Source organism: Oncorhynchus tshawytscha, linkage group LG01 (genome assembly GCF_018296145.1).
Source record: "Oncorhynchus tshawytscha isolate Ot180627B linkage group LG01, Otsh_v2.0, whole genome shotgun sequence".
NCBI classification, from domain to species: Eukaryota; Metazoa; Chordata; class Actinopteri; order Salmoniformes; family Salmonidae; genus Oncorhynchus; species Oncorhynchus tshawytscha.
Window position 1 is genome coordinate 93,128,984 of NC_056429.1, and position 144,179 is coordinate 93,273,162.

Genomic DNA, 144,179 nt, shown 5'->3' on the forward strand with positions numbered 1-144,179 from the left:
ACAGTGCAGAGTATCTTTTGAGTCCACAAAACCCCCAGATTACTCTCCTCTGACTCGGCCCTGCTTACGCGGCCAAGGTGCCTTCCTTACAAAGGAATTCACGCTCAGAGTGTACGTAACAGGCATAATTAAAAAACTTGACTTCAAATCTGTGTGTGGTTCGCTCACCTTTTTCTTTAAAAAAAACTCAGTTCGAGATGTGGTATCCACTCGGCTCGTTTCCTCTTAGATCAAAGGTTGGTCCATCTGCTTCGTTCCCGAAGTGTGGTTACCCCTGAGATCCCAAGTTTAGGGGATCCCTCGTGCACGATTTATTTACCTAGATCGTAGGAACGGTCACCGAGTGAAGATTCACATCCCCTCCTCCTCGCCAAATGTCGTGGAAATTTCCTCTATTTATCAAATCATGGGAGCAAACCACAACACAAGTCAGAGTTAGTTATCAAAGTCCATCTTTAATTATATGAGCTCTATCACAACCCTGTGACTCTCAGAGAAATCAATTCAGTGTCTATCCATGAATTCTCTGAGAGTCCCCCTACATTGCAACTGAGATCCTTTAATAGCAAAGAACACACATAGTCAGACAGCATAGACATAATGAATCGTTCAGCTTTGTCTCCTTACTCAAACCCTAGAACCATAAACCAATCCTCCATATCAACAGGCATATATCAAATTGTCATTTAGATACAACCAATTCTAAATACAACCAATCCTGGACAAGCTCACGGAGAGGAGAGTGATTGCTATAGGTTAAGATAGGGACAACATTAGAGGGAGCATAGAATGATTCCAGACACTTCCATCCTCCTCTCCCCGATGGGAAAAGTAGGGAGTGACTGGCACACAGACACAGTGGAGCAAAAGATATGTTTACACATGATGACACCTTGACATCTCCCCTCTCTGCGGCCCATGCAACTTAGTCTTGACATAGAACAAATACTGCAACCCTGCCACAGTATTAAACAAAAATAACATTCTTGATGAGAAGTAACTTACAAACATATCATGAAAATAAAACATCTTATCTATGTTACCCTCCAATTCTGATTATTCCCCAACACCTCTGACAAATCAACTGTAAGTTTTGGTGTTCCTCAGGGTTCCGTTTTAGGACCACTATTGTTTTCACTATATATTTTAACTCTTGGGAATGTCATTCGAAAACATAATGTTATCTTTCACCGCTATGCGGATGACACACAGCTGTACATTTCAATGAAACATGGTGAAGCCCAAAAATTGCCCTCGCTAGAAGCCTGTGTTTCAGACATAAGGAAGTGGATGGCTACAAAATTTCTACTTTTAAACTCGGACAAAACAGAGATGCTTGTTCTAGGTCCCAAGAAACAAAGAGATCTTTTGTTGAAGCTGACAATTAATCTTAATGGTTGTACAGTCATCTCAAATAAAACTGTGATGGACCTCGGCGTTACTCTGGACCCTGATCTCTCTTTGGACGAACATATCAAGACCATTTCAAGGACAGCTTTTTTCCATCTACGTAACATTGCAAAAATCAGAAATCTTCTTTCCAAAAATGATGCAGAAAAATGAATCCATGCTTTTGTTACTTCTAGGTTAGACTACTGCAATGCTCTACTTTCCGGCTACCCAGATAAAGCACTAAATAAACTTCAGTTAGTGCTAAATACGGCTGCTAGAATCCTGACAAGAACCAAGAAATGTGATCATATTAGTCCAGTGCTAGCCTCCCTACACTGGCTTCCTGTCAAGGCAAGGGTTGATTTCAAGGTTTTACCTTTAACCTACAAAGCATTACATGGGCTTGCTCCTACCTATCTCTCTGATTTGGTCCTGCCGTACATACCACGCTATGGTCACAAGACGCAGGCCTCCCAATTGACCATAGAATTTCTAAGCAAACAGCTGGAGGCAGGGCTTTCTCCTATAGAGCTCCATTTTTATGGAATGGTCTGCCTACCCATGTGAGAGGCGCAAACTCGGTCTCAAACTTTAAGTCTTTACTGAAGACTCATCTCTTCAGTGGGTCAAATGATTGAGTGTAGTCTGGCCCAGGAGTGTGAAGGTGAACGGAAAGGCTCTGGAGCAACAAACCGCCCTTGCTGTCTCTGCCTGGCCGGTTCCCCTCTATCCACTGGGATTCTCTGCCTCAAACTCTATTACTGGGGCTGAGTCACTGGCTTACTGGTGCTCTTTCATGTCGTCCCTAGGAGGGGTGCGTCACTTGAGTGGGTTGAGTCACTGATGTGATCTTCCTGTCTGGGTTGGCGGCCCCCCTTGGGTTGTGCCGTGGCGGAGATCTTTGTGGGCTATACTCGGCCTTGTCTCAGGATGGTAAGTTGGTGGTTGACGATATCCCTCTAGTGGTGTGGGGGCTGTGCTTTGGCAAAGTGGGTGGGGTTATATCCTTCCTGTTTGGCCCTGTCCGGGGGTATCATCGGATGGGGCCACAGTGTCTCCTGACCCCTCCTGTCTCAGCCTCCAGTATTTATGCTGCAGTAGTTTGTGTGTCGGGGGACTAGGGTCAGTTTGTTATATCTGGAGTACTTCTCCTGTCTTATCCAGTGTCCTGTGTGAATTCAAGTATGCCCTCTTTAATTCCCTCTTTCTTTCTCTCTCTCGGAGGACCTGAGCCCTAGGACCATGCCCCAGGACTACTTGGCATGATGACTCCTTGCTGTCCCCAGTCCACCTGGCTGTGCTGCTGCTCCAGTTTCAACTGTTCTGCCTGCAGCTATGGAATCCTGACCTGTTCACCGGACGTGCTACCTGTCCCAGACCTATTATTTGACCATGCTGGTCATTTATGAACATTTGAACATCTTGGCCATGTTCTGTTATAATCTCCACCCGGCACAGCCAGAAGAGGACTGGCCACCCCTCATAGCCTGGTTCCTCTCTAGGTTTCTTCCTAGGTTTTGGCCTTTCTAATGAGTTTTTCCTAGCCAACGTGCTTCAACACCTGCATTGCTTGCTGTTTGGGGTTTTAGGCTGGGTTTCTGTACATCACTTTGAGATATCAGCTGATGTACGAAGGGCAATATAAATACATTTGATTTGTCTACAATTTTTTCGAGGTCTTGGCTGATTTCTTTTGATTTTCCTATGATGTCAAGCAAAGAGGCACTGAGTTTGAAGGTAGGCCTTGAAATACATCCACAGGTACACCTCCAATAGGCTAATTGACATAAATTGAGTCAATCAGAAGCTTCTAAAGCCATGACATCATTTTCTGGAATTTTCCAAACTGTTTAAAGACACAGTGAATTTAGTGTATGTAAACCTCAGACCCGCTGGAATTGTGATACAGTGAATTATAAGTTAAATAATCTGTCTGTAAACAATTGTTGGAAAAATTACTTGTGTCATGCAAAGTAACTGACTTGCCAAAACTACAGTTTGTTAACCTCTAGCGACGAGCAATCCCGTATCCGGGAGCGTAATCATAGCCTCAAGCGCATTACCATAACGCAATTTTTCCTATTCATGAAAATCGCAAATTAAATGAAATAAATATATTCAAACACAAGCTTAGCCTTTTGTTAACAACACTGTCATCTCAGATTTTCAAAATATGCGTTACAGCCAACGCTAGACAAGCATTTGTGAAAGTTTATCATGGCATAATGCTATGCTAGCTCTGCTGTTAGCAGGCAACATTTTCACGAAAATAAGAAAAGCAACCAAATAAAATAATTTACCTTTGAAGAACTTCAGATGCTTTCACTCAGGAGACTCCCAGTTAGATAGCAAATGTTCCTTTTTTCCAAAAAGATAATATTTTGTTGGCGAAATAGCTCCCGTTTGTTCATCATGCTTGGCTGAGAAATCGGCCGGAAAATGCTACCATTACAACGGCAAACTTTTTTCAAAATTAACTCCATAATATCGAAAGAAACACTGCAAACGTTGTTTAGGATCCATCCTCAAGGTGTTTTTAACATATGTATTCGATAATATATCCGTCGAGGCAGTTGGTTTCTCATAAGAAACGATTGGAAAAATGGCTACCTCAGTATTTTACGCAAGGTTTTCTCTGGGAGACACCATGCGACCACTCGCCCTATATGGTCTCTTACAGCCATTCTCAAATGGAAATGCCTAAAAAGACGTCACAATGCTGTAGACACCTTGGGGAAAACGTGGAAAACGTAAGCTGACTCCTAGCTCCTTCACAGCCATATAAGGAGTCATTGGCATGAGGCACTTCCTGATTGGATTTTTATCTGGGTTTCGCCTGTAACATCAGTTCTGTGGTACTCACAGACAATAGCTTTGCAGTTTTGGAAATGTCAGAGTGATTTCTTTCCAAAGCTGTCAATTATATGCATAGTCGAGCATCTTTTTCGTGACAAAATATCTTGTTTAAAACGGGAACGTTTTTCATCCAAAAATTAAAAGAGCGCCCCCTATATCCAACTAGTTAACAAGAAATTTGTCATGTGGTTGAAAAACAAATTTGAATGACTCCAACCTAAAGTTTATGTAAACTTCCGACTTCAATTGTATCTTGCATTACTCATCTCATATTTATATACTGTTAGTCCGTTCTGCTCTGACATTGATCTTCCGTGTATACAGTCTTAATTCATTAATACTTAGATTTGTGTGTATTGGGTATATGTTGTGTAATTCGTTAGATATTATTTGTTCAGATTTTACTGCACTGTCGGCACCCGCAATAACATCTGCTAATCAGTGTATGTGACCAATAAAATTACATTTGAGCGCAGTTGCTGGGCAAATGTAGCCTGTCATAATACAGCCATAAATGGTGATGCATTTTCACAAGATGCAGGTGTAAAACGCAGTTTATTATTTCATCTTCGCAGACAATATCGACATGGGATATCATGTTTTCTCTGGAGTCCAGAGAAAACAGCATCATATGGCCTACCTGCATGGCCGAACTACTGCATTAGTGGCACCGACCTCAGGGGCTGTTAGTAACCCGATCGTAAAGGTACAAACATAAAATACAACTGGTATAGGCCTATGTTGTGACCTATTAAAATGTGTATTAAAGTATTTTTCCCATTCAGGTTATTCTGTATCGTAAAGTACTTAAGTAAAAATACTTAAAAGGTTTCCCAAACTCAGTCCTGCCTCCTCCCATGGTTCTTCCAATAGCACTACATAGCTGGTTAAAATAACCAACTCATCATCATGCTTGGATTATTTGAATCAGCTGTGTCGTGCTAGGGCTAAAAACAAAACGTGCACCCAGGTGGGGCCCCAGGAACGAGTTTCGAAAAGCCTGCTTTAAAGTACTACATAAGTAGTTTTTTTTTTTTGGGGGGGGTATCTGTACCATTTATATTTTTGACAACTTTTACTTCGCTACATTCCTAAAGAAAATCATGTACTTTTTACTCTGTACATTTTCCCTGGCCCTCAAAAGTAGTGATTACATTTTACATGCTTAGCACGACAGGTCATCCTTACTGCCTCTGATCTTGCTGACTCACAAAAAAACTAAATTATGTCTGAGTGTTGGTGTGTGCCCCTGGCAATCCATACATTGAAAAAACAAGAAAATGCTGCCTTCTGATTTGCTTAATATAAGTAATTTAAAAAGATGTATACTTTTACATTGGGATACAAAAGTATATTTAAAACCAAATACTTTGACTTACTCAAGTAGTATCTTACTGGGTGACTTTCACCCAAGTTGGAGAACCATTGCGGTCGCTGACGGCCGTCTACTGGAGTGGTGCACAGAACACAACGCCCAGGAGGATTGAAATAGAGGACAGGCACTTTAAATAAGATTTTATTTATAGGGAGAAAGAAGAAGAACTTTCAGCAAGAGAAAGAGGAGAGGAGTGATGTTAGACGTCTATGTGAGTAAGATGTGAGATGTTTTACAAAACAGTGCTGATGTTGAAAAGTGCTGATGAAACATATTAGACATTTTGCTGTGTGGTTGGTTAGTTTACACTAGGGGTCTCCAACAGGTAGATCGGGAAAGGAGGGTCCCGACCTGGGGACCACGCAGCTGTCATACCACTCAGGAAGGAGATGTGTTCGATCTGGGGACCACGCAGCCGTCATATCTCTCAGTAAGGAGATGCGTTCGATCTGGGGACCACGCAGCCGTCATACCACTCAGGAAGGAGATGTGTTCGATCTGGGGGAGGAGTTTGAGGGTGCAGATTTTCCCGTGGGGGAGTTTGGGCAGGATGAGAGTAAAATTCTAGTGATAAATCTGGTTGTGACTGTGGTCATGTTAGAATGGTAAATACAAATATTGGGTAAACTCACAGTTTGTGAAATGGCATTAACAACTCACAGGGTGAATTCCAAAGGTATCTATGACAATTGCACAGTACTTGCAGCGTTTCCCAAACTTGGTCTTCGGTCCCCAAGGGGTGGACATTTTGGTTTTGCCCTAACACTACACAGCTGATTCAAATGATCAAAGCTTGATGATTTGTTCATTATTTGAATCAGCTTTGTAGAGCTAGGGCAAAAAACAAAACATGCACCCCTTGGTGTCCCAAGGACCGAGTTTGGGAAACCCTGGAGTAAATTTACACACGTTCCCAGTCTCAACTACATAAGTAACACTACTGCTCTCTGCTGGTAATATGTGGCTATCACATAACATAGAAGGCCTGTATCATGATGAAATGTGACTCCAAACAGTGGCGGCTCTAGATCATTTCAACTGGTGGGCCAATAATCATCAAATTATTTTTACTTTAATTATTTTCATACCTACAGAGGTCCTAAAATTGCCAAACAAATAGCTAAATGATACATTTCATGAACATTTTAAAACCATTCCATATGTTATCTTAGTAGATATTGTGATCTAAGGTTTAAATCTAACCAAGTTGAATGTTTCCAGGCAGAAGAAAAGGCTGGGCTGCAGGAACCTGACCTACTGGGGAACGGGATGGAACCACTTCCAGATGGAAGTACTAGACAGCATCTCAGAGAGGAACATTCCTGAGGAGTACGCGGTGAGGGTGGCAACGCTAGGGTCAGCGGTTCGATTCCTGCTGCAACCACCACGAAAATATAGGCTATGCAGTCAGTTGTAAGTTTCTTTGGATAAAAGCATCCGAATTTCAAGTTGTATTAGTCGTATGCAGGGGATACGCATGGAATACATCGTCCAACTAAATAATATTTACTTGCAGTTCCTTCTCAACAATGCAACAACAAAATCTAAGAATTACAATAGTGAGTGTTCCAATGTGGTTTTCAATCTGTAGTACATCTTGTTCAATATGGTGGAATGACAGTTAAATAACGTTTTTTGAACTCAGGTGAAGTCCACAAAGATGTGCTACTGGCTACTGTGGATGTATTTCAAGGTCTACCTTCAAACTTGGTGCCTCTTTGCTTGACATCATGGGAAAATCAAAAGAAATGAGCAAAGACCTCAGAAGAAAAATTGTAGACCTCCACAAGTCTGGTTCATCATTGGCCTTCATGGTTGAGTTGCTGCAAAGAAACCACTACTACAAGAGACCTGCTTGGGCCAAGAAACATGAGCAATGGAAACTAGACTGGTCGAAATCTGTCCTTTTAGTCTGATGAGTCCAAATTTTATGATTTTTGGTTCCAACCACTGTGAGACACAGAGTAGGTGAACTGATGATCTCCGGATGTGTGGTTCCCACCGTGAACCATGGAGTGATGGTGTAGGGGTGCCTTAACTTATTTAGTACATAATGTTGCTGCTACCGTCTCTTATGACAGAAAATAACTTCTGGACATCAGAACAGAGATTACTCACCACAAACTGGAAGAAGCTTTTTTCTTTAATGAGTCCGATGTGAATCTTATACTACTTTCCCTGGGAACAGGCCCAACTCCGTCATTTGCGTGAAGACGAAGAAAAGGCGGCTGAGGTCGGGCTGCGTTCTGAGAATTCATAGGCGAGTGAGTAAACCCCCACTGCCATCTGTTCATTTGGCCAACATGCAACCATTGGAAAATAAAAATCTATGACCTACGAGCAAGATTAAACTACCAACGGGACATTTTAACTGTAATATCTTATGTTTGTGTCGTGGCTGAACGGCGGGTTATACACTGTATCGGCAGGATAGAACAGCAGCCTCTGGTAAGACGAGGGGTGGCAGTCTTTATTTGTAAACAACAGCTGGTGCACGATATCTAAGGAAATCTCAAGGTTTTGCTCACCTGAGGTAGAGTACCTTAAGATAAACTCTAGGTAGATGGTGCTTTTCTGTATTTTTCGTAGCGGTCTACATTACCACCACAGACCGATGCTGGCACTAAGACTGCACTCAATGAGCTGTATTCCGCCATAAGCAAACAGTTAAACACTCATCCAGAGGCGGCGCTCCTAGTGGCCGTGGATGGACTTCAATGCAGGGATACTCATTAATTTTACCTCATTTCTACCAGCATGTTAAGTGTGCAACCAGAGGGTAAAAAAACTCTACTCCACACACAGAGATGCATACAAAGCTCTCCTTCGCCTTCCATTTGACAAATCTGACCATAATTCTATCCTCCTGATTCCTGCTTACAAGCAAAAATTAAACTCGGTCAATAAACAAGTGGTCAGATGAAGAAGATGCTAAGCTACAGGACTATTTTGCTAGCACAGACTGGAATATGTTCCGGGATTCTTCCGATGGCATTGAGGAGTATACCACATCAGTCACTGGCTTTATCAATGACGTCGTCCCCACAGTGGCCGTACGTACATACCCCAACCAGAAGCCATGGATTACAGGCAACATCCGCATTGAGCTAAAGGATAGAGCTGCCGCTTTCAAGGAGCGGGACTCTAACCCGTCAGCTTAAGAAATCCAGCTATGCTCTCAAACGAACCATCAAACAGGCAAAGCGTCAATACAGGACTAAGATCAAATCGTGCTTCAATGCTCATTGGATGTGGCAGGGCTTGCAAACTACTACAGACAACGAAGGGAAGCACAGCTGCGAGCTGCCCAGTGACTCGAGCCTACAAGATGAGCTAAATTACTTCTATGCTCGCATCGAGGCAAGTAACACTGAAACATGCATGAGAGCACCAGCTGTTCCGGATGACTGATCACGCTCTCAGCAGTCAACGTGAGTAAGACCCTTTAAACAGGTCAACATTCACAAGGCCAGACAGATGGCCAAGGACTCCAGCCACCCTAGTCATAGACTGTTCTCTCTGCTGCGGCATGGCAAGCAGTACAGGAGCACCAAGTCTAGGTCCAAGAGGCTTCCAACAGCTTCCACCCCCAAGCCATAAGACTCCTGAACATCTAATCAAATGGCTACCCAGACTATTTACATTGCTTTGATTTGGCTGGTGACACTGTCATTGATTTATTTAGAATTCCAAGGAAAAATAACCCAGCATGGCTTCCACAGAATTCTGCAGCAATATCCCATCTGGTTTGCGCTTTGTGGGACTATCATTTGTTTTTCAGCTGGACAATGACCCATCCAGGCTGTGTAAGGGCTATTTGACTAAGAAGGAGAATGATGGAATTCTGCATCAGATCACCTGGCCTCCACAATCACCTGACCTCAACACAATTGAGAAGGTTTGGCCCGCAAATTGAAGGAAAAGCAGCCAAGTGCTCAGCATATGTGGGAACTCCTTCAAGACTGTTGGAAAAGCATTCCAGGTGAAGCTGGTTGAGAGAATGCCCAAAGCTGTCATCAAGGCAAAGGGTGGCTACTTCAAAGAATATAAAATATATTTTGATCACTACATGATTCCATAATGTAGAAAATAGTACAAATGAAGAAACCCTGGAATGAGTAAGTGGCAACTTTTGAGTGCTACTGTAAGTTAGCAAACCAAAGCATTTAGCACATTTGAGACAGTTAACTTAATAGTTAATATATCTAGCTGGCAAACAGTTGTGAAATCCATAATGTAACTAGGTCACCTGGCGCGTGCTGCACAACAGTGAGTGACTCACAAGGCTCCACAAGGTATCTCGTTGTGTGCTTGTAAACAAATGTGACTGGCAACTACCGGTAAGCTTCATAATGTGTCAGGTGAAATGAACGCAATCTGCTTCATATCCTAACATATTGCACAAGTTGACTGCAGGCATTTACTTAAAGTAGCTACAAATATTCCAAATAAATCGTTTCAATGGTATTGAGAAAAACATCCCGTATACTGCCCAAGCCCACCAGTTGTATTTTACTAGTTCAACCGTTGAGCCTGTGTTTTTGTACTGATTTCTAGTTCTCCTGTCTACTTTGTCCTTACATCCAATTCACTCTGTACTTGTTCTGGCCTCCTGCAGTGTGGTCAGGTGGTGATTCTGGCCCAGTTGGGTTGCTATGTTCCTGCTGAGAGCCTGTTCTTCACTCCGGTGGATAGAATCTTCACCAGACTGGGTGCATCAGACTGTACCATGGCTGGTAAGGATTTACACCCCAATCCCCATCAAGTCAATGGTGCGTCCCAATGCTCTTGAAGTGTGCACTCCTTCCCATGCATTTAAAAGTATTTGGTTGGTGTAAGCATGGGCTAGTGGGAGTTTCTACCATATTTCTTTCACCATGTCTTTGCTATTACATCTGAAGTGATAAGGTGAATACATAGCGCCCAATTCAGACTCAAGGTAAGTGGGCTTAAGTGAATAAAACTGGCTTAAGTCAGTAATGTTTGCCTTAAGTAAACTTATTTCAAGTCTGAATCAGGCCCATAGGGGATAAGGGAATTGGGATACAGAAGTGTTTTCCCTTAACCCCCAAGAGTCGATGCTGCATGGATCTAATTAACATAATAACATCTGTCAGTTTAAGCTAGAGATATGTTTTAAAGCGGTGTTTGTCAGACCACGAGACATCCCGAAAATCAGTCTTCTCACAATCGTCTGTAGCATCCAAAACAGTTTGGCCTACAAACTCTATGGAAAGATGATTCACAAACATGATGGTGCTCTCCGTTTTGCTCTACGACCCCCACAAGCGTCTTGGGACTCATCTGAAGTCTGTACAAAAGTTGGCAGCTCGGCTGTCTGTAGCATTTGTACAGTTTGGCCTACACACTTATATGGTCCCTCTGGAAAGGTGAGACTCACGAACACGTACATGTCGGCTGTTTTGTTCTAGCCTCACAAGCCTCACAATACTTGTCTGATGGTCCCCTGTACCAGTTTTAAAAAATGAATGGAAGTACGTTGTACAGCCTTATTATAAAGTGGATTAAATGGCTTTTCCCCCTTCAATCTACACACCAAATCCCATAATGACAAAGCAAAAACTGGGTTTGACATTTGTACAAATTTATAAAGAATAAACTGAAGTCACATTTTACTTAAGTATTCGGACCCTTTAGTCAGTACTTTGTCAACGCTCTAATCACTGCCAAAGTTGCTTTGAGTCTTCTTGGGTATGATGCCACAAGCTTGGGACACCAGTACTTGGAGTTTCTCCCATTCTTTTCTGTCAGTTTTGATGCGGAGTGTCGCTGCACAGAATTTTTCAGGTCTCTCCAGAGATGTTCGATTGGGTTTAGGGTTTCAAAATTCAGGGAACTTTAAATAAATTCCGTTTTTCCCGAAGTCCCGGTTGGAGATTTCCAAGAATAAGCAGGAAATCCGGAATTCTCCAACCAGGATTTGTGGAAAAACAGGAAATTTATTGAAAGTTCCCGGGATTTTTACAATCCTAATCGGGTTCAAGTCCGGCTCCTGGCTGGGCCACTCAAGGATATTCATAGACTTGTCCCAAAGCCACTCCTGCATTGTCTTGGCTGTGTGCTTAGGGTTGTTGTCCTGTTGGAAGGTGAACCTTCGCCCCAGTCTGGGGTCCTGAGCGTTTAGGACTTCAAGGATCTTACTACTTTGCTCTATTCATCCCCACAGCATGATGCTGCAACCATCATGCTTTACCATTGGGATGGTTCCAGGTTTCCTCCAGATGTTACGCTTTGCAATCAGGCCAAAGAGTTGATTCTTGATTTCATCAGACCAGAGAATCTTGTTTCTCATGGTCAGAGTCTTTAGGTGCCTTTTGGCAAACTCCTAAGGGGCTGTCATGTACCGTTTTACTGGGGAGTGGCTTCCGTCATGCCACTCTACCATAAAGGCCTGATTGGTGGAGTGCTGCAGAGATGGTTGTCCTTCTGGAAGGTTCTCCCATCTCCGCAGAGGAACTCTGGAGCTCTGTCAGTGACAATCGGGTTCATGGTCACCTCCCTGACCAAGGCCCTTCTCCCCCAATTTGCTCAGTTTGGCTGAGTGGCCAGCACTTGGAAGAGTCTTGGTAGTTCCAAACTTCTTCCATTTAAGAATGATGGAGGCCTTCAATGCTGCCTCGACACAATCCTGTCTCGGAACTCTACGGATGATTCCTTTGACCTCATGGTTTGGTTTTTACCACGACATGCACTGTCAACTGTGGGACCTTATATAGATAGGTGTGTGTGCCTTTCCAAATGATGTCCAATTAATTGAATTTACCACAGATGGATTCCCAAGTTGTAGAAACATCAAGGATGATTAATGGAAACAGGATGTGCCTGAGCTCAATTTTGAGTCTCATAGCAAAGGGTCTGAATAATTATATTCTAGACAAATCTGTGCTTCCAACTTTGCAGTAACAGTTTTTGGGGAAGGCCCTTTCCTGTTTCAGCAGGACAATGCTTGCATACACAAAATGAGGTCCATACAGAAATGGTTTGTTGAGATTGGTGTGGAAGAATTTGACTGGCCTGCACAGAGCCCTGACCTCAACCCCATCAAACACCCTTGGGATGAATTTCAACACCGACTGCAAGCCAGGTCTAATTGTCCAAAATCATTAATGCTCGTGGCTGAATGGAAGCAAGTCCCCTCTGCAATGTTGTGTAGATAGTTTTTTCTTCAATCAATTTGAATCCCACTTTGCAACAATGAAATCCAAGGGGTATGAATACTTTGAAGGCACTGTTAGCTGTATGTCTACAGTAGGCTGCTAATGATAAGTCAGTTCACCAATGACAAGGCATGTTGAATGGATGAGGTCATAGGCCTAATTTACTTGTTTCATATTCCATAGCCTACTGTATGCAGGGCTGCAGGTAGCCTAGTGATTAGAGCGTTGGGCTAGTAACCTAAAGGTTGCTGGATCGAATCCCGGAGCTAACAAGGTAATAATCTGTTCTGCTCCTGAAAAAAAGCAGTTAACCCACTGTTCCCCGGTAGGCTGTCATTGTAAATAAGAATTTGTTCTTAACTGACTTTCCTAGTTAAATAAAAAAATGACTACTACATTGCATCCAGTAATTGAATTATTCTGAATTTTCTCCCCAATCAAAATGAAGCCAGTTTATATTTTCACTAGACTATCCAAATAAAGACACCGAATAATCATTACTCCTTAATTTAACCTAGAAGCAACTCAATTTAATTTAGGATCCAACACCAGAATGCTGTGTTGGCTACATTGTTTGATATCATTTCTGGAAATGAGTCACGTTTTTCAAAAATGCTCCAACTTCCTGGAGGGGGAAGTTGACTACATCAGCACCACCTTGTCAGAAAATACAAGGGAGAGCCCTGGTTGTTCATTTAAACTTTTTTCTAGTTAGCTACTGAAGAGCAGCCAATTATTACTAAGTATCCATAAATGCATTCCTGCAGAGGCAGTCTTCTGCCAACGTTAGGCAAATGCAACATGTTTAGCCAATGGTTTGAGCAGTGTGGCGATCGCAGCGCCGTCACGCTGAAGTGGTACTCAAATTATTCACGTTTAGCAGGTCTGCGTTAGTTGTTCAACATAATGCTTGCAGAGCTCTCTTTTACTCCCGTTACGGCGGGTAATATGCTTAAAAAAAAGTCCAACTAGAAATGTACAAGCAACCGAAAACATGCCTATTCGGCACCTCCCAATGTAAATCAGTGCCACAGGTCAATTCTACGACTGCACAATACATCCGAGGTGCCAAAAATGAATTTTTTCAGTTGCTTGTAAATTTCTACTTAGACCTTTTTTTGGAAGCACACACCAGCCGTAGTGACGGCTGCTCAGCTAAACTCCATAGTTGATGTAACCAACGTACAGAGTAAACCGAACATTAAGAACACATTCCTAATATTGAGTTACGCGATTAAAAATCCTTTAACCTGTCTCCTCCACATCATCTACACTTATTGAAGTGGATTTAACAGGTGACATCAATAAGTTAACATAGCTTTAATCTGGATTCACCAGGTCAGTCTGTCCTTAATGTTTTGTACACTTGAAGAGCTGTTCTACCCATGAGCAAATATTAAGGTAGTCCCCCACACCTATCTGATTGCGGAGTAAATGCATTTTTCTACATTTTTTTTGTTCCACGGGAAGCTGTGTTTGTATGCTGAAGACCCCAAAGCAGCTGGCATACAGTTTGCCTTGCTCTCCAGATGATCAACAACCTGTGAAAATGCACCGTTTTGTTGTTGGGGCCTGTTTAGGACACAACTTTACAAAACGTTCAGATACTGTGTTCTACACTATACATTTGTCAAAGTATTCATTCTATCTGCAACATTAAACCTTTCCCATCCCTGAATACACCCCTTCCCTGCTCTTTTCCACAAGTCACTAATGTATTATCATCTAATAAAGTTCATTTAAAAAAATGACCAGTTTTCTCTATCTAGGAAAGTAAACCCTTTTAATTCACTAGCATCTACATAATGGTTATTGAATACTCCACAATATATTAAGTCTGGGTGTTATGGTACATGCATACAATTCAAGCTGTTTGAGAGCCCACAGTCACCTATACACATAGATGGGGTGGAGGGGAACGTAATAAACCATTTACCGCTGTGTGGATACTTAGTCTCATTCAGTAGAGCTCTAGTGTTACAAAAAAAAAGCTCCAGCAATGTTTTAATCTCTCAGTCAGTCCAAGATCTGTTCGTGTGGCATTGACAACTCCTGTGGTCATTATGGGGAACGGCACAAACAGATCTGGGACCAGACTAGGAAAGCACTACAGTACACCCTGGACCTTGGAGCCTAAATGAAGACAGCTGTGATTTCACAAGACTGAGGGCTGGATTCAATCCATATTACAAAAGATCTGCGTTATAAAATGCCTTTAAATCAATGTTCCTGCTTTCGGAGACTGCATTCACAGTGAAAGTTGCATGTGTCGGCTCAATCGAAATGACCCTAAATTTAGGTCAGATTTCCCACAATACGAATTGAATCCAGTGCTTATACTTTGACAATTATACTGAGGTTACCTGCAGTATGGTCCAAATAGGAAATATGTAGAGAAGCATTCATGGCTCCTTGAACTCCATATTGCAGACAAAAAGAAAAGGTGTTCAGACTCGAAACAGCCAAGATCAATTCTAAAAGCCTCACATTTGAAAGTCAACATTGCTGGGGAAAATATTTTTTGTTTGTTTGTTCTCTTTCACAGAAAGAACGTAGATACTGCGACATGAGTACACTTACAGCAAGTCTATGGTTGAATAACCAAAAAAAACTATTATATTTAATAAAATAAGACATTCAAGTACAGTAACATTTTTGCATGAAAATACAAAGCTACAGGGGAAAAAAACATTTAAAATCAAAAACTTTGTTTTCACCCAAAAAATTAAAAGCGGAAGTGCTAGGTCATTAATATTTCATTTGTTGTATCCATACCAACGCCACAGGGGTTTGCTGCCCGGAGACATAGGCAGTGTGTGGCAAGGAACTGGTTCCTTTTATGGCTCTGAGCGTTGCTGTGCCGTCCTGCCATCATTCATGGCTCTGTACAATAACTGCAGTCTGACTTGACCACTTCGCAAAGGCGGCGGGGGGCATGAAGATGGCTAGCGCCCATCCACCTCTCCCCAGCTCCGTTATAAAACTGCAATGCTTCCCATTAATTCTCCTTCAACCTGAGTCAATATCTCTGAGTCCGAAATGGCATCCTATTCCATTCATAGGGCACTACATTCGACCAGGTCCTCTCCTCTCCGCCAATACATTGCTGGGAAGGAAAACAAGGGGGGAGTGGTGCATCCACAGCAGAACATTTTTCAGTATATAAATGTACGTCTCCTTTCAGCTTGTCTTTATCCACCACAACATCCATTTTTACATATTTTCATGTGTGAAACAATTGAAATATTTATAACAGTTTGTATTGTATTTTTCCTCCTTCCCATGCATTAGTGGACTAGTTAGCTGAACAAAGAGGAGTTTCTGTGTCGGTCCAAAATGGCACCCTATTCCCCACATGGTGGACCACTTTTGACCTGGCCAGCATAGGGTCCTAGTCAAAAGTAGTGCACTATATAGGGAATAGGTCCGGAGGTGGGAGGTCCAGCTCAGTTGTGTTGCAGCGTATTGGACTCTATAGGAGGGGCGGAGTCGTACAGTGTGTCCGTGTCATGCGTAGGCTCTCCGGCTAGCGTGCAGGGGTTTGACAAGGTTCCGGCTCCACAGTCACAGAAGAATCTACAGAGAAGGTACGGATTATAATATTGAAAATGACTGAAGTGGAAGACCGGGAGGAAATATCAACTGATCAAGTAGCCACTGAAATGCTAGCACATCTCCAGTCAGCTCTTCAGATTTCTCACATTTCTTAAAGTCAATTACTGTACACAAACAGATTTGAATGTGAGCTATCATTTGGCACAAGAGGGAGAGGTTCTGCACACGATTGTGCAATATAAAACCAGATATAATTAAAAGTAACTTAGAGTGAAATATCACTGTCATTAAAAAGGCATTAAACAGAACAGTAACGTACCTATCATGCCTAATGAACTCAACGTCGTGCCCCTGGTGGCACTTCTTGATGCAGTTCACACAGATGGCGTTGCGGTCTGTTGTGTTACAGGTGTGACACCTGACCACACGGAGGGACAGAACAAAGAAACAGGTGACGAGCCAAATGAGTTTCATCCATTAAAGTGGACAGATGGATCAATGAATCCAACATTGGTTAAAATAACTTCATCTTTTTGAGAAATACAGACTTAACATTTACAAAAGTAGCATTCTCAATAAATCGGAAAATCAAGAGTTTTATGTGGCCGTTTATCAAAGTTTGCAGACTAACTTCATAATCCTGCTTTCTGGAATACCCCACTGGATGACGCGCTCTATCTATATATCCAGATGTGTGTGGAGATCTCTCCATCTATATATCCAGATGTGTGTGGAGATCTCTCCATCTATATATCCAGATATGTGTGGAGATCTCTCCATCTATATATCCAGATGTGTAGAGATCTCTCTCGTTCTATATATATATATATCCAGATGTGTAAAGATATCTCTAACGCTCTCTCTCTCTATATATCCAGATATGTGTAGAGATATCTATACACACAGGGTAAGAAATTATTACCTGTAAAAATCGTGCATTGGATAGCTGGTGTAACTGGAAATCTTGTACAGGCACTGACCTCTGCTCACAGCTTTTTCAATGGCATCTTGATTGTTCATTATTTTGTTATCTGGGGGGAATACAGGAGAACGGGGGGGGTTGGATCAGACCAGGTACAGATAAGAAAAAGTAATTTAGAGGCAATTTCAGAGAATTCGAAACCACCATTTTGCCAAAGAGACTGACCATAAGTAGTTCCTATAATGTTAGATTCTAGTAACAATACGTTCTCTTTTACCTTTCATTGTAACGTTGACACCCGATGCGAGAAACAACCCTCCAAAGCGGTTGTTGAAGATCTGATTGCCCTCCAGAGTTGCCGTGGCATGATTGGTGATCTCAATACCTGGTAGACATAGAAACAGAGACAGGTCAGGATCAGCATGGGGGAAGTAGAGATTCAGGACCCCCTAAGCACCTGTGGAGATCTGAGAGAATTTCATTAGTATAATATAGTTAAACTTCCACCTAAACAAAATATCAGACGACAAGGTGGAGACACACTATAGTGTTTTCAGAAAGTATTCAGACCCCTTGACCTTTTCCACGTTAGGTTAAAGACTTTTACAAAAAAAGTATATGTAAAAAAACAAAATCTATGCACAATACACCATAATGACAAAGCAAAAACAGGTTTCTAGAAAGACCCTTTACTTTGTTGAAGCACCTTTGGCAGCAAATACAGCCTCGAGTCTTCTTGGGTATGATGCTACAAGCTTGGCACACCTGTATCTGGGAAGTTTCTCCCATTCTCTGAAGATCCTCTCAAGCTCTGTCAGGTTGGATGGGAAGTGTTGCTGCACAGTTATTTTCAGGTCTCCCCGGAGATGTTCGATCGGGTTCAAGTCCGGGCCACTCCAGGACATTCAGAGACTTGACCCGAAGCCACTCCTGCGTTGTCTTGGTTGTGTGCTTGGGGTTGTGGTCCTGTTGGAAGGTGAACCTTCACCCCAGTATGAGGTCCTGAGCACTCTGGAGCAGGTTTTCATCAAGGACCTCTCTGTAAATGCCTCGATCCTGACTAGACCCTGCAGCTGAGAAACACCCCCACAGCATGATGCTGCGACTACCATGCTTCACCATAGGGATGGTGCCATGTTTCTTCCAGATGTAAGGCTTGGCATTCAGGCCAAAGATTTCAATCTTGGTTTCATCAGAACAGCTAATCGTGTTTCTGAAGGTGCCTTCTGGCAAACTCTCCCATCTCCACAGAGGAACTCTGGAGCTCTGTCAGAGTGACCATGGGGTTCTTGGTCACCTCCCTGACCAAGGCCCTTCTCCCCCGATTGCTCAGTTTGGCCGGGCATCCAGCTCTATAAAGAGTCTTGGTGGTTTCAAACTTCTTCCATTTAAGAATGGAGGCCACTGTGTTCTTGGGGACAGTTAATTTTTTTGGTACCTACAGACAATTCCTTCGACCTCATGGCTTGGTTTTGACAAGCACCTTATATAGACAGGTGTCTCTCTTTCTGTCCCTGAACAAGGCAGTTGGCCTACAGGGGAACAGTGGGTTGTCATTGTAAATAAGAATTTGTTCTTAACTGACTTAAATAAAGGTCAAATAATAAAATAAATGTAGTTCCAGTGAAAGAAAATCTTAATGCTACAACATACATTCTACATACAAATTACATTCTAGACGATTCCGCTTGCAACTTTGTGGTAACAGTTTGGGGAAGGCCCTTTCCTGCATGACAATGCACCCGTGCACAAAGCGAGGTTCATAGAGAAATGGATTGTCGAGATCGGTGTGGTAGAACTTGACTAGTCTGCACAGAGTCTGAACTTCAACCCCCTTTGGGATGAATTTGAACGCCGACTGAGCCAGGCCTAATCATCAGTGCCCGACCTCACTAATATGGAAGCAAGTCCCAGCAGCAATGTTCCACCATCTAGTGGAAAGCCTTCCCAGAAGAGTGGAAGCTGTTATTGCAGCAAAGGGGGGGAGCAACTCGATATTAATGCCTATGATTTTGGACTGAGATGTTCGACGAGCAGATGTCCATATACGTGTCCATTTGGGATTGGATCCCACCTCTTCAATTAACCCAATGAGTCCCACCCACTGCAACGCTGGCGCAATTTGGAATTCTAACCCCATTTAAACATTGTGTTTGAGCTGTTTTGTGACTCAAGAGTGGATCCTGGGTCTTTTTACAAAAACGTCTGTAGAGTTGATGGTTTGAGCTACAAGTTATCTATGAAAAGCTGGGACTCTCACGAAAACGCACGTGACATGTTTTACTCTGTCGCTAACAAGCTACTCAAGAACCGTTAAACGGTAAGAGTTTCTTCTATATAGTGTCTATAATACTGTGATACGCTCACATAGTTGCTGTCACAAACTCCACACAGTTGTTACTGACTAGTTGGATATTCATTTCCCAGGGAGGAAACAATTTCTGTACTTACAGAATTCATACGAATTCATTTTGATCAGGATTTTACTTGAGGACATTTATTTTCTCAGTCTATTAAACTCATGAATGCAACTGTTTATGTGAAATTGTTTTTTTTTAATGTGAAATTGTTTTGGGTTCAGCCCCGTCCTGAAAATAAAATGGTTAAAAAAAATGGCTAAATATAAGGGCTGGACATGCAGAAAAATTTAAGTCAGATAAACAAAAAGCCGATTTTAGCTGGAGTCTCGGGACTGATAGGGTTAACGTCTACCTATTAAATCACATGGAGTCAAAGCTAAATACTGCCTGGTCATGCTTAATACGCACACAGTCAAATACATTTTTTGCAGCATTTGTTATTGGACCAATCCAGGTAGTCCCTGCCCCTGTCAGTCTGCTTTCCTTCATATGGTTCCTAATGAACACAACTCTGGACTGAACTCTGCTTTCTAGCATAGCGTCACCCACCTGCAGCGAAGCCGTCAAATATCCTGTTCTTCCTCAGGATGGGGTGGCTGTTGGTGCTGATGAGGACCCCTGCCTGGGCGTTCCTGAAGATATCGTTCTCCTCCAGTAAACCCCGTCCTCCGTTGAATATACAGATCCCTCCATCTCGCCCGTCGTGGATCTTATTCCTCCGGAGGGTGGGGTTGCTGTCCGTCTTTATCCACACCCCCGCCATGGCGTTGTCAAAGATCTCATTGTCCTCGATGAAGCCCAAACCTGAAACAGAGTCAAGAGGTCCCCCTTTCATGTATCATGGTTATAGAGTTCATGAGAGAGCATCTGAGTGACACAGGAATGTGATGGAGCCACTCCACTCAGAACCTGTGAATCCAGGGTGTCTTAGCTGTTCTGCATCATGAATTTCATGTGGAAAAGGTACACTTTCTGAAGAAAATATGTGCTTGCTTCACCCCTCTGCCAACAAAATCAAGCTGAGAGGAGACTGAGAGGATGGATAGACTCAGGTGGTTTCTCACCTGAGTTGTAAACCAGAATGCCTCCATTTTGACCTCCCCAGATCTTGTTCCGTCTGATTTTGGGATTGCTTCCAGTTCTGTTACAGTGGGAAACATTAACCAACAAATCAATCAATGCATATAATTAAAATCAATAGTATGACAAAAAGTGCATAGCAATGTGATAAATCATCTGTTAAATGCCTTTATTAAAACAGCAACATGCACTACATTATTTACACAGGTTGTCAGTGGGTCCCACCGTGTGGTTGTCAGTGGGTCCCACCGTGTGGTTGTCAGTGGGTCCCACCGCGTGGTTGTCAGTGGGTCCCACCGCGTGGTTGTCAGTGGGTCCCACCGTGAGGTTGTCAGTGGGTCCCACCGTGTGGTTGTCAGTGGGTCCCACCGCGTGGTTGTCAGTGGGTCCCACCGCGTGGTTGTCAGTGGGTCCCACCGCGTGGTTGTCAGTGGGTCCCACCGCGTGGTTGTCAGTGGGTCCCACCGCGTGGTTGTCAGTGGGTCCCACCGCGTGGTTGTCAGTGGGTCCCACCGTGTGGTTGTCAGTGGGTCCCACCGCGTGGTTGTCAGTGGGTCCCACCGCGTGGTTGTCAGTGGGTCCCACCGCGTGGTTGTCTATTAATTTTGAGTTCCAGCCCTTTCACTGACCTGATTTGAACTCCAGAGTACATGTGGTTGTAGATATCATTGTCCTCCAACACTCCATGGCCGTTGTCGTAGAAGTAGACACCAACCTGTATGACCCACAAGACAAGAGGGGAGGTGGGAGTGTTTAGTTTGCATTCAAGCATCCATCTGTGGGAGATGAGTGAACCATGGAGCCAACTGAACTGACAGTTCAACCCCCCTCCAGACACACAAAGGTGAATGCATACACACACATTGTGATATTGTTGTATGGTGGTATTGAACATGTTGTGGATATGTGGTGGTGTAGGGATGTTATATGATGTACTGTTATCTTTAGCTCATTCAGTACAAACATAGTTCACTGTTTTATATGTAATGTGGATGCTTTGGTGTGTTTGGGCCCCAGGAAGAGGGATCCCTAATAAATGCAACTCTCCCTCTATGTCCATACCTGTTTCCCACTGTGTATCCTGTTCCTCCTGAGGACAGGTGTGCTTCCTGTGGTCACCCAGACTCCTGCCAGCGTGTTGCTGTAGACCTCATTCTCCTCAATCACCCCCTGTCCCTTTTCATGCTACAGGGGAGACACACATTAATTACATTACTAACATCCTTATCCTCTGTCAGTCTGCTGCCTACTGTATGAAGGTTTATTTAACACTAATATGGCAGGCTAATAGTGGTTAAATATGCTAAAGGGTTGCAGATAAACCACAGCTATGAGCTTCATAAGTACTAAACATGTGATTATGTGCTTTCTTTAAATACACATTTAAAAAGGTTCTAGAAAGCTCTACTTACCACATAGATGCCCCCATGCTGTCCGTCGTGGATCTTGTTGTGTCGTACGATTGGGCAGCTGTTCGTCCTGATCTGGATCCCTGCCAAGGCGTTACCGTAGATATCATTCCCCTCAATGAGGCCTCGGCCGTCACCGAATATGTAAACGCCACCCTGGTTACCGTTGAAGATGGCATTGCCCCTGTGATTGACACACCGTGGAAAAATGGCACCATTGACTATCCATTTACACATCAGCATCAATACAATGTAATATAGATTGCATAATGGACAAAGGGAGAGACGAGACAGCGAAAGAGAGAGCGAGCACGAAAGAGGATTTTTTTTTTTGAAAAGTGAGAGAATGTATTTGACCCGAAACCCCACTGACCTTATTGTAGGATCGCTATTGGAGGTGACCCACACTCCAGCAAAGTTGTTTGCATAGATCTTGTTCTCGATGAACTGTCCTCGGCCCTTCTCGTGCACGTAGATCCCTCCCGTCTGTCCGTGGTGGATCTCACAGCGCACCACCGTGGGGTTGGCGTACGCCTTCACCTCAAAGCCAGCTATGCGGTTCCTGTGGATGTTGCAGCTCTCAAAGTAGCCCTGCAGGAGGAGACCGTCGCGTCAGTAATAAATCAGAATACCATGGCTATTTCTCAATTCATCTTTTCTCGATTCATCAATCATCACTCCTCCTTTTCAGAAGCATTGGATAAGAACTTCACAGGAAAGAAACCTTAGACTTTCTCCAAAATACAGCTGAGAAGAGCAAGGTGTTAAAAAAACCTTTCATTTCCTATTTAGAAAATGACCTCAATCCGATGTCTTGTGTAACCAAAATTAGGAATAGATTTCCATGTTTTTAGAAGCTGTGGATTAAGGTTTATGTAACTAAAACCAGTGGTGGGTCTTCAAAACCTACAGTCGGATGAAACCGGGAGGCAACACTTTTCTTTAAGAACAAGAACGGCTACAGACTGAGTATTTACAGCAGAAATACACTTTTTTCGCCAGCTACGGTAGAAACCAAGGTTCTTCCTCAATTCTTTCCTCATTACCTTGCATACGTTCCTCAAAACACATTGAAGAATGTCAGATGAGAGGGACCTTAGACATTCTCCTACAATACGATAGAGAAGGAAGCGAGAGGATGCAAGGGATGGAGGAAGAATGAGAAAGAGCCTCTAGTCACAACTGTAGTCCAGATCAAAATGGAGCATCATCTCTCAGGGGTAGCCAGACCAGACCAATATGGAGCGTCATCTCTCAGGGGCAGCCAGACCAGACCAATATGGAGCGTCACCTCTCAGGGGTAGCCAGACCAGACCAATATTGAGTGTCATCTCTCAGGGGTAGCCAGACCAGACCAATATTGAGCGTCATCTCTCAGGGGTAGCCAGACCAGACCAATATGGAGCATCATCTCTCAGGGGTAGCCAGACCAATATTGAGCATAGAGTAGCACATTTTGGGGAATATTCAGTGGTGGAAACCTTCCGTGGGAATTGAAGGGAATATATGGAAATGAATGGAAATATTTGCAAATTAATATTAATACCATTTAAATGTTTTTTGCATTGGATATATTTACCATATATGGAAACAGAAACATGAACCTTTTTATCTTATCATAAGTAGACATAATTGCAAATGACTAAATCCTTCCAATAGAAATAAAAAAAAACAATTTAGTTACAAATTGAACTTTAATTAAATGAGTTGGCTCTTCACATGGGATGATTTCACTGAACAATCTCCAATGATCCATCGCATCTCCCAAAGACATTTTCAACATACATCTGTAAAATGATAGTCTAGAAAGCTTTGGTTGTCTTCCTCTCAGGCATCCATGTCTTCTCTCTGGACTTCCTCAATGTCCACTTCTTGAACATCAGACTGAGGCCTCATCTTCACTAACTTTACAAGCTTGGTGGGGGTGTTTCGTTGTCAGGCTCAAAAAGCCTAAAATATGCCCGGATGTCCACCAATTTTTCAACCCTTGTATTGGTCAGCATGTTGCGTGCTTTGGTGTGTGTTCCCAAACAAGGACCAGTTGCGCTCTGAAGCGGCTGTTGTTGGTGGGATTTGGAGGATGGAGGCAACAGGGGAAAAAAGTCCCTTCCACCAGGTGGCTGATGAGATATGTTGGCACAACTGCCATATTGCATCTCCATCACAAAGCCCTTACATGGAAGTGTACTTCACCTGACTGCCAAGAACCTTGCCCTCATCCAGGCCAAGGTGGCAAGACACAGTAGTGATGACACCATAGGCCTTGCTGATCTCCGCACCAGACAGGATGCTCTTGCCAGCATACTTGGGGTCCAACATGTACGCTGCGGTGTGTATGGGCTTCAGGCAGAAGTCTTCACACTTTTTGATGTATTTCAGAACTGCAGTTTCCTCTGCTTGGAGCAACAGTAAAGTGTGCAGGGCAGTACAGATTTCTTCTCTTACATCTGCAAGCAGAGTCTGAACATCAGACAGGATGGCATTGTCTCCCTCAATCCGTGCAATGGTTACTGCTATAGGTTTCAGGCTGCTTAATCTCTTCCAGAATACATCATCCAGGAGGATCCTCTTGGTGGGGCTGTCCATATCGGCAGACTGTGATATGGCCATTTCTTGGAGAGACTCGATGCCATCCAGGAGACATGGATGGCATCGATGATGATGATGACAACACCACCCCAACGGGTGTTTCTGGGCAGCTTCAATGTGGTGCTCTTATTCTTCTCACTTTGCTTGGTGAGGTAGATTGCTGCTGTAACTTGATGACCCTTCACATACCTAACCATTTCCTTGGCTCTCTTGTAGAGTGTATCCATTGTTTTCAGTGCCATGGTGTCCTTGAGGAACAGATTCAATGCATGAGCAGCACAGCCAATGGGTGTGATGTGAGGGTAGGAATCCTCCACTTTAGACCAAGCAGACTTCATGTTTGCAGCATTGTCTGTCACCAGTGAAAATACCTGAGCGCTGAGGGAACTTTATGCACTTGACCAGATGATTCCGCATCTTTGTTGCATTCTTCACATATGATTTGGCACAGCATTTGCAAATGTACACAGCTTTTCCTTCTACATTAGCTGCAGTGAAATGTCTCCACACATCAGATAGTGCCCGTGGCATTTTCCTGTAAAGATCAGAAACAATAGTTAAAAAATATATATAAAAAATAAAATTCCATGTACAGATAAATAGTTAAGCAGTTAGGTTAACCAACTCCTTTGTAAGACAAATATTTTAAAATTAAACATGTATGGAAACAGGTGAATTAACACACCTCAGTTAGCAGGCTCAAGCAAGCTAAAACCCACATGGTAGCAAAAACTAACTAGCAGAAACTGGTAACAAGTTAGAAATTATTTAAAAACACACTTTTCTGTAGGCTACTATTTGCAAATTAACAAAAAAAATAATGTAGGTCATAAAATATATTCACCCCACCCAGTAGTGTAATCAAAACTTACAAGAAAGCATGTAGTCCTTGGCTCAGTGTAGTAGTGTAGGCTCAATAGCATCTCATTAGTGTGCAAGATCTTGAGAATCAGCTGTACATGTGATGGAAGAATGCACTGTGCATGCAGAGGGTTACAATTTAATTGAATTGGGGATAGTTTAACCAAAATATGCCACAAGACCCAGAATTACCTTGTGTATCCCACAAAAAAAGGTTCACTGCTATAAGCAAAATTCCCCAAATTCCCAACCCTTTGCAACCCTAATGGAGCATCATCTCAGTGGTAGCCAGACCAGAACAATAGTGTCATCTCACCATGCCGTGGTCGAAGGTGAAGACGCCCACGTCTCTGCCGTGGTGGATGTGGTTCCGTCTGATGATAGGGTTGCCATGGTTTTTCACCCAGATCCCTGCCAGAGCGTTGTTGGAGATCTCATTGTCCTCGTAGATTCCCTGGGAACGAAGAATGAGTTTCACAGCACAGTCTTGGAAATGGGATGATTTGAGTAATCAAGTGCCATATGGAAAAGTGGTGTGTGTTACCTACCTGTGCATGGTCAGTGATGTAAAGCCCCACGTTCTCACAGTCGCTGATGTTGCAGTGTTTGATGGTGGGACAAGCGCCCTGGCCGCTCACACAGACCGCTGAGCCCACTGAAACCAACAGGTGTAGAGCCAGCCAGGTGAGCATGGTAGAGCCCGGTGTATCCACTACACTTCTCAGACAGATACCCACCCACTGTCTCAATTCCATGTGTGGAAGACACTGTCAAAATATTGCCCTATGAGCTATGATCATTATAATACATTTAGGTGTCATGAAAATTAGATTGCACTTGGTAGGTCTGAGATGCTAAAACTATGCTTAGTGAAAGGCAGGTAGGTCTGAGATGCTAAAACTATGCTTAGTGAAAGGCCAGTAGGGCTGAGATGCTAAAACTATGCTTAGTGAAAGGCCGGTAGGGCTGAGATGCTAAAACTATGCTTAGTGAAAGGCAGGTAGGTCTGAGATGCTAAAACTATGCTTAGTGAAAGGCCAGTAGGGCTGAGATGCTAAAACTATGCTTAGTGAAAGGCCGGTAGGGCTGAGATGCTAAAACTGTGCTTAGTGAAAGGCCGGTAGGTCTGAGATGCTAAAACTATGCTTAGTGAAAGGCAGGTAGGTCTGAGATGCTAAAGCTATGCTTAGTGAAATGCCGGTAGGTCTGAGATGCTAAAGCTATGCTTAGTGAAATGCCGGTAGGTCTGAGATGCTAAAACTATGCTTAGTGAAAGGCCGGTAGGTCTGTGGAGAGATGGAGACATTGTGTTGTAAGGTACCTGTGCAAGTGCTGCGTATGATACAGTGGTCAATGATGGGACTGCAGTTGACTGTAATCTCCAGACAGTGGTGGGCATTGTGGTGCTGGGCAGACTTATCATCAGGATTAAACTAAGAGAGGCAGACAAACATAAGGGAGTTAGTTTATTATATAGGACTAAGATAGGAGTCATTCATAACATATGACTAACATCCACAACTGATATCATGTCAACAGTTCCCTTCCTATGATGAGGACCACTGTACAGAGTCAATATGACGATGAGGCCCACTGTACAGAGTCAATATGACGATGAGGCCCACTGTACAGAGTCAATATGACGATGAGGCCCACTGTACAGAGTCAATATGACGATGAGGCCCACTGTACAGAGTCAATATGACGATGAGGCCCACTATACAGAGTCAATATGACAACATGAGGACCACTGTACAGAGTGAATATGACATGATGAAGACCACCGTACAGAGCCAATATGACAATACCATGGAGACCACAGTACAGAGCCAATATGACAATATGTTGAGGACCACTGTACAGGGTGAATATGACAACATGATGAGGACCACTATACAGAGTCAATATGATTTGGACCACTGTTGAGTCCAGGCATACACCAACAGTCAGCTAGGCCCATATTATGTAAGTCATGGATAAGACCTCACCTTGATGGTCATGTAGCCAACGTATGCATCCTCTGAGCCCTCCATGAAGACAAATGTTGAGTCTCTAGTGTTCTCAATGATCACTTTGTCTGCTACTTTACCCGATGCTGTTGAAAAAACACAGCATCGGGGTTTAAAAGGGCAGGGCAAAATACAACACTGGGCTACAAGTGTCCAGCAAAGATAGTCAATGAACCATGTTGCAAGTGGGTAGATAGTAGAGGTCGACCGATGAATCGGAATGGCCGATTTCAAGTTTTCATAACAAATCGGTATTTTTGGACATTTAAAAAATATATATATATTTTTTTACACACCTTTATTTAACTAGGCAATTCAGTCATCGAATCACAGCCTACTTCGCCAAACGTGTGATGATTTAACAAGCGCATTCGCGAAAAAAGCACTGTCGTTGCACAAATGTACCTAACCATAAACATCAATGCCTTTCTTTAAAATCAATACGCAAGTATATATTTTTTAACCTACATATGTAGTTAATATTGCCTGCTAACATTAATTTCTTTTAACTAGGGAAACTGTGTCACTTCTCTTGCGTTCTGTGTAACAGAGTCAGGGTATATGCAGCAGTTTGGGCTGCCTGGCTTGTTGCGAACTGTGTGAAGACCATTTATTCCTAACAAAAAGACCGAAATTAATTTGCCAGAATTGTACATAAAATTATGACATAACATTGAAGATTGTACAATGGAACAGCAATATGTAGACTTAGGGATGCCACCCGTCAGATAAAATACAGAACGGTTCCGTATTTCACTGAAAAAATAAAAGTTTTGTTATCGAAATTATACACTGCTCAAAAAAATAAAGGGAACACTACAATAACACATCCTAGATCTGAATGAATGAAATACTCTTATTAAATACTTTTTTCTTTACATAGTTGAATGTGCTGACAACAAAATCACACAAAAGTTAGCAATGGAAATCAAATGTATCAACCCATGGAGGTCTGGATTTGGAGTCACACTCAAAATTAAAGTAGAAAACCACACTACAGGCTGATCCAACTTTGATGTAATGTCCTTAATGACCCAAGGCTCGTATTTCTGTGTGTTATTATGTTATAATTAAGTCTATGATTTGATATTTGATAGAGCAGTCTGAGCGGTGGTAGGCAGCAGCAGGCTCGTACGCATTCATTCAAACAGCACTTTCGTGAGTTTGTCAGCAGCTCTTCGCTGTGCTTCAAGCATTGAGCTGTTTATGACTTCAAGCTTATCAACTCCCGAGATTAGGCTGGTGTAACCGATGTGAAATGGCTAGCAAGTTAGCGGGGTGCGCGCTAATAGCGTTTCAAATCGATGACGTCACTCGCTCGGAGACCTCGAAGTAGTTGTTCCCCAAAATCCGCGGCTTTTGTGGAGCGATGGGTAACGCTGCTCGAGGGTGGCTGTTGTCGATGTGTTCCTGGTTCGAGCCCAGGTAGGGGCGAGGAGAGGGACGGAAGCTATACTGTTACACTGGCAATACTAAAGTGCCTATAAGAACATCCAATAGTCAAAGGTATATGAAATACAAATGGTAGAGAGAAATAGTCCTATAATTCCTATAATAACTAAAACCTAAAACTTCTTACCTGGGAATATTGACGACTCATGTTAAAAGGAACCACCAGCTTTCATATGCTCTCATGTTCTGAGCAAGGAACTGAAACGTTAGCTTTTTTACATGGCACATATTGCACTTTTACTTTCTTCTCCAACATTGTTTTTGCATTATTTAAACCAAATTGAACATGTTTCATTATTTGAGGCTAAATAGATTTTATTGATGTGTTATATTAAGTTAAAATAAGTGTTCATACAGTATTGTTGTAATTGTCATTATTACAAATAAATAAAAAATGCAACTTAAAACATTTAAAAAAAAAAAGAATTTATAAAAAAACATTTAAAAAAAAGAAAAGAAATCAGCCGATTAATCGGGTATCGGCTTTTTTTGGGGGTCTTCCAGTAATCATAATCGGTCGACCTGTAGTAGATAGACGGGGAACAGACGGTGTACGGTACAGAAAACAATGAACAGAATTAATACGTACCAGCTCCTATCATTGTGATGGGCGATTCGATGTAAATCCACTCATCAGTGTAGACCCCAGAGTGTACGAATATGAGGCCGTCAAAGTGGGCCTCCTGAACACCTCCCAGGGCATCCTCGATGGTGTCATAGTACTGAGGAAGAGGCACCATAGAGAAGTATGTTACAGCGAAGTCACAGTGAACTCATGATGACCAATCACCCAATAACAACCCACAGATTAAAAAGCATAGTCCTGAACTAAAAAGTTAGGCCTATATCAATACAAATAATAAATTACATTTCTATAGCGCTTTTCATAGAATCTCGAAGTGCTTCAAGAGCAAAAAACAAACAAGCAATATATCATGACAGGTCAACCAGTAGAGGCCAGGTCTTTGAAAGATGCATCTTCTGAAGATGGAGAGGGTCAGTTAATGTCTTGAGTGGAGAATGCTGGTCAGAGGATGGTGATGGAGTCTGCTGCTGATCTTTTAGAGGGTTAGTCTGGGAACCAACCTGACTTATAGCCACTGGACTTCTCCTCCTTCACTCTGTGTATCACCACTTGGGTGACGCCTCAGCAGCTCTGGTTGCCAGAAAGCTCACCATACAAAGAGTTCAGAATAGTATCCAGTCGTCCTCTCAACAAGCACTCCCATTACTTTAAAGCTTAGGCAATGGAGATTCTTCATTCAGTGTACATTTTAGTCCAGGACTAGGCTTAAATCGGTGTCAAGGAAACTGGCCCTTAAACTCTCAAAAAAACACACTTACAAGCATGTTCTCTCTTCCTTTGTATCTGGCAGGATTACTGTAGAAGTGTTCTGCGAAGCCTGGCTTCACATGTGCTCCTTTATACTGCAAACAAAAACAAAAAAACATCAATGAATCTGGCCATTATTATAGCACAGTAATACTAATGGTGGGATTGCTTCTAGAATCACAGCAATCAAGTTATGTCACTACACTTGCCAAGTTAAATAAAGGTTAAATAATAAAATAAATAAAAAAATAGACTAACTGACTAACTGGGACTCCACAGTGTTCTTGCATTCATATGTCTGTACAAGCTGTTGACTGTTTTAGCAGCAGTAGGAGTATCTATATGGTTGAGTGACAGTGAGGATTTCCATAGGTCAGAAGTGAGTGAGTAACAGTAAGGGCAGTGTGGGAAAAGAGGTCATGGGGTCGTTGTCCTACCAGCTGCTGAAAGCTCTCCTTCCATGGGTTGGGCTGCTCGTACTCGTCTGGGTTAATCTGGAAGAATTTCCCCGCCTCAGGATGCATCATGGGACGCGTGTACTCAAACACCTCCATGTACAGCCTCTTCCTGTGAAGCAAAGCAAGGCACAGCCAGACAGGACACCATAAGACAGGGAACTTCAAGCGATAACACACTGGGGGGCGCAGGAGGGGAAAGACAGTGTGTGTTCTAGATTGGATCCATTACATTTGGTTGAAGATGCCCAAATTAGGACAACCGAACAATTCCATGCGGAAACTTTTGAAAATAAACAGAGTCGTGTGTTCAGTGCTAACTAGCATTGCGGGTCCCATTGTTTACAATTCTTCCGAATTTATTTAAAGCATTACGGGACTTTAGAATCCTCCTCTTAACCTTTTATCCTCAACCTAGCTTTGCACCTATGGGTACTCTCGGAATAGCCTGCCAACCAACCAACCAACCAAGCAAACAGCCAACAGTCCAACCAAGAGGCCGGCCAGCCAGCCAGCCAACCAACCAACCAACCAAAAGGCCGGCCAGCCAGCCAGCTAGCTAACTATCCAGCCGGCTAGCTAACTAGCCTGCCAACCAGCCTGCCAACCAGCCTGCCAGCCAGCCAACTATCCTGCCAGCCAGCCAACTAGCCAAGCAGCCAGCCAACTAGCCAAGCAGCCAGCCAACTAGCCAAGCAGCCAGCCAACTAGCCAAGCAGCCAGCCAACTAGCCAAGCAGCCAGCCAACTAGCCAAGCAGCCAGCCAACTAACCAAGCAGCCAGCCAACTAGCCAAGTAGCCAGCCAACTAGCCAAGCAGCCAGCCAACTAGCCAGTCGTGCCAGTGCAACTAGCATTGCTGGTCAACCAACCAACCAGCCAGCCAGCCAACCAACCAACCAGCCAGCCAGACAGCCAGCCAAGGGTTCAGCCAGCCAGCATTGCTGGTCAACCAACCAACCAGCCAGCCAGACGGTCAACCAACCAACCAGCCAGCCAGACAGCCAGCCAAGCAGACAGCCAGCCAGTCAACCAACCAAAAGGCCAGCCAGCCAAACAACCAAATGGCCAGCCAGTCAGACAGCCAGCCGGGCAAAAGGCAAGCCAGGGGCAGACAGCCAACCAGCCGGGCAAAAGGCCAGCCAGCCAAGCAGACAACCAACCAGCCAAGCAGACAGCCAACCAGACAGACAGCCAACCAGCCGGGACAGCCACAGCCAACCAACCAAGCAGACAGCCAACCAGACAGGCAGACAGCCAACCAGCCGAGCAGACAGCCAACCAGCCAACCAGCCAACCAGACAGACAGACAACCAACCAGAAGGGCAGACAGCCAACCAACCAACCAGCCAACCAACCAGACAGGCAGACAGCCAACCAGCCGGGCAGACAGCCAACCGAGCAGACAGCCAACCAGACAGCCAACCGGCCAACCAAACAAGCAGACAGCCAATCAATCAACCAGCCAACCGACCAGACAGCAAACCGGCCAAGCAGACAGCCAACCAGCCAAGCAGACAGCCAACCAACCAACCAGCCGAGCAGACAGCCAACCAACCAAGACCAGCCGGGCAGACAGCCAACCAGCCGGGCAGACAGCCAACCAGCCGGGCAGACAACCAACCAGACAGACAGCCAACCAACCAGCCGAGCAGACAGCCAACCAACCAACCAACCAAGCAGACAGACAACCAACCAGACAGGCAGACAGCCAACCAGCCGGGCAGACAGCCAACCAGCAGACAGCCAACCAGACAGCCAACCCAACCAAACAAGCAGACAGCCAACAATCAACCAGCCAACCGGACAGCAAACCGCCAACCAGACAGCCAACCAACCAAGCCAGCCAACCAAAGCAGACAGCCAACCAACCAACCAGCCAACCAAGCAGACCAGACAGACAACCAACCAGCCGGGCAGACAGCCAACCAACCAAGCAGACAGCCAACCAGCCAAGCAGACAGCCAACCAACCAACCAGCCAATCAGACAGCCAACCAACCAACCAGCCGAGCAGACAGCCAGCCAACCAACCAGCCCAACCAGCAGACAGCCAACCAACCGAGCAGACAGCCAACCAGCAGACAGCCAACCAGAGCAGACAGCCAACCAACCAACCAAGCAGACAGCCAACCAACCAACCGAACAGACAGCCAACAACCAACCGAGCAGACAGCCAACCAACCAACCGAGCAGACAGCCAACCAACCAACCGAACAGACAGCCAACCAACCGAGCAGACAGCCAACCAACCAACCGAACAGACAGCCAACCAACCGAACAGACAGCCAACCAACCAACCAACCGAACAGACAGCCAACCAGCCGAGCAGACAGCCAACCAACCAACCAACCGAACAGACAGCCAACCAGCCGAGCAGACAGCCAACCAACCAACCAGCCGAGCAGACAGCCAACCAACCAACCAACCAGCCGAGCAGACAGCCAACCAACCAACCAGCCGAGCAGACAGCCAACCAACCAACCAGCCGAGCAGACAGCCAACCAACCAACAGCCAACCAAGCAGACCGCCAGCCAACCAACCGAGCAGACAGCCAACCAAGCAGACAGCCAACCAACCAGACAGCCAACCAACCAACCGAGCAGACAGCCAACCAACCAACCGAGCAGACAGCCAACCAACCAACCGAGCAGACAGCCAACCAACCAACCGAGCAGACAGCCAACCAACCAACCAACCGAACAGACAGCCAACCAACCAACCGAACAGACAGCCAACCAACCAACCGAACAGCCAGCCAACCAACCAGCCGAGCAGACAGCCAACCAACCAGCCGAGCAGACAGCCAACCAACCAGCCGAGCAGACAGCCAACCAACCAGCCGAGCAGACAGTCAACCAGCCAGCCAATCAGACAGACAGCCAACCAACCAGCCGAGCAGACAGCCAACCAACCAGCCGAGCAGACAGCCAACCAACCAGCCGAGCAGACAGCCAACCAACCAGCCGAGCAGACAGCCAACCAGCCGAGCAGACAGCCAACCAACCAGCCGAGCAGACAGCCAACCAACCAGCCGAGCAGACAGCCAACCAACCAGCCGAGCAGACAGCCAACCAACCAGCCGAGCAGACAGCCAACCAACCAGCCGAGCAGACAGCCAACCAACCAGCCGAGCAGACAGCCAACCAGCCAGCCGAGCAGACAGCCAACCAGCCAGCCGAGCAGACAGCCAGCCAGCCAGCCGAGCAGACAGCCAACCATCCAGCCAAGCATCCAGCCAGCCAAGCATCCAACCAGCTAAGCAACCAACTAGACAGCCAGCCATGCAACCAACCAAGCAGAGAGCCAGCCAAGCAACCATCCAAGTAGAGCCAGCCAAGCAGCCAACCGGCCAAGCAGACAACCAACCAAGGAGACAGCCAACCAGACAGCCAACCAACCAACCAGCCAAGCAGACAGCCAACCAACCAACCAGCCGAGCAGACAGCCAACCAACCAACCAGCCGAGCAGACAGCCAACCAACCAGCCGAAGACAGCCAACCAACCAGCCGAGCAGACAGCCAACCAACCGAGCAGACAGCTAACCAACCAGCCAACCAACCAGCTGAGCAGACAGCCAACCAGCCAGCCAATCAATCAATCGAGCAGACAGCCAATCAATCAACCAGCCGAGCAGACAGCCAGCCAACCAGCCGAGCAGACAGCCAACCATCCAGCCAAGCAACCAACTAGACAGCCAGCCAAGCAACCAACCAGCTAAGCAACCAACTAGACAGCCAACCAAGCAGAGATCCAGCCAAGAAACCTTCCAAGTAGAGCCAGCCAACCAACCAACCAGCCGAGCAGACAGCCAACCAACCAGCCGAGCAGACAGCCAACCAACCAGCCGAGCAGCCAGACAACCAACCAGCCGAGCAGCCAGACAAGCAACCAACTAACCAGACAAGCAACCAACTAACCAGACAGCCAGACAAGCAACCAACTAACCAGACAAGCAACCAACTAACAAGCAACCAACTAACCAGACAGCCAGCCAAGCAACCATCCAAGCAGAGAGCCAGCCAACCAGACAACCAGCCAAGCAGACAGCCAACCAACCAGCCAGCCAACCAACCAGACAGCCAGCCAAGCAGACAACCAACCAACCAGCCAAGAAACAGACAGCCAGCCAACCAACCAACAAGCCAAGCAGACACCCAGTCAGCCGAGCAGACAGCCAACCAACCAGCAGTCAGCAGACAGCCAACCAACCCAGCCAGACAAGCAGACAGCCAACCAACCCAGTCAGCCAGACAGCCAACCAACCAGACAAGAAACAGCCAACCAACCAGTCAAGAAGACAGCCAACCAACCCAGTCAAGAAGACAGCCAACCAACAACCAGCCAAAGCAGACAGCCAACCAACCCAGTCAAAGCAGACAGCCAACCAGACAAAGCAGACAGCCAACCAACCAGCCAAGCAGACAGCCAACCAACCAGCCAAAGCAGACAGCCAACCAACCCAGTCAAAGCAGACAGCCAACCAACCCAGTCAAAGCAGACAGCCAACCAACCCAGTCAAAGCAGACAGCCAACCAACCCAGTCAAGAAGACAGCCAACCAACCCAGTCAAGAAGACAGCCAACCAACCCAGTCAAGAAGACAGCCAACCAACCCAGTCAAGAAGACAGCCAACCAACCCAGTCAAGAAGACAGCCAACCAACCCAGTCAAGAAGACAGCCAACCAACCCAGTCAAAAGACAGCCAACCAACCCAGTCAAGAAGACAGCCAACCAACCCAGTCAAAGCAGACAGCCAACCAACCCAGTCAAAGAAGACAGCCAACCAACCCAGTCAAAGCAGACAGCCAACCAACCCAGTCAAAGCAGACAGCCAACCAACCCAGTCAAAGCAGACAGCCAACCAACCCAGTCAAAGCAGACAGCCAACCAACCCAGTCAAAGCAGACAGCCAACCAACCCAGTCAAAGCAGACAGCCAACCAACCCAGTCAAAGCAGACAGCCAACCAACCCAGTCAAAGCAGACAGCCAACCAACCCAGTCAAAGCAGACAGCCAACCAACCCAGTCAAGCAGACAGCCAACCAACCCAGTCAAGCAGACAGCCAACCAGCCACTCACCAGAGGATGGGGTCATTGGCCAGTTCGCTGAAGCGTTTGCAGACACATGCTGCGCGACACAGGTCCTGCTCCAGCAGGTAGGAGAAGATCTTCAGAACCACCTCGTCTGGCAGCTTCTCCTGGAGGTAGTGCTCTGCGGGAGCTGCTAGTGATGAACACAACCAGAGGGAAACTTTATTATTGGAGGAGGTATTCACACATCCAAAATAATAACAGGAGATGGACAGAAACAAGGTCCAATACAGAGAGTAGGGGCATTTTCAACCTCCAATTCTCAATAACATGTTATTCACCAAAACATTTGTCCTTGGTTTTACTGTAGTGTGTACGTCATTGTTGTCTTTTACAGACATTTGGAAGATTATCCTGGGATGGGCTGAAAGAGATTCTAATAAATACAAATTAAACCAAAACACAATGTTAGAAAGTATTATTTTACCTGTTAAATCTTGAGACTTTCCTGACACTCTGGCACGCTTTGCCCGATGGCCAAAGTCTTCTGTGGCTGAAGTGGAAGCACCCTGCGTATAGAAAGAAAAATAGATTGTTATAAGCCTTGACAGCTGACACGTTTTGATGGAACAGACCATGGTCATCTGCTTAAAAACAACCATATTAATATTTCAGCATTGTTTTTAATAAATCAAGTTCTTCAATTAATCACCACCGCTAGCGAAATACTTATCAATTATGCAAAGAGGAAAGATGAATTGTCAAATTCAGCCCATGGGTAAAAGGGAGCCTCATGCTTAAGAAGACACCATTGTGGGTGGAATGCTGATATTGCTCACTAGTCTAGGTCATGGTACAGCTTTTTGCGATATTTATTTATAACCAGCAGCACTCAGTCCAGGTTAGGTGAGCTGATCCATTTTCAGCAGGCAAAAAAATAGATATGTAATGAGTAGAGCTGATATGATACATTATTCTATATGTCAGAGACGCATCATGTTTATTCTACATAACAGATTTCTATCTGAACATTCCACAATGCTGTGGCTAGTTGAAAGTGCAGCAGAAGCCCCTTTTACCCAGGACCCTACCCGAGGACACAGAATGACCCACCACCTCTTGGTGACTCAGGCATGTAGCCACTTAAATATTGTTTGCCGTCTTTCCACATACATCACACATAGGGTCTGTCCAAAACGGCACCCTATACTGTATAGTGCACTACTGGTCAAACGTTCTTCACTATATAGGGAGCCATTTGGAACACATCCCATGCTTATGACTCACCTCCATGTTAGTCTTTGCTGGACACGCTGCTGTTCTCTTGGGTAGTAGAGACTTTCTTCGAAGTTGGTAAGGACTATTCTGAGCTCCTGGACCGGATTCTTCTGCAACCATATCTGCAGGGACGTCCTCATCTGGAGAGGAAGAGAGGATAGTCAAAACAACCCCATCTGCAGGGACGTCCTCATCTGGAGAGGAAGAGAGGATAGTCAAAACAACCCCATCTGCAGGGACGTCCTCATCTGGAGAGGAAGAGAGGATAGTCAAAACAACCCCATCTGCAGGGACGTCCTCATCTGGAGAGGAAGAGAGGATAGTCAAAACAACCCCATCTGCAGGGACATCCTCATCTGGAGAGGAAGAGAGGACAGTCAAAACAACCCCATCTGCAGGGACGTCCTCATCTGGAGAGGAAGAGAGGACAGTCAAAACATCCCCATCTGCAGGGACGTCCTCATCTGGAGAGGAAGAGAGGACAGTCAAAACCAGCCCATCTGCAGGGACGTCCTCATCTGGAGAGGAAGAGAGGACAGTCAAAACAACCCCATCTGCAGGGACGTCCTCATCTGGAGAGGAAGAGAGGAATGTCAAAACAACCCCATCTACAGGGACGTCCTCATCTGGAGAGGAAGAGAGGACAGTCAAAACAACCCCATCTGCAGGGACGTCCTCATCTGGAGAGGAAGAGAGGACAGTCAAAACAACCCCATCTGCAGGGACGTCCTCATCTGGAGAGGAAGAGAGGATAGGGTTGTTTTGACTATCTCAGTTTTCGATATTGTGACCAAAGCATTGCTTTTGCAACCGTTTGACTTGGCAGTGCAACACACATTTAAAAAAATACAAAGGCAGGGGAATGCCCGTGTGCGTGTAGGGCATATGTCTACCGCTGTGTAGCCGTTAGCGATGCCAATGACAGCCTAACATCTTCGGGTAGATGGAAATGCAACTAAAGGTTAACTACAAAGTAGCCTCTGCCTACCTGGCAGGTATTTGTATCAATCCAGTGGCCATTTGTTTTGAAGTGTGATACAGACATACAGTGCCTTGCGAAAGTATTCGGCCCCCTTGAACTTTGCGACCTTTTGCCACATTTCAGGCTTCAAACATAAAGATATAAAACTGTATTTTTTTGCTCACTTTCCAGAAGTTCAGTGAGGATCCTAAATGATGGATAAATACAGACAAAAAATACAGTTTTGTTATCTGTTTAGAATCAACAAGTAAGTAACCAGTAAGTAATAGAATTGCATGAAATGTGTTTATAAAAGGCCAAGAAGCGTATCTTATATAGCCTATAGGAGGAATGGGCAACTCCAGTCTTCGGGGGCCGGAGTGGTGTCACTTTTCGCCCCCATCCCTAGCAAACACAGCTGACTAAACTAATTGCTATCTAAACTGAAGACCACTATTAGTTGGTCATTAGAGTGAGGTGTGTTAGCTGGAGCAAAAATGTGACACCAATCGGGCCACCGAGGACTGGAGTTGCCCATCCCAGGCCTATAGCCTAGCCTTACTCTATGCCACAATGCACTCAGCCATGCAGCCTTTTTTGTGAACAGTGATTGGGTTATTTTATTAGTCTAAATTGTGAAGATCCGGAATAGTAGGCCATATTATATAAGTCTGCAAATGCAATGATGCATGGAATGCTTTATCATAAAAGGTACATTTTTATGGTGAAAATTAGCTTCACCAACCGTTAAATTCACACCACCTATGGCTACAGAAACATAGCTACCCAAACAGTCTGGTACCACCTCAATTAAAGAGTAACTACACACCAGTGGAGGCTCGTCAGAGGAGAAAGGGGAGGACCATCTTCCTCAGTGAATTACAAACAATAAAATACTTTAACCTCTCTAGGGTACGTGGGGCGGTAGCGTCCCACCTCGTCAACCGCCAGTGAAACTGCAGGGCACCAAATTCAAAAACAACAGAAATCCCATAATTAAAATTCCTGAAACATACATGTATTTTACACCATTTTAAATCCAGCCACAGTGTCCGATTTCAAAAAGGCTTTACGACGAAAGCAAACCAAACGATTATGTTAGGCGAGTGCCTATTCACAGAGTATTACAGCCATTTTTCCAGCCAAAGAGAGGAGTCACAAAAAGCAGAAATATAGATGAAATTAATCACTAACCTTTGATGATCGTCATCAGATGACACTCATAGGACTTCATGTTACACAATACATGTATGTTTTGTTCGGTAAAGTTTATATTTATATCCAAAATTCTGAGTTTACATTGGCGCATTGTGGTCAGAAATGCATTGTCTCAAACAAACATCCGGTGAAAGTGCAGAGAGCCACATCAAATTACAGGAATACTCATCATAAACATTGATAAACTATACAAGTGTTTTCATGGAAATATAGATAAACTTCTCCTTAATGCAACCACTGTGTCAGATTTCAAAAACGCTTTACGGCGAAAGCACACTTTGTGATTATGTTAGCTAGCCACAGAAATGCATACAGCCATTTTCCAACCAAGGAGTGTCACAAAAGTCAGAAATAGCATTAAAATTAAATCACATACCTTTGATGATCTTCTACTGGTGGCAGTCCCAGGTCTCCATGTTAGACAATAAATGTTTGTTTTGTTCGATAATGTCCCTCTTTATGAGCAAAAACCTCCTTTTTGTTTGCGCGTTTTGTCCAGTAATCCGAATGCAGAAGTTTTAAAAAAGTACAATAAAAGTTAGTAGAAACATGCCAAACGATGTTTAAAAATCAACCCTTTGGTTGTTTTTGTCATAAATAATCAATAATATTTCAACCGGACAAAAGCTTCGTAAATAGGAAAGGAGAAACAAGAAAGGCGCGTTCACGATCAGGGTGCATGGCTGATGAATGGAAATTTCCACTGGTCACTGATTGAAAGTGGTGTATCTCCCTCATTTTTCAGAGTACATGCCTGAAACAATGCCTAAAGACTGGTCACATGTAGACATGTAGAAGAAGGCACAGAGCTCATGAACTGGGTCCTAAGTCTTGTATGGTGGATAGGCTTTCAATGGAAAAACAGCCTTTCAAAATAATAGTACTTCCTGGTTGGATTTTCCTCGGGTTTTTGCCTGCCATATCAGTTCTGTTATACTCACAGACATTATTTTAACAGTTTTGGAAACTTGAGTGTTTTCTATCAAAATCTACTAATTATATGCATATGCTATATTCTGGGACTGAGTAGCAGACAGTTTAATTTGGGCATGCTTTTCATTGAAAATTCCAAATGCTGCCCCCTACCCTAGTGAAGTTAACATTTGTTTTAAAGTTATCCTTATTAGATAAAATTATACTGAGGATAGTCACATTTCATCAAATAATTTATTAAAAGACACACTGTTTTGCAATGAAGGTCTATAGTAATCTCACCAGCACTCTGTGGGGTTGCACCATGGTGTAGCCAGAGGACAGGTACCTTCTCTCCTCCTCTGGGTACACTGACTTCAATACAAAACCTAGGAGGCTCATGGTTCTCACCCCCTTCCATAGACATAAACAGTAATTATGACAACTTCCAGAGGACGTCCTCCAACCTATCAGAGCTCTTGCAGCACGAACTGACATTGTCCACCTAATCAAAGGAACAGATAATGAATCTAGTAAAGAAAGCAGAAGCTACAGCTAGCACTGCAGTGTATAAAATGTGGTGAGCAATTGACTCAAAGAGAGAGAAAGACAATAGTTGAACAGTTCTGAACAAATTCATTTCTTCCAAAATTAAGGGAGAGAGCTATATTTGGTTGTATTATTATAATATATATATTTTTTTACTTTCACTTTGCTAGCAAATGCAGCTACCTAGATTAGGATACTCAAACACCCGGCTCAAACAGAGTGGGATGCTATGTTAGCTAGCTGACTATCCAACACTGGACCTCTTCTAAGTCAGTTGGTTTTATTCATTTATTGCCACCGGGGCCAGCCAGTGTAACTGCATGATTGTAGCGGGTTTACTAACACGTTAGTCCTAGTAGTTCTAGTTGACTGACGTGACAACGATATGTTATATATTCTGTATGTAGCGGTTAACGGTTATATGTTATATATGCTGTATGTAGCAGTTAACGGTCTTGATACAATATGAAGGTTTGGGTTGGAAAAGTTTTTTCGCCTTGCCACAGACAACTGATGTGTTGTGCACTGAGGTCCACAAGCGATGGGAAAAGGTGAGGAGAGCGAGTTGAAGAATGCGAGAAGGAATTGTATACACACACAATGGCTGATATGAAAGTGAACTTTGCGTGTGCTCAGGGATGTATTCATTCCGCCGATTCGGTTGGAAAATGTTTCTTAAACGGAAGCAAACAGAATGATTATAAACATACCTGAATTTGTCCAATAGAAACTGTTGGACTAACAATTACACCCTAGATCAGCTAGATGCAAGCAAGATTGTGCAAAGCAGGTATTGAAAGTGTCACTGTCACCTTGATTACTAAAATTTCTCAACCATGGCACCCTGTAAAGTTTCATTCATGGGCTAGATTGTAGCAACCTAAAGATGGGTACAGGGAAATGTGTGTATCAAGTAGTAGGCCTAAACCTAGCAATGTTTTATTGAGCTGGGTGAAGGGAATATGAATGACAGTCAACCAATATGCTGTGATAGAAATAAGGCCATCCTCATGAAGCATTTTTTTATCATCGTCCCTCATCTAAAAATACCACTGACTGCCACACACACTAAAAAAAGCCATAACAATGACATGATGATAGTAAACCATTCATAGTCAATTCAATACAACAACATTTTTCCTGTGACAATGTGTGAAGTAGCCTTGTTTATAAAAGAGAACAGGTAAATAAGAGGACAAGGCTAGAATAAAATCGAGGCTAGTCCTGAGAACTCTGCATAGGCTATGACTAGTAGAAATGCCAGACTACGGCTGCAATGCAGCGAGCCACATTTCCTTTGCACAGCTCCAAAATCTTTAACAGAGAGGAGTTCAATAAGTCGGCCTGCTTCTCAGATCTCTATGACTGACTACAGAGTATTTGGCCACATTCCATTCCTCTGCAGTCAAGCTAGGAGTCCCTGCTGTGGATCCATACATGAAGCAGTGAGTAATTTGACTTCCCTGCGCCTGATGGCACTTGAGTTCCCATTCACAGCTTCATTAAATAGTACCCGCAAAACACCAGTCTCAACGTCAACAGTGAAGAGGCGACTCTGGGATGCTGGCCTTCTAGGCAGAATTCCTCTGTCCAGTGTCTGTGTTCTTTTGCCCATCTTAATCTTTTCTTTTCATTGGCCAGTCTGAGATATGGCTTTTTCTTTGCAACTCTGCCTAGAAGGCCAGCATCCCAGAGTCACCTCTTCACTTCAAAAGGGTTTCTAACAATCAACTAGCCTTTTAAAACGATAAACGTGGATTAGCTATCACAACGTGCAATTGGAACACTGGAGTGATGGTTGTTGATAATGGGCATCTGTACACCTATGTAGATATTCCATTATTATTTTTATTTTTTTAAATGTACATACAAAAATACAAAATATGCATGTGTAAATATCTGCATAAAATGGACGTTTTACCATCTGGCTTCATTCACACAGACCAGTGATCACAATGCTAGCAGCCTACCTATTTATGCTACCTAACAAAAGTAACCAATAGAAAATATCACTTGCATGGTTTATTACTTGCGATGGTGACTTTCATGAATCTGTTTGGGTGAAACCATTGACTACCATGAATCCCCCCTTCGATTTCTCATAGGACATGTCCTGCCAACTGAACGTGACCCAGTCTATTGAGAATCAACAGTTGTGCTGAACAGAGCAGGTGATAGAACCCAAGGGACCAGGATAGCATGACCAGAGACACATGGATGGTGATGTGTGCTGATCATAGAATTACTAGAAGGGGAAAAAAGCCTTCTCACGAATTGGAAAGATTTATAGTAAGTGGAAAGAAGCATTGTTCTTGTTTGGAACAATCTGTTGACTGCATTTGACCTAATGGAACAGCATGGAAACTTCTCGTGAATATAACAGTGAGGAAGAACCACTGCTCAAGTGACAGGGGGCGGGACTTGGTGTGTCTGGGAAGCAAACTACACAAATTACACATGGCTGAGAGGCCTTTCAGAATAATGCATGCCACAGACTAAATATACTTAGATCAGTTACAAAGATCTCCCTAGAGGGTAGCAACAACAAAACCATCCTCTATCCGATCATGTATTTGCAAGCATTTGCCAGCAGCAGCTTCATGAGCAGGGCATAAAATTGTCGGGTAGGATTTAGGTATTGTCGGGTAAGAATGTCTATTTCACCAGCCACGTTGGCATTCGCATTTGTGAATAGTCAAGTATGGGCATATGTGCGAGTTGAGATTTCTAGCAGAAAGACGCTAAAGTAGCTGTTTTCAAAGTATTTCTGCTGTTTTGTTTCATAGCTGCTTATAGCACAAATAAATACATATCCTACATTCCACCTTGCGCAGCAACAGCTTGGCATACTGAGTAGATTCATTTTTGGAGGCACTGGCACAGACAAACATTGGTCTAATTTACTCAAGTCAGCAAAGTGTCATTGTTATGGCTGTTTTTTGTGCATGTTTCTTGGCTATTTACATTGTTTTGTTTATTGTTAGTTTGAATGTGCTGCTTCCACTGATGGCGAAGAGAAGCTGTCAACTACTAAGTCACATCACATGCTGAACATTTTTTCTCATCTGATATTTGGGTTAAAATAACAAATGAAATTGAGCAATATGCCACATTACTTCTTACTAATACATTTCTTGTTCTGGAAACAATACAAAGAATAGTCATCAGTTTATGTAATTATGGGGGGGGGGGTATTTTGGCTGGTTAACAATCTGAGTGGCTGATAGATTTTTTTCATCTGCCTGCCACCATGGTTGAATACAACAAAAAGTTCATTTAGGCCCTGTTCATGACTATTGAACTCTGAGAAGGGATCAGATTCCAGGCTTGACGAACAGGAGCAGGCCGATCAGCAATAAAGAGTTGAGTTGTTTGGGGGCGTAGGCTAATGGCAACAGGGGGGAAAAAAATCAAGAACAGCAATGATTCCAGACCAGTCCTTCCCACTACTAAACTTCTAATCCGTGACCTTCACTAGGTCCAAAGACCATTACATCATCAAAACCACATCATAGTTTCAGAGGCAGCAGGTCAGAATTTCACCGGAAAAAGACACGTCTTTTGCCTGGAAGACATGGTGCAAACGATTCACAACATGACAATGATAATAGCCTGAACGGTCAGTTGTACAAACAAGATATGGCAAATCAGCTGGCTTAGTGAACTAGGCTACCCCTCAGGGCATCAGGGTCAGAACGTCTATGTATGTGTCACACAGACAGACCCTGTGAAACCTTCCCTGTCAGTTTGTATCAAGCTTAACCATAGACACACATAGGCTACATCACATGATAGGCCTATCAAGAGGCATATAGATAGATATATATGGCTCTGGGCCAATATACACTGTGGCAAGTTTATTAGGTACACCCGTTCAAGAAAATGGTTTACAGACAGTCACGAGGCGGTGGTTTGCTACATAAAGCAGGCAGACAGGAATTGAGGTATTCAGTTACTGTGTAGATTGAAAGTAAGAATGGGCAAAACGAGTGACCTAAACGACTGAGCGTGGTATTATCCTCGGTGCCAGGCACCAGTAACTCAGAAACGGCCTCCTGGGCTTTCCACGCATGACAGTGTCTAGGCTTTACCGAGAATGGTGCGACAAACAAACATCCAGTCAGCAGCGCGGTGGGGCAAAACAGCTTGTTGATGAGAGATATCAAAGGAGAATGGCAAGGATCGTGCGACAAACAAACATCCAGTCAGCAGCGCGGTGGGGCAAAACAGCTTGTTGATGAGAGATATCAAAGGAGAATGGCAAGGATCGTGCAAGTTAATAGGTGGGCCTCAAACAGGCGAATAACGGCGTGCAGAACGGCATCTCGGAGCACAACTCATTAGTCCTCGTCACGGATGAGCTATTACAGCCGACAACCACCCTGGCTCCACTCCAATCAGATAAAAACAAGAAGCAGCAGCTCCAGTGGGCACGCGATCACACCACTGGACAATTGAGTGGAAAAACAGCACCTAGTCCGACTTAGCGTAAGTAGCATGAGGCCATAGTCCCATCCTACCTGGTGTCAACGGTGTAATGGTGTGCGGCAAGTTTCTGGCACATGTTAGGTCCCTTGATAGCATTGGAGCAATGTTTCCATGCCCCAGAGAATTCAGGCTGTTCTGTAGACAAAGGAGGCCCCCGACCCATTACTAGAGGGGTGTACCTGAAACTGAGTATGCATATATACACACACACACACACACACACACACACACACACACACACCATCATTGAGACAGTCTGCTGTTTCCTGAGGGAATGAATCCTATGACAAAAGTTGGGAGAGATACAACAGATTAAAGTTCAGCCTTCTAGCAATGTTGCACAGAGCCTTCTAGTGTCTATCATAGTGCAAAGCGTATAGGCGTATGCACAGCAGTGTTCTACAGGGTCGCGTTAACGCACAATTCTTTGTTTTCTCAAAGAAGAAAGATAATAAGCATTTTAGATCTTAAGCAGTTTATTGTAATTTCTAGTCGGCATCAGAATAATTTTGTGCTTCAGTTGCACTTCTCCACTTGGATGAGAATTCACGAACTGGCATTCTATCAGCATAGTGTAGCATACTTTTGTCCGGTAAAATGCAAGATTCACTTCAATAAAAACATTAGGAAATGTAGCTGGCTACATTCTATGATTAACATTAGAAATATGATGGCCATGCATCATTTGCAAAAAATACCTTGCTTTTTCATTGTAAGCTCATTTACTTGTGTGGCTGCTAGTCAAATAATGTTGCACTTCTGTTGTCATCTGATGAAAATTAAGTTATTTTCTGCCAAATGTGTTTTCTGTTGAGGAAAGCTATAGTTGCACGCAGGGCCTAAAATTGACACCTGCGGGTAAATTTTGGCATTTGCGGATAAGATGTCTATTTCACCAGCTTTTGGCGGGTGGTCAGGATGCCACAGAGTGAGCACTTCACTTGTATTCGTTAATAAAAATAGTCAAGTATATTGGAGCATTTATTTTACAAAGTATTTCTGCCATTTTGTTTCATAGCTGGTAAATGAATCGCGTAAAGTCAAAGAACTATGAATCCTATCCCACTTCGAGCTGCAACACTGCCTGGTTCGGGACTGTGCACAAGTGAAGAGCGGAGTTAAAGATTTGTTTTTAGAAGCGCTCTGCACAGGCATAAAAGTTGGTCTAATTTACATTGTTTTGTTCATGAGCTAGGTTGTTTTTCAACGTTTGAGTTTCAACTGCTAGGAAAGAGAAGACAACGCAGCTATTAGACAATCTCACAGGCACAAGACTTGAGTTGCATTACTATGGTAACCTATCCCTACGGTGAAGCATGAGTGGCAGCATCATGCTGTGGGGATGTGTTTCAGCAGCAGGGACTGGGAGACTAGTCAGGATCGAGGGAAAGATTAACAGAGCAAAGTTGAGAGATCCTTGGTCAAACCCTGCTCCTGAGCGCTCAGGCACTCCTACTGGGACAAAGGTTCACCTTCCAACAGGACGACCCTAAGCACACAGTCAAGACAACGCAGGAGTGGCTTGGGGGACAAGTCTCTGAATGTCCTCGAGTGGCCAAGCCAGACCCTAAACTTGAACCCCATCGAACATCTCTGGAGAGGCCTGACAATAGCTGTGCAGCGACACTCCCCATCCAAACAGAGCTTGAGAGGATCTGCAGAGAAGAACGGGAGAAACTCCCCAAATACGGGTGTTCCGAGCTTGTGGCATCATACCCACGAAGACTCATGGCTGTAATCGCTGCCAAAGGTGCTTCAACAAAGTACTGAGTAAAGGGTCTGAATACTGATGAAAATGCACTGTATATGGATGACATAAAGCCAGGCACATTTAACAGTTAGGCTATTGATTTATAGACCTAATCAAGTTGGGGTTTGCTCGATCCTCAATTTTCTTATACAACTAGGCTAAGTCCTAGTCTCACAGGACTAGTAATACTAGAGAATGTTGGTTATGTAATTATTACCACATAATTGTGTTATTCCAGAGGATGACTCGGACGTGATTTGTTTTTTTTCAAACTTCCCCCTGTAATTCCTTCTTTTTTTGTAAATTGAGCCCAGGCGATAACTGGGCTACATTGATGATTAGAGCTTGGTTCCCGAGTTTCTTAACCGTACCAAACCATCTTTGGTATAGTGTCACCAAAATATTTGAACTGAGGAAGTATGATCATAATCACCCTCACCAGCAGCATACCAGCCTGCATACCACTGCTGGCTTGCTTCTGAAGCTAAGCAGGGTTGGTCCTGGTCAGTTCCTGGATGGGAGACCAGATGCTGCTGGAAGTGGTGTTGGAGGGCCAGTAGGAGGCACTCTTTCCTCTGGTCTAAGAAAAAATATCCCAATGCCCCAGGGCAGTGATTGGGGACACTGCCCTGTGTAGGGTGCTGTCTTTCGGATGGGAGCTTAAACTGGTGTCCTGACTCTCTGAGGTCATTAAAGATCCCATGGCACTTATTGTAAGAGTAGGGGTGTTAACCCCAGTGTCCTGGCTAAATTCCCAATCTAGCCCTCAAACCATTATGGTCACCTAATAATCCCCAGTTTACAATTGGCTCATTCATCCCTCTCCCCTGTAACTATTCCCCAGGTTGTTGCTGCAAATGAGAACATGTTCTCAGTCAACTTACCTGGTAAAATAATGGATTGATTAAAAAATAATCATTAGGATATTTTAGACATCCGCAGTAGACGTCCTAAATGGCCTTCAGATGTGAGCTAAACCTTGCACTTAAAATTAGTTTTAAGGATGCGAAAGTGAACCCTCCATTTCAAAATATTTAGGCAGTTGTATGCTGCTTTGTGATCCATTTACAGCAAGGATTACGTTAAATATGTGCAATATTTTTTACTGATGCATTTGCCAATATTCCATTAATACACACAAAATATATGAACAAAAGCATTCACTGTGAAAGTTGATACATGTAGGCCTTCATATATAGGCTATGTATCCAATCAGTTTTCTTGCTCAAACCACAAGCAACACCTGTCAAACTCAGACATTTATCTCAAAATACAGGGATGTTGATTCACATGGGACTGGTATTATCAGAGGACCTTGGAGTTTGCCAAAAAACATTTGATTATTCTGGCTGGATTTGTTCGGACGGGACAAAAATGATAGTTGTGGTGTCTTGTGCCAGTAAAACTAATCCCGTCAGAATAGGGTTTAAGGCAAAGACTTTTTCCTCGTCTCTGCTGCTGCCTCCGCCACAATGTTCTCAATCCCAATATGCTGGTTAATTTTGCTATTATGCACATAGCAACATTGGAAAAGGTGCCAATTCTACACCGCACTGAAGATTACGTTTCAGAACCGTGGACAGCGAATGCGGAGGAAAGCGCATGTTATAATTGTATTTATTTGTATTTATTTATTAGCGTTGCACCATCATTATTATATAATATAACTATGTCAGTATCACATGTATTAGAATAATGGACTGTGCCATCCCTGTGGCCTCCGCAATGGATTAGACCACTGAGTAAGGCGTGAATCAGATGGGTGTCTTGTGCACCATGACAAAATTGCAACTGCTCAACTAAAGAAATCTCGGTCGACTAACAACCGATCGACCAAACAATCAACCAGTCGACTAAATGGGGTCAGCTCTACAAAGGACACGTAGTGTGTCGGGTTGTGCTCCACCTTCATTATAGCATCATCAATGTATCATTACTGGGGAACAAACCAAGACTACAGATGGGATCCTGGGGGTGGTGGGGAGTAGACAGAATAAAGACCTCGATAGGAAGAAACTGGGTTCACTTACTAAAAAGACAGCCAGGGTCAAGCTGCATTGTTCCTGTCATGGTTCCTGTGCCCCACTAGTTAAGCATCCAACAGATCAATTCAAATTGGTAACAGGGGCGCATTTATGATTTTGCCAACATCAGCTAAATTACATTTCAGGATTTTAGGGTACAAAAGTAAAGGAAGATCTAATATAATACCAGAAACATGGATTGTAAATAGTTTAAGAGGTGGTAGTATCAAAAACAAAACAGTGTTTCAGGCCGATGAATGCACATGTCTATATGTAGGCCTGTAATCTGTAAATGTAGCCTAGGGCTCATCTCTATTCCAGTGTATGCGTTCCACATCTGAAGTAGACCAAGCCCAGTTCACAAATGCCAGTCACAAACATTCTTATTCAACTTCATATGTTTCCCTAAGACTGAATTTAGACAGCAGCCAAATTCAGATCTTTATTTCACTAATAGTTTTTTTCAGTTTTGAAAAAGATCTGAGGTGAGTTTAACAAGGCTTCTGTTTGCAGTCAACATTTTGCCAGAGTAACAATTTCAGTTGAACGATTTGAATACACATTCCAAAACGTTAGTGAAACAGCAAACTACTTTTTGTAAGGATTACTGACTTTTTAGCGACAATATTCAAACTGAAAATGATTTGGTAATTCCTACTAAATTGAATTCCTACAATTGAAAGTCTACATGGCCACTTGATTATTTTTAGCGGCAGTTTAGACCCAAAGCAGACACTTCTATTGGCCACTTACTACCTTCTCAGACTGTTCGCAAACGTTTTCAGACTGTCGCGGCTAAAACAAAACAAATGGAATATGTACGCTAATGTTAGTCAAAGTTCACTAACTATTTCCCTTGTTGAACGGATCTCTGATGTGATTGGTCAAAAGACCAATTAGTGGGAAAATATTAGAATCGTCAGCCTGTCTAAACGCAGCATAACTAATTAGGAGAAAATATTTTCTAACAATTAGAGGTATATTTTTACCAATCAGAGCAGCTTTTTAGCTAATAATTGCAATAACATATCTGTAGACTGTGGTTACTACATGCTGTGGCCACTGCTATTGAGGCTACTAGCGTTGTCTCTGCTCCACACTCCAGCACAATAAGTGGCGGTAATACATCAACGAAGGATGCCAACAACAACAAAATAACCACAGGAGAAGGCTGCTAGGTAGTGTCCTTTGTCCCCGCCGACATGTACTGCTTTCCGGTAGTTCTGTTAACAGTACGGTAAGTAGCTAACTAGCAGGGAAACGGGTACACTGTGTCCTTCGCCTCCCGAGCACTGCTTTCCCGCAGCTCTCAACTTTATGGCGCGCAAAGTAGCTAGCTAGTGTAGCCAACTCAACTACCCTTACCGTAACATTAAATTAACTGGGAAAGCAGTGCTCGGCAGGCGTTGGCGAAGGACACTGTGTCGGTGTCCTGGCTAGCAGTCGTTAATGGCAGTGTCCGCAGCATGTAGTGAAAGTGGTAGTGGGTGTGGTATGGAGTAAGTGTCTGCAGATGGATGCAGACTAATTCATAATTGCCCAAAATATCAGAATTGGGCTGCCTGTGTAAACGCAGCCAATATAGCCTAGCTAGCAAAAGTTACATGCACCTCTGCAATTCAAAGAGGCCTCAGATCACCATTTGAACAGCTGCCTTGACTATGTTGAAGCTGCCTCAGCTAACGTTACTACTAGTGCTGGCTGTCACTTATCCAACAAGTTAGTTAGCTAGTCACGTTCATTTATAGTTATTACAATAACGTAGCTGGCAAATTGACTAGTAAACCTAGTTTTATCAAGCCAACTGAATCACCTAACGTTAGCACTCACAAAAAGCTCTGCTGACGTGATGGTCGGTCCCTTCAGGTGAAATTTCCCTGCATTTAGAAAGTCATCTTTGTCTAAACATCAGTTGGCACAGTACCGGTAGTGAGCCTATTTTTTTGGAGATTATCACACATGGAACATAAACATTGTTTACCTTTGAAATGTTATCTTTCGAAAGATTGCCTGGTTACCACATTGCTAACCCACTGTGCGCTTCGGGACACAACGCCAATGGGTGTCCGACCGTCAGATGTCCATCCCAACACAGCCAGACATTGATGGTGATTTACGGTGGTGAGACGCCGCACAGACACAAAATGGATAAGCTGGCTAGCAAATTTAGATGCGTCAAGCTAATTTAGCTAACTGTCTAATTTAGCTTATGCGAGAGTAACGTTAACCACAACTAAAACGTGATTTATTCAGCTACTATGTAGTTAATTGAACTATCCATGCTGAATATAACCAATATTCTCTACAATTTGTGACGTGACTAGATAGGTAGTTGTTTAGGTGGCTAACTGCTTTAGCTAATGTTAATATTAGCTAGCCAACACAAACAACTCGTCTCCAGAACAAACGCAACTTTGGTTAAGTTAATAACAAGTGAAGGCGTAATTAGAAGAAAGTCAAATGTGCCGCCAATGTGCTAATTTAACAACAATTGTAAGTAAATGTGCACTGATACTTTCCTAAGAGCTATTCAAACAAAGGCGTAGTTCCTGGCTAGTTGTCTACAGATAACGTCATCATGGGTTGCCAATTTGCTTGTTACGTTAGCGTACTAGCCAGCTGGCTAACTTTACATGCTAATAAACACTAGCGAGCCTACCAAGAAAGAGAAAAAAAACTACCTCATGACAAACTCTTGGGCTAACCATTATTAGACGTGTATTATTATAGTCGTTGGTGCGTTTGAGCAATATAGCTAGTTAGCTGGCATTCTTCTACGACCTGTAGTCTAGTCAAGATCAGCAAGGATTCGCTTAGGTCGAGGAACAAACCAAGCCAAACAAAGCGCGGCCTAAGAGATTGTCGATAGAACAAGAAGCCTCGGCGTTTCCTACCGTCTCCACCAAAAGGGAAAGACGTTTTCAACCCATTTTTTTTTAAAGCCACAGCTATATTCAAACGTTTAATTTGAGTCAACAAGTAACCGAACCAACGTATTTCTGAAATGGTTTAAAATGCGCCCAGTTAGCTTAGAGGTGACGTTACTTGCATTACCTCTTTCCTGGTTGTTCCTTTCCGGCTGTACCGGGCGCGGCCTCGACACTCGCCTGGGTCTTCTGCTGGTTGCTCTGACGGAGTTCATTTGCGGTGTTTAGAATAAAATAAATCAAACCCTTCTCTATAGTTGGAACGACGTCTAAGCACGCAATCTAAAATGTTTTTTTCTTAAACATTGCGCAATAAGTCACCCCTTTCCTGCGGCTCGAGAAAAATATATATTTTTGCGTTTCCCCTGCAACCCTTGCTCAGCTCCGTATCACTGTTGCAGGAGGAGCCATTAGCACACAGCCACCGTCCGACAACAAGAACATCACATGGGAAGACTATCCACCAATAGCACATCGAAGTAGGCCGTTTTTTTTCTGCCACTGCAAATAGGAATGTGTGTCTGAAATTGACTGACTGAGACTGAAACAAGAAAGGCTATTATGGACTCACTTTACCTTCTGAACTATTGCTATTATTAGCCTACTGTAGCCTAATCATCACGATTACCTGTGTGTTAGTACTGGTCTGGAACCAAACCCTGCACACCCCGTGGGTCTCCTGTACAGACCAGTCTACTGAATCATAAAAGCCTGTGTCCTGTGCAGGGGGGGCTAGTAGCCCACAATAGGACTGAAGAACAAAGGCCTATATGGTTAATGAAGCCCAAGCCATGGTCTATAGGATTATATATGATTAATGAATCCCAAGCCATGGTCAATATGGTTAATGAATCCCAAGCCATGGTCTATAGGATTTTATATGATTAATGAATCCCAAGCCATGGTCTATAGACCTATATTTGGTTAATGAAGCCCAAGCCATGGGCTATAGGCCTATATATATTTATTTATTTATTTTTACCTTTATTTAACCAGGTAGGCCAGTTGAGAAAAAGTTCTCATTTACAACTGCGACCTGGCCAAGATAAAGCAAAGCATTGCGACAAAAAACAACACAGTTACACGTGGGACAAACAAACGTAGAGTCAATAACAATAGAAAAAAATCTATATAGAGTGTGCGCAAATGGAGTAAGGAGGTAGTGAAGTAATTACAATTTAGCAAATTAACACTGAAGTGATAGATGTGCAAGTAGAAATACTGGTGTGCAAAAAAAAGTAAATAAAAACTATTTGGGGATGAGGTAGGTAGTTGGATGGGCTATTTACAGATGGGCTGTGTACAGCTGCAGCGATTGGTGAGCTGCTCAGATAGCTGATGCTTAAAGTTAGTGAGGGAGATATACAGTGCCTTGCGAAAGTATTCGGCCCCCTTGAACTTTGCAACATTTTGCCACATTTCAGGCTTCAAACATAAAGATATAAAACTGTATTTTTTTGTGAAGAATCAACAACAAGTGGGACACAATCATGAAGTGGAACAACATTTATTGGATATTTCAAACTTTTTTAACAAATCAAAAACTGAAAAATTGGGCGTGCAAAATTATTCAGCCCCCTTAAGTTAATACTTTGTAGCGCCACCTTTTGCTGCGATTACAGCTGTAAGTCGCTTGGGGTATGTCTCTATCAGTTTTGCACATCGAGAGACTGAAATTTTTTCCCATTCCTCCTTGCAAAACAGCTCGAGCTCAGTGAGGTTGGATGGAGAGCATTTGTGAACAGCAGTTTTCAGTTCTTTCCACAGATTCTCAATTGGATTCAGGTCTGGACTTTGACTTGGCCATTCTAACACCTGGATGTGTTTATTTTTGAACCATTCCACTGTAGATTTTGCTTTATATTTTGGATCATTGTCTTGTTGGAAGACAAATCTCCGTCCCAGTCTCAGGTCTTTTGCAGACTCCATCAGGTTTTCTTCCAGAATGGTCCTGTATTTGGCTCCATCCATCTTCCCATCAATTTTAACCGTCTTCCCTGTCCCTGCTGAAGAAAAGCAGGCCCAAACCATGACGCTGCCACCACCATGTTTGACAGTGGGGATGGTGTGTTCAGGGTGATGAGCTGTGTTGCTTTTACGCCAAACATAATGTTTTGCATTGTTGCCAAAAAGTTCAATTTTGGTTTCATCTGACCAGAGCACCTTCTTCCACATGTTTGGTGTGTCTCCCAGGTGGCTTGTGGCAAACTTTAAACAACACTTTTTATGGATATCTTTAAGAAATGGCTTTCTTCTTGCCACTCTTCCATAAAGGCCAGATTTGTGCAATATACGACTGATTGTTGTCCTATGGACAGAGTCTCCCACCTCAGCTGTAGATCTCTGCAGTTCATCCAGAGTGATCATGGGCCTCTTGGCTGCATCTCTGATCAGTCTTCTCCTTGTATGAGCTGAAAGTTTAGAGGGACGGCCAGGTCTTGGTAGATTTGCAGTGGTCTGATACTCCTCCCATTTCAATATTATCGCTTGCACAGTGCTCCTTGGGATGTTTAAAGCTTGGGAAATCTTTTTGTATCCAAATCCAGCTTTAAACTTCTTCACAACAGTATCTCGGACCTGCCTGGTGTGTTCCTTGTTCTTCATGATGCTCTCTGCGCTTTTAACGGACCTCTGAGACTATCACAGTGCAGGTGCATTTATACGGAGACTTGATTACACACAGGTGGATTGTATTTATCATCATTAGTCATTTAGGTCAACATTGGATCATTCAGAGATCCTCACTGAACTTCTGGAGAGAGTTTGCTGCACTGAAAGTAAAGGGGCTGAATAATTTTGCACGCCCAATTTTTCAGTTTTTGATTTGTTAAAAAAGTTTGAAATATCCAATAAATGTCGTTCCACTTCATGATTGTGTCCCACTTGTTGTTGATTCTTCACAAAAAAATACAGTTTTATATCTTTATGTTTGAAGCCTGATATGTGGCAAAAGGTTGCAAAGTTCAAGGGGGCCGAATACTTTCGCAAGGCACTGTAAGTCTCCAACTTAAGAGATTTTTGCAATTCGTTCCAGTCGTTGGCAGCAGAGAACTTGAAGGAAAGGCGGCCAAAGGGGGTGTTGGCTTTGGGGATGACCTGTGAGATATACCTGCTGGAGCGCTTGCTACGGGTGGGTGTTATGGTGACCAGTGTGGCGGAGCTTTACCTAACAAAGACTTATAGATGACCTGGAGCCAGTGGGTCTGGTGGGTCTGGTGACGAGATCATACAGGTCGCAGTGGTGGGTGGTATATGAGGCTTTGCTGACAAAATGTATGGCACTGTGATAGACTGCATCCAGTTTGCTGAGTAGAGTGTTGGAGGCTATTTTGTAAATGACATCGCCGAAGTCGAGGATCGCTAGGATAGTCAGTTTTACGAGGATATGTTTGGCAGTGTGAGTGAAGGAGGCTTTGTTGCAAAATAGGAAGCCAATTCTAGATTTAATTTTGGATTGGAGATGCTTAATATGAGTCTGGAAGGAGAGTTTACAGTCTAGCCAGACACCTAGGTATTTGTAGTTGTCCACATATTCTAAGTCAGAACTGTCCAGAGTAGTGATGCTCATCGGGAGGGCGGGTGCGGGCAACGATCGGTTGAAAAGCATGCACTTAGTTTTACTTGCATTTAAGAGTAGTTGGAGGCCACGGAAGGAGAGTTGTATGGCATTGAAGCTCGTCTGGAGGTTAGATAACACAGTGTCCAAAGAAGGGCCAGATGTATACAGAATGGTGTCGTCTGCGCAGAGGTGGATCAAGGAATCACCCGCAGCAAGAGCGACATCATTGATATATACAGAGAAAAGAGTCGGTCCGAGAATTCAACCCTGTGGTGCCCGCATAGACTGCCAGAGGTCCAGACAACGGGCCCTCCAATTTGACACACTGAACTCTAACTGAAAAGTAGTTAGTGAACCAGGTGAGGCAGTCATTAGAGAAACGAAGGCTGTTGAGTCTGCCAATAAGAATACAGTGATTGACAGAGTTGAAAGCTTTGGCCAGGTCGATGAAGACGGCTGCACAGTACTGTCTTTTATCGATGGCGGCTAGGATATAATTTAGCACCTTGAGTGTGGCTGAGGTGCACCTGTGACCAGCTCGGAAACCGGATTGCACAGCAAGGAAGGTACGGTGGGATTCGAGATGGTCAGTGATTTGTTTATTAACTTGGCTTTCGAAGACTTTGGAAAGGCAAGGCAGGATGGATATAGGTCTGTAACAGTTTGGGTCTAGAGTGTCACCCCCTTTGAAGAGGGAGATGACCGCGGAAGCTTTCCAATCTTTAGGAATCTCGGACGATACGAAAGAGAGGTTGAACAGACTAGTAACAGGGGTCGCAACAAGGGCAGAAGATAATTTTAGAACGAGAGGGTCCAGATTGTCAAGCCCAGCTGATTTGTACGGGTCCAGGTTTTGCATCTCTTTCAGGACATCTGCTATCTGGATCTGGCTATGTGTAACGGATGTGAAACGCTAGCTTAGTTAGCGGTGGTGCTTGCTAAATAGTGTTTCAATCGGTGACGTCACTTGCTGTGAGACCTTGAAGTAGTGGTTCCCCTTGCTCTGCAAGGGCCGCGGCTTTTGTGGAGCGATGGGTAACGATGCTTCGAGGGTGACTGTTGTTGATGTGTGCAGAGGGTCCCTGGTTCGCGCCCGGGTATGGGCGAGGGGACGGTCTAAAGTTATACTGTTACATATGGTTAATGAAGCCCAAGCCATGGGCTATAGGCCTACAGGGGCGCAAAAAATATTTAGTCAGCCACCAATTGTGCAAGTTCTCCCACTTAAAAAGATGAGAGGCCTGTAATTTTCATCATAGGTACACTTCAACTATGACAGACAAAATGAGAAAAAAAAATCCAGAAAATCACATTGTAGGATTTTTAATGAATTTATTTGCCCGGGCGGTGTGTTTGGGATCATTGTCATGCTGAAAGACCCAGCCACGTTTCATCTTCAATGCCCTTGCTGATGGAAGGAGGTTTTCACCCAAAATCTGATGATAAATGGCCCCATTCATTCTTTCCTTTACACGGATCAGTCGTCCTGGTCCCTTTGCAGAAAAACAGCCCCAAAGCATGATGTTTCCACCCCCATGCTTCACAGTAGGTATGGTGTTCTTTGGATGCAACTCAGCATTCTTTGTCCTCCAAACACGATGAGTTGAGTTTTTACCAAAAAGTTCTATTTTGGTTTCATCGGACCATATGACATTCTCCCAATCTTCTTCTGGATCATCCAAATACTCTCTAGCAAACTTCAGACGGGCCTGGACATGTACTGGCTTAAGCAGGAGGGCACGTCTGGCACTGCAGGATTTGAGTCCCTGGTGGCGCAGTGTGTTACTAATGGTAGGCTTTGTTACTTTGGTCCCAGCTCTCTGCAGGTCATTCACTAGGTCCCCCCGTGTGGGTCTGGGATTTTTGCTCACCGTTCTTGTGATCATTTTGACTCCACGGGGTGAGATCTTGGGTGGAGCCCCAGAACGAGGGAGATTATCAGTGGTCTTGTATGTCTTCCATTTCCTAATAATTGCTCCCACAGTTGATTTCTTCAAACCAAGCTGCTTACCTATTGCAGATTCAGTCTTCCCAGCCTGGTGCAGGTCTACAATTTTGTTTCTGGTGTCCTTTGACAGCTCTTTGGTCTTGGCCATAGTGGAGTTTGGAGTGTGACTGTTTGAGGTTGTGGACAGGTGTCTTTTATACTGATAACAAGTTCAAACAGGTGCCATTAATACAGGTAACAAGTCGAGAACAGAGGAGCCTCTTAAAGAAGAAGTTACAGGTCTGTGAGAGCCAGAAATCTTGCTTGTTTGTAGGTGACCAAATACTTATTTTCTTATTTGCAAATAAATTCATTAAAAATCCTACAATGTGATTTTCTGGAGAAAAAATATATAATTTTGTCTGTCATAGTTGAAGTGTACCTATGATGAAAATTACAGGCCTCTCTCATCTTTTTAAGTGGGAGAACTTGCACAATTGGTGGCTGACTAAATACTTTTTTGCCCCACTGTATATGGTTAATGCCTATAGGGACAAGGTCAGAGACTTGGCAGTGGTGCCAGGATAACTATGACAAAGGAGATTATTGTGGACTACAGAAAAAGGAGGACCGAGCACGCCCCCACTCTCATAGGCAATGCTGTAGTGGAGCAGGTTGAGCGCTTCAAGTTCCTTGGCGTCCACATCACCAACAAACTATAATGGTCCAAACACACCAAAACAGTTGTGAAGAGGACACGACAACGCCTATTGCCCCTCAGGAGACTCAATAGATTTGGTATGGGTCCTCAAATCCTCAAAGAGTTCTACAGCTGCACCATCGAGAAAATCCTGACTGGTTGCATCACCGCCTGGTATGGCAACTGCTTGGACTCGACCGCAAGGCAGTACAGAGGGTAGTGCGTATGACCTAGTAAGTCACTGGGGCCAAGCTTCCTGCCATCCAGGACCTCTATACCAGGCAGTGTCAGAGGAAGGCCCAAAAAATTACCAAGGGCTCCAGGCACCCTAGTCATAGACTGTTCTCTCTCAGCAAGTGGTACCGGAGTGCCAAGTCTAGGTCAAAAAGGCTTAACAGCTTCTACCCCTAAGCCATAAGACTCTTGAACAGTTAATCAAATGGCTACCCGGACTATTTGCATTGTTCCCACCCACCCCATTTTTACACTGCTGCATAGTCACTTTACCTCTACCTACATGTACATATTACCTCAATTACCTTGACTAACCAGTGCCCCCGCACATTGACTCTGTACCGGAACCCCCTGTATATAGCCTCGCTACTGTTATTTTATTGTTGCTCCTTAATTATTAGTTATATTTTTTTCATTTTTTTTCTTAACTGCATTGTTGCTTAAGGGCTTGTAAGTAAGCATTTCACTGTAAGGTCTACACCTGTTGAATTCGGGGCATGCAACAAAGATTGGATTTGATTTGAAGGCCAAGCCATGCGCTATAGGCCTACTCCATTTCAAAGTAGATTTAGGTAATTTGTAAATTCATCTGATATTGGGGAAATATATTTGGTCAATGTGGTTTCTTTGTGTTGTCTGAAGTAGAAGATGGCATAGGTTTATTATTAGTCTTCCTGACATATGACACAACCGATTGCCTGCTGTAGGATAGACAGGATGACCCTTTTCTTTCCCCCGACACACATGATTGTGTACAGGGTTCGGATTACAGGGGAGCTAGAGGGGGCTTCAAAACAGGCCCCCCATGAGAATTTAAATATCAATACGACCCCCTCAAAGATATTGACATCTGGCACCCATAAGACACGTTGGGCACCCCAAGAGTCACTGTGATTCGAACCATGAGTTGATCTGCTAATGCCAGTCAAATAATCCTACAGACAGCAGTACTCCTGTACATGGCCTTTATCACAGGTCCGCTGTCTATGTAAATCGGTGTAATAAAAACATACTTCTTTATCAATCACAAGTGCAAACATATCAGCAGAGGTCCCCTCCTTTGTGTTCAGCTGTCATGATGCTTAGTTCCTGACTGACAGCTGTAGAGCCCATGTTGTGAGGTTGGTGGCAAAATTATTGTGTATTCACTCAAAAGACACTCTCTGTCACAAATGACACCCTATTCCCTATTTAGTGTACTACTTTTGAACAGGGCCCGAAGGTCATTTGGGACACATACACTTGGCAATTATCAGGCAAAAATACTGACAGTCAGATGGTGAGGTTCAATGCCTTCATGTATGGATCATTGATCTGTGAAATTGCTGAGCAAAGCTCATTCATGATTCATGTCCGTGAAATAGAGCGAAGAAGCTTTCATCTATGGGACCTTGGATGGCATCATGGGTAATAGACTACCTCCTCTCAGTTAAATGTCTATCTATTCATGCACTCCAGTCTGGTGAATGTTCACCCACAGATGGACCTATACTCTACTCTGAGGCACCAGGCTCTGCTTTCCTTGAGTCCAGTTGGTGGAAGGATCATTGTGAAGGACTAGTAATGTCACGTAGGAAAGGAATCCGTTGGGAGTTGGCCTAATGGTGACGTAAACCTCAAACCAGAGATGGAAGAGAAAGCGAGACTTCTCACAAGCAAATCTTTTTCTGGTTGAGGGTGGGGGGGATAAGTATACCAGAGCCAGCTGATATTCGGCAGTTTCCCACTGAAAACATCCTATCTGTGTATGTGGGAGTTCCATGTCTTGAGTGAGCATGCCAGAGATTATGGAGGAACCGTGAGCTCACGTGGGAAAGCATGCTCACGCAAGAGAGTGAACACACACTTGACCATTTTGTCCAATAGTCAGGGGCACAACTTTCACTGGGGACGGGAGGGACATGCCCCCACAGTTTTGTTATTGGAATGTGATACAAAACAAGGCAACGGCAGTCTCTGAGCATTGGGTAGGCTGTTTGGAGTGTATCCAAATGGATAAAAATAATTATTATATCCCCCCCCCCACTTCTAAAACCAAGTTGCTCCCCTGCCAATCGTAAATTGCTTTTATGAGACAGCTTCATTATCCACCATCTTTGCCTCAAACCAAGGATTGCCCAGGCATGGGGTAAATTGCATTTGAATTCAGAAACTGAAACCAATTCCTCTGATCCAAATTGCTTATGAATGAGGAGAATTTGAAATTCAGTTTACTTCTTATATTGAAATGGAATTGACCCCAACCCTGATGCACTAGTATAGTTGCTGAAAGGAAGAAAAACTAGCTTGGTGTCTCTTCATCATATCAGATGTCATCTCTAATGAAGAGGGCAGATCAGATGGATGCAAATCTTCTGATTCATTGTTTGTAACTGTTCAGTCATGCTCAGCTGTAGGAAGAGACTACTAACTGTTCCCATGTCTGTCAGCTCCTTCTTTGACAGCATCACCATCAACAAAATACAGAAGCAGTGAGATTCCCTCTCTGCTCAATCACACTATCAACCACCAGTCAGTGTGTATCGCTGCTCTGTGTTTCTTACATCAGCTTAGCTCTGTGCTGTAGTGTAGAACCATGAATGGCTACTGTAAGAGATGGCATCCCATCATTCCTTGCATGTTTCCTGGGGTTGTGTGTGATCTCTCACACACACAATACAAAGCCAATCAATACACATCCTTAGAACACAATGTGTCAGTATTGCAATACAATTTTACCAACTCAGCCGGCTTAATTAAAGGCTTAATTAAAGGCTTAATACATTTTTACGAGGGCCTAATGCTGGAAAAGATAGCATTTTTCTGTTATCTAGTTGCTAATAAAACAGATTGATAGTGGTTCACCACTAGAGGACACTGTATTATCTAGGAGTATAATGGCATATCAGGTAAGACTTCCTCTTGGATGTAGGACATGCTTTATTATTTTAGAATTGTCAAGAATTTCATGCACAAGTTTTTTGGGGGGCTTAAATTGGCAGTCATGAGCAGTGCACTGCCTGATGTGTAACTATCACAAGAAAGGGATGAGTTCCTTATTGTAGAAATTCATTATTTGGACAATTTTCACGTAGTTTTGAGTGGTCAAATGGGGTAAAGCTTTGAAGTAAAATATGTTACAGACTAAGACGTTTGTCCCTTGGGACAATGGGACCTATAATTATTTGCATTACAAGTCACTTCTGACCTCCCTTTCATTTAAGGTTAGTCATTACCTGCTCTAAACAGCAGGTGGGGATGTTAATCAACATTTTATTAATAACGCATGAACTTTTGGGATTTCATAACCAAGGACTTTGTCCCACATTTTTGGTTGTTCAAATGTGTAGGTTTTTGAATACATAATTTCCCCAAATGCACTCATGTCAATATCATTAAGGATTTTTGGTCAGTGGTAATGCAGAAAGATTTATCGTGATACAGTATAACCTTTTATTTATTTTTTATTTTTTATTTATTTCACCTTACTGGAGTGATAAATTATCAGATGGTCATGTACAGGTAGAGATATTGGTGTGCAAAAGAGCAGAAAAGTAAATAAATAAAAACAGTATGGGGATGAGGTAGGTGAAAATGGGTGGGCTATTTACCAATAGACTATGTACAGCTGCAGCGATCGGTTAGCTGCTCAGATAGCTGATGTTTGAAGTTGATGAGGGAGATAAAAGCTCCAACTTCAGCGATTTTTGCAATTCGTTCCAGTCACAGGCAGCAGAGTACTGGAACGAAAGGCGGCCAAATGAGGTGTTGGCTTTAGGGATGATCAGTGAGATACACCTGCTGGGGCGCGTGCTACGGATGGGTGTTGCCATCGTGACCAGTGAACTGAGATAAGGCGGAGCTTTACCTAGCATGGACTTGTAGATGACCTGGAGCCAGTGGGTCTGGCGACGAATATGTAGCGAGGGCCAGCCGACTAGAGCATACAAGTCGCAGTGGTGGGTGGTATAAGGTGCTTTAGTGACAAAACGGATGGCACTGTGATAGACTGCATCCAGTTTGCTGAGTAGAGTGTTGGAAGCCATTTTGTAGATGACATCGCCAAAGTCGAGGATCGGTAGGATAGTCAGTTTTACTAGGGTAAGCTTGGCGGCGTGAGTGAAGGAGGCTTTGTTGCGGAATAGAAAGCCGACTCTTGATTTGATTTTCGATTGGAGATGTTTGATATGAGTCTGGAAGGAGAGTTTGCAGTCTAGCCAGACACCTAGGTACTTATAGATGTCCACATATTCAAGGTCGGAACCATCCAGGGTGGTGATGCTAGTCGGGCATGCGGGTGCAGGCAGCGATCGGTTGAAAAGCATGCATTTGGTTTTACTAGCGTTTAAGAGCAGTTGGAGGCCACGGAAGGAGTGTTGTATGGCATTGAAGCTTGTTTGGAGGTTAGATAGCACAGTGTCCAATGACCGGCCGAAAGTATATAGAATGGTGTCGTCTGCGTAGAGGTGGATCAGGGAATCGCCCGCAGCAAGAGCAACATCATTGATATATACAGAGAAAAGAGTCGGCCCGAGAATTGAACCCTGTGGCACCCCCATAGAGACTGCCAGAGGACCGGACAGCATGCCCTCCGATTTGACACACTGAACTCTGTCTGCAAAGTAATTGGTGAACCAGGCAAGGCAGTCATCCGAAAAACCGAGGCTACTGAGTCTGCCGATAAGAATATGGTGATTGACAGAGTCGAAAGCCTTGGCAAGGTCGATGAAGACGGCTGCACAGTACTGTCTTTTATCGATGGCGGTTATGATATCGTTTAGTACCTTGAGTGTGGCTGAGGTGCACCCGTGACCGGCTCGGAAACCAGATTGCACAGCGGAGAAGGTACGGTGGGATTCGAGACTGTCAGTGACCTGTTTGTTGACTTGGCTTTCGAAGACCTTAGATAGGCAGGGCAGGATGGATATAGGTCTGTAACAGTTTGGGTCCAGGGTGTCTCCCCCTTTGAAGAGGGGGATGACTGCGGCAGCTTTCCAATCCTTGGGGATCTCAGACGATATGAAAGAGAGGTTGAACAGGCTGGTAATAGGGGTTGCGACAATGGCGGCGGATAGTTTCAGAAATAGGGGTCCAGATTGTCAAGCCCAGCTGATTTGTACGGGTCCAGGTTTTGCAGCTCTTTCAGAACATCTGCTTTCTGGATTTGGGTAAAGGAGAACCTGGAGAGGCTTGGGCGAGGAGCTGCCGGGGGGGCGGAGCTGTTGGCCGAGGTTGGAGTAGCCAGGCGGAAGGCATGGCCAGCCGTTGAGAAATGCTTATTGAAGTTTTCGATAATCATGGATTTATCGGTGGTGACCGTGTTACCTAGCCTCAGTGCAGTGGGCAGCTGGGAGGAGGTGCTCTTGTTCTCCATGGACTTCACAGTGTCCCAGAACTTTTTGGAGTTGGAGCTACAGGATGCAAACTTCTGCCTGAAGAAGCTGGCCTTAGCTTTCCTGACTGACTGCGTGTATTGGTTCCGGACTTCCCTGAACAGTTGCATATCATGGGGACTATTCGATGCTATTGCAGTCCGCCACAGGATGTTTTTGTGCTGGTCGAGGGCAGTCAGGTCTGGGGTGAACCAAGGACTGTATCTGTTCTTAGTTCTGCATTTTTTGAACGGAGCATGCTTATCTAAAATGGTGAGGAAGTTACTTTTAAAGAATGACCAGGCATCCTCAACTGACGGGATGAGGTCAATGTCCTTCCAGGATACCCCGGCCAGGTCGATTAGAAAGGCCTGCTCACAGAAGTGTTTTAGGGAGCGTTTGACAGTGATGAGGGGTGGTCGTTTGACTGCGGCTCCGTAGCGGATACAGGCAATGAGGCAGTGATCGCTGAGATCCTGGTTGAAGACAGCGCAGGTGTATATGGAGGGCCAGTTGGTCAGGATGACGTCTATGAGGGTGCCCTTGTTTACAGAGTTAGGGTTGTACCTGGTGGGTTCCTTGATGATTTGTGTGAGATTGAGGGCATCTAGCTTAGAATGTAGGACTGGCGGGGTGTTAAGCATATCCCAGTTTTGGTCACCTAACAGAACAAACTCTGAGGCTAGATGGGGGGCGATCAATTCACAAATGGTGTCCAGGGCACAGCTGGGAGCTGAGGGGGGTCGGTAGCAGGCGGCAACAGTGAGAGACTTATTTCTGGAGAGAGTAATTTTCAAAATTAGTAGTTCGAACTGTTTGGGTATGGACCTGGAAAGTATGACATTACTTTGCAGGCTATCTCTGCAGTAGACTGCAACTCCTCCCCCTTTGGCAGTTCTATCTTGACGGAAGATGTTATAGTTGGGTATGGAAATCTCTGAATTTTTGGTGGCCTTCCTGAGCCAGGATTCAGACACAGCAAGGACATCAGGGTTAGCAGAGTGTGCTTGAGCAGTGAGTAAAACAAACTTAGGGAGGAGGCTTCTGATGTTGACATGCATGAAACCAAGGCTTTTTCGATCACAGAAGTCAACAAATGAGGGTGCCTGGGGACATGCAGGGCCTGGGTTTACCTCCACATCACCCGCGGAACAGAGAAGGAGTAGTATGAGGGTGCGGCTAAAGGCTATCTAAACTGGTCGCCTAGAGCGTTGGGGACAGAGAATAAGAGGAGCAGGTTTCTGGGCGTGGTAGAATATATTCAGGGCATAATGCGCAGACAGGGGTATGGTGGGGTGCGGGTACAGCGGAGGTAAGCCCAGGCACTGGGTGATGATGAGAGGGGTTGTATCTCTGGACATGCTGGTTGTAGGGTGAGGTCACCGCATGTGTGGGAGGTGGGACAAAGGAGTTATCAGGGGTATGAAGAGTAGAACTAGGGGCTCCATTGTGAACTAAAACAATGATAACTAACCTGAACAACAGTATACAAGGCATATTGACATTTGAGAGAGACATACAGCGAGGCATACAGTAATCACAGGTGTTGAATTGGGAAAGCTAGCTAAAACAGTAGGTGAGACAACAGCTAATCAGCTAGCACAACAACAGCAGGTAAAATGGCGTTGACTAGGCAACGGGGCCGACAGATAAAACATAAACAAGCAGAATGGAGTACCGTGATTAATGGACAGTCCAGCGTGCATCAGCTATGTAGCCAAGAGATCAGTGTCCAGGGGGCAGCGGTGGATGGGGCAGGGAAGCTGGACTGGCGAGTGTTATCCAGGTTGAAAAAAAGTTAACAATGACTAAATAGCTTGTAGCTAGTTAGCTTCTGGAGGTTCTTGAGTGTGTTCTAAAAATTAAAAATAATAGCGATTCCGTATCACATTGGGTGAGGCAGGTTTCCGGAAAGGTATAAACAAATTAAAAATCAAAAAGAGATAGAAAGTAAATATGGGTCCGGTGAATGTTTGGGACGCGGCGATTCAGACGGTTAGCAGGCCTGTGCTAACAAGCTAACAGTTCGTAGGCCCGGGCTAAACAAGGTAGCAGTTAGCGGACCGGGGCTAGACAAGCTAGCAGTTAGCAGGCCGAATTAGCAAGCAGGGAGATAGCGAGGGCTAGAGAGTTAGCCTTTGGGGGACGTCGCGATGGGGTGAGTCTGTTTATTCCTCTTCATGCGGTGACATCGATAGACCGGTCGTGGGCCCGGGTATTGTAGCCCAGGAGTATGCTACGGTGGTAGCACAGGTGCGCTGGCCGGGCTAGCTTCATGCTAAGTGGGTGGAAACGCTAGCCAGGAGTAATCATCCGGGGTTGCGGTTTAGCTAGATAGCTAGTTGTGAAGATCCAGCTGAAAAATGTTCCGTTTGCGGTGGGAATCCGGGGATGAGAGATTATGAGAGATTTGTCTTTATAAATTTGACCATTTCATCGAAGTAAACATTAACAATTGAAAAACAAACAGGCCCAAAAATAAAACAAGATTTTATTTATTTTGTAATACCATATATAATGCAAATTGCATATCTTTGGTGAAAATAAACTTCATAAACATTTTATTAAGAGGTTAGCATACAAAAACCAAAAGGTCTGTCTAACAGACATGGCAGACGACTGAAGGATACTGGGTCGGCAGCTTTAGTTAGTTCAATGCGACAAAACGCATTATAATAAATTGCAACAGAAAATAAAAACACAATCAATACAACACATTTTCAAACAATGAAGCATCCTATGTAGCTTTGAGTTGAGCATAATCTGTCACCATGTCAAGTGAACATTATTGGTGACGATACAGACCCCTAGGGTGCCTCATCGTGTTTATTAGTCTAAGATGCTGAGGAGTATTTCTGTCTGTAATAAAGTCCTTTTTGTGGAGAAACTCATTCGGATTGGCTGGGTCTGGCGCCCAGGCTCACCCATGGCTGTACCCTTGTGAAATCCATAGATTAGCGCCTAATTTATTTATTTTAACTGATTTCCTTATAAACAAACTCAGTAAAAATGCTTGTTGCATTATTTTTCAGTATAAAAAAAACTTACTGAGAGACTCAGGATCCTCTTCATGTTGAGTCTGATAAGAGCTTTCTTCTAGCAACAGCATGAACAAGTTACTGGAAGTTGTCCTCAACTATCTAAGTTTAAACAGAAGTCCATGGGGGTACCAAGACTAACACCAGGGCAACCCTCAAATGTGGGTTTTTAGTTTCAGTAAGTGTAGGCGACATCTATGGTGGCAGGATCCTAACATGGAGAGGGGGTGCCAACTAATATCTATGGTGTGACTACTTAGGGCAGTCAGAATATTATCTAAACAAACAGTACAAATTCAGATAAACTTCAACACCTTTATGATGATTAAATCAACTTTTCCTATCAAGATAGGGAATGCCATCTGAAATGTCTACCTTTGCTTCTCTGTACATCATCACAGTTGGCACAAAAAAAAATGGTTCAGAATCCATGTTAATCAATAGTCTTTTATCCAACAACAAAACATTGGAAAACTTGGCAGTCATGGTTAAATTGAAAAACACCCGCTCGAAAGACAATATACATTGGCCATATACAGTACTTTCTCAGACACACTATCACTATAACACAGTGAAAATAGTGGTCTATGGCAGTAAAATATCATTTAGAAAATAAAACTAAGTCTCAAAAGGATTTTCCAGAAGGGAGAGAGGAAGTAACATTTCCACTCACTTCAAATTACCTTTATTTGATAGACGCTCCTTTCAATAGTCCATTATAAATTAATTATACATTTAATGGACACCATTCATTTGTTCTTTGTTTATTCACAGCCAGTTAAGACCAGTGTATTTCATGTCCATCTTATTTAGGAGAACTGCAGTTTAGTTCGAAGAACAAAATCCCCTTTCAAAGAATACGGCGATTCCCATTCCAGAACAACCAAAATAAACTGAATATCAGACTAGGTCAGAGTTCTCCTACATTTCCTGTTGGCAGGCTTCTAAAAAACAGGGGCAACAACATTACTGTCAGTCACAAATGCTGTGAGAAGAGAAAGATGGTTGCAATGGCCTTGGTAGTTCCACTTCTGTGACACAAATTCATGTTTGGCACTGCATACAATCTATACTTACTAACGCGACTTAATTTAACATTTCCTGTGATACAACACAAGTGGAAACCTAACTTGCACTTAAATTAGCTCATGACAGAGGACAGTACACTGTACTGCAGTGCACCAACTAAAAGCTATTCTAATCATATGGGCATATTGGCATTTTGCAAGTTAATACATGCAAGCCCCAAAGAGCATCAGTCTGGCCTCATCACTACACAAGTTCTGTTTCCACATCCTGTACTTTCCGTCACTGAACTCGATGTAATCAACTGGCCCTAAACACATTACTGTACAGTGTAGAGAAGAGTGGTGCACTTCCTGATTTTGCCCTCCGTGTTTCCTTAACGAAGCAAAGCCTCTTTCTGTCACCACAGTCTGAACTCTGCCACAGGGTCAGCCAACACCAGGAGGGGCAGTAGTACAATAAGTCTCTCACAACATTGTCCATCTAACCTCACAACAACATTATTATAACATCTTTGTTTTAACTTCCCTTTGGCCTGAATACTAACTTTTGAGTAGGTGTGACTAGTATTACATGATTGAAAACTGAGCAGCACATCTGCCCGTGAGTGCCCTCATGCCAAGCGCATTGTCTTGGTATCACTATGGTTACAACAACATTTGCTTAGTTTCAGCCAGATTAGTCTACACTACACCTTGCATAGGATAAGATATGATAGAACAAGACATAATAGGACAAGACAGGATAGAATATATTAAATGTCATTTCTCAGTTTTACACACTAAACACAATGTATGACAGAATTAGAGGGGTCAGCAGAGGAAGAGAGATGACGAGTAGGTTCTAATGCAATGAAGATGTAATTCTGTTTCTCTCAGAGTAGGACTAGAGGACTCTTCCTGATCTAGATGTAATTCTGTTTCTCTCAGAGTAGGACTAGAGTGGACTCTTCCTGATCTAGATGTCATGATGTTTCTCTCAGAGTAGGACTAGAGTGGACTCTTCCTGATCTAGCAGTCGGACACCTTTATTTTATTTCCCTGCCCACCATGGCAGTAGCAGAGTTCCAACATTCCCTTGGTTACGTTTCCATTCCCTGCTATTAAACCCTGACATGGACCCAGTCCAGTGTTCCACTCCGTGGAAGGATGTTTACGATCAGCCGCACTACTTTAATCTGTTGTTTTTAAACAGCAGTACCATCATCAACCCAGGAAAAATACAAAAAGTGGTTTAAGTTATTGCATCTCTTTGGAAGGTTTTCCAGACCAAGGATGTCACCTATCAAAAAACAGTGGTATCTTCAGCATGGAGAAACTGAGTTCAACATGAGGAGAGGTTAGTTTGTTAGAGACATGCACTCATTCTCTTAGAAATAGGTTCACTTGGAAGAGGATACAAGTTGAGGAAGCATGCAACGCTTTGAGTTATAAAAAGTTTCAGCTTTTCCCGTCTTATCCCTCAAAACATTATTTGAGTTGTAAGGATCTGCAGCGAAGCCATCAGAAACAACAAGCAGTTTTGTGATGGTTCTTCTCAGTAGTCCTCAAACACCCCTGTTTTACCCTGACCCACCCACCTGATACACCCCAGTTTCAAAAGTCTCAATATGGCTTTGTTCTCCTGTGTCAATGATACTATTGCCATTTGTTGTGTTGGATAGTGAGGGATATCCCATCATGTGTCAAACCAAAAACAGGCTTAAAATCAGCAACCAGAAAAGGAGGCACAACCAAGACCAATCAGGACACATGATCAGATCAGGGGTCAGGGTTACAGGGGCAGGAGTCTGAGGGCAAGGGCAGGAAAGTATGACAACCTCATTTCCTGTTCAGTTTTTTGCTCTTGGCACTCCGTTTGTTAAGGTCCATGGAGGTACGGATCCCAGCCAGGTGGAGCAGAGACCCGGCCGCCTCCTTCAGCTCCTCATCCAGCTCTGGGTTGGCTGTCAGCTCACTATGGGCCCTCTTACCCGCCGGGTGCTTCACCGAAGAGGAGGAGGAGCGGCGAGGAGCAGGCCGGGGGCGGCCGCCTCTCTCGTCCCGGTCCCCGAGGTCAGAGTCGTCCTCGTCACTATGGAAACCCTCACTGCCAGCGCGGCATGTACGGGGCCTGTGGTGGGCATGGCCAGGGGAGGGGCCCCCATCGTCGAGGGAGGAGGAGGAGGAGCGGGAGGAGCAGCGCTGCAGGGCCATACTGCTGTAGTTGTGGTCCTGGTTAGGATCGCTGCTCACCAGGACCAAGTCTGGCCGGGACAGGTCCAAGGGACTCTCTGGATCACCTGGGACAGAGAGGGAAAGAAGAGTATAGCGAGATTTAGAGGGAGGAGGAGAACATCCTGACAGTAAAGAAGGAGCATTTCAGGGTGCAATAGGGCAGTAGGATTGGGTTGTGTGATAAAGACAAGTGTTTTTAATCAAATAAGCGGCGGGCTAGGCAGTGTCTCTATTCAGCAGACAACAGTAATTAACATCCATAACAATTGATGGCAACAGCAGTGGCAGAAGTGTCTAGTCGAATGAACACTATGAGAAGACAACAAATCAAATCACATTTGATTGGTCACATACACATGGTTAGCAGATGTTAATGAGAGTGTAGCGAAATGCTTTTCCTTCAAATCAAATCAAATTTTATTTGTCACATACACATGGTTAGCAGATGTTAATGCGAGTGTAGCGAAATGCTTGTGCTTCTAGTTCCGACAATGCAGTAATAACGAGCAAGTAATCTAACTAACAATTCCAAAAAAAACTACTGTCATACACAGTGTAAGGGGATAAAGAATATGTACATAAGGATATATGAATGAGTGATGGTACAGAGCAGCATAGGCAAGATACAGTAGATGATATCGAGTACAGTATATACATATGAGATAAGTATGTAAACCAAGTGGCATAGTTAAAGTGGCTAGTGATACATGTATTACATAAGGATGCAGTCGATGATATAGAGTACAGTATCAACGTATGCATATGAGATGAACAATGTAGGGTAAGTAACATTATATAAGGTAGCATTGTTTAAAGTGGCTAGTGATATATTTACATCATTTCCCATCAATTCCCATGATTAAAGTGGCTGGAGTAGAGTCAGTGTCATTGACAGTGTGTTGGCAGTAGCCACTCAATGTTAGTGGTGGCTGTTTAACAGTCTGATGGCCTTGAGATAGAAGCTGTTTTTCAGTCTCTCGGTCCCAGCTTTGATGCACCTGTACTGACCTCGCCTTCTGGATGGCAGCGGGGTGAACAGGCAGTGTCTCGGGTGGTTGATGTCCTTGATGATCTTTATGGCCTTCCTGTAGCATCGGGTGGTGTAGGTGTCCTGGAGGGCAGGTAGTTTGCCCCCGGTGATGCGTTGTGCAGACCTCACTACCCTCTGGAGAGCCTTACGGTTGAGGGCGGTGCAGTTGCCATACCAGGCGGTGATACAGCCCGCCAGGATGCTCTCGATTGTGCATCTGTAGAAGTTTGTGAGTGCTTTTGGTGACAAGCCGAATTTCTTCAGCCTCCTGAGGTTGAAGAGGCGCTGCTGCGCCTTCCTCACGATGCTGTCTGTGTGAGTGGACCAATTCAGTTTGTCTGTGATGTGTATGCCGAGGAACTTAAAACTTGCTACCCTCTCCACTACTGTTCCATCGATGTGGATGGGGGTGTTCCCTCTGCTGTTTCCTGAAGTCCACAATCATCTCCTTAGTTTTGTTGACGTTGAGTGTGAGGTTATTTTCCTGACACCACACTCCGAGGGCCCTCACCTCCTCCCTGTAGGCCGTCTCGTCGTTGTTGGTGATCAAGCCTACCACTGTTGTGTCGTCCGCAAACTTGATGATTGAGTTGGAGGCGTGCATGGCCACGCAGTCGTGGGTGAACAGGGAGTACAGGAGAGGGCTCAGAACGCACCCTTGTGGGGCCCCAGTGTTGAGGATCAGCGGGGAGGAGATGTTGTTGCCTACCCTCACCACCTGGGGGCGGCCCGTCAGGAAGTCCAGTACCCAGTTGCACAGGGCGGGGTCGAGACCCAGGGTCTCGAGCTTGATGACGAGCTTGGAGGGTACTATGGTGTTGAATGCCGAGCTGTAGTCGATGAACAGCATTCTCACATAGGTATTCCTCTTGTCCAGATGGGTTAGGGCAGTGTGCAGTGTGGTTGAGATTGCATCGTCTGTGGACCTATTTGGGCGGTAAGCAAATTGGAGTGGGTCAAGGGTGTCAGGTAGGGTGGAGGTGATATGGTCCTTGACTAGTCTCTCAAAGCACTTCATGATGACGGATGTGAGTGCTACGGGCGGTAGTCGTTTAGCTCAGTTACCTTAGCTTTCTTGGGAACAGGAACAATGGTGGCCCTCTTGAAGCATGTGGGAACAGCAGACTGGTATAGGGATTGATTGAATATGTCCGTAAACACACCGGCCAGCTGGTCTGCGCATGCTCTGAGGGCGCGGCTGGGGATGCCGTCTGGGCCTGCAGCCTTGCGAGGGTTAACACGTTTAAATGTCTTACTCACTTCGGCTGCAGTGAAGGAGAGACCGCATGTTTCCGTTGCAGGCCGTGTCAGTGGCACTGTATTGTAGTTCTAGTTCCAACAGTGCAGTAATATCTAACAAATTCACAACAACTACCGTATACACACACCTGTAAAGGGATGAATAAGAATATGTACATATAAATATATGGATGAGTGATGGCCGAACGGCATAGGCAAGATGCAGTAGATGGTATAGAATACAGTATATACATGAGTAATGTAGGATATGTAGACATTATTTAAAGTGACTAGTGATACCTTTATTAAATCCATTTATTGAAGTGGCCAGTGATTTGAGTCTGTATGTTAGTGATGGCTGTTTAACAGTCTGATGGTCTTGAGATAGAAGCTGTCTCTCGGTCCCCGCTTTGATGCACCTGTACTGACCTCGCCTTCTGAGTGTTAGGTGACAAGCCAAATTTCTTCAGATTCCGGAGGTTGAAGAGGCACTGTTGCGCCTTCTTCACCACACTGTCTGTGTGGGTGGACCATTTCAGTTTACACAGAGTCCAGGGCCGTTGATGTGTCTGCTTTGGGGGAATATACATGGCTGTGACAATAATCGAAGAGAATTCTCTTGGTAGATAATGCGGTCGGCATTTGATTGTAAGGAATTCTAGGTCAGGTGAACAAAAGTACTTGAGTTCCTGTATGTTGTTATGATTACACCACGTACCCCGGCCCTTTTTCTTACCAGAGAGATGTTTGTTTCTGTCGGCGTGATGTGTGAAGAAACCGGGTGGCTGTACTGACTCTGACAACACATCCCGAGTGAACCATGTTTCCGTGAAACAGAGAATGTTACAATCTCTGATGTCTCTCTGGAAGGCAATTCGTGCCCTAATTTTGTCCACCTTGTTGTCTGGACATTGGCGAGTAATATGCTCGGAAGCGGTGGATGGTGTGCTCGCCCTCTAAGTCTTCCGGTTATTCACAGGAAGAGAATTCTATATGCAACCTTGTCTGGCTTAGAATGACAATATGTGAGTGGGACTTCAACTGTGCTGTTGAGTGCATATATGAATCAATGGAGAGGGGATAACAGGCAGTTAACCCACTGTTCCTAGGGCCGTCATTGAAAATAAGAATTTGTTCTTAACTGACTTGCCTCGTTAAATAAAGGTAAATATGTGTTACAAGGGTGGATAGATGCTGGGTGAGGGATGCAAAAGCAATAAAGAAAGATGAAAGTGTGAAAACGGGTGGGTGACACAGAGCGATACCAGAATTGTGCCATCACAGCAGTAAGATTTGTGACCTGTTGCCACAATAAAAAGGGCAACCAGTGAAGAACAAACACCATTGTAAATTCAACCCATATTTATGCTCATTTATTTTCCCTTTTGTCCTATTTGCACATCGTTACAACACGGTGTTGTAACGATGTGCAAATAGGACAATGGACATAATGAAATGTCTTTATTCTTTTGGAACTTCTGTGAGTGTAATGTTTACTGTTAATAAACAAAAGTGAAATAAACAATAAACATGATCTACTTCACTTGCTTTGACAATGTTAACCATGCCAATAAAGCCCTTAAATTGAGAAAGAGAGAGAGTAGTTAGAAGGTGTAGAGAGAGAGAAGTGGTGTGGGCATGGTGTGGGGTGGAGTCTCTTACATGGATTGGCATGGTGATGGCCAGGGGCGGCGTTTAAGAGCATCATGGCAGTGGCAGCATCTATGTCAGACTCTGCAAGAGGAGAGAACATGCATGGTGGTCAGTGAAATAGCCAGTGTGTGTGTGGCCAGTCAAGGAGGGGCTAGAGGGAGGTTTCCTAGCTCTCGCCATACCACACTTCAGGTTCTCTAAATGATTTCTAATCACTGAGAGGATTGGAGAATTATCAGCAGGGCCTCTGTAGTCAAGGTTACCAAACAAGAGGGTAGGGGGGAGAAAGAAAGGAGAGGATTCAGATCAGAATCATCTACATTGAGGCCTCTATGGTTTGAAATAAAACAAATGACTAAAATGACAAATAACCTTTCAGACCCCAATAGAATTCTAGAATGCTGCTGTAGATTACTGAGTTCAAGATAAAGCAACGTAAAACACCAAATAATGCATGCGGAGCAGAATTAGGCCGATACCTGCTAATTATCAAAATTCTACAACTACTTCTCTCTAGGTGGTTGTAGAATTTAACGTCTCTTTTCTGGATTTTGATAATTAGCAGGTATCGGCCTAATTCTGCTCTGCATGCATTATTTGGTGTTTTACGTTGTACATAGAGGATACTTTTGCAGAATTCTGCATGCAGAGTCTCAATTTAGTGTTTGTCCCATTTTGTGAATTCTTGGTTGGTGAGCGGACCCCAGACCTCACAAACATAAAGGTCAATGGGTTCTATAACTGATCCAAGTATTTTTTAGCCAGATCCTAATTGGTATGTTGAATTTTATGTTCCTTTTGATGGCAGAATGCCCTTCTTGCCTTGTCTCTCAGATCGTTCATCTCCTTCTCTAATGTTAGCTGATTAGTTTCCAAATTAATTGCATCAGGAAAACAGGACAAAACAAGCAACTTGTTAGCTGGCTATGTAAACGTATATCCAACTCATCAAATGAGCTCCACTGCGCTGGCATCCACTACCCTAACACGACCGCTAAGCTGTCAAATAATAGGAAAATGAGGCAATGTCAACCTAACAAACCATAACCTAAACCCAATAGATAAACACAAATTACTCTAGCCTTCATTTCAGCTGCTTGGCTGGTTGTCTGTATGGCTAGCTCGTGAAAATGACAGCTGAGGTTGACGCTTTGTGAGCGCTGCCAAAATGTACCACTAAACAACTTTCTTGTCTGACAGACTAACTAGTTAGCTAGCTATAGCAAGCAGCTTGGGCTGTTTCCATATGAATCACATCAAGACAACCAACTAGTTAGCAGAATATATACAGCTAAACACTGCAACTATCCATGAGACAGAGAGCAATCATTTGAGCTTCACCGCTGATGTGCTCACCTGTACCATCAAAGTTAATGACATGACAGAACTTTCACAACACCAAACATTGACCGCAACAAACATATATATCTGTCATTGACTTATTTCACTCACCTCGTCAAGCCACGCAAATACAACAGGTTGTTAGCAATACATTTTGCGATATTCACACAGATAATATTGTTAGAAAAACAAGACTATTCACGGCTGCTATAGTAACCTAAAGGCCTTCGCTGGTCGCTATGGATTCTAATTATTAAAGATGAGAGAATGGTTATGTTGATGTCTTGTCGGCCAAAGTTGCATGATGAAAATGTGCAGCGGCAACAACCATGTGAATTTGAAATGACATGCAGCGAGACAGCTGAAACTGGATCTAATTTAATATGAATCATATTTCTAGAGAATCTGAGGTGTGATCATCAGCAGAGATTATGTGTAACTGTTTATTTTTGTCACACTGCCTCACTTTCTTGGCCAGGGCGCAGTTGGAAATGAGAACTTGTTCTCAACAGGCCTACCTGTTTTTTTTGAAGAGTTGTTGTGTAAAGGGTCGCTGGTTTTCCCTACCTGTTTTTTTGAAGAGTTGTTGTGTAAAGGGTCGCTGGTTTTCGCTACCTGTTTTTTTGAAGAGTTGTTGTTTTTTTGAAGAGTTGTGTAAAGGGTCGCTGGGCTACCTGTTTTTTTGAAGTTTTGTGTAAAGGGTCCTGTTTTTGTTTTTGAAGAGTTGTTGTGTAAAGGGTCGCTGGTTTTCGCTACCTGTTTTTTTGAAGAGTTGTTGTGTAAAGGGTCGCTGGTTTTCGCTACCTGTTTTTTTGAAGAGTTGTTGAGTAAAGGTTTGCTGGTTTTTGCTGCAGCTACTCCTTGTCCACTGTCACACTGGTGCCTCACAAAAACAACAGATGAGTGCTAAAAGTGTTCTTGCAAGTTAAGTTGGGGGGTAGGACTCACCTTTGAGAGAGCAGCCCGGCAGGAAGAGATGTCTATGGGGTGAGGTGGCAGGCGGTGAGGAGGCAGGCGGTGGGGAGGCAGGCGGTGTGCAGAAGGCATGTGCTGCAGGGAAGTGCTGCTTCTTGAGCGCCTGGATCAGGTTGGGCCTGTACTCTGGGTCCACACACCACAGAGAACCCTTACCATTCAGCTGAAATAAACATCACACACTACATTACAAAATACAATAAGACTGACCTGGGTGGTGTTCATTTGGAGAACACTGTAGCTAAAAGTTTCAACTGAGCATTTCTTAGTGGATACATTCATTAAGTATCACAAGACTCTGGCAAAGCTTTCATGACTAAGCTTAACACTAATAATAAATACCATTTTGCAGACACTTTTATTCAAAGCGACTTAGTCATGCATGCATGCATTTTATATGGGTGGCCCGGGAATAAAAACCCACAATCCTGACGTTGCTAGTGCCATGCTCTATAAACTAAGCCATACAGGACCTCTTGATAGGCAGCAGCAGACAGCTGTTTTGCCTGCATGGCTGACTCTCACTGTAGCCTCACCAGGGCTTTAGTTTCTCTAGCTGCCATAATGACTCATAATGCAGTCACCTGAGCATGTGATTACCAATCCAGGCCCTGCTGGGTGAACTGCATGATGGGAGGAAAACTGTCGATAAACATTCCATGCCGTCCTTAAATGCTTATTACAGGTATGGACTGAGTTTAGCTTTTTATACGCACTGGGAAAGTCCTTTTCATACGACTTGCATTTGTAGAACCTCCCTACTGTAGCCGAGATGTTATATATTCCATATGCAGGATCATTAACTACCACTGAGACAACACACATCTCCATGATGTAAAACAACATGTTCACATTTGTACATCTGTTTGTGTGTGTGTGTGAGAGAGAAAGTGTGTAAACAGTTCTCTCATCTATATCTGGTGTTCTTTTTCAGCACAGATGAGGAAGAGAGGAGAAGGAAGCGAGAGGAGTAGGGAGGGAGGAGGGATGTAACCTTGACTCAGATTACCAGCCGGCACACAGGCAGGAAGGAGGAAATGTCACCATGGCAACGCAAACCACCAGGTAGTGTATCATCTCAAACCAGTGCTGATCGCTCAGTTCAGCAGACAGGTGTGCTCACACTGAGCACCTGCATATTGAGCCCAGAGAGCCTGCCTGCACCGTGCCACAGTACTGTTGGTGCACCGTGCCACAGTACTGTTGGTGCACCGTGCCACAGTACTGTTGGTGCACCGTGCCACAGTACTGTTGGTGCACCGTGCCACAGTACTGTTGATGCACCGTGCCACAGTACTGTTGATGCTGTGAAACACAGAGCTGCAAATACAGTGAGCACATTATCAATGTTACACTACTGCCTCTGCCACTACAGAATATCAGTATAGCTCTCCAATGATTCTTCATGACACTTCCACACAGCCAAGGTAGGATAAGAACAGCTAATTTGAATATTTATTTGTATTTTTTTGTCATTTAGCAGATCCTCTTATCCAGAGTAACTTACAGTACTGGCCCCCCGTGGGAATCGCACCCACAACCCTGGCGTTGCCAGCGCCATGCTCAGCCATGCTCAACTGAGCCACAAGGGACAACTTTAAACCCACTGAATGACGTCCATCGTCTCAATCTCAGCATTAGAGATTGGCATTTTACGTTTTTTGACAGTTCGAGTACCTCACATGATTTATTTTAGTACACAAATGTAATAAGGTATATACAGTACTTTGCAAAAGTATTCACCCCCTTGGCGTTTTTCACATTTTGTTGCATTACAACCTGTAATTTAAATGCATTTTCATGTAATGGACATACACAAAATAGTCCAAATTGGTGAAGTGAAAAAAAAAAAAAAATGGAAAAGTGGTGAGTGCATATGTATGAATCCCCTAAATAAGATCTGGTGCAAACAATTACCTTCAGAAGTCACATAATTAGTTAAATATTGTCCACCTGTGTGCAATCTAATTGTCACATGATCTCAGTGTATATATACATTTGGTTCGAAAGACCCCAGAGTCTGCAACACCACTAAGCAATGGGCACCACCAAGCAAGCGGCACTATGAAGACCAAGGAGCTCTCCAAACAGGTCAGGGACAAAGTTGTGGAGAAGTACTGATCAGGGTTGGGTTATAAAACAATATCAGAAACTTTGAACATCCCACGGAGCACCATGAAATCCATTATGGAGGTCGACCGATTATGATTTTTCAATGCAGATACCGATTATTGGAGGACCAAATAATATATATATATATATATATATATGCAATAAATGACAATTACAACAATACTGAATGAACACTTATTTTAACTTAATATAATACATAAATAAAATCTATTTAGTCTCATAAATAATGAAACATGCTCAATTTGGTTTAAATAATACAAAAACACAGTGTTGGAGAAGAATGTAAAAGTGCAATATGTGCCATGTAAAAAAAAAAGCTACCGTTTAAGTTCCTTGCTCAGAACATATGAAAGCTGGTGGTTCCTTTTCACACGAGTCTTTAATATTCCCAGTTAAGAAGTTTTAGGTTGTAGTTATCATAGGACTATTTATCTCTATACCATTTGTATTTCATATTTACTTTAGTATTTCCAGCCTAATGTCGGGAGTTGATAGGCTTGAAGTCATAAACAGTGCTGTGCTGCAAGCATTGCTAAGAGCTGCTGTTTGAATGAATGCTTACGAGCATGCTGCTGCCTACCACTGCTCAGTCAGACTGCTCTATCAAATATAAAATCTTAGACTTAATTATAATAAACACACAAATACGAGCCTTTGGTCATTAATATGGTCAAATACAGAAACTATCATTTTGAAAAGAAAATGGTTTATTCTTTCAGTGAAATACGGAACCTTTCTGTATTTTATCAAAGGGGTGGCAATCCTAAGTCTAAATATTGCTGTTATACATTGTACAACCTTCAATGTTATGTCAGTTACGTAAAATTCTGGCAATTTAATTATGGTCTTTGTTAGGGATAAATGGCCTTTCAACAGTTCGCAATGAGCCAGGTGGCTCAAACTGCTGCATATAACCTGACTCTGTTTGCACAGAACGCAAGAGAAGTAACAATTTCCCTAGTTAATATTGCCTTCTAACATGAATTTCTTTTAACTATATATGCAGGTTAAAAAATATATATACACACTGTGTATTGATTTTAAGAAAGGGATTGATGTTTATCGTTAGGTACATTATTGCAACAATTGTGATTTTTGCAAATGCGCATTTGTTAAATCATCACCCGCTTGGCAAAGTTGAAGTAGGCTGTGATTCTATGATAAATTAACAGGCACCGCATTGATTATATGCAAAGCAGAACAAGCTAGTTAACTTATATAAAAACCATGTGTAGTTAACTAGTGATTGTGAAGATTGATTGTTTTTTTTATAAGATAAGTTTAATGCTAGCTAGCAACTTACCTTGGCTCCTTGCAGCCACAAGTTCCTTTTGATGCTGCACTCGCGTAAGTTGGTCAGCCTGCCGTAACAGTTGGTCAGCCTGCCACGCAGTCTCCTCGTGGATTGCAATGTAATCAGCCATAATCAGCGTCCAAAAAGGCAGATGAACGATTGTTATGAAAATCGTCCCTAATTAAATGGCCTTGCCAATTAATCGGTCGACCTCTAATCCATTATTAAAACATTTTAAGAATATGGCACCACAACAAACCTGCCAAGAGAGGGCCGCCCACCAAAACTCACGGACCAGGCAAGGAGGGCATTAATCAGAGAGGCAACAAAGAGACAAAAATATATAACCCTGAAGAAGCTGCAAAGCTCCACAGCAGAGATTGGAGTATCTGTCCATAGAACCACTTGAAGCAGTACACTCCACAGAGCTGGGCTTTACAGAAGAGTGGCCAGAAAAAAAGCCATTGCTTAAAGAAAAAAATAATCAAATACATTTGGTGTTCGCCAAAAGGCATGTGGGAGACTCCCCAAACATATGGAAGAAGCTACTCTGGTCAGATGAGACTAAAATTGAGCTTTTTGGTCATCAAGGAAAACGCTATGTCTGGCTCAAACCCAACACCAACACCCTGAGAATACCATCCAGTGAAGCAGGGTGGTGGCAGCATCATGCTGTGGGGATGTTTTTCATCGGCAGGAACTGGGGAACTGGTCAGAGGTCCACCTTCCAGCAGGAGAATGACCCTAAGCATACTGCAAAAGCAACACTCGAGTGGTTTAAGGGGATACATTTACATGTCTTGGAATGGCCTAGTCAAATCCCAGACCTCAATCCAATTGAGAATCTGTGGTATGATTTAAAGATTGCTGTACACCAGCAGGAACCCATCCAACTTGAAGGAGCTGGAGCAGTTTTTCCTTGAAGAATGGGCAAAAACCCCAGTGGCAAGATGTGCCAAGCTTATAGAGACATTCCCCAAGAGACTTGCAGCTGTATTTGCTGCAAAATGTGGCTCTACAAAGTATTGAATTGGGGGGTGAATAGTTATGCACGCTCAAGTTTTCAATGTCATCTTTTTCTTGTTTGTTTCACAATAAAAAAATATGTATCTTCCTCAAAGTGGTAGGCATGTTGTGTAAATCAAATGACACAAACCCCCCCAAAAAATCTATTTTAATTCCAGGTTGTAAGGCAACAAAGTAGGAAAAATGCCAATGGGGGAGAATAGTTTCACAAGGCACTGTATTTGTATAACATAACGCCCGCACTGGAAAGAAATGTGAGCATTTATCCATAGGCCTAAATGTTATCAAATGTAATAAAAATAAAAACAGACAACCTTACTTACATAAATATTCAGACCCTTTGCTATGACACTCAAAATTGAGCTCAGCTGCATATTGTTTCCATTGATCATCCTTGAGATGTTTCTACAACTTGGAGTCCACCTGTGGTAAATTCAATTGATTGGACAAGATTTGGAAAGGCCCACACCTGCCTATATATGGTCCCACTGTTGACAGTGCATGTCAGAGCAAAAACCACGCCAAGAGGTGGAAGGAATTGTCTGCAGCACTCCAGCAATCAGGCCTTAATGGTTGAGTGGCCAGACAGAAGCCACTCCTCAGTAAGGCACATGACAGCCCTCGGAGTTTGGCAAAGGGAACCTAAAGACTCGCAGACCATGCGAAACAAGATTCTCTGGTCTGATGAAACCAAGGTTGAATGCTTTGGCCTGAATGACAAGCGTCACATCTGGAGGAAACCTGGCACCACCCTACGGTGAAGCATGGTGGTGGCAGCATCATGCTGTGGGGATGTTTTTCAGTGGCAAGGACTGGTATTTTTATTTAACTAGGCAAGTCAGTTAAGAACAAATTCTTATTTACAATGACGGCCTACCCCGGCCAAACCAGGACGACGCTGGGACAATTGTGCGCTGCCCTATGGGACTCCCAATCACGGCCGGATGTGATACAGCCTGGAATCTAACCAGGGCCTGTAGTGACGCCTCTTGTACTGAGATGCAGTGCCTTAGACCACTGCGCCATTCGGGATCCTCAGTAGAATAGTCAGGGGGAAAAAAACTTTATTTGACAATGTGTGGCATTGAGGGCAAAAAAAAACTATTTAATCTAAGGCTGTAACATAACAAAATGTGTAAAAAGTCAAGGGGTCTGAATAATTTCCGAATGCACTATACAAATACAACACTAGCAAATTAATGGTCTGGAGCAGGTTCCTTTTAAAAAAACATTTTGATATTTTATTTGCCCATTCTGGCTGTCACAAAGCACATTTCACCAAATGGTATTACAGTATTTGAATTGTATTTTTAATCTCTGGTTAAAGATCAAGCATTGACATCCGTTCGAGTACTGGATTACTAACGACCACCCCTAGTCAGATGAGAACTGGTTATCCTTGTAAGGAATCGAACCCACAACCTAGGCACTGCCAACTCTTTGCAGGGTAAACAAACAAAATGTGTCTGTGTGTGTGCACGTGCATCTCAAAGTTCCCTTACCTTTCCCAGGCTCCTCTCCACCTTACGGAAACACTTGTTGAGTGACAGGTTGTGTCTGACGCTGTTCTTCCAGCCGGTGGGGGCTGAGGAGAAGTATGGGAAGTGCTGTACGATCCAACCATAGATGTCCTTCACTGGCAGGCTCTTACTGGGGCTCTGCTCTATGGCCATGTAGATCAACAGAGAGAATGAGAAGGGAGGCTTGGACTTCAACGAGTCCCTCTGTGACAAGGAGGAAGAGGATGAAGAGGGGGGGTTCTGAGGGGCTCCGGTGTTGCCCTCAATGTCAAAGAGGGGGCTGGCACTGTGTTGGGCCCCAGCCTCGCCGGCCCCCCCTAGCGTAAAGTTCTGGAGCAGGTTCTCGTGGAGCCAGTTGAGGTTGGTGAGCTCCTCATCCTCAGAGCCCCCAGAACCAACAGAACCCCGGTCCAGACTGGTGGCCAATGGGCTGGCTGCACCGCACTCTGCCTCTGGGAGAGTCCCCGCCCCCCCACACAAACCCCTAAGTCCCACCCTTTCCCCCTGCATCCCCGGCGTTTCCGCTTTCTTATCCGGCGACATCCCGATGATTGGACCCATTAAACCAGGGAGGTCTGGAGAAAGAAGAGAAGAAAGGATTAGAGTTGGTTCCAAAATAACTGACCGAGGGGCTACACAGAGAAAGGGGTTGCATAGGCTAGAACAGTTGGATACTAGTAGCTAGATAAAAACAGGGTTGGTAGCATTGAACTTTCCTTCACACAGCGGCACAATCACAGCAGAGAGCAGCTTTCCCAACACGACTGGAAACATGAAATACATGGATGGGACAATTTGAAATGTGCTCTACCAAGCAGTCAATGTGTTTTACTAAGGTTGCCCCGAGGGCAGGCAGGGCTACCCTCCCCTCCTTCTTCCCTCTGCCCCCTCTCCTTCACATGCAGGCTGACGTGTAGACTACCCTCCCCTCCTCTCTCACTCTCCAGCCAAGAGCCTTTGATGAGGACCTCTGAAGAGTCTTAGACAACTCCAATCTCTCCAGCCTGCTCTCCTCTCCGCCCACCTCGTCTGACCAGACGCACCTGCTTGTTAGATGCCAATGAGCATTAAACCATCCCTGTCACGATGAGAGAGAGCTAACAGAGAAAGGATCCTTCCCTCTTACACTGCCTTAAGTAGACCGCTCTCAAATACAGAGCTTCCTGCCCTGCAATCATCTAGGAGTCAGGACTACCACTTATCTTGGCACAACCCAACCGATACCGCTTGACTGGAGATTAGAAATACAATATAAACATCATTTAGAATCAAGGTAGGAGACAGCAATAATACTATCTAAAGGGACTTCCAAGATTAGGACTAGAAAAGACCGACATTCTGTAGAACTGGGTTTTAAGTCCTGTTTTATAAGTTTATAAGTTCATAATGATGGAGTGGCTTTCAGATGGTCAAGGAGAGCATTCCATAGGTGAGGGGCAAGGGAGCAGAAGGCTCAGTCCCCCAGGGAGACATGTCTTGGGGACTTGACGCAGTAGGGATTGGCTAGAGCAGTGATAGGAATTAGGTCCCTGATGTAGGTGGGACTCAATCCATTCAAGCCTTTAAACACTAGGAGGAATTTAAAGTAAATCCTATAGTTAACCGGTAGCCAGTGGAGTTCTGCAGGGGTGGTGTGGGCTGACTTGCTGGTTAGGACTCTGGCAGCACAATTCTGGAGAAGTTGCAGCCTCTTCAGTGATTTTGACTGGAAGGCCCACGAACAGGGCGTTGGCGTAATCTTGCAGTTGTTCAGCTGGAGTAAGTTCTCTTTCATCCATGACCTGATGTCATCTAGGCAGCTGCCAAGTTTTGCTTGGGCTGAGAGATGGCATCCAGTTTGGTGTTGATATATCAAGGGTGATACTAGGTGGGAGAACAGTAGACGGGGGTCCTTATTTTTTTTCCCTTTTAAAATGCATTTCTACACAGTTTGCCTCTCGAGGGGTATATATGGAGGGGTGTATGCCCCCCTCCATATTAAAATATTTATTTTTGGGGGACGGGGAAAGATTTCTTTGGGGGAAAACAGCGAACTTCCTGCATATACAGTGGCAAGAAGAAATATGTGAACCCTTTGGAAATACTGGGATTTCTGCATAAATTGGTCATAAAATTTTAGGTCACAACAAGACAAACACAGTCTGCTTAAAACTAATAACACACAAACAATATGTTTTCATGTCTTTATTTAACACATTGTGTAAACATTCACAGTCCAGGGTGTAAAAAGTATGTGAACCCTTGGATTTAATAACTGGTTTACCCTCCTTTTGGCAACAATAATAACCAAATGTTTTCTGTAGTTGCGTATCAGACCTGCACAACGGTCAGGAGTAATTTTGGACCATTCCCCTTTACAAAACTGTTTCAGTTCAGCAATATTCTTGGCATGCCTGGTGTGAATTGCTCTCCTGAGGTCATGCCACAGCATCTCAAAACAGGTTGAGGTTAGGACTCTGACTGGGCCACTCCAGAAGGCATATTTTCTTCTGTTGAAGCCATTCTGTTGATTTACTTCTGTGTTTTGGGTCGTTGTCCTGTTGCATCACCCAACTTCTGTTGAGCTTCAAATGGCGGACAGAGAGCCTTACATTCTCCTGCAAAATGTCTTGATTAACTTGGAAACTCATTTTTCCGTCAATGATAGCAAGCTGTCCAGGCCCTGAGCCAGCAAAGCAGCCCCAAACCATGATGCTCCCTCCACCATACTTTACAGTTGGGGTGAGGTTTTGATGTTGGTGTGCTGTGCCTTTTTTTCTCCACACGATGTTGTGTTCCTTCCAAACAACTCAACTTTAGTTTAATCTGTCCACAGAATATTTTGCCTATGAACACCATTCTTATTTAGTGTTTCACGTGCCATAGACTCATCAACAGAGACGTTAGCATGTTCCAGAGATTTCTGTAAGTCTTTAGCTGACACTCTAGGATTCTTCTTAACCTTATTGAGCATTCTGCACTGTGCTCTTGCAGTCATCTTTGCAGGACAGCCACTCCTTGGGAGAGTAGCAACAGTGCTGAACTTTCTCCATTTATAGACAATGTGTCTTACCGTGGACTGATGAACATCAAGGCTTTTAGGGATAATTTTGTTACCCTTTCCAGCTTTATGCAAGTCAACAATTCTTAATTTGAGGTCTTCTGAGATCTCGTTTGTTCGAGACATGGTTCACATCAGGCAATGCTTCTTGTGCAAAGCAGCTCTAACCAACATCTCCAAACTCATTTCATTGATTGGACTCCAAGTTAGCTGACTCCTGACTCCAATTAGCTTTTGGAGAAGTCAGTAGCCTAGTGGGTTCACATACTTTTTCAACTTACCCTGTGAATATTTATGTATTCAAGAAAAACAAGAAAAACACATTAATTTGTGTTATTAGTATAGGCACACTGTTTGTTTATTGTTGTGACTTAGATGCAGAGCAGATCAAATTTGATTAACCAATTTATGCTGAAATCAAGTAATCCCAAAGGGTTTACATACATGTTCTTGCCACTGTGTACACAAACAGAGAAAGTATTCAGACCCCTTCACTTTTTCAAATCAAATCAAATTTTATTTGTCACATACACATGGTTAGCAGATGTTAATGCGAGTGTAGCGAACTGCTTGTGCTTCTAGTTCCGACAATGCAGTAATAACGAACAAGTAATCTAACTAACAATTCCAAAAAACTACTGTCTTATACACAGTGTAAGGGGATAAAGAATATGTACATAAGGATATATGAATGAGTGATGGTACAGAGCAGCATAGGCAAGATACAGTAGATGATATCGAGTACAGTATATACATATGAGATGAGTATGTAAACCAAGTGGCATTTTTACACATTTTGTTACATTACAGCCTTGTTCTAAAATGTATGTATTAGTTATTTTCCCCTCAATCTACACACAATACCCCATAATGATTAAAAATAAATAAATAAATATCAAATTTACATAAGTACTCAGACCAAAGACGGGTCTGAGAAGCAATTTGGTAATGCACCTAGCTGCATGTAAGCTGGCAGGGTATTCTTGAGGGCTCGACGCGATTAACATTTCGGCAGGGACCTCGGATTGTCCCGGGTTTGTGGTTGTCTCGATCCCTGCTGTTTGTAGTTTTCAATCTTCCTGGTTACCTGCCATGTCTGGAACTGCGAGGAGCTACCATGACAAAGACCAAAGCCGGCGAGAGTACCGTTGAGGACAGTGGTGTTTCTATAACAGGTGAAGGATGTTTTAAAACAAACTAAAATAGTTCTACAAGCAGTTGTTACAACAACAAGAAAATAGCATCAAGTGTTTTGTCCAAATTACTGGTGGATTCAAATAAAAGAATAGACAACCTGACCAGAGTGGTCCAGGACCTGAATAACAGTTTGCTGTTCTCCCAGGATCAGCTCGATGAGTTGAAACAGGAGAACCGCAAGATGACAGCAATCTGTAAGTCAGTGAAAGAGGACATCAATTATGTGTGGGAATCCATGATAACAATGACAGATAAATCAACTTGATGGACAATCAAGGCGGAACATGGACGGAATTTCAGAATCTCCACGAGACCTGGACGGAGTCTGAGGACAAAGTGAGGGAAATTATTTCTGAGAAATTGAAGATGGACCACAGGAAGATTGAGGTGGAGCGCACCCACAGGACTGGAAAACCCAGGTGACAGGCCAAGGCCCATAGTTGTCCTTGAACCTCTGGAACTTGACAAGGTAGCTGGTCTGGAAAGAGCCAAGAACTTGAGAGGAATATATATCTTCCTCAATGAGGACTATCTTGAAGTTGTGTGACAGAAGAGGAAAGAACTTCTACACAGCCATGAAAGTTGGCAGAGAGCGCGTGGGGACATTACTTACATCCGCTGTGACGGGCTCATCGTCCAACCTCCCAGAAGCCTATAAGGGATGAGCGAGCCAAGCCTATTGGTTAGCAGCTTCAACCCCGCAGCACACTCACCTATTGATTGTTTGCTCTTTTCAGTATTATGTCTTTCTGATGAGTTCCTAGGACAGGGCTGAAACAGCCCATATTAATACGTAGTCTTAGAAATCGGGTTAATGAAATCCTTAACTTGCTAACATCAGATAACCTTCATATATTAGCCATTTCTGAGACTCCGGTAATTCATTTGATGATACAGCAGTAGCAAAACAAGGCTATATCATCTATAGAAGAGACAGGAATGCTTATGGGGGAGGTGTTGCTGTATAAATTCAGAGCCGTATCCCTGTAATGCTTAGAGAAGATCTTATGTCAAGTGTTATTGAAGTGTTGTGGTTGCAGGTTTCTAAAGCCTTTTCTTTTGGGGTGTTGCTATAGGCCACCAAGTGCAAACAGTCAGTATCTAAATGATGTGTTAAATGCTTGAAATTGTATGTGATGTAAACAGAGGTCTACTTTCTTGTGGACCTGAATATTGACTGGTTTTCATCAAGTTGTCTGCTCAAGAGGAAGCTTCTTACTGTAAACAGGGCCTGTAATCTGGTTCAAATGTTTTAATCAATGTACCAGGGTGTTTATAAACACTACAGGACCAAGATCACCACATGTATTGATCACATTTTTACTAATACTGAAGAAAGATTAGAACTTTGTTCTAAAGCTGTATCCTTACCCATTGAATGCAGTGATTACATTATAAGTGGCTATATCCAGGAAAGCCAGCCAACGCTGGGCCTAAAATAGTGTATAAGAAATCATACAAAATATGTTGCTTTGACTCTTATGTGGATGATATTTGTTGGTCTGGTGTGATTAATGAGGAGCATCCAGACGCTGCACTTGATGAATTTATGAAATTGCTTCTTCAAATGATTGATTAAACATGCAATCTGACTGTTAAGGATCCGTAGATTAACGAGGAATTGAACAACTATGGTTGAAAGACTTGGGGCAAAAGGAGTGGCTAATAAGTCTGGCTGCACATTTGACTGGTTGACTTACTGAAAATTGAGAAATTATGCGACTAAACTCAACAACATAAATCATTATGAAGCTACGGTCAATGGTGGGGGAAAAAAACTTTAGAGCACCTTAAATAAAAGTATGGGCAGAAAGACATTCAACTCCATCTTTCATCAAATCAGATGGCTGATGCATCACAAACCATTTGATGTTAACTATTTTAATGATTACTTCATTAGCAAAGTGGGCAAACTTAAGCAGAAAATTCCAACAATGAACAGTGAGCCATCGTATTCATGCACAAAAAAATTAAATAATGAAAGAAAGCATTGCAACTGTGAATTTTGTAAAGTTTGTGTGTGAGAGGTGGAAAAATTGTTATCGATCAATAATGACAAACCTCCGGGCACTGACAACTTAGATGAAAAGCTCATTAGGATGGTAGCTGACGCTGTAGCCACTGCTATCAGTCATATGTTTAAATCTGTGCTTCGTGGAAAGTCTTCATCCTCAGGCCTGGAGGGAGGCCAAAGTAATTCCGCTTCCCAAGTGTGGCAAAGCGACCTTTACTTGTCCTAACAGCAGACCTATCCGCTTGCTGCCAGCTCCTAGCAAACGGTTGTAAAAAATAGTGTTTGACCAAATATGCTATTTCTCTGTAAACAAATTAACAACAGACCTTCGGCATGCTTATAGAGAAGGGCACTCAACATGTACCGCACTGACACAAATGACTGACTGAAAGAAATTGATAATAAGAATATTGTGGAAGCTGTAACGTTAGATTTCCGTGCAGCCTTTAATATTATTGACCATAACCTGTTGTTGAAATAAATGTGGGTGTTATGGCTTTTCAACCTCTGACATGTTGTGGATTCAGAGCTATATATCTAATAGAACTCGGGCATTTCTTTTCTTCTCTAATGTCAAAATAAGTCAAGTGGGGTGTACCGTACCGCAGGGCAGTTCTAGGCTCTCTACTCGTTTCTATTTTTACCAATGAACTTCCACTGGCATTAAACAAACCATGTATGCTGATGATTCAACCATATACGCATCATCAACCACAGCTAATGAAGTCACTGAAACCCTTAAAAGATTTGCAGTCTGTTTTGAAATGGGTGTCCCAGTTATAAACAGGTCCTGAAAATCTCAAACTGAAGAGCATTGTATTTGGTACAAATAATTCCCTAAGTTCTAGACCTCCCTCTAGAATCGGCTTCATGTTGCGAAATATGAAGTCGATTCTAGATTTCATTTTGGATTGGAGATGCTTAATGTGGGTCTGGAAGGGGAGTTTACAGTCTAACCAGACACCTAGGTATTTGTAGTTGTCCACATATTTTAAGTCAGAACCGTCCAGAGTAGTGATGCCAAACATACCCTCGTAAAACTGACCATCCTACCGATCCTCGACTTTGGCGATGTCATTTACAAAATACCCTCCAACACTCTACTCAGCAAATTGGATGCAGTCTATCACAGTGTCATCCATTTTGTCACCAAAGCCCCATATACTACCCACCACTGCGACCTGTACGCTCTCGTTGGCTGGCCCTCGCTTCATACTTGTCACCAAACCCACTGGCTCCAGGTCATCTACAAGTCTTTGCTAGGTAAAGCCGCGCCTTATCTCAGTTCACTGGTCACCATAGCAGCACCCACCCGCAGCATGCGCTCCAGCAGGTATATTTCACTGGTCCCCCCCAAAGCCAGTTCCTCCTTTGGCTGCCTTTCCTCCCAGTTCTCTGCTGCCAATGACTGGAACAAACTGCAAAAATCGCTGGAGTCTTATATTTCCCTCACTAACTTCAAGCACCAGCTGTCAGAGCACCTGTACATAACCCATCTGTAAATAGCCCATCCACCTACCATCTTCTGCACTTCTATCACTCCAGTGTTTAATTGCTATATCATAATTACCTCGCCACTATGGCCTATTTTATTGCCTTATCTCCCTTATCTCACCTCATTTGCTCACATTGTATATAGACTTATTTTTCTACTGTATTATTGGCTGTGATTATATGTTTGTTTTACTCCATGTGTAACTGTCGTTGTATGTGTCGAACTGCTTTGCTTTATCTTGGCCAGGTCGCAGTTGCAAATGCGACCCAGCCTACCTGGTTAAATAAATAAAAATTGTGTGTTTACAATGAATGAAACACAAAACAGCAAAACATTATTTTGTATCGCAACACAATACATTGACTCACACAGTACCCTAAAGGAGAACACACAGGAAATAATCTCACAGTACATGGAATTTACTTCCTCCTCTGGAATGTTTGTACACATTCAGTAGCTACTTCATAAGACTGGCGGAAAATATAGTACAATCAAGAGCACAGAAGGCAGCCAGCAAGAGACATCCCCCCTCTCCTCCTCCCTGCTCACAACAAACTTTAGTCTTTGTCCCATGTCACCATGACAACCCTGCTGCGGTCACTTCAATTAAGGGCACAAATCCTCCCAACGAGAGAAAGTGGGAAAATAAGTAATCCATCTACGCTGGGCTGTGTCTGTCAACTGTAGCCAACAACCAATCAGCATTCAGCTTGAGGAAACCCTACAGTGACCGGGTAGTGTCTGTGGGGAACCACCAAACTTCCCGGTATAGGCTGGGGTGGTGCTAGTTATATCTGGGCTGAGCCTGATGCTTGGGGTAGGGGTTGAGGGACACAGAGGGATAGAGGATGGCTGGGCCCATCCTTTCGCCATCGTTGAATAGGAATTGGGTCAAGCTCTGCTCTGGACAGAGAAAGCAGGAGAAAGGGGGAGACGAGAGAGTGAGGGCATAGAGTGGGAGAGAGAGAGCAGGCTCTGGGGACCTGGTGATGAGATGGAGGGAGCAGAAAAGAGGGCAGGGATGTGACGTGCACCAGTATACCCCTCAGCCCTAGACATTCATCTCATCTCAGAGAGAGAGGATCAGTCTAGGTCTGGAGTTGAGTATTCACTTTCAGGGTTTACAGGGGGGTTCAGCCACAGGCAACCTCCTGTAGAGATTTTTTTTCAAAGGAAGAGGAAAACATTTGTACATAGCCTAACTGCAAGTGTCCTTACAAACAGAGTGTAGTAGAAAGAAAAAGGGTTGAGAGAGCCAGCCAGCCAGAGAGCCAGCCAGCCAGCCAGAGAGCAAGCGAGCCAGCCAGCCAGAGAGACGGAGCTCCAGAGAGAGAGAGAGCGCCAGAGAGAGAGAGAGCGCCAGAGAGCGGGCCAGCCAGCCAGAGAGAGAGAGAGACGGAGCTCCAGAGAGAGAGACAGAGCTCCAGAGAGAGAGACGGAGCTCCAGAGAGAGAGACGGAGCTCCAGAGAGAGAGACGGAGCTCCAGAGAGAGAGACGGAGCTCCAGAGAGAGAGACGGAGCTCCAGAGAGAGAGACGGAGCTCCAGAGAGCGGGCCAGCCAGCCAGAGAGCGGGCCAGCCATCCAGAGAGCGGGCCAGCCAGCCAGAGAGCGGGCCGGAGCCATCCAGAGAGAGGACCAGAGCTCCAGAGAGAGAGACCAGAGCTCCAGAGAGAGAGACCAGAGCTCCAGAGCTCCAGATTATATAGAAGTGTTTCCTCTATATTATATATATATATATATATATATATATATATATATATATATATATATATATATATATATATATATATATATATATATATATATATATATATATATATATATATATATATATATATATATATATTCATTGCCACCACGCCGGGGGGAAAAAAATCCATCATATGTATTTATTCTTTTGGGGATGGTCAAATATTCAGTGTAAACTTAAAGGACTAAAATCTGAAAAGTATATAGCTCTATCTTTAAATAAGTGATTTGAAAACTAACAATCAACAAAAATACACTGAACTTAAATCTAACCGCATGATGTAAAGTGTTGATCCCATGTTTCACTTCTAATGCAGTTCTTCTAGCTGGCTGATGAGGCATATCTGCTGCTGCTACTCAACAATTAGAACCACTCTGTTGTATGATGTGGAGGTCTGGGACAACAAACAGGCCGGGTGGTGATTAACCTCAATTAGTAGCACAAAGACCCTCCTCCCCCTCTCTGCTGCACCACCACCGGTCCAGGGCCCACGCCCCCAACATCCTTCAGGTAAAACCCCACCAGCCACATTAAAATATCAACAGTCTGTTTTTTTATGTGCATGGTGTTCTAGTGGGTATGTACATATATTGAACAAAAATATAAAATGCAACAGGCAACCATTTCAAAGATTTCACTGAGTTACAGTTCAATTGAAATAAATCCATTAGGCCCTAATCTATGGAATTCACATGAGGTTGTAGCGGTGGATGAATGGCACGACAATGGGCCTCCGCATCTCATCACAGTATCTCTGTGCATTCAAATTTCCATCAATAAAATGTAATTGTGTTCGTTGTCCTTAGCTTATGTCTGCCCATACCATAACCCAACCGCCACCATGGGGCATTGTTCACAACATGAACATCAGCAAGCCGCTGTTATATTTTTGGTCTGTTTATTTGTGTATAGTGCATTCAGAAAGTATTAGACCTCTTGACTGTCACATTACAACCTAGTTATAAAATTGACTAAACACATTTTTTTCTGATCAATCTTCACACAATACCTCAAAATGACAAAGTGAAAACAGGTTTTTAGAAATACCTTATTTACATTAAGTATTCAGACCCTTTCCTATGAGACACGAAATTGAGTTCAGATGCATCCTGTTTCTATTAATCATCCTTGAGATGTTTTTCAACTTGATGAGCCCACCTGTGGTAAACTCAATTGATTGGGCATGATTTGGAAAGGCACACACCTGTCTATATATGGTTCCACAGTTGACAGTGCATGTCAGTGCAAAAACCAAGCCATGAGGTGGAAGGAATTGTCCGTAGAGCTCAGCGACAGGATTGTGTAGAGGCACAGATCTGAGGAAGGGTACCAAAACATTTCTGCAGCATTGAAGGTCACCAAGAACACAGTAGCCTCCATTATTCTTAAATGGACGAAGTTTGGAACCCCAAGACTCTTCCTAGAGCTGGCCAGCCAGCCAAACTGAGCAATCAGGGAGAAGGGCCTTGGTCAGGGAGGTGACCAAGAACCAGATGGTCACTCCGACCGAGCCCCTCTGTGGAGATGGGAGAATCTTCCAGAAGGAAGGTGGCCAGACAGAAGCCGCCACTCAGTAAAAAAGGCACACGACAGCCCACTTGGAGTTAGCCAACATAAAAATCAGATTCGCTGGTCTGATGAAACCAAGATTGAACTCTTTGGCCTGAATTCCAAGTGTCACATCTGGAGGAAACCTGTCACCACCCCTACGGTGAAGCGTGGTGGTGGCGGCAGCATCATGTTGTGGGGATGTTTGTCAGCGGCAGGGACTGGGAGACCAGTCAGGATCGAGGGAAAGATGAACGAAGCAAAGCACAGAGATTCTTGATGAAAACCTGCTCAGAGTGCTCAAGACCTCAAACTGAGGCAAAGGTTCACCTTTCAACAGGACAACAACCCAAAGCACACAGCCAAGACAATGCAGGAGTGGCTTTGGGACAAGTCTCTGAATGTCCTTAAGTGGCCCAGCCAGAGCCCAGACTTGAACCCGATCGAACATCTCTGGAGAGACCTGAAAATAGCTGTGCAGCGACGGTCCCCAGTCAACCTGACAGAGCTTGAGAAGATCTACAGAGAATGGAAGAAACTCCAAATACAGGTGTGCCATGCTTGTTGCATCAAATCCAAGACTTGAGTCTGTAGTTGCTGCCAAATGTGCTTCAAAGTAACGAGTAAAATGTTTGAAGACTTATGTAAATGTGATACAGATTTCTATTTATTTCTAAATTTGCAAAAACCTGTTTTTGCCTTATCATTATGGGGTAGTGTGTGTAGATTGATGGGGGGGGTAAAATTAATTTTATCCATTTTAGAATAAGGCTTTAACCTAAATTGTGGAAAAAGTGAAGGGGTCAGAATACTTTCTGAATGCAGTGTGTGTGTTATTTATGCTAGATAAAACAAACCAAAACACCAGCTGAAGGGAACCCATCCCAAGATCACAAAGGAAGTGCTCTTAGCTGATTATCACATTCCCGCTGCGTAGTGAATTATCATCGCTGTTATGAGTATCATCATTATCCTTGCCCTTATCAAAAGGCATCAAAGCGGGATGAGGCAAGGCGAGTGAGGGATCCGCTAGCTGGTTAATGGGCCATGTGTGAGTGAGTGAGAGCTAATGAGAGATATTCGCTTGTTGACTTCTCAGTGCTAAGCAAATTGCTACCGAAGCTGGCCCGGATGGTAGCCTATCGGTTCACCTGCAAGTTAAAACTACCACCCTCTCCATTGGGCCACCCCCTCCATTATAAATGTGGTAACAGACAGACAAAAGACAGGTGCAGAGGCATATTAGGCGAATTTCCCTTGGAAACTTTATCCTACTAATGCACTGATTTAAAAGACAAAAGAACATACAGCGGCATTATGTTTGTGGTGACTTAATGACTCTTTAGATATGTACAGAAAAATGTGATGGCCTTAGTGGGTACAGTCGAAGCAGTGGTTTTCTTAGCTTTGGTGCCTTTAAACACCACCCAGGTTATGGAGAGATTTCCTCAGTGACAACAGAAGAGGAGACTGGCTTCTGCTCCATCTCCCGATCTGCAATGGTTGCCGTGGCAGCAGGGCCTAGCTGTAAAAGGAAGTGATTGTGCTGTACTCTATGGCGGAGCGAGGCATGAGGAGAAAGGCTAATGTGGAGAAATCAATACACGCTCCGCTCAAAGTGCTGAGGCCAGCAATCTCCTCAAACCTCCCTCACAAAGACGACGATACACTGACAGAGAAAGAGACATCAGCCCAGCTGTCAGAAAAACATTTTTTATTTGAGAATGCAGTAAAAGCATGAGAGCCTCCCTTAAAATAATTTAAATGACCCCCACACTACAATTCAAATGTTGCATTGAAATCTAAACATGCCATTTTGAGTTGATAGAAGTGGATAAAGGCACAGACACACTGTACCAAAGCGATTGACTCAAACCTCTAACACCTCTGTAATAGATACTGTGTGTCACAATACTGAAGCACACATTATGACAAAGGGTTGGTTAGATTTCAGCTGATACTTGTTAGAGTGGGGGTTACATTACAGCCTGGTCTGTCATTCAAACAAGTAGTAAGAGAGAGTAGTGTGTGTCTTACTCTGTTGGTCAAACTGGTTTGTGTGTCTCTAGTTTGTCGGAGTGCAGTAGACCGGCAGGTCCACTGATGAGAGGTCAGAGATGCTACAGTATTCCTCATTGAGGTTGAATATTTTCTGACACTGAGAAATGGATGGGGTCGAATGTGTGCTAGAGGTGAAAGCAAACAGAGTTGAGTTGAAACAAAGATGTTAGATTCAGCCTCGCTTTCTCCTCATACAAAGGAGCGGTTGTTTTTGCTCTGGCGACATTTCACAAGCCCAACAGTATTCTAAACAGGGAACTGAGCAAGGGGGAAACGCCTCAGGCCTGGTGAGGAAGTTAATTTACAAAGACAGACCAACTCACACAGAGCAACTCACAGAGAGACACCTCTATGGGACTGTGGACTTGACCAGTGACAGGAGTGGAGGTTAGGTGGAGTTCCCTACTTCAGGGAGAATAGCCCTTTCTAAAGCTCTGTGTGTGTGCGCGTCCACAGAATGTACCCATTACCACAGCATGCACTGTCAGACAAACAGTACCCACATGGCAAGCATATGGGGAAATACAAACAGAGTTCAGGATGAGAACAAAATGACAGAACAAGGATGAGCACCAGAGAGAATGCCAAGAGTGTGCAAAACGGTCATCAAGGCAAAGGGTGGCAACTTTGAAGAATCTAAATATATTTCGATTTAACTTTTTTGGCTACTACATGATTCCATGTGTTATTTCATCATTTTGATGTCATTATTATTACACAATGTAGAATATAAGTAAAAAATAAAGAAAAACCCTGAAATGAGTAGGACTGGTACTGATATATATATATATATATATATAAAATATATCACACACACACACACACTGCTCAAAAAAATAAAGGGAACAATTAAACAACACAATGTAACTCCAAGTCAATCACACTTCTGTGAAATCAAACTGTCCACTTAGGAAGCAACACTGACAATAAATTGCACATGCTGTTGTGCAAATGAAATAGACAACAGGTGGAAATTATAGGCAATTAGCAAGACACCCCCAATAAAGGAGTGGTTCTGCAGGTGGGGACCACAGACCACTTCTCAGTTCCTATGCTTCATGGCTGATGTTTTGGTCACTTTTGAATGCTGGTGGTGCTTTCACTCTAGTGGTAGCATGAGACAGAGTCTACAACACACACAAGTGGCTCAGGTAGTGCAGCTCATCCAGGATGACACATCAATGCGAGCTGTGGCAAGAAGGTTTGCTGTGTCTGTCAGCGTAGTGTCCAGAGCATGGAGGCGCGACCAGGAGACAAGCCAGTACATCAGGAGACGTGGAGGAGGCCGTAGGAGGGCAACAACCCAGCAGCAGGACCGCTACCTCCGCCTTTGTGCAAGGAGGAGCAGGAGGAGCACTGCCAGAGCCCTGCAAAATGACCTCAAGCAGGCCACAAATGTGCATGTGTCTGCTCAAACGGTCAGAAACAGACTCCATGAGGGTGGTATGAGGGCCCGGCGTACACAGGTGGGGGTTGTGCTTACAGCCCAACACCGTGCAGGACGTTTTTCATTTGCCAGAGAACACCAAGATACTGGCGCCCTGTGCTCTCCACAGATTCAAGCAGGTTCACACTGAGCACGTGACAGACGTGACAGTCTGGAGACGCCGTGGAGAACATTCTGCTGCCTGCAACATCCTCCAGCATGACCGGTTTGACGGTGGGTCAGTCATGGTGCGGGGTGGCATTTCTTTGGGGGACCGCACAGCGCTCCATGTGCTCGCCAGAGGTAGCCTGACTGCCATTAGGTACCGAGATGAGATCCTCAGACCCCTTGTGAGACCATATGCTGGTGCGGTTGGCCCTGGGTTCCTCCTAATGCAAGACCATGCTAGACCTCATGTGGCTGGAGTGTGTCAGCAGTTCCTGCAAGAGGAAGGCATTGATGCTATGGACTGGCCCACCCGTTTCCCAGACCGGAATCCAGTTGAGCACATCTGGGACATTATGTCTCGCTCCATCCACCAACGCCACGTTGCACCACAGACTGTCCAGGAGTTGGCGGATGCTTTAGTCCAGGTCTGGGAGGAGATCCCTCAGGAGACCATCCGCCACCTCATCAGGAGCATGCCCAGGCGTTGTAGGGAGGTCATACAGGCACGTGGAGGCCACACACACTACTGAGCCTCATTTTGACTTGTTTTAAGGACATTACATCAAAGTTAGATCAGCCTGTAGTGTGGTTTTCCACTTTAATTTTGAGTGTGACTCCAAATCCAGACCACCATGGGTTGATAAATTTGATTTCCATTGATAATTTTTGCATGATTTTGTTGTCAGCACATTCAACTATGTAAAGACAAAAGTATTTAATAAGAATATTTCATTCATTCAGATCTAGGTTGTGTTATTTTAGTGTTCCCTTTATTTTTTGGAGCAGGGTATATATAGCGCAAGTCTGTTAGGGAAAGTATGTGGTGAGGACAAACACGGTCCTTTAGCTCACATACTAGTGGAGAGTGTGAGATGGATAGCCTAACCTAGGCCTCCCCAGTGGTGCAGCGGTCTAAGGTACTGCATCTACAGACCCGGGTTTGATCCCGGGATGTATCACAACAGGCCATGATCGGGAGTCCCATTGGTCGGCGCACAATTGGCCCAGCGTCGTCCGGGTTAGGGGAGGGTTTACTTGGCTCATCGCGCTCTAGCGACTCCTTGTGGCGGGCCGGGCACTTGCAGGCTGACATCGGTTGGCGTTTCCTCCGACGCATTGGTGCAGCTGGCCTCCGGGTTAAGTGGGTGTTAAGAAGTACGGTTTGGAATGTCACGTTTCGGAGGATGCACGACTCGACCTTCTATCCTCACCACCTGGGGACGGCCCGTCAGGAAGTCCAGGATCCAGTTGCAGAGGGAGGTGTTTTGTCCCAGGGTTCTGAGCTTAGTGATGAGCTAGGAGGAAAGGGATCGTCGACGCGTGGGAAACAGTGGGTTAAACTGCCTTGCTCAGGGGCAGACAACAGATTTTTACCTTGTCAGCTCGGAAGGCCCTATACTGTTGAACGCTGAGCTGTAGTCTGAACAGCATTCTCACGTAGGTGTTCCTTTTGTCCAGGAGGGAACGGGCAGTGTTGAGTGCAATAGAGATTACATCATCTGTGGATCTGTTAGGGCAGTATGCAAGTTGGAGTGGGTCCAGGGTGTCTGGGATGATGGTGTTGATGTGAGCCATGAGCCATGACCAGCATTTCAAAGCAATTCATGGCTACAGATGAGTGTTTTACGGGGCAATAGTCATTTAGACAGGTTACCTTGGCGTTCTTGGACACAGGGACTATGGTGGTCTGCTTGAAACGTACATATTACAGACTGGGTCAGGGAGAGGTTGAAAATGTCAGTGAAGACACTTGCCAGCTCTGGCCTTCCAAAGTACAACTCAGACTATCAGTGTTCAGCGATGGCTCTCTCTTAAGGGTCATGTGATTTAGAGTTCAGTCAGTCGGTGTGCAAACATTGCCCCAGCTAACACAGAGCTACGTGGCAGAACACTCACAAGCTGCAGAATCATGTATTAAAAAGGGTAGTACTACGCAACTTTCAGAACAAATTAAAATGCATGTGCTCATTCCAGAAGATGTGGGTGAAACGTGTGGAGAATTTCAGCAACGCTTGTTAATACTAGTTTATTCAAATCAATGACGTAACAGAATAATTATTTCATCTAGAAACCCTCTCGTCTCAGCTTTTTTCTTGACATTGCAATCTATGTAATAACTTGACACCAATGTAATAATTTGACACCAATGTGAGTCATTGTGCATTCTTTGAACATAGGCCTACACCATTATAAACTCGGTTAAGCTATGAAAGAAACTGGATTTTTGGTGCAGGTACAGCCAACTAGCACAAAAATATTACGATATTGTCAATATCATACAGTACAATATCACGGTATGTAACTGTATCAATTTTTCCTCCACTACTAGTAAAGTCACACTAGTCTTAAATAGACAGGATCAGAGAAGCTTTCAGAAGGTACACAACGTCTGGTCCGTGGCTCTGAGCAGTGTGTGTGTGTGTGTGTGTCAGGAGATGAAATATGTGAGCAGCTGCAGTCATTAAAAGCAGTAACCTCCAAACAAAGGCCAGATCATATCAGAAGACAGACAAGAGCCTTGATGGGTTGATAGAGGAGGCAGCGGCAACAGACAAATTGGCTGCTTCAGTGGGATAAACCAGAAACCACCAGATATGGCCAGAGAGGAGCAGGAAAAGAGGAGAGCTTACTAACCCAAAGGGGACAACTCTCAGAGAAGACAAGAAGGAGATATGTTCCTGACATGAATCAGGAAGACTAAAATAAAGAACCAAGACAGCACACCGCTGTTGTTTTTTGGTTTGGTTATTTAAAAGATACTTCACAGCAGATTATATACAAGGGACAATGATTCTCTATACTTCTTTTGTCACAAACTGAAATTTGGCGAACTATTATATTTTTGCAACCAGGAAATAGCAGTGCGATTTCCACATACTGCACCTTTAATTCACAGCGCCTGAGTTGAATACAGGTTGAATTGTTTCACTTTTTCATGCAACACTGAGGTGGTGTCTACACTTGACACTTACAGTGCCTTGCGAAAGTATTCGGCCCCCTTGAACTTTGCTACCTTTTGCCACATTTCAGGCTTCAAACAAAGATATAAAACTGTATATTTTTGTGAAGAATCAACAACAAGTGGGACACAATCATGAAGTGGAACGACATTTATTGGATATTTCAAACTTTTTTAACAAATCAAAAACTGGAAAATTGGGCGTGCAAAATTATTCAGCCCCCTAAGTTAATACTTTGTAGCGCCACCTTTTGCTGCGATTACAGTAAGTTACTTGGGGTATATTACTGTAAGTCGCTTGGGGTATGTCTATCAGTTTCGCACATCAAGAGACTGAAATTTTTTCCCATTCCTCCTTGCAAAACAGCTCGAGCTCAGTGAGGTTGGATGGAGAGCATTTGTGAACAGCAGTTCAGTTCTTTCCACAGATTCTCGATTGGATTCAGGTCTGGACTTTGACTTGGCCATTCTAACACCTGGATATGTTTATTTTTGAACCATTCCATTGTAGATTTTGCTTTATGTTTTGGATCATTGTCTTGTTGGAAGACAAATCTCCGTCCCAGTCTCAGGTCTTTTGCAGGGACGGCCAGGTCTTGGTAGATTTGCAGTGGTCTGATACTCCTCCCATTTCAATATTATCGCTTGCACAGTGCTCCTTGGGATGTTTAAAGCTTGGGAAATCTTTTTGTATCCAAATCCAGCTTTAAACTTCTTCACAACAGTATCTCGGACCTGCCTGGTGTGTTCCTTGTTCTTCATGATGCTCTCTGCGCTTTTAACGGACCTCTGAGACTATCACAGTGCAGGTGCATTTATACGGAGACTTGATTACACACAGGTGGATTGTATTTATCATCATTAGTCATTTAGGTCAACATTGGATCATTCAGAGATCCTCACTGAACTTCTGGAGAGAGTTTGCTGCACTGAAAGTAAAGGGGCTGAATAATTTTGCACGCCCAATTTTTCCGTTTTTGATTTGTTAAAAAAGTTTGAAATATCCAATAAATGTCGTTCCACTTCATGATTGTGTCCCACTTGTTGTTGATTCTTCACAAAAAAATACAGTTTTATATCTTTATGTTTGAAGCCTGAAATGTGGCAAAAGGTCGCAAAGTTCAAGGGGGCCGAATACTTTCGCAAGGCACTGTACATGGGACTTCTGCTATCCTAATACAAAGATCACATTGAAAATACGGGTCTAGACGCACAAGTCGCTTTTTGGTCCGATTGTGTTCAGATCTGGCTGACACATCAGGGGGTAGTCAGGGATGCATCGTGTGCGGATTTCTCCTCAGTCTGAACGCAATCAGGCTACCAAAAGCACATACAGTGGGTGAAATCATCAGCACTTTTCCCACAATTCTCCAGAGGCATAAAAATGTTGGAGGAAATTCATTCCCAACGTGTGAGGAACGTGTGTGCAGGCCTCATAAATGCTAGCAAGCTAACTAATATTTAGAAATCCAAGAGTTAAGCTAACCCATTTGCAATCCCTTTAACATTGCCTGCTCGTTTGCGGACTGGCCAATTCCATTTGAATACAGCCCTGGAAAAGGTCATCTGGACACACTGCGGACACATTTACATGCAGTTGCAGATGCATGACGCACTGGGAATTCCATGACCAAAACTCTAAGATCAGAATACTAAAGCTACATGAACGGTTAAGTCTAGACGGCCTGAGAAACAGTAAACAGAGTGGTGAACATCTTGCTACTGTGACTGTCCATGAAAACCAGTCATCTGTGCCTTCATGTGATTGAGTGTGTCTTAGTAATCTTTCTTCCACTGAAGACTAATTGATGTGTATAAACAGTTGAATTCAGAAGTTTACATATACCTTAAATACATTTAAACTCAGTTTCACAATTCCTGACATTTAATCCTAGTAAAAAGCTCCACAATGAAATAGCTTTGACAAAGTGGGTGGGGTTATATCCTTCCTGTTTGGCCCTGTCCGGGGGTGTCATCGGATGGGGCCACAGTGTCTCCTGACCCCTCCTGTCTCAGCCTCCAGTATTTATGCTGCAGTAGGTTGTGTGTCGGGGGCTAGGGTCAGTTTGTTATATCTGGAGTACTTCTCCTGTCTTATCTGGTGTCCTGTGTGAATTTAAGTATGCTCTCTCTAATTCTCTCTTTCGGAGGACCTGAGCCCTAGGACCATGCCTCAGGACTACCTGGCATGATGACTCCTTGCTGTCCCCAGTCCACCTGGCCGTGCTACAGCTCCAGTTTCAACTGTTCTGCCTGTGATTATTATTATTTGACCATGGTGGTCATTTATGAACATCTTGGCCATGTTCTGTTATAATCTCCACCCGGCACAGCCAGAAGAGGACTGGCCACCCCACATAGCCTGGTTCCTCTCTAGGTTTCTTCCTAGATTTTGGCCTTTCTAGGGAGTTTTTCCTAGCCACCGTGCTTCTACACCTGCATTGTTTGCTGTTTGGGGTTTTAGGCTGGGTTTCTGTACAGCACTTTGAGATATCAGCTGATGTACGAAGGGCTATATAAATAAATTTGATTAGCACTTTTCGCACCAAAGTACGCTAATCTCTAGGAGAGAGAACGGGTCGCCTTCCTGAGCGGTATGACGGCTGTGTGGTCCCATTGTGTTTATACTTGCGTACTATTGTTTGTACAGATGAACATGGTACCTTCAGGCGTTTGGTAATTACTCCCAAGGATGAACCAGACTTGTGGAGGTCCACAATTTTTTTTCTGGGGTCTTGCCTGATTTCTTTTGAATTTCCCATGATGTCAAGCAAAGATGCACTGAGTTTGAAGGTAGGCCTTGAAATACATCCACAGGTACACCTCCAATTGACTCAAATTATGTCAATTGGCTTTAGAAGCTTCTGATAGGATATCTTTAGTGTATGTAAACTTCTGACTAGAGGTTGACCGATTAATCGGAATGGCCGAGTAATTAGGGCCTATTTCAAGTTCTCATAACAATCGGTAATCAGCATTTTTGGACAACGATTGTGGCCGATTACATTGCACTCCACGAGGAGACTGCGTGGCAGGCTGACTACCTGTTACGCAAGTGCAGCAAGAAGCCAAGGTAAGTTGCTAGCTACCATTAAACTTACCTTATAAAAAACAACCATACTTAAAATAATCACTAGTTAACCCTTTAGCCAGGGAGTCATGCTGAGACCATCAATAAACAATTACTCTACGTCCTATATGCACATCAATTACTCTACATCTACAGTTGAAGTCGGAAGTTTGCATACACTTAGGATGGAGTCATTAAAACTAATTTTTTAACCACTCCACAAATTTCTGGTTAACAAAAAAAATAGTTTTGGCAAGTCGGTTAGGACATCTACTTTGTGCATTCCAACAATTGTCTACAGACAGACTATTTCACTTATAATTCACTGCATCACAATTCCAGTGGGTCAGAAGTAGAGGTCGACCGATTATGATTTTTCAACGCAGATACCGGTTATTGGAGGACCAAAACAAGCCGATACCGATCAATCGGACAAAATTATTATTTTTATTAATAAATTTGCAATGACAATTACAACAATACCATTTGTATTTCATATACCTTTGACTATTGGATGTTCGTAAAGGCACTAGTATTGCCAGTGTAACAGTATAGCTTCCGTCCCTCTCCTCGCCCCTACCTGGGCTCGAACCAGGAGCACATTGACAACAGCCACCCTCAAAGCATCGTTACCCATTGCTCCACAAAAGCCACGGCCCTTGCAGAGCAAGGGGAACAACTACTTCAAGGTCTCAGAGCGAGTGACGTCACCGATTTGAAACGCTATTAGCACGCACCCCGCTAACTAGCTAGCCATTTCACATTGGTTACACCAGCCTAATCTCGGGAGTTGATAGGCTTGAAGTCATAAACAGCTCAATGCTTGAAGCACAGCAAAGAGCTGCTAGCAAATGCACGAAAGTACTTTTTGAATGAATGCTTACGAGCATGCTGCTGCCTAGCACTGCTCAGTTAGACTTCTGTATCAAATCATAGACTTAATTATAACATAAGACACTGAAATGCGAGCCCTAGGTCATTAATATGGTCAAATCCGGGAACTATCATTTCGAAAACAAAAGGTTAATTCTTTCAATGAAATACGGAACCGCTCCGTATTTTATCAAACGAGTGGCATCCCTAAGTCTAAATATTGCTGTTACATTGCACAACCTTCAATGTTAAGTAGCGTCCCACCTGGCCAACATCCGGTGAAATTGCAGTGCTCAAATTTCAAATTACAGAAATATAAATATTTAACATTCATGAAAATACACGTATTATACATCAAACTAAAGCTTAACTTCTTGTTAATCCAGCAGCTGTGTCAGATTCAGAAAGGCTTTACGGCGAAAGCACGCCATGTGATTATCTGAGGACAGCACCCCGCATACAAAAAATATGAAACATTTTTCAACCAGGCAGGTGTGACACGAAAGTCAGAAATAGCGGTATAATAAATGCCTTACCTTTGATCTTCTGTTGGCACTCCAAAAGGTCTGTTACATCACAAATTGTCCTTTTGTTCGACAATGTCCTTCTTTATATCCATAAAAACTCAGTTTAGCTGGCGCGGTTCATTCAATAGTCCACCGGTTTCCCTCCTTCAAAATGAATTCCAAACGTTACCAATAAACTTATCCAAACAATGTTTATAATCAAACCTCAGGTACCCTAATACGTAAATTAACTATAAAATTTAAGACGGATAATAGTATGTTATTTATCTCCAGGTAATGAACAAAGAATGCACTTTCACCCACGCGCATGTTAACACTACAGCCAAAATGGGAGCCACTTAGAAAAACTACAACCTCTAGCTCCATTTTCCCAAAAACCAGCCTGAAACTCTTTCTAAAGACTGTTGACATCTAGTGGAAGCCCTAGGAACTGCAATCTGGGAGGACTTCTCATAATAAACATGAAAGCCATTGGAAACGGTGGAAGGCTGAAATTATATATTTTTTGGATGGTTTGTCCCCGGGGTTTTGCCTGCCATGTCAGTTGTTATACTCAGACATCATTTTAACAGTGTTAGAAACTTTTGAGTGTTTTCTATCCAAATCTACCAATTATATGCATATCCCAGCTTCTGGGCCTGAATAACAGGCAGTTTACTCTGGGCACGCTTTTCATCCGGACGTGAAAATACTGCCACTACCCAAGAGAGGTTAAAATAAATTAATTTTAGCAGGCAATATTAACTAAATATGCAGGTTCAAAACTCACCCGTTTTTGTTCCTACAGGCAGTGCGTTTCCTAATTTTAACACCATCTCAAACCCCAAACGCTACTCCAGAATGTTCAGATAGGCCCAGTCGCTACAGACATCATCAGACCACCAGTTATTTTCACACCTTGAGTGTTAATTGGGTATAAAGGGTGTTGAGTGCAGCACCTTAGCACACCGGAGTCAATATAATAATAGGAGTGACAGAGGTTAGTTAACTATTTCAGTCTCCATAACAGACTTCCAGACATGTCAACTTATTTAAGGACTGCTGCTAATCCTAATGGCCTCCATTAAACAGCCCCAGCTAAAACACAATCCCCTATACAGACCACTACTATAGTTCTGAAGAGGTATAGGCTAACCTTTCATCATTCTGGGTCGAAGTCCATCACACTGTGATAACATGGAATTGTTGTTAACGTAATAGGGAATGCTTAGTATTCACAGACTGGTAGGCCTTAAAGTAACAGACATACAAGCCTCAAAGTCCTTAACACTAATGCATGTGAAGAACATGCAATCTAACAGTATTTACTTCTTGGAAAGCGGAATAACTGGCATATTACCTTGTGAAACACATGTTTATGATAGAACTATCGCCTATAGGCAAGGCATGATGAATGTATTAAGAGTAACAAAGCACCTATAGCCTCCTACATGTCTCAGAACCATTAGTGTTCCATTCCCTAGTCTCCAGAGTGAGATGGATAATGTCAGTCTGGTACACTTCAACATGTCCCAGAGGACAAGGACAGAATATTCACCAAAATTGAAGCACCGGGCTCTTTCTATTGCACTTCTTGATTAAAATGGCATGTCTTCTTTCACTGTGGAATATGGTTAGTGTGTTGTTGTCAACATAGTGCTGAGTGCAAATAAAGGGGTGGGGGGGGATTTCGATTCTAGAATCTAATGCCGGCGATTGAAATAACCTTATTATGTTGAGCAGCCAAGATGATCAACAACACATACACCCCTACACGCACGCACACACTTGTGACAATCTTTCCACCACGTGCCTGTGCTGAGAGATAGCCATTACATAGCAGGGTTAGCAGCAGCATTACTAGGGTTATGGGCAGGGCATATTTATAGTCATGAATGCCATGAAAGAGAGAACGTCTCAAACTACTTCAGGCAGCTAAGATACTTGGAAGAAGTATGTATACTTGTGCACATTATGGTACATACATTTTTTTCCCTTGCAAATGCACAGGGTAGAAACATTTTTAACAGCATATGGTTCAAAGAAAACCAATCATGTACAGTGTGCTCACACACAAACACACGATGGGCCTGAATTCCTGGCAGTAAACTAATGACAAGTTGATCACTTCTGTTTCCCTACTTTTGTCTCAGGCCTGTTTATCTGTGGCACATTTGTCAGCAAACAGCATCTGTTTGACAAAACAGGAACACTGCCCCTCCCCACCCTAATCTCACACGCACTTGCCTGCGTAACAAGACAACTAGAGTAGGCAACACGTTTCAATCCAAATCATCATCCTGTTTTGTAAGAGAAAGGGGGAGACATGATCACACAGAAACGAGAGGGGATATTATTATTGTATGTTATCACACCAACTGCCACACCTATGGAGAACAAAAAAATGTCGAATTGGCCACCAACAGTCAGACAATCTTGTGATAATCCATTACCTCATGGATTTAGTGTAGCAGTCACTCAGAAAACAGGCAGCTAACCCACTGTTCCTAGGCCATCATTGAAAATAAGAATTTGTTCTTAACTGACTTGCCTAGTTAAATAAAGGTAAAATAAAATAAAAAAAATAATCTCAAGAATCAACTTTCACAAAATGCCCTCTGGAATCTCTGAGATTAGGATATGTACTTATCTATTTCATAAATATTATGTTTTGCGGTCAGATATTACGCATTTTAAAAACATTCCAAATTTCATTACCATAAATCCCAAAAAGTAACAAATTAATATTTAAATGTTTTTTTTAAACAACGCTACCCTAATGAAAAAGCCTGGGTCAAACATAACGCCGAAAACAAAAAAATATTTCAAATTACGTTATCAATAATAATACAATTTTAAAAATCTGACTTTTCCACAATTTAAGCCGTTTGATAATGAGAAGGCCAAGGGGGTGTTTGAGAATAGAACCTCATTCTGAAGGCATATAAGCAAATAAATTAACTTGTGCTCATCTAAGGACTACTCATCTAGATGATAATGGGTAAATAAAACGTTATTTAAAAACTGACAAGTTTACAGGAACTTGAAAAAGTGTTACGTAATGAGACATGTCCACAGCCACAGTGTTAGTGCGTACTCCATACTATAACTTTGGGGTGAAAATGTACCATGTAAAATATGGCACTTGCCCAAAAATGTGACACCTAAGTCCTCAGAATGATGGTTGATTTTTGCTGTTAAATCATAGTTTTATAACTCAATTTGCTACAGACATTTTAAAACTGGTTTCATCAACCGTTGAGGTCAAGCACAAGGCAGTGTCCCCCTCACAAATTCAGAGTCCCCCTGTCGAAATAAAGGAAACACTTCAGGAAATCATCAGGGAAATGAGGGATACAAAGTGTACTGGAAGCAGGTGCTTCCACACAGGTGTGATTCCCGTCTACCATGGTAGACGAGATCTCAGTGACTTTGAAATAGTGGTCTCAAAGGAGTATAGGGGGTTTAAAGTGTGTAAGTGTCTCAATTACCAGATCTCAACTCAATTGAACACTTAAGGTTGTTTCTAGAGTGGCGACTGAGACAGCGTTTACCACCACCATCAACAAAACCACAATAAATTCCATTATTGGATGAAGAATGGTGTCACATCCCTCCAATAGAGTCCCAGATACTTCTAGAATCTATGCCAGGGATCGGCAACATGGACAGGGTTGTGGGGCACAAAATGTGAACTCATTTTTTATTTTTTTACCTTTATTTTACTAGGCAAGTCAGTTAAGAACAAATTCTTATTTTCAATGATGGCCTAGGAACAGTGGGTTAACTGCCTGTTCAAGGGCAGAACGACAGATTTTGTACCTTGTCAGCTCGGGGATTTGAACTTGCAACCTTTCGGTTACTAGTCCAATGCTCTAACCACTAGGCTACACTGCCGCCCCAGTGTAGCCCAGGAGCTGCGGTGGCTCGCAGATCAGCTACGCACAACCACTCTCACACATGCAGTCAGAGCCAGCCCTAGCCTTTGGGGGGCCATCAGCAACATTTTGTTGGGGGCCCTAAGCAACATTTTGTGGATATGCTATGTATATGCTAAAAACATTTTTTTAGCATTTACCAATCTACTTTTTTTTAGCTGACACGGCTAATTGAGTGACTGATGAGAAAATAAATACTGATGGATAACCAAATATAGAAATGTCACCTTGTGTATTCTACTATTATAACTCTCAACAATAAGGTGAGACCCAGACTAAGTTCCCAAAAAATGTGTGGGTAGCAAAATTCCAGGAAATTTCAATAAATTCCCAGAATTCCTGGTTGGATGATTACAGAATTTGTTTTAAGTTCCCGGAATTTTGCAACCCGCAGCCCCAGTGTGTGTGTGTATATACATATTTTTTTAATGGGGGGGCAGTTGCCCATCCCTGATCTATGCCAAGACGCATTGAAAATGTGCTGGATGCTCGTGGTGGCCCAATGCCCGACCTCCTACGTTATGACATTAGCCAGTATTTACATCCGACATGTATGTTTTGCTAGAAGTCACATTCTGATTAACTTCCAGTGTAATGAGGGCGGCTTTATCGCAATGCTAAGTCATACCGGCTGAATTTCTGCCTGCTTTAATGGAAATAGCTCAGATACACATGAAATGACACCAGGAATCAATAGAACATTGCTTAGAGACAAAAACAGCAGTCCAAATCTTTCCTTTAAGACACCACGTTGGTGTTCCCTTTATTTTGGCAGTTACCTGTAGCTACTCCAAAGGCAATTTGACACTAAACCCATTGAATGTCCAGGGATGTGCTGATATGTTCCAATATATGACGAGGGTCTTCTTCAGAGTTGCTGTGGTGACTTCTTCCATCATCAGTGAGCTGTGTTGCTGTCCCATAAAGCATTGTCAAAGACCACGCTCCATTTCAACTGACAAAATTGCAACGTGGGACAATCTGCATGTGAGTGATTGAGGATTTGACTCAACTGTCCATCCAGATATATATTGCATTGAGTGCAGGCCAACTCATGGGACATTAGAGGAGGCTGAGCGGAAGAAATTAAAGGTTAGCAACCAATCTTTCGCTTGATCAGCTCTTCGATATCCCCTGGACCACGTGTCATGGGAAATTTCACTCAATGAGGAATCAATAACAGAAATAATTCACTCATCATTTTCACACACAAAAAAATAAGTTATCAAAGCGACTATCGCTGTTTGATAGACCGACAACACCGCAAATGGGCTCCAGAGTCAAACATGGTAACACCCCCTGCTACTGTCGCCCAACAAAATTGCCCTACATTTTCTCCTCAAATGAAAAAGCGTTCTTGCATAAAACAAATCAACAACTAAGGTTTAAAATACTATTTCAGATTACTTTAAAAATCTCCATGCTGCAAATTACACAGATGGCATGATCTCATTTAATACATGAAATAAGTTCAGGCAGTTATCGATGTGGTGTCTGACAAATGGTTGAACTTGCAGGCAGACTCGTGTCATGACTCATGGCAATCTAACGTCGAATGAAACCGGGGAGTAAACATAACACATTCAAGAAACGACAACGATACGTGTTCATCGAATGACTGCATGCGAAAACGTGCCTTTGATATGACCCTTAAAACTGTTAGGAAAGTAGCGAAGCTACTGCCACCGTCGCTACACATTGTTGTAATTGATATATACGTCTGTAAAGGTGTTTAATGCATGCTCAAATCGGAATAAAAACATTGGACGGTCAATTGTATCTTGTTGGCTACTGCTCGGTCACAAAAGAAGTTTGCTACAGTTAGCTCGATAGCTAATGCCACATGGAAGACAAGACGCCAAAACAACTTCTTAGCACAAGGTAGCTCTAGTATAGTATATATTGTAGAGTTGAGAAGTAAAAAAGTAGTAAAAAAATATTAAAACACATACTAAATAATTGAAACGTTTCCATAGAACATTGTTTATGTAGCTTACCATAACGCAAAGCTAGAGTTCGGATAACAAATGGGGGAAGTAACGTTACATGTTTGTCCGCTATAGAACTGCCATGCTGGCTGTTCGAGCTATCAGTTACTGCTCTCATTTACTTCGCGCTGCCTTTCACCGGCCATGGAAAACACAACGCATTCCGTGATATCTCACACCATGAAATGAAATAAACATATCTTTTCAACTACTTACAATCATGCACGCGGTTCCTGTAAAATAGCAGTGTGGCTGGAATCGTGTGTTCAGGTGTCTGTCTCAGTTTCTCACAGTGTCGGAGATCACATCCGCAGCTGCTTCCTCATACACGCAACGCGCAGATCACGCCGCACAGCAACGCTACCAAACCCCTCTCCGTTGCCAAGGCAACAAACCCACTTCAGCCAATCATAACCCCTCCCTTCCATACCCCCTGGCATCTGGCCACAGCGCGGAAGAACAGCGTTGATTTGTGCGCGCGTTCGCCACTACACAATTTGTATTTATTTTTTATTCACAGGAGTTCATTATGTAGCCTAACTAGAATATGGCGTATTGTAAACGCAATTAAATTAGATTGCACAGTACCATTGTTTTATGTCTCCAAATAATACAGTTAATTCCAACTGTTAGAATAAACTGCACAGCATTTGGTGGTGAAAGTGGGATTAACGGGAAAGAAAAGGCATCTGCTTCACTCCCCTTCAGAATTTTCCTTTTTTTTAATGTTTTTTTTCTGTAATATGACTAGACACCTTGCAATTTTATGAAGTTAGCTCAGATAGGTTCCCAACATCATAACTAGCTACCAAGAAGCCTTTTCAGGCTGTCAATCAAGTTAGAGTAGTTAACTTGTCTAACTATCTTAGCTGACATGCCTGTTGGCCAGGTTTGTAGACTTCAGAAAAGCAAGCAATAACTAAATGTACGGAATAAGACTCACATTCCTTTTAATCTTTTACCCAAATTTGAGCAGAGAAACGTATTTTGTTTCTTTAAAAAAAGAAGCAGGAGGATCGGACAGTTGAAGAGGTATGCTTAGATATGCAGATAAATATACTTTTTTATTTTTACATAGAATTAAGTATAATGATTATGTCTCTAGGTTGCACGAAAAAGGTGTTATAAAAAATGCAAAATACGCCAATTTATGGTCGGAAGACCGAGCCCCCCCTCTGGACAACCCCCCAGCCATCTTCACGTAATGTGTCCCCTCGGGTTTTTGGGATGCATGGTGCCCCTACGCTTGACATATTTGCACAGTATTACACAGTCATGTAGACCCACAGTATAATTGCAAGGGATGCATTATATGTATTCTTGAGTAGAGCCTATTGATCATTTGAGAGCCTATGGGCCACAGTGCAACTCCATGGGCTCTCTAAGCGTCACAGTTTACACCAAACTGTAACTCTCACATCAGAGTATGATAGCTGACTCATTTTAGACCTCCTCCTCCCGCTCCTCTGTCCTCCTTCTCTGTCCTCGTCCTCCTGCTCCTCTGTCCTCCTCCTGTTCCTCTGTCCTCCTCCTCCCGCTCCTCTGTCCTCCTTCTCTGTCCTCCTCCTCCTGCTCCTATGTCCTCCCAATCCCGCTCCTCTGTCCTCCCGCTCCTCTGTCCTCCTGCTCCTCTGTCCTCCCTTCACTATCTTTCACTCCTCTGTCCCCCTTCTCTGTCCTCCTTCTCCCACTCCTCTGTCCTCCTTCCCTTCTGTCCTCCCGCTCCTCTGTTCTTCTCCTCTGTCCTCCCCCTCCTTCTCTGTCTCCTCCTTCTCTGTTCACCTCATTCCTGTTTTTTCAGAACCTCCCTCAGAGATATAACTTGAAAAGCTACTAAAGTAATCTAATTTACTGCTGTAGCCTACAAAGGTTATTCTTTCAAAATGTTGGGTTCAAGTAAAATCATTTCTCTATTACCTTGTAATTAATTACCAACCTTTTTGTTCACTTTGAAATGTCATAGTCTTCCTACACCATTCTTCTGTTTTGAATGTTGTAGTAGAACAAATTTACAATGCTTTTGCATCTTCCTTCTAGTGGAAACAGAAACACACCCTGTTCTGCTTCATGTCCTTCAGTTAGTTCAACTGGACAAACAGGATCTTCTGTGAATGGGTGGTGTGCTACAGCCAAGCGGGAGTCAATGAAACCAGCAATTTAGGGTTAAACAGAAACCAGCCATTAGAGGGTTAAACAGAAACCAGCAATTAGAGGGTTAAACAGAAACCAGCCATTAGAGGGTTAAACAGAAACCAGCCATTAGAGGGTTAAACATAAGTCAGCCATTAGAGAGTTAAACAGAAACCAGCCATTAGAGGGTTAAACAGAAACCAGCAATTAGACTGGGGTTAAACAGAAACCAGCAATTAGACTGGGGTTAAACAGAAACAAGCTGTTAGAGGATTAAACATTAGTCAGCCATTAGAGAGTTAAACAGAAACCAGCAATTAGAGGGTTAAACATTAATCAGCCATTAGAGAGTTAAACAGAAACCAGCCATTAGAGAGTTAAACAGAAACCAGCCATTAGAGGGTTAAACAGAAACCAGCCATTAGAGGGTTAAACATAAGTCAGCCATTAGAGAGTTAAACAGAAACCAGCCATTAGAGGGTTAAACATAATGGATCTAACCAATTTACTTTTCATGTTTTGTTGTTGTTTTTCTGGGTATTGAGGCTTGAAAGAAAAAAACAAAAATCTGATGTGGTCCTCTCTTAAATCTTTGATTAGAAGTCACAGTTTGGAGTTTTCCTCATTCACTGGTTTTCTTTCTGAAGCTGCTGTTTCTGTTTTTTTCCCCCAGTGCAATTCACCATGGCAACTGTTAGTGACTGGGTCACATGGCCTATCTCGTGCTTGGAGAATAGGAAAGGATGGACAGATGATGCAGGCATCTGTCTGTCGGTTTCTGGTTTATTGGTTAAAAGTCAATGAACCATCCCAAAAATTGCCCCTTTGAATACAAAAACCCTACAAACACTTTAAGGCACGTGTGTCAAACACATTCCACGGCAGGTCGAGTGTCTGTGGGTTTTCGCTCTACCCTTGCACTTTATTGATGAATTAAGGTCACTAATTAGTAAGCAACTCCCCTCACCTGATTGTCTCGGTCTTAATCGAAAGAAAAAACAAAAACTCACAGACACTCGGCCCTCCATGGAATGAGTTTGACACCCCTGGTTTAATTTGACCTACAGTATGTGTTTTTGTAAACCACATTCAATCTAGAGAGAATGACCAAGGCCCATTCTATTTCTCTTGAATAAATGTTTTGTGTCTGTGGCTCTGATGGTCATGATTCCCACCAATGTAGCTCTGATGGTCATAATTCCCATCAACGTAGCTCTGATGGTCATAATTCCCACCAACGTAGTTCTGATGAATCATAATTCCCACTATCGTAGCTCTGATGGTCATAATTCCCACCAACGTAGCTCTGATGGTCATAATTCCCACCAATTTAGCTTTGATGGTCATATTTCCACCAATGTAGCTCTGATGGTTATAATTCCCACCAACGTAGCTCTGATGGTTATAATTCCCACCAATGTAGCTCTGATGGTCATAATTCCCACCAACGTAGCTCTGATGGTTATAATTCCCACCAACGTAGCTCTGATGGTCATGATTCCAAACAACGTAGTTCTGATGGTCATAATTCCCAACAACGTAGTTCTGATGAATCCTAACTCCCACCAACGTAGCTCTGATGGTCATAATTCACACCAAAGTAGCTCTGATAAATCATAATTCACACCAACCTATCTCTGATGGTCATAATTCCCACCAACGTAGCTCTGATTAATCATAATTCCCACCAACATAGATCTGATGAATCATAATTCCCACCATCGTAGCTCTGATGATCATAATTCCCACCAACGTAGCTCGGATGAATCATAATTCCCACCAACGTAGTTCTAATGAATCATAATTCCCACCAACGTAGCTCTGATGGTCATAATTCCCATCAACGTAGCTCTGATGGTCATAATTCCCACCAATGCAGCTCCGATGATGATAATTCCCACCAATGCAGCTCCGATGATGATAATTCCCACCAACGTAGTTTGTTTTCTACTGTGTTATTGACTTGGTAATTGTTTATTCCATGTGTAACTCTGTGTTGTCTGCTCACACTGCTATGCTTTATCTTGGCCAGGTCGCAGTTGCAAATGAGAACTTGTTCTCAACTAGCCTACCTGGTTAAATAAAGGTGAAATAAAAAAATAATTTTTTTTTTTAAAAATTAAAAAAATTCCCACCAATGTAGCTCTGATGGTCATAATTCAAATCAAATCAAATCAAATTTTATTTGTCACATACACATGGTTAGCAGATGTTAATGCGAGTGTAGCGAAATGCTTGTGCTTCTAGTTCCGACAATGCAGTAATAACGAACAAGTAATCTAACTAACAATTCCAAAAAAAACTACTGTCTTATACACAGTGTAAGGGGATAAAGAATATGTACATAAGGATATATGAATGAGTGATGGTACAGAGCAGCATAGGCAAGATACAGTAGATGATATCGAGTACAGTATATACATATGAGATAAGTATGTAAACCAAGTGGCATAGTTAAAGTGGCTAGTGATACATGTATTACATAAGGATGCAGTCGATGATATAGAGTACAGTATCAACGTATGCATATGAGATGAATAATGTAGGGTAAGTAACATTATATAAGGTAGCATTATTTAAAGTGGCTAGTGATATATTTACATCATTTCCCATCAATTCCCATGATTAAAGTGGCTGGAGTAGAGTCAGTGTCATTGACAGTGTGTTGGCAGTAGCCACTCAATGTTAGTGGTGGCTGTTTAACAGTCTGATGGCCTTGAGATAGAAGCTGTTTTTCAGTCTCTCGGTCCCAGCTTTGATGCACCTGTACTGACCTCGCCTTCTGGATGACAGCGGGGTGAACAGGCAGTGGCTCGGGTGGTTGATGTCCTTGATGATCTTTATGGCCTTCCTGTAGCATCGGGTGGTGTAGGTGTCCTGGAGGGCAGGTAGTTTGCCCCCGGTGATGCGTTGTGCAGACCTCACTACCCTCTGGAGAGCCTTACGGTTGAGGGCGGTGCAGTTGCCATACCAGGCGGTGATACAGCCCGCCAGGATGCTCTCGATTGTGCATCTGTAGAAGTTTGTGAGTGCTTTTGGTGACAGGCCGAATTTCTTCAGCCTCCTGAGGTTGAAGAGGCGCTGCTGCGCCTTCCTCACGATGCTGTCTGTGTGAGTGGACCAATTCAGGTTGTCTGTGATGTGTATGCCGAGGAACTTAAAACTTGCTACCCTCTCCACTACTGTTCCATCGATGTGGATGGGGGTGTTCCCTCTGCTGTTTCCTGAAGTCCACAATCATCTCCTTAGTTTTGTTGACATTGAGTGTGAGGTTATTTTCCTGACACCACACTCAGAGGGCCCTCACCTCCTCCCTGTAGGCCGTCTCGTCGTTGTTGGTAATCAAGCCTACCACTGTTGTGTCGTCCGCAAACTTGATGATTGAGTTGGAGGCGTGCATGGCCACGCAGTCGTGGGTGAACAGGGAGTACAGGAGAGGGCTCAGAACGCACCCTTATGGGGCCCCAGTGTTGAGGATCAGCGGGGAGGAGATGTTGTTGCCTACCCTCACCACCTGGGGGCGGCCCGTCAGGAAGTCCAGTACCCAGTTGCACAGGGCGGGGTCGAGACCCAGGGTCTCGAGCTTGATGACGAGCTTGGAGGGTACTATGGTGTTGAATGCCGAGCTGTAGTCGATGAACAGCATTCTCACATAGGTATTCCTCTTGTCCAGATGGGTTAGGGCAATGTGCAGTGTGGTTGAGATTGCATCGTCTGTGGACCTATTTGGACGGTAAGCAAATTGGAGTGGGTCAAGGGTGTCAGGTAGGGTGGAGGTGATATGGTCCTTGACTAGTCTCTCAAAGCACTTCATGATGACGGATGTGAGTGCTACGGGGCGGTAGTCGTTTAGCTCAGTTACCTTAGCTTTCTTGGGAACAGGAACAATGGTGGCCCTCTAATTCCCACCAACGTAGCTCTTATGGTCATAATTCCCACCAACGTAGCTCTGATGGTCATTATTCCCACCAACGTAGCTCTGATGGTTACAATTCCCACCAACGTAGCTCTGATGGTTATAATTCCCACCAATGTAGCTCTGATGGTCATAATTCCCACCAACGGAGCTCTGATGGTCATAGTTCCAAACAACGTAGTTCTGATGGTCATGATTCCCAACAACGTAGTTCTGATGAATCCTAATTCCCACCAACGTAGCTCTGATGGTCATAATTCACACCAAAGTAGCTCTGATAAATCATAATTCCCACCAACCTATCTCTGATGGTCATAATTCCCACCAACGTAGCTCTGATGAATCATAATTCTCACCAACGTAGATCTGATGGTTATAATTCCCACCAACGTAGCTCTGATGGTCATAATTCCCACCAACGTAGCTCTGATGAATCATAATTCCCACCAACGTAGGTCTGATGGTCATAATTCCCACCAACGTAGATCTGATGGTTATAATTCCCACCAACGTAGCTCTGATGGTCATAATTCCCACCAACGTAGCTCTGATGAATCATAATTCCCACCAACGTAGGTCTGATGGTCATAATTCCCACCAACGTAGCTCTGATGGTCATAATTTCCATTCATTATTCATACTCTACATGGTTTATTTATTGTCCCTGAATGTTTATTGTCCATGAATGTTGATGTGAGTGAATGCACATGGTGTTTGTATGCTCTAACACAGACCTAGCCGAGATAAAGAGGAACAATATATATTGAGAATGGTATTTATGGTATCTTCCCTTGCCAGTCTCCCTACTAGATAGATTTGTCATACCATTTGAGAGCATATGAGAGGGAGAGCGTTATGATTTACGACCAACGTCAAAATAAAATCCTTGAGTTCATCCTCTTCATTCTCTTACTCTACTGTCTGTACGTTGCCTTGGCTCAGGTTGACGTGACGTTATTTCAATGAAAGAGTTATCCATACAGCCAGAAGCAGAGGTCAGCCTATAGCCGACTCACTCTGCTCCATCTTTATTCTACTCTCCTTCCTGTATCACTCCTTCCCTTCCTTCCCTCCCTGTATCACTCCTTCCCCTCCTTTCCTCCCTGTATTACTCCTTCCTCTCCTCCCCACCTTGCATCTCTCCAAGGTGGCATAGCAGTTCAGACGTCTTTTGTCCTCGTCTTGTCGTGTCCTGTATATATATATTTACAACTTTTTTCACATACATTTTATTTTTATTTTCCATCAACTCATCTTCAAAACACTCTCCTGCAACCCGCCTCACCGATTTATATTTATAAAAAAGTATTATTTACCTCAAATCTGTAATCCTCCAAGAAGCTAGCCAGAAACTCCAAGAAGCTAGCCTGAAACTAGCCAGAAGCTAATCCAGAAGCTAATCAGAAGCTAGTTCAGAAGCTAGTTAGCTTCTTTACTGGCAAATCGTTAGTATTCAGCTAACCACGGTTTGTGGTCATCAGCTATCCTTTAGCTCGAAAATCTATCGCCAGTTCTGTACGGCGCAGCGCAGCGCGGCTCGGAACGGAACATACCGGACCAATTTTTCTCTCCATGTCCCTGGATTTCGACTGCTCTCTGGACATTCATACCCGGATCTCACAGCTAGCTAGCTGCTATCCGTGTGACTATCGGCCTTCGTCGATTCCGGAGCAAACATCAATTATTCCGGAGCTAGCCAGCTCTGTCAATCACTCCTGAGTTCCATCAATCACTCCTGGGCTGCAGTCACCTATCCGGACCCGTTTTACTGCCTACGCGGAGCCCCACTGGGCCTTCACAACTGGACTGCCGACGTTATCTACCCGAAGGAGATCCGGCTGGCTCCTCTGTCGCGACGTTACCTGAACGCCCATCTGCGGCCTGCTAACCGTTAGCTGTCTTACCGGCTGCTATCTGAATAGACAATCGGACAATTTATTTATTTTTATTATTATTATGTTTTCTTCTTGGGCCTCTATAACTATATCTATTGTTTTTATTTTTGTTGTTGTTGTGTGAATTGGATTAATCCCCTCTACCACACGGAACCCCACTAATCTACTGACGGAACGCAAGAGGTGGCTAACAACAGACCTCCATCCTATGCTAGCTTGCTACCGATGGCCTGGCTAGCTGTCTAAATCGCCGTGACCCCCAACCAACCTCTCCACTCACTGGACCCTTTTGATCACTCGACTAAGCATGCCTCTCCTTAATGTCAATATGTCTTGTCCATTGCTGTTCTGGTTAGTGTTTATTGGCTTATTTCACTGTAGAGCCTCTAGTCCTGCTCACTATACCTTATCCAACCTATTAGTTCCACCACCCACACATGCAATGACATCTCCTGGTTTCAATGATGTTTCTAGAGACAATATCTCTCTCTTCATCACTCAATACCTAGGTTTACCTCCACTGTATTCACATACTACCATACCTTTGTCTGTACATTATACCTTGATGCTATTTTACCGCCCCCAGAAACCTCCTTTTACTCTATGTTCCAGACGTTCTAGACAACCAATTCTCATAGCTTTTAGCCGTGCCCTTATTCTACTCCTCTGGCGATGTAGAGGTGAATCCAGGCCCTGCAGTGCCTAGCTCCACTCCTATTCCCCAGGCGCTCTCTTTTGACGACTTCTGTAACCGTAATAGCCTTGGTTTCATGCATGTTAACATTAGAAGCCTCCTCCCTAAGTTTGTTCTATTCACTGCTTTAGCACACTCTGCCAACCCGGATGTTCTAGCTGTGTCTGAATCCTGGCTTAGGAAGACCACCAAAATTCAGAAATTTTAATTCCAAACTACAACATTTTCAGACAAGATAGAACTGCCAAAGGGGGTGGTGTTGCAATCTACTGCAAAGATAGCCTGCAGAGTTCTGTCCTACTATCCAGGTCTGTACCCAAACAATTTGAACTTCTACTTTTAAAAATCCACCTCTCTAAAAACAAGTCTCTCACCGTTGCCGCCTGCTATAGACCACCCTCTGCCCCCAGCTCTGCTCTGGACACCATATGTGAACTGATTGCCCCCCATCTATCTTCAGAGTTCGTGCTGCTAGGTGACCTAAACTGGAACATGCTTAACACCCCAGCCATCCTACAATCTAAACTTGATGCTCTCAATCTCACACAAATTATCAATGAACCTACCACGTACCTCCCCAAAGCCTTAAACACGGGCACCCTCATAGATATCAATCTAACCAACTTCCCCTCTAAATACACCTCTGCTGTCTTCAACCAAGATCTCAGTGATCACTGCCTCATTGCCTGCATCTGTAATGGGTCAGCGGTCAAACGACCTCCATTCATCACTGTAAAACGCTCCCTGAAACACTTCTGCGAGCAGGCCTTTCTAATCGACCTGTCCGGGGTATCCTGGAAGGATATTGATCTCATCCCGTCAGTAGAGGATGCCTGGATATTTTTTTTAAATGCCTTCCTAACCATCTTAAATAAACATGCCCCATTCAAGAAATTTAGAACCAGGAACAGATATAGCCCTTGGTTCTCCCCAGACCTGACTGCCCTTAACCAACACAAAAACATCCTATGGCGTTCTGCATTAGCATCGAACAGCCCCGTGATATGCAGCTGTTCAGGGAAGCTAGAAACCATTATACACAGGCAGTTAGAAAAGCCAAGGCTAGCTTTTTCAAGCAGAAATTTGCTTCCTGCAACACTAACTCAAAAAGTTCTGGGACACTGTAAAGTCCATGGAGAATAGAACACCTCCTCCCAGCTGCCCACTGCACTGAAGATAGGAAACACTGTCACCACTGATAAATCCACCATAATTGAGAATTTCAATAAGCATTTTTCTACGGCTGGCCATGCTTTCCACCTGGCTACTCCTACCCCGGTCAACAGCACTGCACCCCCAACAGCAACTCGCCCAAGCCTTCCCCATTTCTCCTTCTCCCAAATCCATTCAGCTGATGTTCTGAAAGAGCTGCAAAATCTGGACCCCTACAAATCAGCCGGGCTAGACAATCTGGACCCTTTCTTTCTAAAATTATCTGCCAAAATTGTTGCCACCCCTATTACTAGCCTGTTCAACCTCTCTTTCGTGTCTGAGATTCCCAAAGATTGGAAAGCAGCTGCGGTCATCCCCCTCTTCAAAGGGGGGGACACTCTTGACCCAAACTGCTACAGACCTATATCTATCCTACCGTGCCTTTCTAAGGTCTTCGAAAGCCAAGTCAACAAACAGATTACTGACCATTTCGAATCTCACCATACCTTCTCTGCTATGCAATCTGGTTTCAGAGGTGGTCATGGGTGCACCTCAGCTACGCTCAAGGTCCTAAACGATATCTTAACCGCCATCGATAAGAAACATTACTGTGCAGCCGTATTCATTGATCTGGCCAAGGCTTTTGACTCTGTCAATCACCACATCCTCATCGGCAGACTCGACAGCCTTGGTTTCTCAAATGATTTCCTCGCCTGGTTCACCAACTACTTCTCTGATAGAGTTCAGTGTGTCAAATCGGAGGGTCTGCTGTCCGGACCTCTGGCAGTCTCTATGGGGGTGCCACAGGGTTCAATTCTTGGACCGACTCGCTTCTCTGTATACATCAATGAGGTCGCTCTTGCTGCTGGTGAGTCTCTGATCCACCTCTATGCAGACGACACCATTCTGTATACTTCCGGCCCTTCTTTGGACACTGTGTTAACAACCCTCCAGGCAAGCTTCAATGCCATACAACTCTCCTTCCGTGGCCTCCAATTGCTCTTAAATACAAGTAAAACTAAATGCATGCTCTTCAACCGATCGCTACCTGCACCTAACCGCCTGTCCAACATCACTACTCTGGACAGCTCTGACTTAGAATACGTGGACAACTACAAATACTTAGGTGTCTGGTTAGACTGTAAACTCTCCTTCCAGACCCATATCAAACATCTCCAATCCAAAGTTAAATCTAGAATTGGCTTCCTATTTCGCAACAAAGCATCCTTCACTCATGCTGCCAAACATACCCTTGTAAAACTGACCATCCTACCAATCCTCGACTTTGGCGATGTCATTTACAAAATAGCCTCCAATACCCTACTCAACAAATTGGATGCAGTCTATCACAGTGCAATCCGTTTTGTCACCAAAGCCCCATATACTACCCACCATTGCGACCTGTACGCTCTCGTTGGCTGGCCCTCGCTTCATACTCGTCGCCAAACCCACTGGCTCCATGTCATCTACAAGACCCTGCTAGGTAAAGTCCCCCCTTATCTCAGCTCGCTGGTCACCATAGCATCTCCCACCTGTAGCACACGCTCCAGCAGGTATATTTCTCTAGTCACCCCCAAAACCAATTCTTTCTTTGGCCGCCTCTCCTTCCAGTTCTCTGCTGCCAATGACCGGAACGAACTACAAAAATCTCTGAAACTGGAAACACTTATCTCCCTCACTAGCTTTAAGCACAAACTGTCAGAGCAGCTCACAGATTACTGCACCTGTACATCGCCCACCTATAATTTAGCCCAAACAACTACCTCTTTCCCAACTGTATTTAATTTTAATTAATTAATTAATTTTGCTCCTTTGCACCCCATTATTTTTATTTCTACTTTGCACATTCTTCCATTGCAAAACTACCTTTCCAGTGTTTTACTTGCTATATTGTATTTACTTTGCCACCATGGCCTTTTTTGCCTTTACCTCCCTTCTCACCTCATTTGCTCACATTGTATATAGACTTGTTTATACTGTATTATTGACTGTATGTTTGTTTTACTCCATGTGTAACTCTGTGTCGTTGTATCTGTTGAACTGCTTTGCTTTATCTTGGCCAGGTCGCAATTGTAAATGAGAACTTGTTCTCAACTTGCCTACCTGGTTAAATAAAGGTAAAATAAATAAAAATAAATAAATATCACTCCTTCCTCTCCTCCCCACCCTGTATCACTCCTTACCCTCCTTCCCTCCCCATATCACTCCTTCCTCTCCTTCCCTCCCTGTATCACTCCTTCCCCTCCTTCCCTCCCTGTATCACTCCTTCCTCTCCTTCCCTCCATGTATCACTCCTTCCCTCCATGTATCACTCCTTCCTCTCCTTCCCTCCATGTATCCTTCCTTCCCTCCATGTATCACTTCCTTCCTCTCCTTCCCTCCATGTATCAGTCCTTCCTCTCCTTCCCTCCCTGTATCACTCCTTCCTCTCCTTCCCTCCATGTATCACTCCTTCTTCTCCTTCCCTCCATGTATCACTCCTTCTTCTCCTTCCCTCCATGTATCACTCCTTCCTCTCCTTCCCACACTGTATCGCTCCTTCTTCTCCTTCTCTCCATGTATCACTCCTTCTTCTCCTTCTCTCCATGTATCACTCCTTCCTCTCCTTCCCTCCCTGTATCACTCCTTCCCTCCTTCCCTCCATGTATCACTCCTTCCTCTCCTTCCCTCCATGTATCACTCCTTCCTCTCCTTCCCTCCATGTATCACTCCTTCTCCTCCTTTTCTAGCTGGATGATGAATTTACAAAGGCAGCAAAAGGGAGAGGAAAACAAGATATAGCAATCACCAGGGCAACAGAGCTGATTGAGAATGCCTTGAAAAGACATGGCCATTAGTCTTTGTGTCTGCTAATCTGATTTTAAAGCTGTTACTACAATCTACAGCATTATGCCCCAGTGACCACTGACAGCGGTGGGTCCAGGGCGGAGGGCACGGCACATACAATATCACTGACAGGGATGGGTCCAGAGACCTGATTCAGGGCGAAGGTCATGGCACAGACCAGAATAAATCAAATCAAATTTTATTAGTCACATGCACCGAATACAACAGTGAAATGCTTAATTACGAGCCCCTAACCAACAATGCAGTTTAAAAAAAATATATGTATAAGAATAAGAAATAAAAGTAACAAGTAATTAAAGAGCAGCCGTAAAATAACAATAGCGAGACTATATACAGGGGGGTACCAGTACAGAGTCGATGTGTGGGGGCACCGATTAGTTGAGGTAATATATACATGAAGGTAGAGTTATTAAAGTGACTATGCATAGATGATAACAACAGAGAGTAGCAGTGGTGTAAAAGAGGGGGAGGGGGGAAATGCAAATAGTCTGGGTAGCCATTTGATTAGGTGTTCAGATGTCTTACGGCTTGGGGGTAGAAGCTGTTTAGAAGCCTCTTGGACCTAGACTTGGTGCTCCGGTACCGCTTGCCGTGTGGTAGCAGAGAGAACAGTCTATGACTAGGGTGGCTGGAGTCTGACAATTTTTAGGGCCTTCCTCTGACACCGCCTGGTACATATGTCCTGGATGGCAGGAAGCTTGGCCAGAGTGATGTACTGGGCCCTTCGCACTACCCTCTGTAGTGCCTTGCGGTCAGAGGCCAAGCAGTTGCCATACCACTCGATGTTGCAGCTGTAGAACCTTTTGAGGATTCTGAGGACCCATGCCAAATCATTTCAGTCTCCTGAGGGGGAATAGGTTTTGTTGTGCCCTCTTCACGACTGTGTTGGCGTGCTTGGACCATGTTAGTTTATTGGTGATGTGGACACCAAGGAATTTGAAGCTCTCAACCTGCTCCACTACAGCCCCGTCGATGAGAATTGGGGCGTGCTCGGTTCTCTTTTTCCTGTAGTCCACAATCATCTCCTTTGTCTTGATCACGTTGAGGGAGAGGTTGTTGTCCTGGCACCACACGGCCAGGTCTCTGACTTCCTCCTTATAGATTGTCTCATCGTTGTCGGTGATCAGCCCTCCACTGTTGTGTCACTGGCAAACTTAATGATGATGTTGGAGTCGTGCCTGGCCATGCAGTCATGAGTGAACAGGGAGTACAGGAGGGAACTGAGCACACACCCCTGAGGGGCCCCTGTGTCGAGGATCAGCGTGGCGGATGTGTCGTTACCTACCCTTATCACCTGGGACTGGCCCGTCAGGAAGTCCAGGATCCAGTTACAGAGGGAGGTGTTTAGTCCCAGGGTCCTTAGCTTATTGATCAGCTTTGAGGGCACTATGGTGTTGAACGCTGAGCTGTCATCAATTACAGTTTTTCTCAATTGCTAAAACACTAAAACCCATTGGCTGAACACAGTTCTCAGTTGCCTGGACTCATTTATCTAATTATGCAGTCTGTTGTCAATACCTTAAACCATTTCACATGGTAAAACACAGTACTGTAAACATAGGGGTACAAGGAGGAGGAAGAACAAAAAACAAAATTGCAAAGAGCAAAGCAGAGCAGTAATTTCTGATAAATTTTGAGCTACTATGATAGAACATGTTTTCGTTCATCAAAAGACAATGACGGAAAAATATGAATATTTTTTTAGATTAAAAATGTACTTCTCCCTGAGAATTGTATGTTTTGAACAATGTGTTTTCTATTTTTCGGGTGTATTGTTTACTGACTGCTTGAGAGTGTATATCATTTTGACCACTTTGTTTATGATTTGAGAGCAGTGTTTGATTTTGAACATAGGTAAAAACTGTTTTGAGGCGAATGTTTCATTTTGCAAGAGGAGTCAGAGGTTATGTAAATAGTGCTTGAAGATGAGGTTTTGTGTTGAATGTTTTCAGGAAATGGAGCAAGGTTTCAGAAATTGTGTTTTAGCAATTGAGAAAAACTGTAATAGCATTCTCACATATGTGTTCCTTTTGTCCAGGCGTGAAAGGGCAGTGTGGAGTGCAATAGAGATCACGTCATCTGTGGATCTGTTGGCGCAGTATGCAAATTGTAGTGGGTCTAGCGTTTCTGGGATAATGGTGTTGATGTAAGCCATGACCAGCCTTTCAAAGCACTTAATGTTTACTGATGTGAGTGCTACAGGTCGGTAGTCATTTAGGCAGGTTACGTGTTCTTAGGCACAAGCACAATGGTGGTCTGCTTGAAACATGTTGGTATTACAGACTTGAACAGGGAGAGGTTGAAAATGTCAGTGAAGACACTTTCCACTTGGTCAGTGCATGCTCACAGTACACGTCCTCGTAATCTGTCTGACCTTGCTGCCTTGTGAATGTTAACCTGTTTAAACGTTTTACTCGCAACGGCTACGGAGAGCGTGATCACACAGTCTTCCGGAACAGCTGGTGCTCTCATGCATGTTTCAGTGTTATTTGCCTCATAGCAAGCATAGAAGTGGTTTAGCTCGTCTAGTAGGCTCGTGTTACTGGGCAGCTCCCGGCTGTGCTTCCCTTTGTAGTCTGTAATGGTTTGCAAGCCCTGCCACAGATCACTGACAGGGATGGATCCAGAGACCTGATTCAGGGCGGAGGACATGGCACATACAAGATCACTGACAGGGATGGGTCCAGAGACCTGATTCAGGGCAGAGGGCATGGCACATACAATATCACTGACAGGGATGGATCCAGAGACCTGATTCAGGGCGGAGGTCATGGCACATACAAGATCACTGACAGGGATGGGTCCAGAGACCTGATTCAGGGAGGAGGGCATGGCACACAAGATCACTGACAGGGATGGGTCCAGAGACCTGATTCAGGGCGGAGGGCATGGCACATACAAGATCACTGACAGGGATGGGTCCAGAGACCTGGTTCAGGATGGAGGTCATGGCACAGACCAGATCACTGACAAACAGTCTGCCTTGGGTTTCATTCAGGAGAATATTTATGAAAAATATAGAGGCAGTAGGGGATCATTAGGTAATATAGTTAGATAGGATGCATACTGTAGTGGAGGTAATGTATATAGATAGGATCGAAGATTGAGTTATGTATTGATGGGGAGGGTTATGGTAGCTGAATTAAAGGAAGGGGATACAGACAGTAGATGGGGACTGGTGGTTGATATGAAGAGAGTCAGAAGATTGAGGAGAGATGGAGGAAGAAATGGAATGCCATGAGGAATAGAATGTGGTTGTTTAAGAGATGAGCTGACCCATTGGGCTTCAATGTAATTTCATTGAAATTACGGAGATTTTGTTTTATTTTTCAAACAGTGTGTGAGGTGGTAGTGGAGGGATGGAGGGATGAAACATGAGGAAGGATTCACTGTAGATACTGCATCTGTGTTTATGAGTGTGTGTGTGGCTGAGTGTCAGCGTGTGTGTGGCTGTGTCAGAGTGTGTGTGTGTGTGTGGCTGTGTCAGAGTGTGCAGTATATCAGGAGTATTATGTGTGAGAGTGTGAACGAGTGTGCATGTACGAGCATGCATTCCTGCATATGCATGTGTGCATGCTTGCATTTTGTTCATGCTTCTGTGCATGTGTTTGTGTGTGTGTGTGTGTGTGTGTGCAGTGTGTCAGGTTAACAGACTGACACACAAATCTGTGCAGCCTGGCTGGCCTAATGCCGACCCATTGAGACCCTCTCATGTGGAAATTAATCAAGCCCTTTTTACGGAGTGCAAGTGTCCAGGCTCCCACACACACACACACACACAGAAACACACACACACATACACACACACACACACACACACACACACACATACACGCACACACACACACACACCCTCCCCTGCCAGGCAGCTAGCCTATAAGTGAGCCTGTACAAACACGCATGCACACTGCACGCAGCAACAATCCATTAACGACCAGCCCAGAACTCATAAGAACTCCACAATGACCTGTTAGTAATCTGGTCTCATAGTTTGAGTTTGGAATTTGGATGAATGTCGATTTTTGACCCATTAATTTTGTGTGGTTACAGGCTTAATTCCGTGTGGTTACAGGGTAAATTCCTCCTCCCTTTAACTCTCATTACACCTTAGTTATCTTTCCAGAGCGTGAACACACACACACTCAGTTACCGTGCTGGTAGCAGCTCTTAATGTAGATGGCCCTGTAATGAATCTCTTAGAAACGGGAGATTAGGTTATGGCTGCTACAACCCTGGTCATATCATCAATTCACACACACACACACACACACACACACACACACACACACACACACACACACACACACACACACACACACACACACACACAAACACATGCATGCATGCATGCACGCGCGCACACACACACACGTCTACAAGCACACAAAAACACCTCAGGCAGGAATGCACACACAGTAAAGGTGTTAACCTGTGGCCCGCTGGAGGAAACAGGAAACCTGTGGCCCGCTGGAGGAAACAGGAAGCCAGTGGATCTCTCATCAGTCTGTCTCTTTGGCACTGGGGATATGGATATACTTATTTTGTTCAAATCAATTGCTAATTGGGATTCCACCAGGGTGGAATTCCATTGCATTGCAAGGTGGGACACCATCTTTGGCTTGTATGGCTGGTCTCTGATGAGGGTTCCAGGGGTACAAGGGTCATAAGGTAGACCTGCCTTCTCCAGTTGCCTGTTCTTTACGGATTGGCTCCCATCAAATTATATTCTCACAGGGAGCAGAGACCGATGGCAACACTGGTGAGAGTAAGCCTTAGGGTGATATGAGACAAACCACTCACACAAAACATTCAGATAACGAGGGTGATATGAGACACACCACTCACCCAAAACATTCAGATAACGAGGGTGATATGAGACACACCACTCACACAAAACATTTATATAACGAGGGTGATATGAGACACACCACTGACACAAAACATTCAGATAACGAGAGTGATATGAGACACACGACTCACACAAAACATTTATATAACAAGGGTGATAATTACAGTGCCTTGCGAAAGTATTCGCCCCCCTTGAACTTTGCGACCTTTTGCCATATTTCAGGCTTACTTTTTAACAAATCAAAACTGGTTAAAATTATTCAGCCCTTAAGTTAAAACGGGCGAACAAGGGTGATAACAGTCTAAACACAAAACATTTATATAACTGGAAGGGTGATTTTGCAGTGCCTTGTTGGAAGTATTCAGGCTTCCATAAAGATATAAAACTTTGCTGAAGAAAAGCATTTTTGCCATATTTCAAGAATGTAGTCCATAAAGATATAAAACTGGGTTATTTTTCAGGGGCAGAAGAAAAACTCTAAGTGCAGTGCATTTAAGAACATTACACACAGTCCTAGGAACAGTGGGTTAACTGCCTTCTTCAGGGGCAGAACAACACATTTTTACCTTGTCAGCTCAGGAATTCGATCCACCAACCTTTCGGTTACTGGCCCAACGCTCTAACCACTAGGCTACCTGCTGCTCCATGAGACACACCACTCACACAAAACATTCAGATACATATTCATAAAGAAGACAGTGACAAACCCATCCATCTTGTGGATAGGTGAAGAGTGTCACCTATGTCTGACTTAAACATCCTCTGTCTCTCTGGGCATCTAGTCAGCCCATCAGACAGTCTGTCCACGAGACAGGCTGGCTGATGACCAAATAAGGGTGCAGAACGCCTTACATATCCAGGACGAGAACTGAGGATCCCGGTCGGAGACAATGTCCACCGGGAGTCCATGGATCCGGAAGACGTGCTGCACCATGAGCTGGGCCGTCTCTTTGGCAGAGGGTAGTTTGAGGAGAGGAACAACTGCCATCAGGATGACGGTGTTGCCATGAGACGGAGGAAACCCAGTGACAATATCCAGGGAAATATGGGACCAGGGGCGATGAGGAACGGGCAAGAACCATAGTGGGCCACCAGAAGCGTTGTTGGAGGAAGGCCAGGGTTCGACGGGAGCCAGGATGACAGGTAAGCCTGGAGGAATGAGCCGATTCCAGGACCTGGGACCGGGCAGAATCAGGGACCAGGGTCCAGCTGCGACCTTTGTGCCTTGTGGACCAGGGTCTCAATTCCCCAGACAACTGAAGCTGCAAGGCATGAGGTAGAGAGGATGGTCTCAGAGTCAAAGGGTGTGGCAATGGAACTGTACAGGCGAGGAGAGCATCTGGCTTCACATTCTTAGACCCTGAGCGGTAGGAGATGGTGAAGTTGAACCTGGTGAATAACAGAGCCCAATGGGCCTGCCTAGAGTTAAGGTGCTTGGCTGTGCGGAGATATTCCAAATTCTTATGGTCGGTCCAAACCAAAAATGGATGTTCCACTCCTTCCATCCAGTGCCTCCACTCCTCCAGCTCCATCTTGATCGTCAGAAGTTCCCGGTTACCTACGTCATAGTTTCTCTCAGCGGAGTTGAGACGATTGGACAGGAAGGCACAGGGATGTAGCCCTGGATGAAGCGGTGGTAGAAATGAGCAAACCCCAGGAAACGTTGCAATTGCACTCTGGACGTGGGTTGGGACCAGTCCACCACCGCTCTCACTTTTTGAGGATCCATCTGGACATTTCCTTCAGTGATGATTTATCCCAGAAATGAGGCAGTAGAGTGGTGAAACTCGCACTTCTCAACTTTCACGAACAACTGGTTCTCAAGGAGGTGCTGAAGGACTTGTTAGACATGGAGGACATGTTCTTGGGCAGACATGGAGAAGACAAGGATGTTGTCGAGGTAGACAAACACAAAACGATTGAACATGTCACGGGGCACATCGTTGACCAGGGCCTGGAAAACAGTGTGAGTGTTGGTGAGCCCAAACGGCATGACCAGATACTCATAGGGTCCACTGGCCGTGTTGAAAGACGTCTACCACTCGTCCCCCTCGCATATCAGAATAAGATGGTAGGCATTCCGAAGGTCCAACTTGGAAAATATGGTAGCCCCCTGGAGAGGTTTGAAAGCAGAGGAGAGGAGTGGCAGGGGGTAACGATTCTTAATGATGATGTCATTGAGGCCCCAGTAGTTGATGCATGGACGCAGGGTCTTGTGTTTCTTTTCCACAGAGAAAAACCCTACGCCAGCAGGGAATTCATAAGGATGAATGTTCCCAGCAGCCACAGAGTCCTCAATGTACTCCTCCATGACCTTGGTCTCGAGCCGGATAAGGAATATAGCCAACCTCGAGGCGGTGTGATGCACGGGAGGAGGTCAATGGCTCAATTGTAGGGATGATGCGGAGGAAGAGAGGTAGCACAAGCTTTGTTGAATACCTCCAGGAGATCATGGTACTCTGTGGGAACAGCAGAGAAATCTGAGGATTGATTTAAACCCTAAGGAGGACATCTCGGGGGTTGCTGCGCCGCATTAAGGCAGTGGGAGTAACAGAACGGGTTCCAACCCAGGATTGAACCCGTGGTCCAGTCAGCAATGGGATTGTGCTTTTGAAGCCAAGAAAATCCCAACACAACAGGGACGTGAGGCGATTCAATGAGGAGAAGCTGTATAGACTTACTGTGATTTCTAGATACCGGCAGATTAATGGGAACTGTGTTGTGCGTGACTCTTCCAATGGAACGGTCGTCCAGTGCCCTAGTGTCCATGGGAACGGAGAGGAGTTGAGTGGGATACCTGGTTCTGATACCAGGGTAGCGTCCATAAAACTCTCATCTGCCCAAGAGTCAAAGAGCACCTGCAGAGACTTAGACTGGTCTCCCCACAGCAGGATCACAGAAAAAATGAGTATGGGTATTAGCAATTAGAGAATTCCCAGTCTAGCTCAACAGTGTACTCGTACCTACTAATGAGTCAGGTCTCTTTACTGGGCAGGTGGCTATGTCATGCCCCGCAGCACCACAATACAGACAACAGTTGGAGCTCAGCCTACATGAATGTTGCGTAGGCTCCAGTGTGTCCGACTCACATGTCGCCTATGATTGTCGAGGGAACTCGAGTGGCTTCGGATCTTCTCGGAAATGCAGCCTTCTGGGACTTCCGGATTCCTTTGGAGGTGAGCAACCAGCAGCAGAAGAACGAGTGTGACCGAGACCCGACTTCCTCTCCCTCCTGCGTTCCCGTAGACGCACATCAATCCTAATGGTAAGGGCGATGAGGGAATCGAGGTCCAATGGTAACTCCCGAGCTGCTAGATCGTCTTTTATCTCCTCTGATAGTCTGTGAAGGAAGGTATCGAACGGGCCTCCGGATCCCAGGCACTCTTGACGGCCAATGTGCGAAATCTACTGTGTAGTCTGCCACACTAAGTGAGTTCTGATGTAATTTCAGTTGTTTTCGGGCCGCCTCTCTCCGGAGAATCGAACACCTTCCACACCTCCACCATGAAATCTTCCAGATTATAGCAAATGGCGGATTCTTGCTCCCAAACAGCCATAGCCCAGGAGAGCACCCTTCCAGACATTAGCGTAATAAGATACACTATCTTCAACCGATCCGAAGAGAATGAAGATGGCTGTAGCTCAAAAATAAGGGAGCACGAGAAAAGAAACTCATGGCAGGTTCCAGGATGCCCAGCATATCGCTCCGGAGGAGGTAAGCAGGGTTATCGGGGAGCCGGGGTATGCTGAACAAACCCACCACTGGTAGGGGGGTTACTGAGTGACTGGGAGGTCTCAGATGGGGCATGCTGCCTGTGAGATAATTCACGGAACTGCTCCATTAACGCCTTGAACCCCTGGTCGTGGCGTTGCGCAAGAGATTGAAACCTTTCCATAAGGTTCTGAAGTAGCTTCTCATGTTTTTAAACATGAGGGAGACAGCGTGATGGAGTTGGTCCGAGTCTGCTGGGTCAGTCATGGCCAGTTCGCACTATAACGACACAAGGCAAGACCCAGATGCAGACACAGGAGGCAGATGGTTTGAGTCTCTGATATTTATTGAACAACGAGGGGCAGGCAAGAGGAAGGTCCAGGACGTGCAAGAGTTCATAACTAGGTCAGAGTCCAAACATTAGAGGGCGGCAGGCAGGCTCGAGGTCAGGGGCAGGCAAAAGGTCAGAACTGGGAGGACTTGAAAAGGGAGACGAGGAAAAACAGAAGCTTGGAAAAACGCTGGTGGACTTGGGAAGACAAGACAAACTGGCAACAGACAAGCAGAGAACACAGATATAAATACACTGAGGGTAATAGGGAAGATGGGTGACACCTGGAGGGGGGTGGAGACAATCACAAGGACAGGTGAAACAGATCAGGGTGTGACAACCAGACAGTCAACCCACCAGACAGTCAGTCCATCAGACAGTCAGTCCACCAGACAGCCAGTCCACCAGACAGTCAGTCCATTAGACAGTCAACCCATCACACAGTCAGGCCATGAGACAGTCAGTCCACCAGACAGTCAGTGCATCAGACAGTCAATTCCCACGGGATCACTACACCCAGGCCACCATGTGCTAATAAGTTTGAACTTCTCTAAGAAACTAAAGTTGTTAACCCAATGAGTCCCATCGTAACTCCTTTTAAACATTGTGTGTTTGAGCTACAGACTTCTGGGTTGTACCATTGGATTCATTTATTTATTCTGCTTCGTAGTCTGTGTGATTAACGGGAGCTGAGCTAGAGCGGTGTTTGTGAGACAAGGGCAGATCCCGTAGGGGCCCGGGTGTCAGGAGAATTTAGTTCTCGTGTTCATTAACCAATTCAATTAAACTACTCAGTCTGCTATATCAGGATTTGTAGGATACTGATAGAAATTAAGACAGACAGAGACCCAGTCTACAATAGTACAATAGTTAAATGTTTATTCACGGGAACGTTCTCCCTATCATTTCCGGTACAATGGTCTATATACCTCACATTTCATCATAAATGTCCCTCCTCCTCTCAGATACTATGGCAATATAGTTCACAAGCCTTCTCACATTGTCTGCCACCTGTTAAACAATCTACTACAAGCCCAAGGTCTCTCCCCTCCCTGGTTTGGGACAGAATGTCCTGTAAGGAACACAGTATTCCAGCCGGTCTGACAATAGCTCCATTCGTTTCTAACAAGGAACAGAAAGTCCTTGTTCTTATTCAGAACTAAAACTACACACATTATTGTAATGGCTGTCGTGGGAAGTAGGTGAGGACCAAAGTGCAGCATGGTGAGTGTTCATCTTATTTAATGAAAACTGAACACTGAATAACAAAACAACAAAGACACGACCAGAACAGTTCTGTCTGTTGTAGACACACAAAGCTTGAAAACAACCACCCACAAAACACAATCGAAAACAGGCTACCTAAATATGGTTCCCAATCAGGGACAACGATTGACAGCTGCCTCTGATTGAGAACCATAACAGGCCAAACACAGAAATAGAAAATCATAGAAAAACTAACATAGACAACCCACCCAACTCACGCCCTGACCATACTAAAACAAAAGACAAAACAAAGGAACTAAGGTCAGAACGTGACAGTACACCCCCCCAAAGGTGCGGACTCTGGCCGCAAAACCTAAACCTATAGGGGAGGGTCTGGGTGGGTGTCTGTCCATGGTGGCGGCCCTGGCGTGGGACGTGGACCCCACTCCACCATAGTCCTTCTCCGCCTCGCTACCCGCGTCCGTGGCCTCTAACGCGCCGACCCTCGCCGCCGACCTCGGACCGAGGACCCAAGCCACGGGTCCCGAATGGACAGGAGATTCCGGCAGCACCGGACGGATGGGAGACTCCGGCAGCCCCGGAGTGAAGGGCGATTCCGGCAGCGCCGGTGTGACGGACGGCTAAAGCAGCTCCTGGCTGACTGACGGCTCCGGCAGCTCCTGGCTGACCGGTGGCTCCGGCAGCTCCGGACAGATGGGCGACTCCGGCAGCTCCGGACAGACGGGCGACTCCGGCAGCTCAGGACAGACGGGCGACTCCGGCAGCTCAGGACAGACGGGCGACTCCGGCAGCTCAGGACAGACGGGCGACTCCGGCAGCTCAGGACAGACGGGCGACTCCGGCAGCTCAGGACAGACGGGCGACTCCGGCAGCTCAGGACAGATGGGCGACTCCGGCAGCTCAGGACAGACGGGAGACTCTGGCAGCTCGGTCAGATGGGAGACTCTGGCAGCTCAGGACAGACCGGAGACTCTGGCAGCACTGGACAGGTGGGAGCACCTGTAGGGAGGAGACGGAGAGACAGCCTGCTGCGGGGGCTGCCACCGGAGGGCTGGTGCGTGGAGGCGGCACCGGATAGACCGGACCGTGGAGGCGCACTGGAGGTCTTGAGCACTGAGCCTGCCCAACCCTACCTGGCTGAATGCTCCCCATAGCCAGGCCAGTGCGGCGAGGTGGAATAGCCCGCACTGGGCTGTGCTGGCGAACCGGGGACACCATGCGTAGGGATGGTGCCATCTACACCGGCCCGAGGAGACGCACTGGAGACCAGATGTGCTGAGCCGGCTTCATGGCACCTGGCTCGATGCCCACTCTAGCCCGGGCCAATACGAGGTGCTGCAATGTACCGCACCGGGCTATGCTCACGCACCGGGGACACCGTGCGCCTCACGGTATAACACGGTGCCTGCCCGGTCCCGCTCTCTCCACGGTAAGCACGGGGAGTTGGCACAGGTCTCCTGCCTGACTTGGCCACACTCCCCGTGTCCCCCTTCCCAATACATTTTTGGGGCTGCCTCTCGGGCCTCCTTGATCGCAGTGCCAACTCCATTCGCTGGTATCCCTCCTCACATTGTTCCAGAGAATCCCAGGCGGGCTCCGGCACTCTCCCCGGGTCAACCGACCACCTCTCTATTTCGTCCCATGTTGTAACATAGTCCAGATCTCGCTGCTGCTGCTGCCTGTTACCACGCTGCTTGGTCCTTTGGTGGTGGGTGGTTCTGTAACGGCTGTCGTGGGAAGAAGGTGAGGACCAAAGTGCAGCATGGTGAGTGTTCATCTTATTTAATGAAAACTGAACACTGAATTACAAAACAACAAAGACACAACCGGAACAGTTCTGTCTGTTGTAGACACACAAAGCTTGAAAACAACCACCCACAAAACACAATCGAAAACAGGCTACCTAAATATGGTTCTCAATCAGGGACAACGATTGACAACTGCCTCTGAATGAGAACCATACCAGGCCAAACACAGAAATAGAAAATCCTAGAAAAACGAACATAGACAACCCACCCAACTCACGCCCTGACCATACTAAAACAAAAGACAAAACAAAGGGACTAAGGTCAGAACGTGACAATTATATTCAGTGTTATGATTATAATAAGATTCATACATTCATACAGTGACAGAGTAGTATTCTGTTTAGTTATAGTTCTACGTTAAATGTATACATCATTTAGTCATTATTCATAAAAATCCCATAACACCGGGGCTGGGTCTTTTTTACAAAAATGTCTGTAGAGTCAATGATATCTATGAAAAGCTGGGAGTCTCATGAACACACACATGTGACATGTTTTTCTCTATGATGCTAACAAGCTACACAAGAGTCGTTAGAAGGTAAGGGTTTATTCTACATAGAACACCATAGGAAATTCCTGGACATACAGTAGTGCCTAATACTGTAATAAGCTCACATAATTGCTGTCACAAACTCCAAACTCCACACAGTTGTCACTGTACAGGTTTTTGCTTCGGCAGACCTTTTTTTAAATTGAAATTTCTCAATAAAAAATGGTCAATTCTACTACTTATATGAAATTGTTTTGTGTTCTACTGGTTGCCCTGAAAAGAACCCGGTAAAACACTTAATTGTGAGGCTTAATATAAGGGCTGGACAAATATAAGGGCTGGATAAATGAAAGTCAGATAAACGAAAAGCTGATTTTTGCTGCAGTCTCGCGACTGATAGGGTTAAAGAGTATAACATTTTTATCAGTCATTTGTTGAGCAAAGGCTTTTTAGACAGTTGCAGAGGACAATTTCAAGCTGAGTACATGTGCACGCACACACACACACACACACACACACACACACACACACACACACACACACACACACACACACACACACACACACACACACACGCCAGTGCTGGCCTGCTCTGCTCTCCATTTAGCTGCATTTCCATAGACAAGGATCTCAAGGCCAGTGGACAGGGTAAACAGACAGTATTTGCATTCACCCAAGGGCAAGTACCACCTATCTGTCTGTGGAGCCGTCACTGCACTCGCCACCTGGTTTAATGAAATGCACGAACTAACATGGGAGCCACAGCTGTCAATGAGCCCAGCCCTAACTCAAGTTCATTACTACATTACAGGAGGATCAACGTTCACTATAAAAGTGTGTAGGAGGGTATCAAAATCAAAATGGGCGGACAGAACACAAGAAACCTTTGGACATTGACTTTGACAGCTTTCTTTTAACAGCTTCTCTGTTCTTCAGGTTTAGTTCCCTGGGGGTCTTCCCCTCTCCTCCCACTCCCCTCCCTCCTCCCCTGTCCGCTCCTCTCACTCCCCTGTCCTCTCCTCACCTGTCCTCTTCTCCCACTCCCTTCCCTCCTCCCCTGTCCTCTTCTCCCAATCCCTTCCCTCCTCCCCTGTCCTGTCCGCACACTCCCTCCTCCCCTGTCCTCCCCTGTCCTCTTCTCCCACTCGCCTCACTCCTCCCCTGTCCTCTCCTCCCACTCCCTCCTCCCCTGTCCTCCCTAGCCTACAGTAATACTCCTAAACACAGTAATGGAGACTGTCTGCTTACAGAAGCCCTGTGTTTGACAGGCCTTTGTGCTATCCAGAATTGTGTCAACAGGCGCGGGTTGTCTCTTATCTGTAGCTTGATAAAGGCCTACTTCAATGAAGAGGCAATAAAATAACTCAACAGGCAGGCAGAGTAAAAGGAACAGAGAGACAAACAATTAGCCAGTAATTCTCTATTGATTCAGACTATTTATTCAGGATAGAAATGTAAATTGACCTTGGTTTTTATTGGGTGTGTCGAACTGTTGATTCGCTCTGAGGCAGGATGAAGGCCCAGGCACTGGTTGCAACCGAAAAGGCACCCTATTTCCTATATAGTGCACTATGTTTTAACAACAGCCCTATTCACATTTGTCAAAAGTAGTGCAAGCCCTATAACGTGAAAAAACGACATGCAATCAGCACAGTTTTAACTAGTCCCGATAAAGAAGGACTTAACTTACTTCTAGACAAGACTTAGAGCATTGTACTGGTTAGAGCATTGTACTTGTAACCTGAAAGAATGCAAGATCGAATCCCCGAGCTGACAAGGTGAAAATCAGTCGAACAAGGCAGTTAACCCACCGTTCCTAGGCAGTCATTGAAAATTAGAATTTGTTCTTAATTAACTGACTTGTCTAGTTAAATAAAGGTTTAAACATTTTTTTCAATAGCCTAAATAGACATACCTAAAAGTAACTGCTTTTCATGTGTAATTACATGATTCTGACATGCAAAAACCTGAAGACATCTGGGAGATTATGAGGAAATTATCAGAAGATAGATAGGAGTTACATAGTTCAGAATACACAAGATCAAGCACACAAATGTATTATTTTGAAATGTATCTTTCATTAACAAGCTATAAGTGAATTATTGGAAACACATCAGATGGTTTCCACAACATGTGAACAATATCAGAAAACAAAATGGGATTGATAGACTTAACAACTAGAAATGGGAAGATGTTTTAGTAAGTGGTGTCAGGTGTGGTCCCGGGACGTTTCCAAGTCTCTGAGCCAGGTATCCCTGGAAAGCTTTATTCATTGGCTACAAGACTGCCATGGTAGCCAATCCCCCGTGTAATGGATGCCTACAGTGCATAAGCAGGCAACATCATATTTTTCATGCGCAAAGATATAGTCACTATGTGGACATTCGATGTTGCTATTAAGTCAAAAATCATCAAATAATATTGGATATAGGCTAGATTTGTTCCTACCAATCTAATGATTCAATTGATAGCCCCCACTTAGCTATAGCTCAAACACAGACCAAATCAAAGCTTACCTTGTAAGATGTTTGCTGTTTTCTGAAAACGTTGTGTAAAATAAACATTTAGACTCTTGGGGCTGATCAATAACAGGCAGACAAATTAGATATCCTCATGATCTGTGGAGTCCCGGCTTTCGGTGTGCATAAACGTATTCCGTGTTTAGTTTTGTTTATCCTTCACAACGCTAACCGGAATGTATCATATATGCATAGTCACTTTAACCATATCTACATGTACATACTACATCAATCAGCCTGACTAACCGGTGTCTGTATGTAGACTCGCTACTTTTATAGCTTCGCTACTGTATATAGCCTGTATTTTTACTGTTGTTTTATTTCTTTACTTAACTATTGTTCACCTAACACCTTTTTTGCACTATTGGTTAGAGCCTGTAAGCAAGCATTTCACTGTGAGGTCTACACCTGTTGTATTCAGCGCATGTGACAAATAAACTTTGATTTGATTTGATTTGAGGTAGCAGCCATCTTGAAATGAGGTCTTCGGCTCGGCCTGCCCTTATACATTCATATGCCCATATATGGTAGTGTCACACGAAAGCTACAAAGGCACCAATCAATAGCCAAGATACTCAGCTTTCTGCTTTTGCAGATAGGGACTACCTTCTCATACCAGTCTGACATGAATATAAAAAATCCAATAGGGTTGAAAAAATGGGGACTTTACATTTAAGAGGAAAGCAGCTGCTTATTAAAGCCTGTTTCTTAAACCAAGTCCTGCTGTGGTCTACTTTTACTGCTGGAACGAATGACAACCTGTACATTTTGTGTTCAATTAAAAATTGTTTCTATAACTTCTTTGAAACAATTTAAAAGAAATAAGAAACTTTTAATCTACTCCATTATAACCAAGCAGGAAGTGAAGCAGGAAAAGAAAGGGTTTGCCTGGCTACCCAGAGTCCTTGCTCTGACTTAATGATACACCACGCCAACGGATGTTAGTTTATTCTCAGCAATGTGCACTTCTGGATCACATTTGGGGCCGTCTGATTGGTCCAGAAACCGATGGCTTGGGCCAGAGCCAGAACACACATGGGTAAAGCGACGGTTGGAAAATCTGTCATTGGCTTTGATACTCTGATTTGTTGGAGACGATTCAATCGCTGATTACTTTGTTTTGTACAACGCCCCTCATGCCCCTCATCACCACAAACTAATTAAATGATGGTAGTTCCAGACTAATCTATGTAGCGAACGACAGAGCAGAGTAAGAATTTAGTGTGAGTCGTCAGGCTAAGAAAGGGTGGGATTAGGAGAGGAAGTGTGGCCAGAATGACACTAAATCAAATTGTATTTGTAACAGTTTTCTTCCTGGGAAGGAGAGGAGGACCAAAATGCAGCGTGGTTATTTATAAACATCTTTAATGAAAGATGAAAACGTGAAACACTACAAAATAAGAAACCGTGGGGGGGGAAAAAAAAATAAAAAATAAATAAAAAACAGTCCTAACTGGTGCAAAACACAGAGACAGGAACAATCACCCACAACATACCTAAAGAATATGGCTGCCTAAATATGGTTCCCAATCAGAGACAACGATAAACACCTGCCTCTGATTGAGAACCACTCCAGGCAACCATAGACTTACCTAGAACACTCAACTGAACACAACCCCATAGACTACAAAACCCCTAGACAAAACGACACATAAATCCCCCATGTCACACCCTGGCCTAACCAACATAATAAAGAAAACACAGAATACTAAAGCCAGGGCGTGACAGTATTGATCACATTCATATGTTTAACAGATGTTATTGTGGGTGTAGGGAGATTCTTGTGATTCTAGTGCAGTAATATCTAACAACTAATATCGAACAATTTCACAACAATACACACAATCACACAAATTTAAAATAAAGGAATGGAATTAAGAATATATAAATATTTGGATGAGCAATGTCGGAGTGGCATAGACTAAAATACAGTAGAATAGAATAGAATAAAATAGAGTATATACAGTACATATGAGATGAGAAATGCAAAATATGTAAACTTTATTGAAGTCATCTTCTCAAATGACTGCCTGGTTCACTAACTACTTCTCAGATAGAGTTCAGTGTGTCAAATCGGAGGGCCTGTTGTCTGGACCTCTGGCAGTCTCTATGGGGGTACCACAGGGTTTAATTCTCGGGACGACTCTTTTCTCTGTATATTTCAATGACGTCACTTTTGCTGCTGTTGATTCTCTGATCCACCGATACGCAGACGACACCATTCTGTATACATTTGGCTCTTCTTTGGACACTGTGCTAACAACCTCCAAACAAGCTTCAACACCATACAACTCTCCTTCTGTGGCCTCCAACTGCTTTTAAGTAAAACTAAGTACATGTTCTTCAACCGATTGCTGCCCGCACCCTCCCACCTGACTAGCATCACACTCTGGACGGTTCTGACTTAGAACTATAAATACCTAGGTGTCTGGTTAGACTGTAAACTCTTCTTCCAGACTCACATTAAGCATCTCCAATCCAAATTTAAATCTAGAATCGGCTTCCTATTTCGCAACAAAGCCTCCTTCACTCATGCTGCCAAACATACCCCTGTAAAACTACCAATCCTTGACTTGGTCACTGTCATTACAAAATAGCCTCCAACACTCTACTCAGCAAACTGGATGTAGTCTATCACAGTGCCATCCGTTTTGTCACCAAAGCCCCATATACTACCCACCACTGCGAACTGTATGCTCTCGTTGGCTGTCCCTCACTACACATTCTTCGCCAAACCCACTGGCTCCAGGTCATCTATAAGTCTTTGCTAGGTAACGCCGCGCCTTATCTCAGCTCAGTGGTCACCATAGCAACACTCACCCATAGCACGCGCACCAGCAGGTATATTTCACTGGTCATCCCCAAAGCCAACTCATCCTTTGGCTGCCTTTCCTTCCAGTTCTCTGCTGCCAATGACTGGAACAAATTGCAAAAATCACTGAAGCTGGAGACTTACATCTCCCTCTCTAACTTTAAGCATCAGCTGTCAGAGCAGCTTACCAATCACTGTACCTGAACAGCCAATCTGTAAATAGCCCATCCAACTACCTCATCCCCATATTATTACTTACCCTCTTGCTCTTTTGCACCCCATCTCTACTTGAACATCATCCTCTGCACACCTATCACTCCAGTGTTAATGCTAAATTGTAATTATTTAACCTCTACGGCCTATTTATTGCCTTACCTCCCTACTCTTCTACATTTGCACACCCTGTACATATATTTTTCTATTGTGTTATTGACTGTACATTTGTTTATGTGTAACTCTGGGTTGTTGTTTTTGTCGCACTGCTTTGCTTTATCTTGGCCAGGTCGCAGTTGTAAATGAGAACTTGTTCTCAACTGGCCTACCTGGTTAAATAAAGGTGAAATAAAATTTAAAAAAATAAAAAATCTATTGAAGTGGGCAGTGATTCCAAGTCTATGTACAGTATATAGGGCAGCAGCCTCTAAGGTGCTAGAGATGGCTATTAACAGTCTGATGGCCTTGAGATAGAAACTGTTTTTCAGTCTCTCGGTCCCAGCTTTGATGCACCTGTGCTTACCTAGCCTTCTGGATGATAGCGGGGTGAACAGGCAGTGGCTTGGGTGTTTGTTGGCCTTGGTGCTCTTTTTGGCCTTCCTGTGACATCAGTGCTGTAGGTGTCCTGGAGGGCAGGTTGTTTGCCCCCGGTGACCACACCACCCTCTGGTGAGCCCTGCGGTTTCAGGGCACAGTTGGCATACCAGGTGATACAGCCCAACAGGATGCTTTCAATTGTGCATCTGTAAAAGTTTGTAAGGGTTTTAGGTGGCAAGCCAAATATATTCACCCTCCTGAGGTTGAAAAGGAGCTGTTGCGCCTTCTTCACCACACCGTCTGTGTGGGTGAACCATTTCAGTTTGTCAGTGATGTGTATGCCGAGGAACTTGAAGCTTTCCACCTTCTCCCCTGTGGTCCTGTCGATGTGGATAGGGGCGTGCTTCCTCTGCTGTTTCCTGAAGTCCACGATCAGCTCCTTTGTTTTATTGACGTTGAGTGAGAGGTTATTTTCCTGGCACCACACTCCCAGGGCCCTCACCTCCTCCCTGTAGGCTGTCTCGTCATTGTTGTTAATCAGGCACACTACTGTTGTGTCGTCTGCAAACTTTATGATTGAGTTGGAGACGTGCGTGGCCAAGCAGTCATGAGTGAACAGGGAGTACAGGAGGGGGCTGAGCACACACTCTTGTGGGGCCCCTGTGTTGAGGATCAGCTAAGTGGAGGTGTTGTTTCCTTCCTTCACTACCTGGGTGCGGCCCGTCAGGTTATCCAGGATCTAGTTGCACAGGGCAGGGTTCAGACCCAGGGCCCCGAGCTTAATGATGAGCTTGGAGGATACTATGGTGTTGAATGCTGAGCTATAGTCAATTAACAGCATTCTTACATAGGTATTCCTCTTGTCCAGATGGGATAGTGCAGTGTTCAGTGTGCAGTGTGCAGTGCGATGGCAATTGCACTGTCTGTGGATCTATTGGGGCGGTAAGAAAATTGAAGTGTGTCTAGGGTGTCAGCTAAGGTAGAGGTGCTATGATCCTTGAATAGTTTCTCAAAGCACTTCATGATGACAGAAGTAATAGTAATTTAATTCGCTGTCAGTTTTTAGTTCGCTTTCAGTTTTGTATAAATGCTGCTATCTATCCACGGTTTCTGGTTTAGGTAGGTTTTAATAGTCACAAAATGGAGTCATGATCATATTTGCCGAATGGAGGGCGGGGGAGGGCCTTGTAGGCATTTCGAAAAGCTGAGTGGTCCAATGTTTTCTCAGAGCGAATGCTACAGTCAAGGTGTTGGTAGAACTTCGGTAGAATTTTCCATTTTTTTTGTGGAAATCCCCAGCTACAATAAATGCTGCCTCAGGATATGTGGTTTCCAGTTTGCATATAGTCCAGTGTAGTTCTTTGAGGACCGTCATGGTATCGGCTTGAGGGGGAATATACACAGCTGTGACTGTAACTGAAGTAAATTCTCTTGAGAGGTAATACGGTCGGTATTGTATTGTGAGGTATTCTGAGAACCCAACTGGCTGTACGGACTCACTATTATAATCTCACATGAATCCCAACAGTCCAAACCGCCTTGGCCATGAGCCTTTATCTGTTTAGCCAGGCCAGTCGGTGGCTGAAGGGGACTCACTCTCTTTATCTGTTTAGCCAGGCCAGTCAGTGGCTGAAGGGGACTCACTATCTTTATCTGTTTAGCCAGGCCAGTCAGTGGCTGAAGGGGACTCACTCTCTTTATCTGTTTAGCCAGGCCAGTCAGTGACTGAAGGGGACTCACTCTCTTTATCTGTTTAGCCAGGCCAGTCAGTGGCTGAATGGGACTCACTCTCTGTTCTAGAGTGTATATCCTTACAGTTCAGGGTGAGAGATACAATCTGAGGCACCAAAGCATCACGGATAAAAATCAATAGTCCCCTATAGGCCCTGGGGTAGGCCATAAGACTCCTGAACATCTGAATCAAATGGCAACCAGGTCTATTTGCATTGCCCCTCCCCCCTTCCACGCTGCTGCTACTCTCTGTTATTATCTATGCATAGTCACTTTAATAACTCTACCTACATGTACATATTACATCAATTACCTTGACACCAGTTCCCCGCACATTGACTCTGTACCGGTACCCCCTGTGTATAGCCGCGCTATTGTTATTTTACAGCTGCTCTTGAATAATTTGTTATTCTTATCTCTTACTGTTTTTAGGTATTTTCTTAACTTCAATGTTGGTTAAGCTAGTCCTCCATAGGCCCTGGGCTTGGCCTATTCAGCGAGTCCCTTATGGACGTCCTACAAATGAAGATTACATCACAATAGGGGGCAAGAGAAGCCTCTCTCTCTCAACCTACTTCCCAGATAAAACCTAACCACTCCAGTTCCTAGGGTTGTTTAAGGGTAGTTGGATTCCTTAGCCCTTCCCCTGCCTCAGTTTTCATATCGACAGTCTCAGGAAGAATGGTAGGTCGAAACGTATTGCTGTAACTTAGCGATATTGATCTTCTCCTACCTCTGTTTATACTGTATGTATGAAGTATCTTCTCTGCAGTATGTAGGCTCTTTTTTTGGCATATCCTCAACTTTGCCTGACTACTGAGCAGACTGTTAAACAGTGATCACTAGCACAGAGAGGCTGCTGCCTACATACAGACTTGATATCATTGGTCACTTTAATAAATGGAACACTAGTCACTTTAATAACGCCACTTTAAGAATGTTTACTTATCTTGTATACAAGCATTTCGCTACACTCGCAATAACATCTGCTAACCATATGTATGTGACCAATAACATTTGATTTTGATTTGATTTGAGAATGGAGATAAACT

At 44.1% G+C, this 144,179-nt stretch overlaps 2 protein-coding genes across 5 annotated transcripts; both read right to left on the bottom strand.

The window, feature by feature from the left end:
* Positions 1-14,567: 14,567 nt before the first annotated feature.
* On the bottom strand, positions 14,568-52,394 carry LOC112260230 (F-box only protein 11-like). 4 transcript variants are annotated; one of them, XM_042327412.1, is made up of 21 exons: positions 52,095-52,393; positions 37,148-37,278; positions 36,348-36,429; positions 35,909-36,050; positions 30,809-30,938; positions 30,383-30,466; positions 29,628-29,760; positions 27,566-27,672; positions 26,899-27,010; positions 26,126-26,232; positions 25,894-26,031; positions 22,501-22,718; positions 22,131-22,311; positions 21,781-21,903; positions 21,348-21,433; positions 20,703-20,779; positions 20,188-20,442; positions 17,556-17,663; positions 17,279-17,387; positions 16,676-16,774; positions 14,568-16,377 (listed from the first exon to the last, which is right to left on the bottom strand). In XM_042327412.1, the coding sequence occupies exons 1-21, from the start codon at positions 52,180-52,182 to the stop codon at positions 16,248-16,250; spliced, it is 2,640 nt and encodes an 879-aa protein (XP_042183346.1). In that variant the 5' UTR covers positions 52,183-52,393; the 3' UTR covers positions 14,568-16,247. The 4 variants fall into 4 exon arrangements, 3 of the variants coding, with proteins under 3 accessions (XP_042183346.1, XP_042183344.1, XP_042183352.1); XM_042327410.1 differs by having other exon boundaries at positions 35,909-36,053; XM_042327418.1 differs by lacking the exon at positions 52,095-52,393 and adding an exon at positions 45,299-45,428 and having other exon boundaries at positions 35,909-36,053.
* Positions 52,395-66,217: 13,823 nt separating this feature from the next.
* Positions 66,218-110,676, bottom strand: LOC112260223 (forkhead box protein N2). Its single transcript, XM_024435162.2, has 5 exons — positions 110,481-110,676; positions 82,212-82,804; positions 76,230-76,419; positions 73,950-74,021; positions 66,218-70,083 (listed from the first exon to the last, which is right to left on the bottom strand). Exons 2-5 carry the CDS (start codon positions 82,788-82,790, stop codon positions 69,623-69,625), a joined length of 1,302 nt encoding a protein of 433 aa, XP_024290930.1. The 5' UTR covers positions 82,791-82,804; positions 110,481-110,676; the 3' UTR covers positions 66,218-69,622.
* Between the last annotated feature and the right edge of the window lie 33,503 nt (positions 110,677-144,179).

What these genes read in the sequence shown, in the direction of transcription:
- LOC112260230 (XM_042327410.1), bottom strand. Translation starts at nt 52,182, where the DNA reads ATGAACTCCGTCAGAGCAACCAGCAGAAGACCCAGGCGAGTGTCGAGG. An exon ending in AAGGAACAACCAGGAAAGAG is followed by an intron (nt 37,279 to 52,094) that starts GTAATGCAAGTA and finishes CTTCCTCTCCAG; the next exon opens with ATGAGGACGTCCCTGCAGAT. An exon ending in AGCATGGGGGCATCTATGTG is followed by an intron (nt 21,904 to 22,130) that starts GTAAGTAGAGCT and finishes TCTCCCCTGTAG; the next exon opens with CATGAAAAGGGACAGGGGGT.
- LOC112260223 (XM_024435162.2), bottom strand. Translation starts at nt 82,790, where the DNA reads ATGGGTCCAATCATCGGGATGTCGCCGGATAAGAAAGCGGAAACGCCG. An exon ending in GCCGGGCTGCTCTCTCAAAG is followed by an intron (nt 74,022 to 76,229) that starts GTGAGTCCTACC and finishes CTCCTCTTGCAG; the next exon opens with AGTCTGACATAGATGCTGCC. An exon ending in CCATCACCATGCCAATCCAT is followed by an intron (nt 70,084 to 73,949) that starts GTAAGAGACTCC and finishes TCTCTGTCCCAG; the next exon opens with GTGATCCAGAGAGTCCCTTG.